Source organism: Cibotium barometz, chromosome 13 (assembly GCF_041138505.1).
Source record: "Cibotium barometz isolate CiBa-2024 chromosome 13, ASM4113850v1, whole genome shotgun sequence".
NCBI lineage: Eukaryota > Viridiplantae > Streptophyta > Polypodiopsida > Cyatheales > Cibotiaceae > Cibotium > Cibotium barometz.
Genome location: NC_141058.1, coordinates 39653684 through 39786149, shown reverse-complemented (window position 1 = coordinate 39786149; position 132466 = coordinate 39653684). Strand labels below are relative to the sequence as shown.

The following is a 132466-nucleotide window of genomic DNA, read 5'->3' as shown; positions in this document are numbered from 1 at the left end:
AAGAGATGCCCATGGAGATGGAAAGCCAAATAATGTTGTCAGATTGCTCATCAGGGAGTGGTAACCATGACATCAATGAGAAAGTTGGAGAGGAGATGCATCTTGAGGCTATGGATTCATACATAAGTTATGCGGATGTTGATACAGGTGTTCTAGGTGACCAAGACGTAGATGAGGAGTTCTCTTATGATTGCTTGGAGGGAAAATGCAATATTGTAAATGATGTGGTGGTAAGTAAGCATGATGATTGAGATATTGATGATTTCAGTGAGAATGAGCCAGAAGTCGAGCTTGATCCAGAAGTACAGGTGAATGTGCAGCATGCATGTACCCATATTGCTATGTTAAGGAGCAAGTGTAATAGCCTGCCTTTAGTTGATGATGATACAGGTGTTCTAGGTGACCAAGACGTAGATGAGGAGTTCTCTTATGATTGCTTGGAGGGAAAATGCAATATTGTAAATGATGTGGTGGTAAGTAAGCATGATGATTGAGATATTGATGATTTCAGTGAGAATGAGCCAGAAGTGGAGCTTGATCCAGAAGTACAGGTGAATGTGCAGCATGCATGTACCCATATTGCTATGTTAAGGAGCAAGTGTAATAGCCTGCCTTTAGTTGATGATGATGTTTGTGAAAATGCTGATGATATATTGGATGCTTCTATGGACTCCCTTGATATGATGAATCACAATGTTTTGAGGAAAGGTGATTATATGGGATTTTATGAGAGCCTGCTACTAGTGCTTGATGTGAGACCGATGTTTATGGGTGGTATTTTAGACATATAGGATAGTCAAGAAGGTGCTAAAAACTATATTGATGAAGATATGATGTATGAAATGGCTAGGGACATGCCATTTGATCCAGGAGGGATGGAGTATGCGGATGAGATGCATGGATTGCATCCTTGTTTTATGTTTGATCTAGGTGGAGGGTCACAATAAGTTTGATATGCTAGATGGTGGTTGAGCATGAATGCTCTAACCAAGGGGGGGTTGAGCAAACTATGATAGGTTTTTTCGTGTCAAGACCATTGTGCCCAATAGATGTGCCTACCCCAAACCCCAAAACTAAAATAAATAGTCGGGTATGTTTAGAACCTTAGGAAATAGGTGGTCTTTGCATGGCCACCTTCTAAAAAGAACTAATTATTGTCAATCCAGTTAATTGAAGGAGGAACTTCTGTATGTGTGAGCAATGGATAGCCAGAAGAGAGAAAGGGACCAAAGAACCAAAAGAAGAGTGGAGAGCGTAGCTGTGGTGGAGAGAAGTGGTGTGAGAGAACCGAGGGGTTTTTTGGTGAAGAAGCTTTGTGGAAGCTTGCTTGTGAATACAATGTTAGGAAAAAAGCCATGAGAATAGATTGAGAGGTTTGGGTTTCCCAGGGCAGAGGGTGTAAAAGATATAGAGGATCTTGTAGGAGGTTGGTGCCCTAGGACCTCTTGGAGTGAAACTCTATCAGAATTTGGACCAGACCAAAGCTTTGCTCAACAATTCTCTGTTGTGTTTAATGGTGGAAGTTTGTTGAGTGTGGCTACAGATCCCTCTGTTGTGCTGGTTCTTGTGAAATTGAAGAAAAAGGCTTGAAGAGCTTTGTTAGGATATACTTGTGGAGGATTCCTCTTGTTTTTGATGACCTTTCAAAAAAAAAAACCCAGGTCTCAGGGTTGTTGAGATAAGCTCAATTATCATCTATATGCAGAAGGGTTTTTATGGTTTCGATTGATGAGTTGTTTATGCTCTAGTTTATGTTGCTTGGTTTGAGATTGTTGAGAGAATTCATGTCGAAGTGAAGATCTGAGGTTGTTGTTTATGCTCTAGTTTATGTTGCTTGGTTTGAGATTGTTGAGAGAATTCATGTCGAAGTGAAGATCTGAGGTTGCTGAATCATGTCTGAGTTAGTAAGCTCTAATTTTGAGTCAAAAGGGTTTGACAGAGTCAGCTATAAATTTGAATTAGTCAGTTGATGCTATAGAGGAGTAGATCGTGTCTTGTTGGAAGCCTCTGAAGTCTGGGTTGACCATCAGAGAACAGTCAAAAGTCAGTTGGATTGGTTGTGGGTTGGATGGTGCAACAGTTAGATTTGCAAAATTGAAGGGAAAAGTGATTCAGGGTCAGTAGGGGCAATCAATTACTGTGTTTGTTGAGTTGGATCTTGGTGTTTTTTGAGGTTTTTGAGAGTGTAGTGGTGTCAGAGGACACTAGGGTCGAAGAGTTCTGAGTTGTGGGCTGAATCAGCTTGGTCAGTTGTTTTTAGGTTGGTAGTCAGCAGGGGAGAGCTGATATGATCAATGAAGTTCTGAAACAAGGAATTTGAAATTTGTTGATACTAGAGGAGTTTTTGGAAGCTTGGTGGACATATACTTAATTGGGTCATCAGTAGCTATCCAATTCAGTTTATAGTTAGAAGTTGGTTAGCAAGGTGTCAGTTGGGAGTGATTTTGGTTAGTTGGTGGTCAAAAAAGGTCAGCTGAGGAGTTAGGAGAGAAGATTAGAGCTATTGGAGGTTGGATCCGACATGGGAGGATAGCTAGAGGAGTCAGCTGATTCAGTTTGAGGGGTTTTGAGATATTTCTTGTGTTAGCTGAAGGACTGAGGATATTAGCTGAGAGTCATTGGTGCCCTGGATTTGTGTTATGCTGGTGTTGTGGTGATAGTTTATTGAGCCCTCCCTATGGTGGTGTGTTTGGACGAGCTATAGAGGTAAGACTTCCCTGACACATCAACGTTTCCTTGTAAAATAAAGGTAAGGGCAAATTTCAACTAAGTAAAAAAATACATTGAGTGCTGATTTTTTCTAGCATTGGACTAAACCTAGAACATGGCCAATGCATCACATGGTAGCCATGACATAAACATAAGACTTGGTAGAAGTCTTTGTCAAGTAGGCTATATCTAGTACAAATGTGTTTTTTGTAAGTTATAAACATCAACCAATTCAAATGTTTATAAATAATATTCATGGAGGATATGAATGTAATATTCTAAGCCATATTCAAGCTATGGGGAACTGTCACAATTATGAGATGGTAGTTAGTGGTGGGGCTAACATATGCCTCACATGTGAGCATGCTCTTACATGAGGGTCTCATAGGTAGCCCAAACTCTCATAGTTCTCATGGCAAAGGATAATGCTTTTCCACCTTCTAGTAGATCCTACACAGCTTCAAACTTGCATGCAAGCTAGTTTCCAAAAAGGTTGCATTTCACATTAATATGTAAGGCACCAAAGGAGGAATCTTTTATACCACATAGACTAAGCAAGATCCTTCTAACAGTATATAGTTATGTAAACTATAATTTCATCCAAAGGGAGTGTGACTTACCTCCACCTCCACAAACATGTACTTAAAGAGTATGCATTGAAATAATGAACAATAGCAACTTATTCAATATGTTTGTGGTCATTGCTTATGCTATTTTATTTTTCATTGTTGTTGTCATATAGTATATTCGTTATCAATGATTTCCTCTCCTTCTAGTGCTCTATTTTTCATGTTATCATTCTTCCTTTTCTCTCACTAAAGCTAATGCTAGAGTGTTAGAGCGTAAGGCTTGTCAATCAACTAATATGGTGAGGAAGACTTAGCCATATTATCATTCTTTATTATTATTGTTATTATTATTAATGACTACTCGTTCTTCTCATTCTTCTTCTCTCTTTCTACATCTCCTTTTCTTTTGGTGCTCCTTTCTAATTTTCCCTCTTTTATTTGTTTCTCTTATCTTTATTAAGACAGCATACACAAAGAGGATTTATTTTAACATCCTCGATAAACTTTTGTAGCTATACAAATTGGCAAAAGGTCCCCACTTGAAATAATAGTGATTCTTTGTTGAACATATTTCTTACCCTTTAATACAAGTTTTCAACATTTATAACCACTTCTTACATCCTTACTCATGCCTATATAAAGCTAAAAAAAGCCAATCAATTCAAAGCGTACATTTGTTTTCAGCCCTAAAAATACATAGAAGAGGAATTAGAAAAAACAATTGACCATAAAAGAGCATATGTTCCTCACATAGTGTGATTGTCAATCTACCTTGTCTTATCTAAGGTATAGCACATTTAAGAAACAATCTTCACATCAAGATGGATAGTATTAAGTTAAGCGAGCTTGCTCACTTATAAATATTTGATGAAATATTTAATTAAAAAGAGTATGCAAGTTGTATTATTGATGAAATTGTGGACACTTTGGCAAAAGTGATTTGAAAAAGAAGGAGAGGGAAAATTAACGTGCTATAAGCAAGGCAAACAATTATGATTCTTGATAACACTCAAGAATCAAGTGCAGCAATACATGAAAAAGTGGACAAAATTCCATTCAACAAAGCACTATGCACAGAAGGAGCTTGTTGATTTCATCTTGGCAATTAAAAAAACCTTAAACACAATCTATATTTCCTTACTAAGATCTTTCTTAAAATTTGAGATATTTTTTATATTATTGACACTACTGACTTTCCTTTTGTGATAAATTTTGGGCATGTTTATCTTTTCCCAAACCCTGGTCTAGGAATGAAGAAAGCTCTCCAACTTGGGAGGTCCTCCCCCTTCAAGATCGATGCCAGTCCTCCAAAGAAGAAGGTGCTCTCCTCTCTCTCTCTCTCTCTCTCTCTCTCTCTCTCTCTCTTCTCTCCCATAGCATATAACCCTTCTTCTTGTTTATTGTGCTCTCTCCCACATTACCAAGATGCAGCTCCTAAATGCACATTGGGAGTGAAGAGATAGTTCCTAAACACACATTTGCCAAGATGTATCTTTTAAACTTGTTTAGTCTAAAGAAGAAGGTGCACTCCTCTCTCTCTCTCTCTCTCTCTCTCTCTCTCTCTCTCTCTCTCTCTCTCTCTCTCTCTCTCTCCATAGTATAGAACCCTTTTTCTTGTTTATTGTGCTCTCTCCCATGTTTGAAAAGTCCCACTTAAAATTTGCCTTTGGTGCTTTGTTCGCTTGCGCTTCCAAGGTTCCTTTGAGTTGGTACTCAACTTTACCTTTGCCAAGATGTAGCTCCTAAATGCACATTGGGAGTTACAAGATGTAGCTCTCCTAAACACACATTTACCAAGATGTAGCCCCTAAACTTGTTTAGTCTATAATTAGGAGTATAGTTAGTGACTTTTTTCAACAATAAAATCCTTAGAAATCGAAGCAAGTTGAAGGTTAACATCAAGGCAACTTAGTCATTCCTATGGAGGATTGAGCACCCTATGAAAAGTGGCATTGAAGGAGCCTTCCAAAGCATACACGAACAATGGTAACTCATACTATTGATGTATGGGTATAAGTGGAGGATTGAGAACCCTATGAAAAGTGGCACTGAAGGATATTAGCGTTCCAAGTATAAGTGGGATTAGTGCTTTCATCTTTTTGGCATCCCGTATGAAAATTCATCCTCCTCTACTAGCTTTCGCTTCTCAAAAGTAGTGCTTGGCTCTTTTATAGGAGGCCAGCCTCTAGTCTTGCATATGCTATTGTGGATATGGTGGCTATAGGACTTGCACATGTTATTGCGGTGATGCTTGTGGTGAAATGCATCTCGTATGAAAATTTAACCTCCTGTGCTAGCTTTTTCTTCTCAAGTAGTGCTTGATTCTTTGCATAATAGTAGGTTTGCCTCAGGTCTTGCACATGCTATTGTGGTGACACTTGTGGGCGACGGTGGCATGTGACGATGATGACAAGTGAAAACGACTGTGGAAGACTTGTGGAAGACGACAATGACTGTTGTTCTTGTGACATCAACTAGTGGAGGCGACTTGTAGGGCTTAGTGGATAATGGCCACCACATTAATCCATGGCTTAATGGTCTCTAGTACCCTTTTTTTGTTGGCCTATGTTTGACCATGATGTCTTTATCTATCTTCTCTTCTACTTTTTGGTTTCCTTTGTAGTATTAGCATGTGCTTTCCTCTTCTGCTACCTTGCGGAGACCTATGTTTTATTGCCACAATGTAGCTATTGCCAGAGACGTACCTTGTTTACCCTAGTGCTCTTGCATTTCATAAAAGTGTATTTACATTGCTTGCATGTCAAGGGACATTTGTGCATCTTTCCATGTAAATTCTCCCACACCATTAAGCCATGGCAATCACAACACATACACATCATCCAACATGCCCCCATCTTCATATTCTCAAGTGAATCTTTGGGTTCTTCAACACCTAGGTAGTTGTGAAACACTCAAAATTTTGGACTTGGGCCATTAATAGGCTTGGAGGATACATGTACGTTAGTGTTTTTATTGACACGCACCTTTGGGAGATTATGTGAAATGGGTTTTATTTGAGTGTGAGACTTCTGGGGTCACTTGAGTAATCTGACATCCCCATAAGTGTTGAAGGCTATACGCACTTTCTCTTATGTCCAAGCCCCATGTGGTGATTGGCCATAAAGCCATGGAAATCACCACAGGTCCGAGACATGTGGTGATTGACATGGCTTTATAAGCCATGCCAATCACCACAAAAGGATATGATCTTGGTACTAAGTAAATACCCTTAAAGTCCATAAATCAAAGATGCAGTTTTTATACCACGCTCTTGCCTCCTTTATGGTTGCACAAATGGTATAGATATATTCTAGGGTTAAGTAGTTCCTCTTGAATAGTGCCTCGCCTATGGCCTTCTATCAATGTCTCACTACTAAAGAGATAGTCCAAACCTCCCAAATATCTTAAAAAATCTTGCCAATGTATGGCCACTAATGTCTCACCACCACAACCTAAGCCTTCCAAGGTTCTTCATTAAAATCTTGCCAAGTATGACCATCGTTCATAATGATTTAGTAGTTAACAAGGTCTAAGTAGTCTCTCCTACTTTACCAATGGAAACAATGGTTTGGGTAGTTCAAGACAAGGGAAAGCCATCATAAAGAGCCATGTTAAAGATATGAGCTAGGATAGGGTCTAAGATCTTTGATTAGCCACCTAACACTATCCTAGATTGTCAGACGTGCTGATTGCCATGGCTTAAAAAGCCATGGAGTTTCATGTGGTAGATAGGCAGACCGTTGGCCATGGTGGGCTTCATGGTAGATAGGCAGACCATTGGCTATGGTGGGCTTAGGCAGACCATTGAATACTGTGAAATGGGCTACATTAGGGTTACATGGTACCATATTTTTGGTGAGCTTGATGGCCATGTGCGATGGGGGAATAGGACAAAGGTGAGGTTCATGGCCGTGGGAGATGGGGGGCAATCACCACATATCCATGTATGTGGCATTCAAGGTAGGGTATAAACCGATGAAGCCATAAGAGTGTTTTGAAAAAAAGGTGAAGCAACTCAAGAGATAGTGCAAGAGAGTGAGATGAAAGAGGTCGGCTTTGGGGTGTTGGCAAGTGTAGCTGGAAAGGAGGTGCTTGTGGCTTGAAAGCCTACACCATGGCTAGTCCTTCCCTCTTGGTTATGGTATAATTCATCTTAGCTTCATTGAGCAATGGAATCACAATGTAGATTTGGTAATCCAATTTATGCTTCCCTAGTTGTGCTAAAACGTGTTCTATGTTAATATTGCTAGGCCACTGTATAAGCTTTTCATTTTCTTTTAATGGGCCAAAGAGTGTCAGGCATAACATAAGACATGTTGTATAGGAGAGTTCTTAGCCACCCTGATCTACATCACCATAGCCACCGAGATTGAAGAGATTAATCATAACTAATTAGAGGCTCACCTGCTTGATGGATCCATTACTAAACATGGTTCGTAAAATGCCACGAGCCAATCAATCTTAGTGACATAATCAGTCTTAGTGACATATTCATTTATTAGTGCCCGCAAGCGAGCACTAATAAATGAATATCCTAAAGTTAAAACTAAGGTTTTAACCTTAGGATATGCTAGCGTGCTCGCATGGCCCACAAATCAGAGTTGCTGGACGACATGGACGTGCTGCAGAGTAGAGAGAGGCGCATCCTCCTCCTCCTGTCCACCAAGAGAAAGGCGCCAAGAGAGGTGCATGCTGCAGAGTAGAGAGGGGCGCATCCTCCTCCTGTCTGAGAGAGAGACTAGAGAGAGTCTAGAGAGGCGCAACATGCTTTTATAGCCTTCATGCAAACTCTCCAGAACGCTTTAAGAGAAATCTTACTGCCTTTAGCCCATCACCTTATAATACCACCTCTCCTTTGACAAATTAATGACCCTAAGGTCCCTCTTGCACAACTAATTAATTAATGCAAAATGAAATTTTGGTCCCATATCACCGAGGTCTCTAACTTGACACAAGAGGAGATAATTCCAATAGCTATGCCTTCAAGCTCGTTGTCAGATATATATATATATAAAAGCCATGGCACCACCGCCTATAGAGTAGAAGGAAGTAATGTGGTTGAGATAGAGAGTAGAGAGGAATTTCAATTTAAAAACTTGTACTGAGAAGGGGGAGAGGAACTTACATTGTTGCTCAATCTACAATAGTGGCTCTGATAATTCTTTATTTATGCCCATGCCTTTGTATTTAAATTTTGAGTGTCCTTTATTACTAATGGAATTTAAAAGGTGTAGTTGTTATGAGTACTCAAGACATGAATGTTTATGAGTGTGCTCCTCAAGGTCATGAGTACTCAAGAAGTTTGTGAGAAAATGAGGTTTCTTATTGAGTAGCCCTATTAAGTAATATTTATTTCAAGATACATGCATATATATTTTTATCATTCACCAAAGATTTCAGAAGAAGTAAAATGAAAAATTCTGCATAAACATTTCATAGATATTTAACATGTTATTGTTTGTATTTTGCTTGTTCATCAATTGTTAGAATGAGTTTACTGAGCTTGTAAAAGGAAAGTACATATTTTACAGGGAAATGTTATTCTAAACATGCACGTACGTGTGATAACATGGAGGTTTCTTATCCTAGATCTAATCATAAGCATAAAAAGATTGTGTAGGTAAGTCAGAGTGTTGGTACAAAAGGCTCTTATGTAGTTGATCAAGGCTCTTATGTAGTTGATCAAGGCTCTTATGTAGTTGGTACAAAAAGCTCTTATGTAGTTGGTACAAAAGGCTCTTATGTAGTTGGTCAAGATTTATTCGGGCTTGAAGAAGCAAACATTGACATTGAAGAGAAACTTCTTGTTGTTGAAAGGGAAAAAAGGGAAGGATGTTATAAAGAAAAAGAAGGGGAGAAAGGTGAGGAAGGTAATGAATGTGAAGAGGGTTATGAAGGAGAATGAGAAGGGGGTCACAGAAGCTCATGTAGGGGGGGATGAAGGTAATGAATGGGGGGATGAAGAAGAGAATCCAACCAAGCGCTCATCAAGGGAAAAATGAGAGGGAATCAAGTGCTCATCAAGAAGTACACAGGATAAAATGTGCTCATCATGAGGGGGAATCAAGTGCTCATCAAGAAGTACACAGGATAAAATGTGCCAAAAAGTATAATCAAGAGGAAAATAGAGATATTTGGTAAGCTCTTAAAAACTAGTACACCTCAAGGATTCCTTGAGAGAATTAGGGTGTATTTTTTATCATCTCCACCAAAAATACCTCCATGTAGGTTCATTCCAATCGAATCAATCAGAAATACATAAAAATATCTCTTAAGGTCTTTTATAAAAATGGGTGGTTACTTGGAAAGTAAGGGTGCCTTCATTATTTCCATCCTTGATTTTAAGGGGGAGGAGACACCTCTTATGTATGAGAGGAGGGAGTCCTAGAATGATGCATGCAAGGCTATGAATGATAGGTTTGAGCAAATCTTGGATAATAATGTAGACTGGGGTCCATACCTCAAAATGATCCACATACTTGATGGAAATAATTGACACAAAGCATTCATGGATTGCATCAAAAGAGGTTAGTATATTCTAATTTTTTAAGTCGATGGTTAAATCTTTTATTTTAGTCATTTAAATTTGTGTTTATATGATGATGTAGAATTCCCAAACGATTTGCTAATGCACTATAGCATGCTTTGTGATTTTGTTTCATTCGAGAACAATGATATCAGAGAACTTCTATTTTCTCTCCCACGATTCAAAAAGTAAGAAATTTATCTTATTGGCTTGAACTTCTATTTGTATTATCAAAGTAAACAATATGTGTTTTGGATTATTGCTTGAAATGTCATGTGTGATAGGATCAATGAGTTTGGGTAATTACCACTAATGTGTATCCAAATATATTTTTCTCTTTAATATATATATATATATATATATATATATATATATGTTTATATGTTTCTTTAATAGATTTAGAACAAAGTCAACACCCTTGAATGCCAATGATGCCTTCTTGGATTTTGGAACATCATTACATGCTTTGGTTCTTGTATTTGTTTATTTATATTTAAAAGATACTCTTACACTTAGAGCTTTCAACATTATAGACATTATCTTTGATTGGTTATTTTAGACATTTTCTATACTTATTCTTAGTAGTAGAGCTTCAAACATAATAGACATTATCTAAATTTTGCTAATGTAGAGTATCAAAAGGGTTTTTCCTATGCATGCTACTTTGCATGCTAGTGTTATTAACTTTAAATAAATCTGCACACTAGTGTAAATTTATAATTTTGAACTTGTTTTTTGTGAAGATATTGTCAATATTAGTATTTAATATAACTATACTTAATCATATGCTATTCCACACACTCCATACATAATTTATGAATCAATTTAACAAATTCACGATTAATTTAAACTTTGATGGAGCATTGGAACACACAATTTGGCTCATCGGGGGCTTGAATTAGCCAGACATTGTACGACTCGTGCTTGTTGCTCACCTCTATGCTGCTCCGTTGGCGGAAGAGATTATCAAGTGTTACGGGCATTAGCCTTATAGTCATAATAGAGAATTAATGAAAACATAGGAGAGCCAAGAAATTACCATGAAAAGCTCTTTCATCTATTGCTGTGTCGATAGCATGAAGATGGTGGTGACATGTATGTGGAATTGAGATATGAAGGGGTATGGTAATTTGGCATTGTATTTCACCTATGTATAAGTGGTAATTGATATAATTTTACAATAATTTAGCATTGTATTTTATTATTTTCCTTATGCCGTTTGAGCTTATGTACCTATTGCATCAATGTGTCACCTTCTAGTCCTCTTTCTATTCACTTCATGAAAGAATATAACCATGAAACTCAAATTTTCTCGCTATTGCATCAGTGTCACCTTCTCGTACTCCTCTTTCTATTCACTTTGTGAATCACTTCGTGAAAGAATATAATCGCGAAACTTAGATTTGCTCGCTCAATCATGCTTGGAGACCAAGATCATAATTTAAAAATAGAAATATGCTCGCTCACTTGTGCTCGCTTTATAGCCATCCCTCTCTAATTTAAAAATAGAAATATGCTCGCTCACTCGTGCTCGCTTTATAGCCATCCCTCTCTAATTTAAAAATAGAAATATGCTCGCTCACTCGTGCTCGCTTTTTTATAGCCATCCCTCTCTAATTTAAAAATAGAAATATGCTCGCACTCGTGCTTGCTTTTTTATAGCCATCCCTCTCTAATTCTACAATCTTGCCATCCTTTTTATTAAAAAGTGTTGTGATGATGAATACTTCATGAGTTTCCCTTACTAAGGAGACTGGCATATTTGTCTTTGGAGACTTGGTTCTTTCTTATTACCTTCTCAAGTTTGAGCAATGCCTTCTGAAGAATCCCTTCTGTGGTTTCCAATTCTACCTTTGCTTCATTGAGAGAGTTTGTCAAATGTGTTACGACTCCATTTGTTCTTTGCCATTTTGTATCTCAGCATCATGAAGGGAGCAGATTGCGTGTGCATGGGCTTTATTTTAGTTCTTCATGCTCACCCTCCAAATGTGCTATGCACTGCTTATGAACTTCCTTAGCCTTTTGTAGCATTGTCAATTTCTCCTCCTTAGCTTGTTTCTCCCTAGAATTTTTGTAGCATTATCAATTTCTCCTTAGCTTGTTTCCTGTTAGCTTTGAATCTCTCTTCTATTTATTGCATATGTGCCTTAATTTCATTGACTTCTTTTGTCTCTAATTGGAGTCCTTTTTTACATTCTTGTTGGAGTTTGTGCATATGCACCTCTTGCTTCTTGTTGTTGGCTTTAGCTTTGTGGACTCCTTGGATTACAGCTGCAGCTCTCTTTAGTTAGAGGCATAGTTTGAAGCTACTAGATCCATGTTTGTGTGCCCAATTCTTTTAGCTTACCTTCATGTAAGTGTTGCTGCTCCTTTTAGCACCCTTGTTTCTATTAGATCTTTCCATTATTAGTTTAGCATTTGTCATGTCCAACTCTTCTTCACACATCTTGAGTCTTTTCCACATGGAGATATTGGTGGTTGCAGTCCAGAATGTAACTTGTGAGCATGTGGCAAGCTGAGACTAAATTCATTGTCCTTATCTGTATTTTCTATGTAAGCCTTTGTTTCTCTATACATGTTTTCTATACAATGCTCCATGGTTGACATGTAGCTTATAAAATTCTCTTCAATGTGGCACAATGATAAGAGTGGAAGGTCTTTGATGAAATTTGGGGCAGGCATCTTTAAGCTTACATCTTTTTAAAGGAAACCATCTTTGCATCTTGCTTGGATGATCCTCCATGCCTTCAGTATGAATCCCTCTCACATGCTACTTCATTTTCTAATGGGCATAGGGGTGGTTTCCTGTTCTTTTGTTGATGTCTTCTGGATAGGGGTGGTTTCCTGTTCTTTTGTTGATGTCTTCTGGATAGCCTTGCTACTTCATTTTCTAATGGCCATAGGGGTGGTTTCCTATTATTTTTTGTGGTATCTCCTCTTTATTCACTTCGTCTTCTTCTTACACCACCAACCTTTCTCCTTCCTTTCTCTCTCTATCTATTACCATTGTCCCTTCCTCTTCCTTGCTCCCTTTCACTCTCCAACCCTCCCTCTCTATCCTTCTCCCACCCTCTTCCCTCCCCCTCTCTCACTCTCCTTCATCTCCCTCTCCCTCCCTCCCTTTCACTCTCCCACCCTCCCTCTCTATCCTTCTCCCACCCTCTTCCCTCCCCCTCTCTCACTCTCCTTCATCTCCCTCTCCCTCCCTCCCTTTCACTCTCCCCCCTCTCACTCTCCCCTCTCACTCTCTCGATCCTTCTCTTTACTCACTCTCTCTATCCTCCCCCCCTCTCCCTCCCTCCCTCCCTTTCACTCTCCCACCCTCCCTCTCTCTCTCCTTCTCCCACTGTCTTCCCTCCCCCTCTCTCACTCTCCTTCATCTCCCTCTCCCTCCCTCCCTTTCACTCCCCCCTCTCACACTCTTTCTATCCTTCTCTTTACTCACTCTCTCTATCCCCCCTTTCTCTCTCTATCCTTCTCTTGGCTCTCTCTCTCTCTCTCTCTCTCTCTCTCTCTCTCTCTCTCTCTCTCTCTCTCTCTCTCTCTCTCTCTCTACTTCTCTTTGCTAATTCTCTCTATCCTTCGTTCTCTTTGGTAGCTCTCTCTATCCTCCCCCCTCTCTCTCTCCTCTTCATTACCCCCTCCCTCCCTCCCTTTCACTCTCCCACCCTCCCTCTCTCTCCTCTCCCACCTTCTTCCCTCTCTCTCCTCTCCCACCTTCTTCCCCCCCTCTCTCTCTCTCTCTCTCTCTCTCTCTCTCTCTCTCTCTCTCTCTCTCTCTCTCTCTACTTCTCTTTGCTAATTCTCTCTATCGTTCGTTCTCTTTGGTAGCTCTCTCTATCCTCCCCCCTCTCTCTCTCTCCTCTTCATTACCCCCTCCCTCCCTCCCTTTCACTCTCCCACCCTCCCTCTCTCTCCTCTCCCACCTTCTTCCCTCTCTCTCTCTCTCTCTCTCTCTCTCTCTCTCTCTCTCTCTTTTCACATGACTGCATAGCATTGCATGTGAGATTATTTTTCTACATTTCTATTTTTGCGTTTGCATGAAATTGCCTTCTCTTTATCATCCTTTTGCATGTCAATGCATGTATGTGCCATTACAATACATTGCATTGCATGGCATGGCATGGAATTGCATCTAGATGTTATTACATGTGCATGTCATTGCATGGTACTTCTTGCCCTTTGCATAGCATTGTTTGTCATTTTCATAGTGTTGCATATCATTGCGGGACTTTGTCGTGATTTTGAGATGTTCTGTCGTAACTCCGCTCGTTCTATTGCACAAATCTTTGCAAACCCTATCCAGGGTTTCCTTTTACAGTATAGCTCGGGCCATTAGAAAAAAAGCCATAAGAGATCAACAAAGGTTATTTGATGATGGTGAGGGTTGTAAGGAAGAGAACGATGGTGAGGGAGAGAAATACAATGAGAGGGAGAGGGAGGCAATAAGATTTAGAAGTGAGGATTAGAGTAAGAGGCAGGGATCATATTTATATATACACAAAGCTAAAATCAAAAAGGTACTTTGCATGGCTATCCACTAAATTTAGAAAAGTAAGTAGATGCATGGCTATCCACTTAATTTAGAAAAGTAGATGAATGAAACGAACATATTCAAGCCATTGACATACAACCATATTGATTGTCCTGCTAAAACATTAGAAAACCGAAAAGTAAATAGTCCTTGCTAGAGAATTGAGAAAAAGGACATTTTATTATTGCAACATGAAGGATCTTTTCAAAACTATAGTACAATTTCATCATTACAAAATGAGGTCCTTTTCACATTGTTCTCCCATTGCTAAACATTCTCATTAGGTCTTTTGTTAAAGTGGGTTGATGTATAAACATATTATGGTTCGCATCTAATCCAAAGATATGCAGATATACAAAATAAAGATGCTTGCAAAACATGCACAATATGATCAGCATCTCTACCCTGATTTAAAAATCAAAACATGCATGATGGATTATTTCCCATAGTCACTCGTTATTTTCATTACGTACTAGTGATTCCTCAATCTCAATTACAAACACTTCCATATGCCCAACCTTAATTACCAAATTCTCAAAGACCGTGAAATTACCGAATCTATTCTCTTGGCTGCCATATCTGATATGCCACTTTTGTACCTTGTTGACCGATGGCCTACATCATTTGTCTCCTGTCATAGTCCCTTTTGCAACACAAACCCACCAGCCTCCAATGCTCAGATCTCATCCACAGTCAGGTTTGTACCTCCTCCCACTGGCCAAACAACCGGGGTTCTAGCAGGTGATTGTTTGATAGATGGTGTTACATACTCTCCAAGTATGATCCATGTTGTTGTCAAAACCACATGAATTGATGCCTTTGCCCCCCATACTATTCTCTCATACCATAGAAAGAAGGAGATGAACACCTTGTCTCTGCAGTTCTTGATGCTCTTTTTGCACTTGTCGTCTTGGCCATCATTGGCAAGTTACCTTACTATGTAGAGATGTTCGACGTATGGCCCACATTGATTCATGTATGTCACTCTCCACAATTTCCTACACCTCTTCAGTTGTCTCTCCCTCTGCATTGTGTTGACCACTTTCTGTAGCTAAAGGAATAGTGGGTGGAAAGTTTAATCTCCTACCTTGTTTCTTACGTGGTTGGTTTTCTGTGACATACTCTAGATGTTGTAATGAGTTATCTTCCTCAAGATTTATAATTGTGGGTTTTTGATGCCGGGGCTAATGGTAATGTTATCAACAAAAAATTTTGGTTGCACGTGCATTGGTGTGCCACTCACTGCTTCCCCCACCAATTTACTAGTGCTTGATGTACTTGTAACTTTTGATGTTTTGGCCTTCTCCATTAACTTTTTATTGTAGGGCCTGCTCCGTGATATTTACCTTGCATGAATGCATGTTTCTTTGTGGATTTCAAGAGGGAATTAGCGAGGTCCGACAGCTGCATCATATAAAGAGATGGTTCCTCTCTGAAACCCTCTCTTGCTATAACCAACTTGGATGTTTCGTTTCTTCTAGATTAGTGGTCGGCATGTGCGACACACTGGCATCGTCGACATCCTACACAGGAGATCCAAACACATTCTATAACCAAAAGATTAAGTTGACAATTCAGATTACAATTGTAAGCTATTCTTTTCGAAAACCAAGAAAGTAATAATTACCCCTACAAGATGTTTCCTCCAATGGGGATATCTATTATGCCACCAACTAAGCCAATAATCCATGGCTGGTAAGTTTGCATCAGCGACTTTACCGTTCATCCACCAATGGGGATATCTAGTATGCCACCAACTAAGCCAACAATCCATGGTGGCTGGTAAGTTCGCATCAACAACTTTACCGTTCATCCACCACGAGATCTAATGTGTCTGTATTTTAAAAGTGCCTCTTCTTCACTCAATGCACAATGCCACTAACGACATAGTTGCTTGTGCTCTTCTTGAAAATTCCTAACTATATATTATACTGCATGGATGTTCAAGATTTTCTCCCAATGAAGAAGACACGAATGCTCATGACCTTCCAATATATTCTCCAGTCCATTATTATAGATTGTCCTAATAAGTGCCGTCCAGTTGGCTCCAGCCTCTTCATCAGCCCCATGAAACCAAAAAAATCTGGTTTGGAAAAGTCTTTTTGGACCACCACATTGTTAACAATTTCCCACATTGTTAATAATTTCCCACAAAAGGTGCCACTATGTCCTTCTCTTTCATTTTGCAAGTTGCAATTGCCATGAACTCTTGCCCATTATACAACAGTTGGAAAACTACTCAAAACAAGATCAAATTTATTAAGAAATTTTCAAGACCAAACTGTACCTTGGATCAGATACATGTGTAGCCATTGTTGTCCATCCTTGCACACGCCTGACATGATCAAAACAAACCCAATCCCTCCTCAAATCACCATTCCTATTTGATACATACGGTTTTCACGAGATCCAAACCCGATGCAAACCCTGTGGTTGACATTTTAAACACGTAACACCACTCTTACTCCCCTAAACTTTTGCCCAGGAAAATGACTACCATGGAAGAACTCAAAAGTACATTGTCTCTTTAATTCTAGGATACTTGACTCTACTCCTTGCACTGAACCGTTGATCCACAACTCCATGATGCTAATATTTGATTCATTCTTCGTACGCTTCCTGACAACTGCATCCAATATGAGTTGTTTGGTGACATGCATTTGTGTCTTTCTTGAACCACTTGTAGCCACCTCTGAAACTTCCTCTTGAACAAGTTCTCTTATCTTTTGCAATGCCTGTCTCTTGATGTGCCTCTTTACACCTCATGCAAATGTTCCCCTTGATGTATCATCAATCTCGTCATATGTGGGTCAGCAGGCATACAATAGTACACTGTAGCACCACACATTCTTCTACATACGTGTTTGTTCTTGCAGTAGAAACAAGGTAGTGATCCATATCCATCTGTTGTTAAGCCCAGCAAGGGACGCTTATGTGTGAGCTTGCCTATTATGTGAAGATTTACAAAGTTCCAAAAATACTCTTATTAATAAAAGTTTATTGAAATTGAGCCAAGATAATAAGCTTACCAATCCATGATGTTGTATTCTGTGTGTTGTTCTTCATAGTTCTTCCTCCACACAAGGAATAAGTGCACTTAAATAAGCCTCCACAGGAACTCTTTCGTAGTACAACTCCAGGAAACTTCACGTGACACTCCACAGGTTTCACCCAACAATGGCCATCATGTGTTTGCTCCATTTCTTGCATTGGAGAGGCCGAAGGATCACGTATATTTGGCAACTCAAAATCCACATTGCCATTATAGATTTGAGGAATCTCTTCTACTTTCTCAATATGTGTGCTTGCTAACATTCGATGAAGAACACCGACATGAGATTCCTCAGACAATAAGAATTTGACCACACTCTTTTAAAGTGGTGTACCTGTGGGAGAACTTCTATTGTAAGATCAATGATAACTTATTTTGGGGTGTTTGCTGCTGTAGTGTTGCTTGACTCTCCTATTATTGGAACAACAAGGTATTCTGTTGTTATATCTTTATCAAAGATATAACATGGTTCCTCTCTAGTGGGTCTAGCAGCAGCTGACTAGATAGATATAAGATGATCTACGCCATCATCTTGTGGTTTGATTGCAAAAACATTCAATCCAGAATGAGGACATAATATTGCATCAAAATCATCAGATTTAGTAATATAAAAATGACCCTGTACAATTCTAACAATAGGATCACTCTCCAAACCTCTTACAAAAATGTTTGAAGAAGTGTTCTCCATGGCAAGAAAAGCTCTTAGAAAACCAGCTCACAAACACACAAGCTCTCAGAAAAATAGCTCACAAACACACAATAAACTAATGAGAACGAATTCAAAATCTAAACACTAATTCTATACATATTAGAAAAAAATTTAAAAACCATTTTTAAATAGTAATCATTACTATGACAAACATAAAAACATTCTTCAATCACTATAAATACATTGGTGGAGAATAAAGAGAGTTTTGGTCTTGATAGATTATAGTGATAAGATCTAGGGGGTGCTTGGAGAGATGGATGATAGGAGAGAGGCGCTTGAAGAGAGGGGATGCTTCTTGTTAACAAGAATTTATTGATTATCCTCAAGTGAAATTGATAGTTAATCAATTGCATAAGAAATTAATAGCTAATCAAATTGATAGTTAATCAATTGCATGAACACAAAACTCTATGTGCCTCGTTTAATATTTTTAGACCTCGTTTGCAAATAAATAGACCAAGGTGTATCTCTCAGAGCCTAGTTTATATCTCAAACCATGTTCATATGCTAATTGAGACCATGTTTATAACAAAGATTAAATTGACCCTTAAGCATAGTTTTTTGATCGTTTTCAAGAAAAATTGTGATTTTCTTAAGGTCAAAGATTAATCTTTGTAATTCAAGTAAACGCTTTGTGAAATTGTGCCTTATGAGACTAAAGCCAAAAATGGCCATGAGGAATATGGCAAGACTATTGGAAAGAGAAGATATGTAGTGGATTACATGCCATGAAGGTTCCATTTCAATGGATACTTGGTGCATGCATGTTTTAAATTGTCTTGCTTTTAAAGATTGTTTATGAAAAACTATTTTTGGTGGCTCCGAGGATTTCACACGAAGGTGTTTCTCCAAGACCCTGATCACTCTCAGACTAAACGTGGATCGGCCGATAACTTTTCTAAGAGACTCAAAATTCCCGAGAGTTGTGTACGAGTTGTCTCGACGACTCCAATGTATACATCATAGTGGACCTAATCCCTCGTTATTGTTTGGTGGACCTCTTTCTTGAGGGCTCATTCTCATGGGTTGTATACCTAAGAGTATCTAAGTACTCTATATGGAAAGTTCACGCTGTTTTAAGCTAGTTATTTTTGTATGGACTACATATTAATACTATGGTTTCCATAATGTTGTTTGGACACTAGAACTGAAATTGTGAAATTGAAGATTGTTTAGAAAAGATTTTCTTTTAGATTGTTCTTTCAAGAAGTTATGTGTGCCTGTTTTTATTGCATGTGTGCCGGCTAGGGGGCCTTGGGCATCATTCCTTTGTATCCAGGCACAACCCAAGACCATAGGATCCGTCCACTGAGAGTGGTCGAGCGAAGGCTCTAACCCAAGAGATGGATGGGATTAGACTGAGTCTGCAAATTTGGGAAGTCTAAGAATCGGGTAGCTGTCTGCCAAGAGAGTGCCAGGTGAGGCTCCAAGTGAGACGCTTTACCATCACAGTTTACTTCAGCTGTGATTTTTGTTAGAATATTTGGGAGTAGAGGTCTATCACAAGGTCTTTCAACCTTACAGAACCAAAAAATAGTGGCTCCACCTCATGATTGACCTGCTTGATAAAGTATTCTGGGTTGGCATCTCTCAGATAATTCAAGTGTCTTTCACTTCTCACTACCCCTTTACTATCCCACGGCTTGATCCCTCCATCATGTTGTCTTAACCCTAGTTATCTCTTAACCCATATCTCAGGTGAGGTGATTCCCAAAGATCAATCTCCAGTCTTTGAAGTGATCTATGGAACATACTGGTCTCTCTAGTAAAATGGACTTGTGCTGCACCTTCAATGGAAACTTGAGCAGCTAATTACTAGAACAAAACCTCCAAAACTAAACTCGATAGCTCCTAAAAAATCCATAGGTCATTCCTCACTGCTACTCCCCATTGAATAGACAGCTTTTTGCTATTTATACAAGTGAAAAACATTACAAGTTCCAACTAAGCCTAGTACGTTATTTAAGACAACTATTACCGGTCAAACCAGATGTTGTGAAGTTACATGTTTTACAGGTAATGGCTTACACCATGAAGGATCAGTAAACCTTTTAAAGAAAGATGACTACTGATTGTATTTCATACTCAGAGTGTCAAAGCCCGGCATCTCAAAGGTAGAGGCAAATTTCTCGATGCTATGTCTGAGATCATCAACATCCCTGTTGTTCTGCAGGCCTTTGAGAAAATCCCTCTGTGGTTTTCCATGCTCCCTTTGTATGCTTATGGCTAATTGCAAAGCCTTGAAAAGGAACTCTCCGATCATCTCAAAGTCGCCCTCCAGGCAACCTCTTGAAGTCATCGCAGGGGTTCCTGAAAACACATACAAAATGAAGATTTTAAGTGCTCTGAAGACACACAAGCAAGAAGTAAATCTTCTTATTGACCAGTTTTAAAGATACAAATGATGATAAGAAGTAAATCCTCTAATTGAGCAGTTTTAACGATACAAATAAATAAAGTCAGTGATCTTTATACAAAGAGACCATGTTATCTTGACACATGCAACACTCACATTCATAGGCATGTAATTCTAAACCCGAGGGTGCAGAAATGTCAACTGGAAAAAGCTTACCAATTCTAACACCTCCAGGAGCAAAAGCGCCACTGTCTCCATAAACTGCGTTCTTGTTGAGTGTCATGTGGCATGATTCACATACTTTCTCGAACCGATTTCCTGAAAAATCAAAAGACAAATTGCATCAAAAACAACTCAACTTGGAGATGTGAACCAAAGGTAAATCCTAAAAAATATAAAGCAAGTGCATCAAATACAGCTCAAGTTGGGGATGTGAACAACAGTACATGAAGTTTGACAAAAGAAGTTGCATTCTCTCTTCTTCTTTTATTTGAGATCAAGACAAACTTTGGATTTGTTTTCTATATGTGACGACAATGCATATCCTTTGATGCTAAATAGTTTGTGTTCAGGCAACACCAGTTATGGCAGATAAATAATGTTTACTGCACTCTACCAGATTCTAACCTTGACTTCATGATCAATACTTTCAAAGAAATATTTGCAATTTACACTGTTGATGTGGCTACGCACTCACATGCTCCTTCAACAAATGCGCACAATGATGAATCCAAGTGTTGAGTGTTGGCCCTCTTGGATGCTATAGTTAGGGTATGGATAGCAATGAAGGACACACACGCTCACAGGAAGCAATACGACAAGGAGCAAGAGTGGGAGAAGTACTTGCACGTATATTGAGTCATGAGAAAATGAAGTACAAGTACTAGATATAAAGTGTAGTGTCCCTTTTTTTTTTCCCGAGAAAAAGATCCTTCTATTCTATCGTTTTATATTCACACGGATTGTAAAAAGAAAATTGAGGAAATCTATCGAGATCAAAATATTCAGATAAGTGATTAATTTATTCCTTATTGGAATTCGTAACTAATTTAGAAATCAGTTAAGTGAATATTCAAAGAAAGAAATTTAGTAAAATAGTAACTAAATTATCAAACCTTTTCGAGAAATGAAAAATCTTATTCGACTCGAACCTTGAATCAGACTATGACCAAGACCAAACTCTTTCGTCAGTTTTGAGGAAAGAAGGTGTGACTAGTTTAGAAAAATACACTCAAAACTCCTGCCAAATCTGAAACTAAGTTTGTGACCCTTCGAATTGATCTCTGGATCAAGGTTATAGAATTTGAGGAATTCTGGTATTAAATTCAGAATTCCGATTAAGAAGTTTTGGGGATACTGATTCAAGAAATACTCCTTGTATTCAAAAGAAAATCAAACTGAAAACTTGCATAGAAATCCTATTTTCTTAAAGGACTAGCTTACGCCAGAATGCTGGAGAGAGCATTTGGTATATGTTTTTCTAAGGGAAGTTCGGTTGCAGGTAGTGTTCAAAGGACGGCTCACGCAGGGTCTTGTTGACCAGCCTCGGTATGGTTGAAAAATGGTGCGCTTTCGATACAATGGACGAGGGCCAATGAAGCGATCCCTGAGTAAAGTGCTAATACACCTAAGGAGGATCCTGGAGGGTTCTGACCAAGAGATGCACAGGCTCGTGGTGCCTATGACACCCATGCATATGTCGTGGAAGATATGTATAATGGACGAAATGATTATTGTAATCTGTTTACTGGATATCGTTGTTGCTGATGACCAGTTGGTCTCAACGGAGAGTCCAAAGTGATACTGTTTCTTGAGAAACAAGGGACTGGATGGAATTTTCTAGTTATGATATCTGTAACCAATAACTATTTGTCAATGGCTTATTTTATATGTTAAAGTTTTAAAGAGGAGTGTGTGCGTATCTGTATTCGTCCTTTCACACTAGATGTCCAGGGGGGAAAAACCCAATGGAAAAAAGTGACCCTGATAAGCCCATGTTCACACAGCACTACTAATTTGTAAGATATGTAAGACGCCTTCAAATCCCCCCTTAGTGATGTTGTGAACCTATACAAGGTCGCAGATCACTCCCTGTAGAAGAGTAAGCCTAAAGCTTTGCGGAAACCTTCAAACTTCTCTAGAGGGAACGCCTTGGTAAACAGCTATGCAACATTGCCCTGTGTAGGGCGGTAGATCAAAGTGATCTCCCCTGCATGAAGCCTCTCCCTGACATAGTGATAATGTAACTCTATGTGCTTGGTACGAGCATGGAAAACTGGAGTCCGTGCCACGGCCATAGCACTCTGACTGTCAGTGAGTATGGTGGTGGGTGTCTGCTGACACTCACAAAGATCTGCAAGTAACCTTCTTAGCCATACACAATCTACCATAGTAGTGAAGGCTGCCCTATACTCCGCTTCATAGGTAGATGTGGCAATAGTGGGTTGCTTTTTACTTAACCATGATATGCATGAACTACCCATAAAAATAAAATTCCCACTGGTAGATTGCTAAGTGTCATAATCACCAGCCCAATTGAATCACTGTATGCATGGAGCTGCAAACTGCCCCCTCTCCCCCCTCTCCTCTGGGCTATAACAATCCAAGATCCAAGGTACCCTAAAGATAGCAAAAAATGCATTTCACAGCTTGTGAATGCTTTGTCCCTAGGCTGTGCATGAATTTGCTTGATTGGGACACACCAAACTGAATATCTGGGCGTATATTGCACAAGTATATGAGGCAGCAGATTGCCTAGCTATACAAGCTCATGTCACTCTCCTGCATCATACATGCTCAATTTGAGCCCAGGTTCTCCAGGTGTGGAAATAGGCTTACAATCTTGGAAGCCAAACTTATGTAGGAGTTTTTGTATGTATTTGGATTGAAGCATAAAAATGCCTTCATTCATCTACAGAAATTGTATGCCCAAGTAATAGTGCAATAACCCCAAATCTAACATTTCAAATGAGGTCTTTCATGTAGCTTTGAAAGCTGATATTGCATCCTCATTATTTCCAATCATAAGCATGTCATCCATAGAGTATGAGCATAATCAAAATACCATGATCCTCTTTGACATAGAGGGTGCTCTCAGTTGGACTATTGTTAAATCCCTGGATGGTCAGGTATGTATGAATTTTCTCATACCAAGCTCTTGGAGCTTGTTTGAGACCACAAGGTGATTTGCGGAGCTTGCACACTTTGCCTTCTTTACCATGCATCACAAATCCAACTGTCACGTGCACACCCAGTTGGTGTAGAGGTGACATGGCATTCTAGGCATTTATAAGCATTAAGCATGGCATTCAAGCATTAATCCAATTGTTACAGCAGTTCATAAAGCATTCCAAGCATTAGCAGCCAAAGGGTGGACCTCAGCATTGGAGAAAGAATCTTCATTTAGCTTCTCTCTCGTCCCGAGAAGGATACTCATTTAGGACAAGCATAGATCTGTTCATAGATCTCATTGTAGCCATCACATTTAATATAGCAGCATTGCATGGCAGTGATTTTAGTGGAGGAGGATCAGCAATGGAGTTGAAGGGTTGTTAGGTGTACCACCTAGCAACAGTTTAACAGGGGAATGTCACGTGCACACCCAGTTGGTGTACAGGTGACATGGCATTCTAGGCATTCATGAGCATGAAGCATAGCACTCTTGGCATTAAGCATGGCATTCAAGCATTAATCCAGTTGTTACAACAGCTCATAAAGCATTCCAAGCATTTATCACATCAGGTCGGGACCTGTGGAACCAGCCAACAGTAGATAAAGAGGCCTTTTTGGCATTTATGAGTCGTGGAGGATCTAGTCAAACAGGCTGACAGCAATGTTCTGCCTGACCAGCAGCAACATCTCATATATAAAGCAAAAGCACATCATTCATTCAAGCATCTTCTTCTTCTCAACATTTCCAGCCTAAGGAGCAAGGGCATCATTCATAGGCAGCATTCAGTCATAGACAGCAGTCATCATTCAGCCAGCCTCCTACCTCCTACATGGACGAAAGCCAGCAGCCAAAGGGTGGACCTCAGCATTGGAGAAAGGAACATTTAGTCGTCATCTTCATTCAACTTATATCTCTCTTCCCGAGAGGGATACTCATTTAGGACAAGTATAGATCTATTCATAGATCTCATTGTAACCATTGCATTTAATAAGCTGCATTGCATTTGCATTGAAACCATTCTCTTTCTCTTAAGTGTTTCTAAGTGAAGTTTAGTTAAGCCTAAGGTTGTTTTACTATGATCAATCCCTCGCATGTCACACTTACATAAACTTCTTCCTGCAAGTCTCCATTAAGAAAAGATGTTTTTATATCCAATTGATGCATTTTCCATCCATGATAGGCAACCAACGCAACAACACATCTAATAGTCGTAAGCTAAGAAGTAGGTGCAAAAGTCTCATCATAGTCTATGTCTTTTTGTTGGGCATAACCTTTGGCCACAAGATGGACCTTGTACCTGTCAATAGTACCATCAAATTTCCGTTTGACTTTGTACACCCATTTTGTGCCAATGGGTTTCTTGCCTAGAGGCAAGTCAACCAAATCCCAAGTGATGTTCTTATGGATAGCATCCATTTCTGTTTGACTTTGTACACCCATTTTGTGCCAATGGGTTTCTTGCCTAGAGGCAAGTCAACCAAATCCCAAGTGATGTTCTTATGGATAGCATCCATCTCTGATTGCATGGCTTCCATCCAATGCTCATTTTCTTGAGCCTCTTCAAATGAATATGGCTCATCTTCATCACAAATAGTACTCATGCATAATACATTTGCCTGTTCTTGAGCACTTCTAAAGCTGGCCCGTGTCCTCCCAGGTAGAGGAGCTGAAATTTTGCTCTCTTGCAAAGTACGAACCAGCCAACGAGGCACTATTCTAGCTTCTTGCATGGCTGTCCGCTCTTCCTAAACAGCTTCTTGTACAACATGAGGAGCAACAGGCTGATTTGGGGGCTGGTTTTCAGTACCCATAGGCTGTCCAATATGCATTTCTTGCGGTTGGTCTGATGTTCCATCTATGCCCAATGGAATCAGCCCCTCAAACATATCCTGTGGACCATTTTCAAAGTGTTTGCTAAACTCTGCAAGTGGCTGTGCTGAATTTTCAGCAAATACAACATCTGTACTTTAAAAAATCCTTTGATTACATGGATTGTAGAGACGGTATCCCTTGCTACCACTGTTGTAGCCCACAAATATGCATTCGACTACCTTGTCATCTAACTTGCCTCTAAGCTATGAAGGCACATGAGCATATGCAAGGCAACCAAAATTCTGAGATAGTCAACCGTAGGTTTCCTATCATACCAGGCCTCAAAAGGAGTGGTGGTCTTCAAAGCCTTCATAGGGCACCTGTTCAAAACATGTGTAGCACACATAATTGCCTCCATCCAGAATTTGTGATGTAGATTCTTGCCCTTAACCATACATCTTGCCATCTCCATCAATGACATGTTCTTCCTTTCTACTACACCATTTTGCTATGGTGTGTAAGGCAAAGTACATTGATGCTTTATGTCTCTTTCTACCAAATATGCCTTAAATGCATCTCACATGTATTCCCCCCCTCGATCTAAGCGTACTTTGCAACCTATCTCATTTTCAGCTTTAGTAACAAAATGCTGAAAACACATGAAGACTTTAGACTTTGTCTTGAAAGGGTAAACCCAAGCAAATCTCGAATAGTCATCAATGAATGTTACAAGGTATAGATGCTTCTCGAATGATGGTGTCCCCATGGGACCACACACATCACTGAGTATGAGCTGTAATTTCTGGACAGCCCTTACGAATCCATCCTTGGGGAAGGCATTTCTGTGCATCTTGCCCAAAATTCACCCTTCACATACATGTTTAGGTGACAGCTCAACATGTGGCATACTTTGCACCATTTTATGCCTCTGGAGCAACATCAAACGCCCAAAATTTACATGCCCAAACCGGGCATGCCATAACTCTGCCTCTTGCATGACAGAAGTTTAAGTGGTGGCCAAGCCTGCATCCTGTCCATTCTTCTCATATGTGTCCAAATGATACAAGCCTTGGTACAATGTGCCAGAAGTGACTATAGCATAATCTTCCTCTCTATTTCTCACTGTGGATTTGTCATCCTCAAAGTTCACAGCATAGCCTCTTTGAGCAAAAGAGGAGACTGACAGCAAATTCTTCTTGATTCAGACACATAACACATCTAAAATGCATAGGTTTGAACCATCTGCAACTGTGAGCATAATCTCACCAATGCCTTGTACTAGATACGAAGAATTGTTTGCACATGTGACCTTCTTCCCTTTTGGGGCAGCCCTCAATGATATGAACAAATCCTTCTTTGATGTAATGTGTCTAGAAGCGCCACTGTCAAAGTACCAAATGATTTGTTTCTCATTCACATTGAGAGGCAAGTGCTCCTCTGATGCATCATAACTACATACCAAGAATGCCCAATCATCCTACACAAAGTGTGCTGAATCCTCATCCCTTGCTCCACTGACAAACCTGGTTTCTTTTTCTTCTCTTTAGCCTATCTCTTCCTGCACTCTCTAATGTAGTGCCCTGGTTTCTTGTAGTAGTGACACTTGCCCTTCTTCTTGGGCTGATCTACATCACTTTTGCCTTTGTTTGATGGCTGTCCAGAATCAGCCTTGGGCTGATAGCCACTCTTTGCTTTTCCCTTGCCCTTATCATGGGCAAATAAAGCTTGATCACTGCCATGTGCCATGGAAGACTTATTCTTCCGCATTTGTTCCTTTGTAATAGCAAACCAACCAACTCTTCAAACAATAGGGGTTGAGGGTTGCCTCTCAATGACAAGGTGAGAGAAGTGTGGAAGTTGAGGTACGACTCTGGCAATGAAATCAATGTCCTAGATACAAGTTCTTTTTTGGCGCCCAACTTCGTGCGTAGGTATGAGACTATCTCCTTGGGTCACCACCTCAATTTTTTCCCTTACTCATTTTGGTGTGAGATTAATGAAACCATCCTTTCCAAATGCTATGTTGAGAAGGCCTAGGTGATGGTACACATGTGAGTGCTTGAAGTGCTTACATCCAACCGAAGAGGTGGCCATGTGCTTTCATAAGAGTGAATTTGGCTTCTGCAGGATCCAGATGCCTAAGATAGATGGCACACCGGCAGTAGCAACACACTGGCAGTCTCAGGGCCTATCACAACGCTTGCTTTCAGATTTCTAGAAGAGGGTTTGGGACAGTTTTTGGCCGAGAAAGATCACTCTCTTTCTTTGGCTGATGGCACACAGGAGTTTGGCAGTCGATACTTTGTTGGCAGTTGGAGGTTGGTCAGCAGCTTTTGCTCGCAGTGCAGCCACCCCCAAGAGTCTCAGTGACATTGCATTTGGGATTGCCCAAAGGCTCAGCATATCTGGCAACGGATTCTCCGCATCTTCGCTATGGACAGGGCATCGATCCGGATCATCACTTGGGGTACTGTCGCGTGGGCCACCAAGGCTACAGTGGTCAGGACTTATGAGGAGGATGGGGGAGGACTAGCCCTTCAGGTCTCCCACCATCGTATTGCAGCAGTACCAGCTACACCCCACCGATAGGTGATTGGCGACCAAGCTCATGCCAGAGATGGGAGATTTGCAGTAGCATAGCAGCCTGGCACATCTGGCGTGCTAGATGCAGCAAGGCCATCGAGGGTACCCACACTCTGCAGGCTGAGACCATTAAGAGCTTATGGCTTGATATCATTCACACCCTCCACGGTCACTAGGGGAAGCTACAAGGAGGTTCTAACCACATGCGGAAGCGGCGGAAAGCCTTCTTGAGACTTTGGAGGCCTGGCCCTTTCCTCATAGATAGAGGCGGCCATTTGGCATTACAGACCACCTGTGTGGTTGTTTTCCTCTCCCCCCCCACCTTATGAGATAGCCTTATCCTCATAGAGCAGCCAACCGGAGGAGAAGCATCTCTTCCCCTTATGATCACTTGTTTCCCACCCTTATATAAGGCGAGGTTGTATCTAGCCCATCGTGGTTGTACTTAGCCCTTTGTGGCTGTTTTTCATTAACTAGTTGAAGGATCTTTTTCTCGGAAAAAAAAAGGGTTTTTTGTGAAAAACAACTCTCTAAACCAACATTAAAGCTTCCCAATCAAAAAAAAAAATGACCTTTTTTGATTTTTGGGTAAAATCTTCAAATTAAAGCCTATGTATGTTCGGGTGAGGTTCTTGTCAAGGAAGCATGCAAAAGAATCATCAAATTCATGCATTTATATAAATTTGAAACTTTCTCTGAAATCTGGTAAAAATCCTCTAATTCAAGCTACTGCTTCTACAAAAATTTAGGTTTCTAGTGAAAAACAACTCTCGGCACCAACATTTAAGCTTCCCAATCCAGAAAAAAATCAAGACTTTTCTGATTTTTGCGTAAAAACTTCAAATTAAAGCCTACGTATGTTCGGGTGAGGTTCTTGTCGAGGGAGCATGCAAAAGAAGCCATTTCCCACCTAGGTTAGAGCTAAGACTTTTGTTGATCCTAGTCTACATGCAACCTATGCTACATACAAAAATGGGCTGAAAATACAAAAACGTGAACCCTAATTTGGTTTTAAACTTTGCACACTACACATGGGGCTGAAAACATTGAGACAAGGGCTGATTTGATGCAAAACAATGAAACCCTAATTTTGACTACAAAACCTGACATGAAAATCCCTAATTTTGGCTACAAGCCCTAAACTGAAAACCCTAATTTGGTTTTTAATTTTGCACATTAAAGTTGCGACTAAAATGTTGAGACAAGGAATGATCTGATGCAAAAAAAAAAAAGAAACCCCTAATTTTGGTTGCAAGCCCTAAACGAAAACCCTAATTTTGGAAAACAAGAAAACCCTAATTTTGGGTGCAAGCCCTAAAACAAAAACCCTAATTTTGAAAAACCATAATTCATCGTGCACAAACTCTACCAAGGATGAATCTAAGCTCTGATACCAATGTCACATGAGTGAAGCAACACAAAGACTTAACTATAGATTAGCGCTAAGCACATGAGAGATTAATGCTAATTAAAAACTGAGCAAGACACAATAGTGAAGGAGAGGTAAGACCCAATCTATTGTATATTGTAAAACATGCTATATTTACAATGGTGAACACGGATCTTGACTTAAACAGGGTTGATTATATCACTCATACAAACACGCGCTAAAGTGCCCCAAAAAAAAAATGAACACGAATCTTAACTTAGATCCTACTTATGCATTCCTATCTACGGATGCATACAAGGATGACTTGCTAATTCACAACTTATGTGGTAATGGTTGCGTTTGGGAGCTGAGAAATGCCTTCTAGCCAATGGTATGGACACCTATGTGTGCCGCAAGAAAGAGATGCCCATGAATGACCCTTGACTTGGAATTGATAGCAAGTCGTATTCACATCAGCTTTATGACCCCAAAAAGTCGTTAAAAAGACTATTTATTGTGTTCATATTGTGCCCAACTTGTGTCCCTACTCCCAACTATTGGTCCATGTCACCGTTTCACTCCCTAATCTTGCTTAGCATTGATGTGAGTGCATCATTAGCATCCAAAAACTATTGTCTTGTTTGCTCGTGTGACTAGAGTCGAGGCCCTACTAGTGTCACTAGTAGTCCCCATTTCCAGTGTGACTCAACTCTTGCTAGTTTGACTAGCATCATAGTAATTATGGAACACGTATCGTATGGTATGAATTTTGAAACTTATGAAACGTTTCAAACATATGAAATGTGTTTCATACCTGCCCAAGCCCTATCCACATGAAATTGGGCGTTTTTACCAAATCAACCAGAGACTTCATGCTTTTCGAAAAAATGTCTTCTACGCCTTGGATTCTCTACACCAGCAACTTGCACGTCACCAAATCAGCTCCTCCCAGTGTTCTCAATTCGCGTATCTATTATTTCTCAGGTTGATTTACTCAATTTTGGCTGATTTTGTTTGATTTTCTCAAAAAAACGGGGATTTTTCTTGCTAGGGTGGCAATCTTGCCCTGTGTTTGTCACAATGCCTTGCACCAAGGATGCCATGTGGAACCACATCACTCCTATGGCAAAATACGGTGGTTCTTCCAATTCAAAGTGGAAATGTAATTTTTGAGAGGTTGGTTCTTCCAATTCAAAGTGGAAATGTAATTTTTGAGAGGTTTGTAATTTTTTGAGAGGTTTGTTCGGGTAATTCAAAGTGGAAATATTTTTGCAAGGTTTATTCAAGTGGTAACATAACCCGCGTTAAGTCCCATTTCTCAGTGTCACGTGCATCTCGCACTTGGATGCCACGTGGACATATCTGTACAACAGGTGTAGGACTTAGAGTGGTAACTGGTCCCTTGTGAGCCCTAGTCCGAGACGAGTCAACCAAGGATCCACTCTCTAAGCATCCATGGTCATGTGTAGCTTGGGATTCTCGTACATAGCACTGTCCATGGAGCACACAAGAGTTCATACCGTCTTGTCGCCTTCCTCATAGCTCAACTGCTTCAACTCCATCCTCTCTCACTCACTCACTCACACATGTATAGACAAGTAGCTAGAGAGCTCAAATCATGCATACAAGCAATCAAACATAGACAAACAGCTAGCTAGAGAGCTCAAATCATGCATATAAGCAAGCAAGAGGCAAGAGGGAGAGTAGAGAGCATTATGCATAAGAGAATACAAAAGAATGAGGGGTTGGGCTTTCATTTTGCCTTATCTCCTTTGTTTCTAGGATTTACACCATTTAAGCGGCCAAAGTTAAAAATTAGGTCCTAGGCCTCCTAGACCGCTTACACTAGTGTAAACCTTCTACTCACTTGTACCCTTCATTAAGTTATCTTGTGGCTTGCCTTTCATAGATAATTGGTAAGCGCTCATGTAAAATATACAAAACATAACCATATAAGTGAAATCTAGTCTTTTCGGTGCCGCTAGTAAAAAGTCAAATGTAGAAAAAGTTGTGTTAGCTAGCTGCTACATAGAAGAGAAAGGTATCTCTTGGTGGGCACATTGGGCCTAGGTAGATTCCCACTTTGGGGTTGCTGCCTATGAATGGGACCACTTTGTCATGGACCTCAAGAAGCGGTTTTTTGAGCGAGGATGAGTATCGGGAATTGCGCCAAAATGTGCATGTAGTCCTCCAATTTGCCAATAAAGTCACTCACCTGGCTTTATAGTTGCAAAAATCAGAAGAGGACAAGAAAGGACAATTCCTTTACGGTTTAGACACGCAAATCCAATGGAATGTGCGTATGTTTGAGCCACAAACTTTTGATCGGGCACTCACTTTCACTAAGTGCTGAGATAAAATACAACGATGGAAAATAAACCTCCCAATACGGAGTGACCAAGGCAGCAACAGCTACCAATGGCAAGGGCCAAAACCAGAACTAATTGAGGTCTACCCCAGGAGCCTCTCGCTCCAAGAACTCGAACAATGCACCTCGCCTTACTCCAAACCAAAAGGCTCAGGCCGGCAAGACAGGTAATAAGCTCATTCCCGAGGACCACAACCAGTATAAGGAGGGGCGATGTTTCTTTGTCATACAAAAGGATATACTTCTAGGGCATGCTCTAAGAAGACCCCTCCACAGATCACCACTCCCACCTTGACAGCTTCTGTGGTGAGCCAGTCTCCCACACCATGGTCACCATTGTCAGCCAGGAGCTCGAAGATAAGTAGAAGAACAACCATGCCCAGGAGTATGAGCGAAATGAGTTGCTCAAGAAATTCGCCTATATTGGTGGCTACAGAGTCATCGTCCTATTTGACAGTAGGGACGTGGTTACGAAACAAGCTGCTCGTTGAGCTCGTTTCCTGTTGACTTCGGTGGATAGCAAGTGGAGGGATTATGGTTGCCCTTCTTGTAGGCACATACATTATGGTTTCACGAGTTTACCGCAAACATTAATCGCGAGCAACACACTTTTCGGATTACCCGAAATGTGTCCAAGGCTCCCGTGATCATAAAATGTGAGCCAAGGATACCTAACTTTCCGGTCATTGGCCATATCCAGACTAAACGAGAGATTCGGAGAGGTGCACAATGTGCGGTGATCAATGTTCAAACCACCCCCATAGTTGCTAGTGCTTCTGAGAAGTACACGGCCCTGCATGATCGGGTCCAGAAGATCTTTCTTCGAGACAATCTCTCCCCTAAGCTCCCCCATCTAGACTCGCAGACCACAAAATTGAGCTCCTTCTAGGTTCCGAACCCCCAAGCAATTTTCCAGATCACCTTAGAAGGCCATGGAAACAAAGTTGGACCAACAACTCCAAGAGTTGTTGCAATTTGGTTTCATACGCTCTAGTGTCTCCATTCACAGCCTCAATCCTTTTTGTAAAAAAAGGGGTGGAACTATCAGAATATGCAACGGATATGAAACAAACTGCTAAGAGCACAACGTAGCAAGACACCAACTATGAAGATGAGCAAACACAAGAGAGAACCACCAGCCTAGAAAACACTGAACTGTGTGGAGAAGAGCAAACACAAAAGAGAGAGAGAGAGAGAGAGAGAGAGAGAAGTTGTATGAACTCTGCTCTATATACAAGATCCGGTACACATACCCAATACAATAGGTGTGGGAGCTAGGCCCACTATATATATGGTCCAGGGCTGCTGGTTGGCCAGCCCAAAACAGGCCAACAACAGCCCCGTATGCTCACGACCCAAAAACAACAGTCGGCCAGACCCAAAAAAAATAGGCGGCCAGCATCTACTGCCCCACGACCACTAAAAACAAGAGAAAAATACAAGGAAAAATAGGGGAAAATTGGAGAAACACCTAATGGGCGGGTACACCCACAACAAAGGCCCTGGTGTATACTATATAGACAGGAGATGACTGCTAACAAGAACCTCCCGACTTTGTGTGGACTATCATGCTCTCAATAAGCAGACTATCAAAAGCAAGTTCCTAATCCCTCGGATTGACTTTGTGTGGACTATCGCGCTCTCAATAAGCAAACAATCAAAAGCAAGTTCCCAATCCCTCGGATTGACTACATATTAGAGAGGCTGAATGGAGCTAAGGTATTTTTGAAGATTGACCTAAAAAGTGGCTACCATCAGGTACAAATTGTGGAAGGGGACACCCCCAAAACCACATTCCAAACTAAACGGGCCTACTACGAGTTCGTGGTCATGCCCTTCAGCTTGACAAACGCCCCAGATACATTTAAATTTAACCGCATGATGATGCGTGTGTTCAGGGACTCGATCGGCAAGTGTGTCGTTGCAGGTTTCCCTTGATGCTCGCCACAGTATAAAGAGAGTAAGCATAAGAGCAAGGCTTCAAAAGCAGGTTGTACAAGAGGCATTGTGGTTGAGAGGCATGTTGGGGTCCGCACTGTTGTCTCGCGGAAGTGGCTATTGTGGGAGGAACGTGAGCAGCCCAAGGCCATACAGTTAGTGTGCACAATTATGCAGGACACTTGAGGGTGGAGGCTGAAGCACTTGTGAAGGCGATTCAGTCCATTTACAGTGTTCCATGCATTACAAATAGGAGGGCAGCACAGTGAGCACACTTGGACTCTTGTATGAGTTAATGGACAGGATTTGTGAGGCACTCGATCAATGCACTACCCTGACAGCTGACAGGTAAGCATGTCAACAATTCATAATGTTGGTTGCAATGTGCTTATTTATGACGTGCATGATTATATGGCTGTTTTTTGTATGCTTATATGACATGCATGATGCATCTTCTATCATTGCTTAGGGTCCATGACATTAGAGAGGTATGGAACCAAATATGGGATTGGTTTCTCTTACCAATCCATGCGGTTTCCCATTTATTGCACCCACTATGGCGGAGTGAGGAGCAATTCAATAATGAAGAGCTTGAAGAGGGTTGGCCCAACTATATTCATGACCTACAGCCTGCCCGACGCCCATACTGTTGTTGCCGACCTGTAGCCTCTCACCTGTGGCCCTGTACTGCTGTTGCCTGCCTGCCTGCCCATACTGTTCTGTACCAGGCAGTACATCTAGCCGACCTATAGTCTGCTGCAGCTGCTGCCAGCCAGTCCTGAGTTGCCCCAGCCTCCAAGCCCCTAGCCCTTACCGTGTACACTAGTGACTGTACACTACATTCTACTACAATCTACAAGTCTACAACAGTAGTACACTCAACACTGTGCCTGGTACCAGCCTGCAAACAGCAACAGTGCAACCTGCCTGGGCCCTGTGCAACAGAGTGATCAAGACTCAAGTTCAACAGTTTACATCTTTACAAGGCAAGGCAGCAAGCTTTTCTCTTTCTTCTCTCTCTCTTTCTCTGTTTGAACTTTTGGTGTTTTAAAAATTACCTATGTCACAATCTGGACTGCACAGTCTCTCCCCATTAAACAATAGACAAAAAAAGGACTCATTTCTCTGTAATGGTTAACTTTGAAAGTCTATTCAACTTTTTGCCCGAATTTGCAAAAATCATGGCTTACTCGGGTTCAAAGCCATCGGCTTCGAATGCTACTTGGTGGAACGAGGTTGAAAGGCTAGAAAGGTATTCATCAAAGGGAGGCGCAACACGATGGAAATGCAAGCAATGTAACAAAGAGAAGTCAGGAGGAGCAAACCATGTGAGAGCACATCTATGCCATGTAAACAATGAAAAAAGCACAAGTGAACAAATGCCCAGGGACAACACCTGAAATACGTAGAGAGCTTTTGGCAAAGTACCCAAGTGAAGAGGAGAAAGCATGTGCACGAAAGAAACCGGCAATTGATGCATCTTACTTCAGTAGACATAGGGAAGATGTACACTTGGGAGATGGACAACAGTATGGAGGACTTGGGAGCTTTGCATTTACCCAAGATTCGCAGTCTATGGGTGCAAGCTCCGGCAAGCAGCAAACCTTGGGAGCAGCTTGGGATCCCCGCAAGAAAGAGAGGGTAGATGCAGCTGTTGCAAGGTTCTTTTATCATGATCATGTAGCATTCAATGTTGCCAGGTCTCCATATTTCATTGAAATGGTCCAAGAGATTGCACGGTATGGCCCAACATACAAGCCTCCTTCGTATCAGACACTACGCACCACCTTGTTGCAAAACGAGAAAGATGCAATTGAATGTGCTTTAGAGTCTGTGCATGAAAGTTGGGCAAAGAATGGTGTGTCACTTATTGCAGATGGCTGGAGTGACACTCGAAAAAGGTCCATTCATGACATGGTTGCTTATTCTCGAGGAAGAATGCAATTCATTTCCTCACATGATGCTTCTGGGACTAGAAAAACTGCAGATCAGCTTGTGGAAGAGTGGGCCGAAGGTATTGAGAAAGTTGGACCAGAGAATGTTATTCAATTCTTAGCTAATGGTGAGGCAACAAATAGAGCAGCTAGTCTTAAGCTTGAAGACAGGTATCTGCATATCACATTTAGTCCATGCTTTGCTCATTGTTTGAGCAACTTATTGAAGGATGTTGGCAGCTTGCCATGGGTTGATCCACACATTTAAAAAGGCAAGGAAGATAATAAGCTTCATTCAAAACCATCAGTTTATTTTGAATGAATTCCACAAGAGATCGCCCAAAAAGGATCTATTGAAGTACTCAGAGACACGCTTTGGTTATAACTTTCTCATGATGAAGAGGTTATCCAAAGTGCACTTGCCTTTGAAGCAGTTGGTTGTATGCAATGAGTGGATGGGATGGGCTCTTTCTCGGTTAAGAGCCGACATAGAGGTTGCAAGAACCATACAAGACCTCACATTTTGGGATAAAGTCAACACTATCAATGCTATGATGAAGCCGATCATGCGCTTGATGCGGATTGCAGATGGACGGGAGCCATGCATTGGCAAGGTTTATGAGGGGGCTGACCGAATGATCGAGAAAATAGGAGAAATGGGCTTGTCTGATGAGAAATATGCAGAGGTAAGAGAATTATGTGAAGCACGATGGAATGGTTATCATTCTCCTATATGTCTTGGATCCCGAGTTCCAAGGATGTGGACAAGAGGTTGATGATGAGGTGATGGATGGTTGAGAGACAGTGCTTTCTAGGCAAGTTCATGATGCAGATAAACGAAGGTTGGTGAAAGACCAACTTGGATTTTATCGCAGCAAGTTGGGAAGGTTTGGATCGGCTGATGCACAGAGAGATAGGTTTAAGATAGGGGTTGCTTTATGGTGGGAGGATTATGGGGCTCGTACACCACAGCTTCAATCATTGGCAGTAAAGATCTTGTCTCAAGGTGCAAGCTCCTCTCCGATTGAGCAACTATGGAGTATGTTCGGCCATGTTGCATCCAAGAAGAGGAACAAATTTTGAGACAACACAAGTCAATGACTTTTTTTTCCGAGAAAAGATCCTTTCATTAGTTATAAAAAAAACGCCCACTGGGCTACAAAACCCTCTCCTGCTCATAAGAAGGCAGAGCAGAGATCCAATCAAGGCAGCTAGGGAGACTCTCCCTAGGTGCCAAAAAGTACAAATAACTGAGAGGCTATATCATACAATAGGAGGGGGAGAAATCCAAACAGGTGGCCTGTAGTGCCAAAGGGGGGGTACCCGCATGTAGAGCATAGAAAGGGCCGCTGCGCCAAGTGGTGTGGAAGGCCTAGCGCCGCAAGATCGCTCGATCCGAGTCGCCCCGGATGCGGTCATACTGTCCTCGCAGGGTGTGAATCAACTCCTGCCAGATAGCCCGAACAATCTCTGCTGGTGGCTCCAGTCTCCCCTCAAAGACCCTGAAACAGCGGGCTCTCCAAGTGAACCATATGGTGAGGCTGCTGAGGAGCTCCCATCGTAAATCCCTCTCCTGTGTCCAGCTGGCGGACGAGAAATCCGGTGAAGGAACAAGGCGAGACTGGCCCCTAATGAATCTAATGGCTTGGCTGTCCTGCTCCGTCTCGTATCCCAAAGCAAGCCCTGACGAAGTCGACCAAGCAACGGCTCCCCACGTATACATGCCCTCTGGAGAGAGGGGGACCAAAATGCGCAGCATCCTCAGCCAAATCTATTGCGCCTGTGGACAGTCCCATAGGCAATGTCTCTGTGTCTCCAATGGGTGGCCGCATCGGACGCAGGCCGGCGGAAGGCCACTGTAGACAAGCCAGGTGCCGACTGCTGCAGAGCCCCTGTGGGCAACCAGCCACTGGAAAGTGGAGATCCTGCGTGCCTGTCGGCTAGCCCAGTGCCTAGTCCAAAAATCCTCCAGGAACTCCTGTGAGAGTCCCTGTAGCCGCCAATGCTCCGATGCAGCTGGAGAGACCATCCTCCTCGCAATCAAAATATGCCTCCCAAACCGAACAGTGTACTGGAAAAAGGTGATCTCTGTGGCCTCGGGGGACGCATAAGGATCATGCCACTCGTACTCGCCAGGGTCCCGCTGGAGCCGGGCCAAGGGGCGCGCAACATATGCCCATATGCGCCAATCACAGTCCACATCTGCAAGGTCTGGATCAATATGCCACTTCCGAGAAGTGGCGGGGGGCACTACCCGTATCCTCTGAAAGATGCACTCTGCAACCAAAGGCGACTCCGCCTCCACTCTCTGAAGTCGGCCCTCATCCTGTATCTCATAGTAGAGGCATCTACCATCCTCAGTGTAAGCTCTGACAACAATCAGGATCTCCAACTGTGTAAAGGCTCCCATCCACCGTGGGGCCGCTCGCTCGAAAGGCGTGAACCACTCCTCAGTGAGTGCCTCCTGAATGTCATCCCTCATAATCAGCCCCCCTCTGAAGTGACTCAGCCTCTCCGCCTGGATCTCCTCCGGGAGACTGCAAAGGCCTGCCAATCTCCAAAACTGCGTGCTAGGCTTGCCGCCAATGGTCCCCAGGCTAGACGCCCTCTCTCTGGGCATTCATCTCTCCCTTCAACTAATCCCCACAGATTTTTCCTCATCAGCAAATACATGGTTTTTGTCTGCCATGTATAAAACTGTACCCCATTAAATTTGGCTATTTCCTGTGCTGAACTCATGGTGATGTGAAGGGGGTCTTACCTCTTGATCCAAATTCAAGATTCAAGGGCAGTGTCTACCCTTTTACAACTCAATCTGGTGTTTAATAGATGATTACAATAATTTTATCAGCATAAAATCACCAAAAATTACACTAAATTAAGGGTAACCAATTTGTACGGGATGGTTGGAGTATCAAACCAACTCCGATTTACAATCTGAAGCTTTAGAGATCTGTATCAGATACCTAATGGTTAATTTGAACCCTCAATTGCACCAAAATACAGTGATTAGCATTGATTAATCACTGATTAGCAAATTAATGCTCTGTTTTGTGTGCAAAAAACAAAGTATACGGGGAGTCCAGATCTGGTGCCTTCCACTTCAAATGAGCTCAAATGCTATCAATAGCAATGAGTCTAGTAGAGGATTAAGCCAAGAAACACAAGATTTGACCAAATATTGAAAGCTTAATCTCTGTTTTACCAAAGTCACCTGCAGATTTGATGAAGAGCTTGGATCTCACTGTAGACTTGATGAAATTGAATTCTGTCTTCACCAGCTTGTAGAGCATGCTTGAAAACCCCCGGAGCTAAGAGGAATTGAAGCAAGTTGATTTGATGAGCACAAGATCTGCAAAACTGTCAGAAAAAACTGCGCTAGAAAAAACGTGGAGTTCTCCTGAATGCGCCGACGGTTTGCTGCGTTTTCTTGATGGGCTTGAAGCCCAGGATGTTAGCTAGCTTGTGTTAGAAGCACAAGACCTAATTTTGACTGTGCAAGAAGAATGGAGTCCTCCACTGGCTGGGGGTAAAGGGGAGAAGTGAAAACTCACTAAAAATTTGATTTTTTTTTTGCTAATTTTCTACTAATCCTAATTAATTAACTAATGGGCTCATAAATCTGATGGATTCTAGGCATGGCTCTGATACCATGTTGAAATTTGAGCATAATGATGAGCTATGGTGGATCAAACACTAGAATCAACATCATTAACAAAGTGATTAGCAAATGATTAAGACGTAATTAGTGAATAATTAGCAAATAGATTAATGTAGGCATGGATACTCAAAAACCAGCAAATTCTCATTAGGGCTATGCCTCAATTTATAGAGTTTACATCAAGCATCAAATCCCATTGATTTCTCCATGATTCACTCCCAGAATATCTCCACCTCTTGCCTGATTCTCTCCACCTCTTCTCTTTTCCCTGAATATCTCCCAGAATATCTCCACACTCCTAAATTCTCTCATGCTACCCACTATTCTCTCCCAGTAGATTCTTCTCACCTTTTCACAGGTTCTTTCACAATTACATCTTCTCTTTTACAGCCTCTATCCAAGAGCTTGTTCCCACACACACCCTATTCACTTGTATATTTCAACACCCGTGTCATCAGCAAACTCAGAATCGAGCAGGTCCTCACCCCGGACTGGAAGCTGGAGTCCTCTCAAACCAACCTCCTCTGTTGTCAGATACATGCTCATAGCCTCTGCAAAGAAAAGAAAAAGGAACGGAGCGAGAGGGCATCCCTGACGGACTGACCGGTCAACTCAAAACTCGGCCCCCGTCCTCCTGCCATCAACACTTGGCTACGAGCTGTGGAATATAGAGCCGCCACTCCTCGAATCCAGTTTGGCTCAAAACCCAGGCGAAGCATAGTGCCCTCTAGGAAACCCCAATCGACTCTATCGTATGCCTTCTCAAAATCGAGAAGCATCACGACCAAGTCCTCACCGAGAAATCTAGCTCGGGCCGTCGCCTCCCAGAATGTGAAAATGTTGTCAAGGATACTACACTCCTTGACGAATCATGTCTGGGTAGCATGAATCAACTCCCCAAGGAAGGGCTAGATCCTTAAACTCAAGGCCTTTGCTAGGACCTTGTAGACAGTATTGAGGATCGTAATAGGCTTCCAATGCCGAATATCATCTGACACTCCCTCCCCCTTGGGGATAAGAAAGATCAAGCCCTCTGAAGATCTCTGTGGCATCACCCCAGTGTCCAAAACATACTGAAAGCCCCTGCGGAGGCCTGGCCCCAAAAGGTCCCAATAGCGCATAAAAAAGGCAGGCGTCAATCCGTCCTCCCCAGGGCAACTATGACGCAGAAGGACCCTCAAGGCCTCAACAAGCTCATCCTCTGAAAGGGGCTCACCCAAAACTGTGCGCATACGATCTGTGACCCTCCTCTGCACATGGGCCCACACAGTCTGTATGCAAGCATCACGTGCCTCCGTGGCTGGCTCCGCTGAAAGCAGGTCTCTATAGAACTCAGTGGCAATAGCTCTAATCTCCCCGGGCTCAGTGGCTAACGATCCGTCCTGCCTCCTGAGCCGGTGTACTCCTGCTCGAGCATGGCGGGGTCTGGTGATCTCAAAAAAAACTCCCCAGTCACTCTATCACCAAGCTGCGTCCACTGAGAGGCCTGGCGATGATAGTAGAACTCGTGTCTCTGCTCCTCTGCCTCTCTAACCTCCTGGTGTGCCTGGCTCAGCTGGGACGCCACCCACTCACATGTAGGCAGCTGCTCCTGAAGACACTGGAGCGAAGCAGGGCTACGTCTCAAGCGACGCTCCCGCTCTCGTGTCTCTCCCAGCCGTGCCAAGGCTGTAGCGTGCAAAAAAGAGCTGAGCTCGATGAGTCCCTGGGCACACTGGCCTACTGCATCCAGGTCAAAGCTCTAGCTATCATGCCATATCCTCTCAATGTCCTCAGAGAGACTGGGATCTGTAAGTATCCTCTCTAAGATCCTCAACTGCAAGCTGGTCTCTCGTGTCCTCTCCTCAAGTGTCAAAATAACTAGCGCATGGTCTGAAAAAGAGGTGCCAGCGAGAATGCCAACGGAGCCACCATGCTCCCCGAACCTGTCGCCCACATAGAAGCGATCAATCCGTGATAGATTAGTCCCTCCCTGCCGGCGATCCGACCGAGAAAAACTAAGACTGTCCTGAGAACGAAAGACAGCCTCATGCTGCCCTGCATCAGTGATCCGCAGTGTCATACAAAATCGCTCCCAAGCTGCAAGCTCCGTGCCGTGCACTGTAACATGACTGCCTCCCACCCTATCGGCCGGGTTCTCAAGCATGTTGAAGTCTCCCCCGACACACCAATGTGCGGCCTCGGGCAATGCATCTGTAACAAGGGTCCAAAACTCTGCTCTGGCACTAGCATGGTTGGGCGCATAGACATTGAGCACACCAAAGTGCTCATCGTGCATCCTCAGAATAACATACTGTGCTCTACCAAGCACAATGACCCCGCGATCCACAATGGCCTACCGCCATACATCCGCAATGACCATACATACTCCTCCCTGCCCATCCAAGGGGCCAAAACCAACAGACCAAAATGTGTCCCATCTACCAAGCATCACCAAACCATATCTCCGAATCTTGCTCTCACTCAAATGGTGCTTCTATATCATCAGAATATCAATACTGCCCCCAACCAGGCATCTCTGAAGCTCCTGCCTCAAGCAGCCACGATAACGTACATAGTGTGCGCCGCCAAGGCCCTGTACATTCCATGAGATGATCCTCATGGATGACCTGCTGAGGTGGAGGCTGTCTCAGCCATACGGTGGGCCTTCGCAAGCGGCTGGATGGAGAGTAATCCCTATCCGAGCGGCTACGAATCTGCCCACCCGGTGTGCTGCAAGAGTCTTGGACCAGGCGCCAGTGTGGCTGTGTCCCATAGTGACTGCATCCCGCTCGGAGAGAGAAACCTCATGTATGCATACATAGCCAGGGTCTCGTGCTAGGTCTGCCACTATGCGAACCACCAAATGTCGATTCCAGGAGGCATCCGCACTCCCGGTATCAAAGAAATGTGCCAACTCCTAGAGTCGGCCTATCACGTTTGTCATCTCCAAATCGCTCACATGGTAAGAAAACTCAACTGCCTGAGTCTTCAAAATACTAAGAGCGAGATCCAGAGTCCACTCTCGGTCGCTAGTGCTGCAGAGAGGGAAGAAGAAGGCCACCGCTGAATCAAGTGCCTCCTCCCCTCGGGCCGGAGGTATCACCACATGAACTCTGATGGGTGCTGGCTCATGGGGGACCTCCGCTCCAAAAAGGCGTGTGAAGAAGTCGTCGAAAGCCTCCGAGCACTGTCTAGTGTCGAGACTACTCAGCCGACTGCGGATAGAGGATATCCGTGAAGCACGAATCGGCATGGTAGGTCTCCTCTACGGTGCTCGAGCAAGGTCGGTGCTCTGTGCCCGCCGGACTGCAGGTGAGCGCCAGGGTGCTGCCAGTGCCTCCCGGGGAGCTGAGGCGAGCGGAGGGGGAGGAGGGGGGGGTGGGGAAGGAGCCGCTGAAAAAGCGGGAGCGGGAATGGGAGGAGGCGAAGGTGGAAGCGAGGCGGGAGGGGGGGACGGGGGAGGGGGGGTGGAGGGTGGGGGCGAAGGGGGGAGTGCTGGAATCTCCTGATCCTCAGTCTACGCTGGGGTCTCCTCCTGGAGGGGAGCAAAGCTGTTCCTCACTGGAACCCAGTGATGCTGAGGCTGTGACTGTTGCTGCGTCGGTCTCTGGGCATGCTGCTGTGGCTGTCTCCCTCTATGACACCCCTGTCCAGGCTGCCAATCCGAGGTCTCTGTGGACTGTGCAGGTGTCCCGGCCGGAGGCTGCCTGCCGAGTCGCATCTATGGGGGGGCCATCGGGGGTCTGCTGCTGCGGTGAAGGTCGGGGTCTCCTGCGAGGGCAGGCCTTGGCCAGGTGGCCGACCTGCCTGCATATAAAACACTGGTTCGGGAGCCCCGAAAACTCCACTCTCTGATCGATCCATCCCCCCCCCTATCCTAGGTAACTGAATGACCTTCGGAAGGGAGGAGATGTCAGGAACCAAAACTCTGACCGAAGGCAGGCCAGCTGCTCTAGCCACCACTGAAGCTGCTGTGGGGCCAGTCTCAAGCACCAAGCCCACCAATGATCCTATCCTAGAAAGGAGCGGAAGGTACTCGCGGCGAAGTCCAAGAAAGCAAACTGTGAATAGGCGCTCTCCCTGCTCGGCCGCTGCTGGGTCGAAACCATGCTGCCAAGGTCTGAAAAAGGCCCGAGCGCCCCTGATGTCAAGGGGACTCATGGCTAGGACCTGGGCCACGCTCTGGGTTGTCTCGAACTCAATCTGGTAGTGTCCACGGCCTAGTAACTGAACGTCCAGGATCTTGCCCACATCTGCAAGAAGGCGGGCCTGGAGAAGACCCCGGATCTCCCCTCTGCTGGGGCGAGTACCAACTATACGGCAAATGGTGGAATGTGCCTGGAGGCGTTCCACCTCTGCGGCGAGGCTCGCTTCCTCTTCTAGCGAAAGAGAAAGCCTGATGGGGGTATCCCCAGGGGCGGGCAAGGGGGCTGCAGCAGAGGCCCTCTGAGGTGGGGCGGGAGGAACCTCCATCAGAGTCTGAAGCTGAGTCGAGGGCGAAGCGAAAAACGGAGGGTCCTGCAAGAACCAAGCTGCACGAAAAAGCGGAGCGGGGAGGGGAAGAGGGGGAAGGGCGGAAGACAAAGGGGGAGGGGTGGAAGACAGAGGGGGAGGGGCGAAAGACAAAGGGGGGCGGAAAAAAACAGAGGGGGAGAGGCGGAAGGCAGAGGCGGAGAAAAAAAGGGCACGGGGGGGGGCGCGCAGCGGGGAGCGAAAGGGGGGGGCGGGAAAGCGCGAAAAGGGGGGGGAGGGCGGGGGACAGGCAGGGGGGGCAGGACGCGGAGGAAGGGGGGAGCGGGGGTGCAAAGGAGACGGGGGCAGGCGGGCAGGGGGCGATGGGCGCGAAAGGGAGAAGCACAGGGACGCGGGGGGGGGGGGTGCGAGCAAGCGGGGAGAGGCGAAGTCACGAGGGCGGGGAGGGGGAGGGGGGGTGCGAGCAGGCGGGTTACGGCGAAGGCAGCTCGAGCGGGGGGGGGGGGGGGGGGCGAAAGCTTCAACGAACCTTAGATCATTTTAAACAAGTCAATGACTTGATTTTTGTAAGTGCTAATTTGCGCTTGCTTGGTGATATGGCTTCTCCCAAACCAGAGAAGTTTATATTGCTTGATGAGGAGTTCTCGGATAATGAGGAGACACATGGACTTGTAGATCCTGGTCAGGATGGGGTTGAAGATTTGGATGTTGCAGATGTTGGTCTTGATGATATGGCTTTCTTGGATGACATAGATGATAGTCTCCTTGATGGCATCACTGGCAGTAGCCATGCATGATATCTCCTTACTATTTGCATGTCACCTTGAGGCTTGGACCCTGGACTTGGGTTGTCTCTTTTATCTAGGCCGTGGGCCACATTTTGTGCTTTTTGTCACTTATGTCATGTATGATGTGGGCTAATTTATTTTGACTTGTGAGATCTATTCAGTGTTAGTATCTAGCCATGCAAATTGTGGTGCACTCGACTTTAGTGTCTCTGATTTGGTTATATAAATGAGCATTGTATGTTAAGATTTATTGTCATTTCTAGGAATTATCTAGGTCGTTCCTATTTCCGTTTCCCCTCGTTCCCATTCTCCCTTTTTCCCATTCACGTTCCCCTAGTGGTGCTTCCGTTCCGTTCTCGTTCCCGTTCCCGTTCCCGTTCCCGTTCTCGTTCCGTTGCTACTATGCCGGGGACGCCTGGGCACCCTGTGGACGTGTATGTGCACACCTATTTGGGACTGACAGGTGGTCTACATGTGTTTTGCAGGTGGTAAGTATTCCCAAAAACTCAATTTACATCGTTATGAGTTCACATGTTAATAATTATGGATGCAGGTTCACAGTCACTTATAAGTAACTGTTCACAGTCACATGTTAATAATTATGGATGCAGGTTCACTTATAAGTGACCGGACAACTTATAAGTGAGTACACATTGAACACGACTTATTTAATACACGTGGCGGCCAAAGACCGAGCACTGGACATTATTTGGACTCCCTTCATGTAGGCGCCCCTTTCTGGACCAAAAAAGCACACGTGTGGGCTATTTTCAGCGGGGAAGCCTCTATTATTGAAAACCTCCAGATTGGAGGGGGACACATGCTTTTGAGGAGTGCATGAGGGCTAGTCGGCTGGTTTTCAGCTGGTTGGCAAAGGTGTATACATTGACTTTGTACCTAAGGAAATGAGGACTTACGACTATCTAATTCTTAATCATATTATGCAACTATATTCCCAACTTTGCATGTGATGTTCCAACAAAAGAACTTGAGAGTAAATTCATTCGTTAGCTAGGAGAGATTAGCCAAATGCCTGTTTTGTTATTGTTTACAAGGTACCTACGTGGATAAAACTGGGCACCCTTGTCCTGAAACCACCCTTCAATTGAGCGTAAACCAAACGAAACCATTAGAGACTTTATCCTACGAATAAAACTCTTGGACTCATGATACAGCCATCCATCGCGAAAAAGTTCACCAGATGCATGGAAGAAGCTCGCCGACTCCTTCTGCATGTTCTCCACTGCTGGCCAGCTGATTTACAGCTTGAATAGAGGCTGGACACAGGTTAAAAATAGGGAGGAAGAGCTGGTTGTGGGCTTCTAGACAGTTTTCCTTCCGACTGGAGGTTTGCAGGCTTGTGCACAACTGCTGGTCGCTTTCTTCTGTGGCTACTAAGGGCTGGTCGACTTGCTCTATGAGCCAGACAGGAGGAAGATGATGATGTTGAGTTGTCCCGGGCTGATGTGGGAGTGCTATGGGCTGTCCATAGTTGTCCTGCATGTGCTTGATGCCGGGAATGCTCACTTGTGCTGAGAATTGTCAGCAAATTCAGATTATGTGATGTTTTCTTGTTTTCATATTTTATTGGAAGAAACAGGTGCAGCCAGTGGTGAACCCTGGGCACCCGCAAAGTTGTATTGGAAGCATACTCCTTTTTGGTAATCTAACCATAAAGGGGGGGGGGGGGGGGGGGGGGGGGGTCAGCCCATCTTCTGGCACCTAGTGTGGTGTACTGTGCAGCTTTGTCATCTTGTTTTATCTGGCATGCATATGTGTATTTTCAGATTTCATGATTGATTAGATTTTCCGTGTTCAGTTGCCCCTTTCGTTTACAATAGCGGTGGCACTCCGTGAGGTGGTCAAAGTCAAAGGCTCGCGTCGGTGGATGCAGTGGCACTCCGAGGTAGTAGATGTCTGTAGTGGGCAATGGAAATGTAGTGGTGCAGGCTCTGGTGATAAGGGTGATGGTACTTAAGGAGTGAAGACTCTGGTGACGAGGGTGCTACGGTACCTCGAGGGGTGCAGTGTTGGACGGCTGCCAGAGGACTGCACATGAGCAAACCGCAGAAGGTACCAGATACACAATGTCCCAATGCGAGACTCTGATGCAGAAGAGCACATATGTGTGGAGCAAAGAGGGCTGCTGTCCCAAGCTGTAGCTGAGGGCAGAGAGGGCCGCGATCCCGAGAAGATAGTGGGCTGCTATCCTGTGGTAGGTAGTGAGCAGAGAATGGGCTGCTGTTCCGAGGTGTGATGATGAGCACAGAGAGCTGCTGTCCTGAGGTGTGATGATGAGCACAGAGGGCTGCTGTCCCAAGTCGATGTCAAATGAGCAGAGAATGGGCAGCTGTCCCAAGGTGTGCTTGGACTGCAGGAGAAACGCAGATCTGATGGATGCAGAGAGGGCTGTTGTCCCAGGCAGATGGTGCTGCTATGTGCAGAGGAAGGAGCCGACGGCATCAACTGCAGATACACGATGATGATCCAGGCTGCTGCAGAGGTAGGCCGGGAGCAGCAGTTGATGTTGTTTATGATGTGGTGTGTTGAAATATGAAATGATTGCTTATATATGTGGTTGGACTGCTGGTCGGCCCAGAGAGGAGCTGTTGGCCAGCAACACGAGACCAAAAAATCAAATAAAAACCCCTTTTTGGGCTGGGTAAAATACCATTTTCACACAAGACAAGGAGGCTATCCCCAGTTCTCCCGGATGCAGCATCATCGCATCAAGTAAGGGAAAAGAAGGCAAAGGAACCTTTTACAACCGGCAAATTGGTCTTCAAGCCGAGAGAAAAGAGCATCAAGTTCGATGCTTTTTATGGAAAGCGGGACACCCAAAAAGCCTTATGCTTTATTGGATTGGAAACAAGATTAGGTTTCCTTTTAAAGGCAAGAATGTAACTTTTGACGTAGGAGTTGAGGGGAATTATATTCCACTCATCAGTCATGTACAGGTTCCTACAGCAATAAAGCAATCTATTTCCTCGTACTTGGTATATGTCAAAGATCCAAAGGAATCTAAGAGTGATGAATCACTCCCAATTCTTGATCATGAAAGGAAAGATTTCCTAAAGAAATATGAAGATTGTTTTACAGATCCTCTTTCAAGAGAGCTACCTCCATAGAGACCGGAAGATCATTAGATTGACATCATGCCAAGAAGTTTACTTCCTAACCGGCCTCCATATCGTGTGAGTCAAGCACAACATGAGCAAATTATGAAGCAAGTGAATGAGTTATTGGAGAAGGGCTTGATTAGACCCAGTTCATCACCCTTTTGTTCTCCAATTTTATTGGTTTAGAAAAAGGATGGTTCTTGGCATGTGTATTGATTATAGGGCTCTTAACAAGATCATTGTAAAGAACATGTTTCCTGTTCCTAGGATTGATGACATCCTAGATAGATTGGATGGAGCCACCATCTTTAGCAGGATTGATTTGAAGAGTGGTTACCATCAAGTTAGGATTGTTCTAGAGGACATTCACAAGACCGCATTCAGGACCACATGAGTATTTAGTGATGCCTTTTGGTCGTACCAATGCCCCAGCTACCTTCAACTGAATGATGGAAAGAATATTTCAACCACATAGAAAGTTTGCAGGTACTTTCTTTATTATTGTGCATTCTAAGAATGAGGAAGAGCATCGAAGGCACTTGGATATCGTGTTTCAAGAACTGCAGAAGCACAAGTTATATGTGGATGGCAAGAAGAGTGAGTTATTTTTGTCAGAAATCCACTATTTGAGCCAAAGTGTGTCCAAGGAAGAGGTCAGGATGGATCTGTCAAAATATGCAGCGGAAATGATAACCAAATCTGAGACCACAAGAGCAAGTAGAGTGCAGAAAATAGACAGCACAAGAGAAGGAGAGAGATAGGCGTATAACTCTTCTCTATACACAAGATCCCGAGGAAAAACTGAATGAATACAATGTAGGGGCTATGGGGCCTATTTATATGGCCCCATGAGTGCAGTCGGCCAGCGCATCATGCCCCACCAGCCCTCACGACTGGGCACAGCCAGTCGGCCAGCAGAGAAAAAACCCACGACTCCTGATGATCAAGTCGGCCACCTCCAGCAGGTGAACAAGAGTGCAGTCGGCCAGCATCAGAAGCTCCTGCCAGCCTGTGGCAGCCACCCACACCATGGAAAAATGGGAAAAAAATACGGGGAGTGAGGAAAAATGATAAAACACCTATACAGGGCGGGCACACCCACAACAGAGGTCCTGGTGTCTGATAAAGATAGGAGATGACTTCTAACACCCCCTCTCAGCTCCTGGCTGTGAAATCAACCCAAGGGAGCTGGAGTGCCGCCTGAGCGTAGCTTGAGGTAGAGACTTCGTGAAGAGGTCCGCCGCATTGTCCTCCGTCGAACAATAAAGGAGCAAGATGTCACCAGCCAAGATCTTCTCACGTATAAAGTGATACTGTATCTCTATATGCTTGGTCCGGGCATGGAAGACCGGGTTCCGAGCAATAGCTATACAACTCTGGTTATCGCACAGCATGACTGTGGGCTCCTTCTGTGGAAACCCAATCTCGCCTAGCAACCTCCGCAACCACACAACCTCGCAAGCAGCACCACAAGCAGCCCAGTACTCTGCCTCTGTCGAAGATAGGGCAATAGTTGGCTGCCTCTTACTGCTCCAAGAAACTGCTCCTGAGCCGAGGGTAAAACTGTAACTTGAAGTAGATCTCCTCGTGTTTGGATCTCCTCCCCAATCTGAGTCACTCCAACCTTGGAGTTTGACTCCATCCCCTCCTGTGTAAAAGAGTCCAAGATCCTTCGTACTCTGCAGCTACCGCAAGATCCACAATCCTGCGTCCCAATGAGACTTCAATGGCGTCTGCATAAAAGAGCTCAACGGCCCCATGGAGAAGCTCAAGTCCAATCTGGTGTTCAGCAACCAGATCAATGAACCAACCAACCTCCGATACTGCAAGGCATCAACTGGCTCACAAGGATCATTAACAGTTAACTTTGTGTTTGGGTCCATCGGTGAAGTAATAGACTTGCAGTTCTCCATTCCAAAGACCTCAAGTAACTCATGAACATACCACTGCTGAGAGACGAAAAACCCCCTCTGGGTCTGCCAGATCTCCAATCCCAAGAAGAAGTGGAGTAAGCCTAAGTCGGTCATCTCAAACTTCTTTGACAAGGCAGCCTTCGTCTGTAAACCATCCCTTCTGATCCTGGAACAACAAAGCCCGGAGGCTGCTCAATATACACCTCCTCTTGCATGTCACCATTAAGGAACGCAGATTTTACATCCATTTGATACACGGGCCACCTCTGAGAAGAAGCAAGGGCAAGAACGGTCCGAATCGTGGACATCCGCGCTGTCGGTGCAAAGGTATCCTCGTAGTCGATGCCTGGCTGCTGAGCATAACCTTTAGCCACAAGTCTGGCTTTGTGTTTGTCCACCGACCCATCTGACGCATGTTTGGTCTTAAAGACCGATTTGACACCAATGACTGACCGTTTCGACGGCCTCGGTACCAACTCCCATGTGTTGTTCTTCTTGATGGCATCAAGTTCCACCTGCATGGCTTTCCTCCAAGTATCCTGTGAGAGGGCTTCCTTGATGGAAGTGGGCTCCTTGTCCCACATAATACGAGAAGCTCCGCTGTATTGCTTTTGTCTCGGACTCTGTGTGATCTTCGAGGGCCGTCCTCTGTGGTCAACTCGGAGGGTAACTCCGTGACACCGGACTCCCGAAGGGTGTCCAACAACCACCTAGGTACTCGAAGAGATCGTGGAGCCTCCTGCTGTTGCGGGGGCTCTACTCCAGCTGCGGGCTCAACCTCCTGTGCTGACTGAGGTTGATCAACTGGAGCAATGGTCTGGGAATCATCATCTGACTCTTCTGGATCTCCAAGAAGTGGCGTCTCCTCGACAATGGATACTGGAACATGCTCATCAAAGACCACATCCCGGCTGACAACAATCTCATTCTTGTCTGGATCATATAATCTGTATCCCTTGGAAAGAGAATTATACCCCACAAATATAAGCTTGCGGGATTTGGAGTCAAGCTTCCCCCTCTGCTTCTTCGGAATATGTACATACGCATCACTCCCAAAAACACGGAAGTGCGAGACATCAGGTTTCCTACCAAAGTATGCCTCAAACGGAGTCATATTAGGTACTGAAGTCGTTGGAGTCCGGTTGAGGGTATGGAGAGCCGTTGCCACAGCCTCTCCCCAAAGTGGACGAGGAAGATCACGATGCTCTAGCATGGTCCTCGCCATCTCCACCATAGTGTTGGGTTTTATGCTGTGTATGCACCCAGAGGAGTGCTAGTGATCATCAGTAGGTTACTGGGCACTTTTTACTTCAGTTAGTGGAGGTTTTTTCCCCCAGTTTAGTTCAGTTTCACTTATATGCAATTTATAAGTGTTTTGGTCCACCCGGCACATTTATGGCCGGACATGTGAACACTTATCTTTTAGGGTCACTATCATGTGGCTATTGTACTTCACTTTTTGATCATTGAGGCATACTGAAGTTGTGTTCACTCTTCTCTTGGTTTCCACGCTTGCTTGAACCTGTGTAAACCCTAACCCTAACCCTCCATTGTCTTCAATTGGTATCAGAGCATTGAAGCTCTGCATTGCCCTGCCCGTACACTTGTTGCTGCTGCCCGTACAGCATACGTACATCCAGTCTGCGCCGGCTTCAGCATCTGCTGCCCGTACTGTGTGCCGTACAGCATTCCATACCTGACAGCGCCGTACAGCATACTGTACCTGTCAGCATACGTGTACCAGCCCCGTACAGTAAGCTCCGCCAGCAAATCGCCACCTGTAGCCTGTCGTACTTGTTCGCTGCTGTCAGCATCAGTACCAGCTCTTGTCAACGCTGGTCGCATTGAGTACTCAGTCGACTTGCTTCCGTACAGTCAGCGCTAATCGTCACCTGCACAGAGAAACGTGCAGCTTTAAGTGCTGTGTACCTGGCGACTGCACCTGGCGACTGTACAAACATTGCGCATTCTGTACCTGACGTGTACCTGCTCGCCCAACACAGAACTGTACCTGCCCGTACAGTAAGCGCTACCTGCACAGTACTTCCACCTACATCAGCCTGTGAAGTACAGTCATTTGTACTTGCACTTTGGAGATCAGTACCTGCAGAAATACCACAACCTACACAGTCATTCAGTGGTAAGCATTAAAATTCAGTTTTTGGGCATTTTTATTTTCTCTGTGAAAAATATACAGGCACAACAGGCACATTTTCTAGCAAGGAAATATACAGGTTTTTTGCACAGTTTGGGTGCAGCAAATTTGGGCATTTTTGGGGCATTTAGGCATTGTGTACGCCATTTGCTGCTCTACTCAGTCATTGGTGCATTGAGCTGCACATTCAGAGGATTGAGAGTGCAGGCAGATTTGGGTGAACTGTATTCAGTGGAGTACAGTTATTATCAGGGTTTCTACTATTGGGTTTTTTTGGTAAACAGGTACAACATTGTGCGTAAAGCATAATGGCAAATCAACAGCAAAGTGATGTATTCACATATTTGTCTAAGGAAGACAAATTGGATGGCACGAACTACTCCTTGTGGAGTTTTATGCTGAAAAATGTGCTTGTGGCAAAAGGTCTTTGGGATTTTGTTAGTGGTGATGAACCACGTCCAGGTCCATTGGCTCCAGAGACTCCTCCCCAAGGGGGTGCTCGTGGACGAGGACAACAGGCACAGGCTCCAGGACAGCCATTGCCTGTTCAGAAAACAAATGCTCAAAAGACATGGGATGCCAGGGATGCACAAGCTTTGTCACTCATTGCATTGTCAGTTCAGAGGTCCATTATACCTCATATTCGTTCAGCAGCTGGCTCTTCACAGAATGCATGGGTGACTTTGGAGCAGATGTATGCTGCTCGTAATGAGGCTAGGATCTCATTTTTGAAAAGAGAGATGGAAAATCAGAAGATGAATGAAGGAGATGATATGTCTAGCCACTTAAACAAGCTGCAGGATTTGAGAGAGTAACTCATCAATGTGGATGAGATTGTTCCTGAGACACAGCTTGTGTCCACCATCTTGCACTCTTTGCCAAGATCTTACTTGGCTTTCCATACCTCTTTGAACCTCAGCATGAGGAATGCTATTGAACCCCTCAAGTATCAGGAACTTGTTGCTCTCTTACTACAAGAGGAGCAAATGAGGAAGAATATGAATATGAACACAAATGCTGAACAAGCATTTACTACAGGTCAAAAGGGGAAAGGAAAATCTCAGCCAAAGAGTGCAAATCAAAATTCAGGTGATGGTGGTTCTTCACAGGATACCAAGAAAAGTGATGGACAGTCCAAGAAGAAGGGCAAATGTCATTACTGTAAGAAGCCAGGTCACTACATCACTGAATGTAGGAAGAGGATTGCCAAAGAGAAGGCAAAGGAAGCTGGGATGTCTGTTAATGATGCTTCTAAAGCTCCTCCAGAGACTGCTTCTTTTGTTGAGGACAGGGATTACTGTTTTTATACATGCAGCTATGATGCCTCTTGGTCTTCACAGGCACTCAGATTGACAGAGCATGCATGTACTTGGTATTTTGATAGTGGTGCCTCAAAGCATATCACATCTCGCAGGGATTTGTTTAGTCATGTTGGCCCTGCCCCTGTTGGCAAAACTGTTCAGTGTGCCAACAATGCTTCATATCCAGTTCGTGGCATTGGGGAGATTCAGCTCACAGCCATTGATGGCTCCATTCTCCGCCTTACAGATGCCTTATATGTACCAGGGATAAAGAAGAATTTGTTGTCCATTTCTTCTTTAGCACATTGTGGAATGCAAGTCCACTTTGATGATGATAAATGCATGGTCAGAGACAAAGCTAATGCCTTGACCTTGATGCTTACTGGTACATTATGTCATGGACTTTATCAGTTGGATGCATTTCAGCCAGTGGATCAGTTTGCTTATCATGCATTCACTCTTACTCCAGCTATGGTTGATGCGGAGTTATGGCATGCTCGCATGGGGCATGTAAATTTTGGTAGTCTTATGCTTATGCAGCGACATAATATGTTTACAGATCTACCTCTCATGGAGAAGCCTCCAGATCACATTTGTGAAGGATGTATTTTGGGAAAAATGCACAGGTTTTCCTTCCCACGTGATCAGGCTCTAAGAGCAACTGCAAAGTTGCAACTTATACATAGTGATCTTTGTGGTCCCATGCAGACGAAGTCATTAGGTGGTTGCTTTTATTTTGCAACATTTATTGATGACTTCTCTCGTATATGCTGGGTCTATCCTTCGACACAGAAATCACAGGTATATGATGCATTTGTGGCCTTTGTAGCACTTGCTGAGACAGAGTCAGGATGCAAGGTGAAGACTCTCCGTTCTGACCGAGGGGGGGAATATATGTCACATGTGCTGAATTCCTTTCTTGGGAGTAGAGGTATAAAACTTCAGTATACTACTCCTTACACTCCACAGCAGAATGGGGTTGCAGAAAGGAAGAATCAGTCACTCATGGAGATGGCCAGATGTATGCTAAAGGCAAAAAGACTACCACATATCTTTTGGGTGGAAGCAGTAATGTGTGCTTGTCATATTTTGAATCGATGTCCCACAAAGGCATTGGTTTCTATTACTCCTTTTGAGGCTTGGCATGGCCGCAAGCCTTCTGTATCGCATTTTCGTATCTTTGGGTGTCTTGCATATGCACACATACCCAAAGAGTTGAGGAGGAAGCTGGATGATAAAGCCACAAAATGCATTTTTGTTGGGTATAGCCGTGAGAGCAAGGGCTACAAGTTATATGACCCACTATCCAGGAAGATATTCATCAGTCGGGATGTGATTTTTGATGAAAAATCAGAAATATCCATGGCTGGTTGTGAGGCAAATCAGGCTGAAAATGATGTGTTTGAAGGTCTACTACCCATGGAGTTTCATTCCACAGTTGGTGATCCAACTCATGAGGGTACTGGACAGCCAGCAAATGATGTAGGTGGTGCAGAAATTCAGCAGCCAAATGAGCCAGAAGCTGAACCAAATATGGGACAGCAGGCACCACAGGTCAGACATATACCTAGATGGTATTTGAGGACATTACAGGACAGCCATTTAGAGGGTCCTCTTGCTGGTCGTACTCGTAGGGAGACAAGGACCAATGAGCATGCACACATCATGGATTTGAATCTGGTTATGGCAGCCAGTTTACAGGATGATGATGAGCCTGATTCATTTGTGGATGCACGAGATAATGTGCATTGGAACAAAGCCATGCAGGATGAGATTGATTCTATTAAAAAGAATCAAACATGGGATTTGGTTGATCTGCCCAAAGGCAAGAAAGCCATTGGTACTAAATGGGTCTATAAGTTGAAAAGACATGCAGATGGATCCATTGACAGGTACAAAGCCCGTCTAGTTGCAAAGGGCTATGCACAGAAGAAGGGCATTGATTATGAGGAGACATTTGCTCCTACATCCCGTATGTCGACACTTAGGTGTGTCATTGCATTGGCTGCACATCGTGGTTGGGTTGTTCACCAGTTGGACGTAAAGACTGCATTCCTACATGGGGACCTCGAGGAGGAAGTTTATGTATTTCAGCCCATGGGATTTGCAGAACATGGTCATGAGGGGAAAGTATGCAGGCTGAAAAAGGCCTTGTATGGTTTGAAACAAGCTCCACGAGCTTGGTATGCAAAAATAGATGCTTTTCTACTCACTCAGGGATTTGTGAACAGTCCATCAGAGGCCACTCTGTATGTAAAGAAAGAAGAGACAGATCTGCTGGTCATCAATCTTTATGTGGATGATCTCTTGCTCATGGGATCAAATGATGACAAAATTGCAGCTTTTAAGGAGATACTGCAACAGACATTTGACATGTCTGACTTGGGCCTTGTACATTACTATTTGGGCATACAATTTGTGCAGGATAACAGAGGCATTGGGTTGTTGCAATCACGCTATGTTGCTAAACTTCTGGAGAAGTTTAAATTTCAGGATTGCAAGCCTATTAGTACTCCTATGGAGCCTGGGATGAAACTGTCACTACAAGATGACAGTGTTTCCTTTGATGCCACTACATATGCTCAGGCTGTTGGGTGCCTCATTTACTTGTGTAATACAAGGCCAGATATTCAGTATGCAGTCTCTCAGTTGAGCAGATTCATGCACAGCCCACGGTTGTCACATTGGCAAGCTGTGAAGCGTGTATTCCGTTATTTGTAGGGTACCTTGTCTCTTGGGTTGCTTTATCCTGAGGGGGGTGACATGCAGTTACACGCTTACAGTGATTCAGATTGGGCTGGTGATTTTGATACCAAACATTCCACTAGTGGAAATTGTTTCTTTCTTGGCTCTTCATGCATTTCTTGGCTAAGCAAGAAACAGACCACAGTGGCCACTTCGTCTTGTGAGGCAGAGTACAGAGCAGCCTACACTACTACTGTTGAGTGTGTTTGGCTGCGTCGTCTCATGACTGATATGGATATTTCAGTGGAGGAGCCTACACCTATCTATACTGATAGTCAGAGTGCCATTGCTGTGGCCAGGAATCCTGTGTTTCATGCTCGCACGAAACACATTGAGATTCACTATCATTTTGTTCGGGAGAGACTCCAGGCAGGAGATATCAGTCTGATCTACTGTCCTACAGATCAGAATGTGGCAGACATCTTCACCAAGGCATTACCACGTCCGAAATTTGAAGCATTCCGCAATGCTTTGAATTTGTTTCCTTTTGGTGGATGATGTACAGTGATCACATATCACTCCAGGGGGGTTTGTTGGGTTTTATGCTGTGTATGCACCCAGAGGAGTGCTAGTGATCATCAGTAGGTTACTGGGGCACTTTTTACTTCAGTTAGTGGAGGTTTTTTCCCCCAGTTTAGTTCAATGTCACTTATATGCAGTTTATAAGTGTTTTGGTCCACCCAGCACATTTATGGCCGGACATGTGAACACTTATCTTTTAGGGTCACTATCATGTGGCTATTGTACTTCACTTTTTGATCATTGAGGCATACTGAAGTTGTGTTCACTCTTCTCTTGGTTTCCACGCTTGCTTGAACCTGTGTAAACCCTAACCCTAACCCTCCATTGTCTTCACATAGTCTTGTTTTTGCGTTCTACAACTCCATTCTCTGAAGGCGATCCGGTATTGGCCTAGCAAAGGACCAGTGTTGATTATTCCAGATTTATCAAAGCCTTTTATGGTAGAATGTGATGCCTCGGGAGATTGCATTGGAGCAGTCTTGAACCAAGAGAGCCATGATGTGGCCTATGAGAGTCGAAGACTTCAAGGAGCTGAAAAGACCACACCCACATATGAGAAGGAATTGATGGCTATCATTCATGCATTGAAGATTTGGAAGCGCTACCTTATGGGTGTTGAGTTTATTATCAAGACGGATCATCAAAGTCTTAGATACTTCATGTCTCAATCTAAGATATCCGAAAAACATATAAGATGGGCTAGTTATTTGGCCCAATTTCATTTCCAGATTATCCATACCCATGGTAAGGACAACAAAGTAGCAGATGCTTTATCTTGGAGACCCATGACTCATGTAGTCTCCATGGGATATCATATGGATTTTACTAACGATGAAAGCTCTTTATGCTGCAGATGAGGATTTCAAAGATACTTGGAACAGATTGCAGAATGGAGACTTGGTGACCTCCTATGTCATCAAGAAAGGGTTCCTATTCATGCAAACCCGATTATGTGTGACTACAGATTTGAGGCCAAAAGTAATGAAGGAATGCCATGCTCCACCTTATATGGGGCATAGAGGCATCTTGACAACAACTCAAGCTTTGGAGAGTTATTTTTATTGGCCTAGCATGAGAAAGGACATTGAGCAATATCTTCGCGAATGTCTGGTTTGTCAGAAGGTCAAGTTTGATCAACAAAAACCCGCAAGATTATTGCAAGTTGCAACCCTTGCCAATTCCCAATGTTCCATGGGAGAGTATTGCTATGGATTTTATCTTTGGATTGCCAAAGTCCAGATTTTGAAATGATGGAATATGGACTATTATTGATAGATTCAGTAAGCAAGCCCACTTTATTCCAGTAAAGAAGACTATCTGCACAGAGCATATGGCAAAATTGTTTATTCAGCAGATTTTCAGGCACCATGGACTACCTAAATCCATTGTGGGGAATAGAGATCCTCAGACTACTAGCTTCTTTTGGAGAGCTCTTTTTAACAATATGGAGACAAAGCTGAATTTCTCTTGGGCTTATCATCCTCAAACAGATGGACAAAGTGAGATTGCAAACCTCACTATTTTGGATAGGCTGAAGTGTTATGCTCTCGAAGCAAAGGATCAATGAGAGAAGTATTTGCCTTTGGTTGAGTATGCTTACAACACCACCATTCATTCCTCAACAGGCAAAGCTCCCTTTGAGATTATTTATGGCAAACCATTGTTGTTGCCCATTCTAAGAACCAAGGAAGAGATCTTTCATGCGGACGAGTTTGTTCAATATTTGGATACAGCTTTTGCACAGATTCGGAGGGCTATTGAGACATCTCAAGCTAAGCAAAAGAAAGCTGTAGATAAACATAGAAGGAAGGTCACTTTTGAACAAGGGTATTGGGTCTTGTTGAGATTTGAGAAAGCAAGACTCAGAAAGTCTAAAGCTAAGGAGCATGTCACCAATTGGCCGACCATTTGGTCCATCTCTAGTTTTGTGTCTCATTCACTTGAGGCCAGGCCGGTGTCTCATGTGAAGGGGCCAGTATTCTTGCTTGACATGGACGGGAGCCAGACTGGTGCCACCCGTGTGTTAGCAGGATGGTATCGTATGGACGGGAGCCAGACTGGTGCCACTCGTGTATGACCTGGACTGTGTTCTATCCATGGGATTGTCACGCCATGAAAGAGCCAGTATTTGTGCCGTGTCTTACCTATGGGACTGTCACTCCATAGGGAGGCTTTATATTTATGTCGTGCCATTTTTGTGCCAACAAATATTTTGTACTTATTCCATGAACGGGAGATATGTCCATGATATTGTTTGCACATGCACTCATGTTTTGCATGTTTGAAACTGTTTTCGCATGACTTGTATTTTTGTGTTTGCCTGTTTGACGTGTCACTTACTGAGCGGGGACGCCTGCCAGCGAGTCGTGAAGTTTGCTCTGTCTTCTGACGAGTTTTGTTGCGTGTGAACAGGTGGTAAAGTGTATTGCACATGTTGGTTTAATAGTTTATTTTCTAACCTTTCATTTTATAAGCTTGTATGTTCACATTCACTTAAAAGTGGGCACCCACTTAGGGGCCAAGGTGGAGAGCCACACTTAACTTGTGTGTGTGTGGGGGGGGGGGGTGCATGGTCACCTACCCACACCACCATGAAGCTGGCTGCCCACATGCAAACGTGGGGAGCCAGCCAACTCTAATCGTTTACTCCACTCCAACCTTACAAAAAAGGAGCCACCACCTCTATCGTGGGAAGGAAGAAAGCAACAATCATCTGATCCGCTTCAGGCTGTGCGCTTGTTCACCGACAGGCTGCCTCCCTTGCAAGCGGGTGCTCCTCCTCTCACAGCAGGCGGTTGTGGCCTATGTACGTGGCTGTGTTCTGCATACTGGCGCCTCCTCCTCTCATCAGGCTGCGCTTCTGCAACCCCTCTACTGGCGGCTGTACCCTCTGCTGGCGGCTGTACCTTCTACTGGTAGCTGCGCTGGTTATCCAATGGGCTGCCCACTACACAGCAGGCGGCTGCGCAGGCTACAGCCAGGTGTTACTCCTCCCATAATACAAGCGGCTGCTTCCTCTGCACAATGGCTACTGCCCCCCCTCCTGTACAAACTGCGCTACCACAGCAGGCGGCTGTGTGTGCGCCTCCAGACAGGTAGCCAAACAGGCTGCGCTGCCTACCACAGCAGGCGGCTGTGTATGTGCCTTCAGACAGGCAGCCAAACAGGCTGCGCTGCCTACCACCGGCTGTGTGTCCACCACCAGCAGACTACGCTCCAGCTCCAGCACGCGGATGTCGACTGTGCGCTTCATCTCCTTTGCAGGCAGCTTCTCTTCATAGTGGCGGCTACTACTCCTCTTCCTTCCCCACAAGAAGGTGGCTGCTGTTCCTTCAGTTGGTTGTTGTACTCCTACAACCAGGCAACTCCTCCTCCACAGAAGGTGGCTGTGTCCTGCATAGCAGGTGGTTGCTTTCCTTTGCAGGCGGGTGTGCTACCTTTACATAGGCGGCATCTCCTTTCTTCAGGAGGTTATACTTTCCCCAAGGCAACTACTCCTCACGACATGCTGCTGCACTTTGGTGTCCCTCTCAAGTAACTGCACACAGACACCATGTGTATTGGTCTTCCATCTGCAATCTACAAGTAAGTGAATTTCAGATTTAAGTAAAGAACTTTGTGATAAATCTGATAAGGAATTCTCTCTACAGCAACACCCATTCGGTGCCGGGTAGTCCAAGCTCTTGGAGAACCATGGTCCAAGGGTGCTGAGATCGGGAGAGCCAGGCGTTAGTACGGGAGCGTCTGTTTGTGCGTGGTCCTGGAACACCAGTGGGGCGGAGTCGAGTGAAGGCACAAGACCGTAGAGACTGGATCACTCAAGTGATCGCTCTACTTCGAACATCGACTTCGAGCCTCTTGTTTGGTACTGTATTCATTTGTACATGGACATCATCTGGTTCTTTGAACCCATGGAGCATTGTATTTGTTAAATACTCCCAATAAATATATCATATATTGAGGGGGGGGGTCGGCCCGTTCCGGCCCCAGTGTTGGTGTCCATCTATTTCATTTCATTTCATTTCAAATTTCAGTTGTTATTTAGTTGTCCATTTCAAATTGTGATTTTAAGTTGTGCCATTGCGTGTGGGTGTCCAACGGAGTCTATTCCCACTTGACAGGATCGGTTTCATTGGTATCAGAGCACGGTTGTTTCCCTCTTCTTAGTGGGGAAACGAACCTGTGTATTGGACACCCCGCTTCTAGCACACTTAACACAATGGACAACCAAGGCAATCCTTTGGAACTGCCTAATTCGAGGGGCCCATCTAGTGCCTTGCGTGGTTCTGATGCTCTACAAGGAAGGCACAAGCCCCTTGAAAGGATTAATGATAGTGATTCAAAGGGACAACTGTCTCGAGGAAAGACAGTCATGCTAGAAGAAGAGCCTGATGCAATGAGGACTGAAATGGAACATATGAGAAAGCTTTTGCCGGCACAAGAGCAAGAGCTAAAATTTTTGCATGAAGATTCCCATGTGCAAAGTGCCATTGAAGCAAGGAAAGCCAATGCAATGGTAGATGTGACTTTTGAGTCCATGGCACGGGAAGTAGGCAAGACACCAAGGGAGTTGGCACTTTCTTACCTCCTCCGCAAAGGTGACATCAAAGAGGGGGAAGACGGAGAGCTGAAATTCAGAAATCCACCTTGCTTAAAGCATGGAGATCCCGCATCTCAAAGGTTGAGGTCTTTAATGCAAAAGGAAGAGGTGACAGTCACCTCTCGTCATGCGTCTTCTCCACAAGGCACAAAGCCTGACAGGTATATGTATGCTAATGCTCATGGAGGGCATGAAAGTCACATGCATTCAAGACATGTATCCCATGGTAGGGGTGACAGGTCTGCTTCTAAAAGACCTTTGCCTTCTGAGTTGTCTCATGGAGAGACATTGCCTTATGCAGGAAATTCACATGCATCTGATTCTCAAGTTCGTGGAGCACATGCCACCGTGCTTCATGAAACTTCCATGATGGCCCATGGAGCCCATGCAAATAGGGCTGCCCCGTTGAAAAGGGGAAAAGAAAAAGAGAAGACCATGAGCCTCATGCCAGAAAGCTCAAAGAATTTAAAGCAGGTGACAAATCTGTAAGTTTGATGTTTTTCATGGAGAGCATGATGCTTCCAAAGTGTTAGCATTTGTGGCACAGTTTGACATTGCTTTTAGCGATGAGGACTTCACTAAGAAGTCTAAAGTACGCCATGCTAGCATGTTTTTGAAAGGGACCGCTGCTCATTGGTGGATCACTGAAAAGATCACCAAGGATCCCATTTGCACCTGGAAGGAATTTAAGGACAGATTCTATGCTCCGCATTTGCCACCAAATGCCGAGCAAACTCTCATCCAAAAGTGGGACAGACTTGAGCAAAGACTACGGAGCAATTGGTGCTCAAAATTAAGCACGATCAAGGCGGCTCAAAGGGGAAAGACAAGGCTGTCCCAAATCTGCAAAAAGGTGGACAGCCACCTAAAAAGAACATCCGGGAGACCCACAAGGGTGGTAAAGCTGAAAATACCACATCTAAAGATCAGGGCCCAAAGAAGAACAAATTCGGCTTGACCCCAGAGCAAAGGGAGCAACATGCCAAGGAGGGAAAATGTTTTTCTTGTGGTAGCAAAGACCACATGTTTCGACAATGCCCTGACCGCAAACCTAAGCACGAGGACAAGCAGACCAAGGCTAATGTACATGCAGTTCCCGATGTGCAGGGAAACACTTGGGGTCAAATCAAGGATCAACTCGCCTTATTCATGTTTGATGACTTTGCAACCGATAACTTCATCTCCATACAAACGGCAGCTGGATTGGGTATTGAGGTTGAGAACATGGGACCTCAGATTGAAGCCGAAGCTGCATTTGTTGGTAAAGAGGTGCAGGTTACCCCTTGGATAGGGAAGTTGCGCATACATATCCAGGGCTACCTTGATAATGAGTTGCTCCACTAAATGGATGTGATATATTGTTGGGCAAGCCATGGCATCATAGGCTTGAGCCCCGCAAAGAGTACAAGACCAATATGATTTCTTTTATGCATAAAGGCCGCATGCATTTCATTGATGCTGGCAAAGAAGGGGATTCCATCCCAGTTGTATCACACATCCAAATTAATAAAAGAGTCTTTCTGCGTACTTGGTTTTCGTCCATGATAGCATTGTACCAAGTCATCTAAATGTGGATGCTATGACTAATGATAGGCTGAATTTTCTTCATGCATTCAACGATTGTTTTGCTGATACACTGCCAGGTGAATTACCTCCCCAAAGGCCCGAAGATCATCGCATAGATCTTGTGCCAGGTAGTTCTCCACCTAACAAACCCGCATACCGAGTGAGTGCTGCACAACAAGAAGAGATCATGAAGCAGATAAATGAGCTTTTAGAGAAAGGTTTGGTTCAACCCAGTTCCTCACCTTATTGCTCTCCTGTGCTTCTTGTTCAAAAGGAGGACGGATCATTCCGCATGTGTGTGGACTATAGAGCTTTAAACAAGCTTACCATCAAGAACACATTCCCAATTCCGCGTATTGATGACATTTTGGATAAGCTTGATGGTTCAGCTTGTTTCAGCCGACTTGATTTGAAGAGTGGTTATCACCAAATACGAGTGGTGCCACAAGATGTCCATAAAACTGCATTCAGGACAGCCTTTGGATTATATGAATTTTTGGTAATGCCTTTTGGTCTCACCAATGTTCCTGCCACGTTTAATCGTATGATGGATAGGATATTCCGACCCCATCGCAAATTCACAGGAGTATTCTTTGATGATATCCTGGTTTTCTCCAAGAATGAGCAGGAACACAGAACTCATTTGGTCACAGTGTTCGAAGAGTTGCGGAAGCATAAACTTTTCATTAATGTCAAGAAAAGTGAGTTTTTCCTTTCAGAGATTCATTATTTGGGACACATAGTATCCAAGGATGGAGTTACAATGGATCCTGCAAAGATAGAGACCATTCAGAATTGGCCAAAATTGCAAAACGTACATCAAGTACGTAGTTTTCTAGGATTATGTTCGTATTATAGGCGTTTCATAAGGCATTTTGCTATGATAGCCACCCCTCTACATGATCTCACAAAGAAGAAAATCACTTTCAAATGGACTTCAAAAGAACAGGATGCTTTCTTGCAGCTCAAGCATGCTATTATATGTGGTCCAGTATTGATTGTTCCTGACTTGCACAAGTCATTCGTAGTTGAATGTGATGCTTGTGGTGATTGTATAGGAGCTGTCCTAAATCAAGAAGGGCATGCAGTTGCATACGAGAGCCGTCGTTTGCATGATGCTGAGCTTCATATGGATATCTATGAGAAAGAGCTCTTGGCTGTAATTCATGCCTTAAAGATATGGAAACATTATCTTCTTGGGGCTAAATTTGTAGGCAAGACAGATCATCAAAGCTTGAGATACTTTCTATCTCAAACAAAGCTTTCGGAGAAGCAGATGAGAATGGCAAACTTTCTTTCCATGTTTCATTTTCAGATTGTGCATACTCCGGGAAAGAAAAATGTGGTGGCCGATGCATTATCCAGGAGGCCTTATGTAGCTACAGTCTCAGTGGCCTCTCATGGGGACTTATCTGCTATGCAAGAATTGTATCATTTGGATGCTGATTTTTGCCATATATGGACTGATTTGATGGCTGGTCATTCACATGCCTCTTATGTTATCAACAAGGGTTATCTTATGAAGGATAATTGCCTATGCGTGGTGAAGAATTTGCGTCCAAAGGTTATGGAGGAATGTCACGCTCCACCTTATGCTGGTCATAGAGGTATCATGCCTACTACACGCATGATTGAGAGATATTTCTTTTTGCCAAGCATGCGTAAAGACATTGAGGCTTATGTACGTGCATGTATTACTTGCCAGAAGGTGAAATTTGACAGGCAAAAACCTCCAGGTTTGCTTCAGCCATTGCCTATTCCCTCGCAACCTTGGGAAAGTATTACTATGGATTTTCTTATGGACTTGCCTCGATCCCAGCATGCCTTTTTCAGACGTTAATATATCTTTCTTTCTTTCTTTCTCCCTTTTGTCTGCATTTAAAATACATCAGCATGTTCTGGATGGTGTTTAGGGCTGAAAGAAGCATCTCAGAGCTTCCGCATGTAACATCGGTATCAGAGCATCAGGCTTAGCAAGGCTAAACCCTGATTCGGTCCCATATGAAGGTGTACAAGTCCAAGGTGCAGGAAAGTGCCCAGGTACGAAGCCCAAGGCAAGGAACACAAGACTGGGAAGAGCTCCCAGGAGGTTGGTTGGTGGTGTTCCACAAAGCCCAAAGGGGATGGCAGTCTTGTGAGCCAGGAAAGGCTTTCGGGCAACGTTTCCAAGGGAGGATGATCCTCCAAGAAGTGGAGTGAGAGTGCCAGATTCATTTCTCACGAAGGAAGACCAAGACGGTGTTCAAAGAGATAGGGCAGGAACGGGATGGGGACTAGATGGAACAGATGCATAGATCTTCAAAGTTAAAGTGGATTTGGAGACCGGGCCGGGTATTCAGTGAAAAGGTTGCCAGAGTTGGAAGGATGACAGAGGGACTTCAGGAATGGAATTGGATGATGACAGTCATCCAAGAAGCAAATTGGAATCTCGTCATCAAGTTTAGCAGAGGGGGATGTCATGTGCACACACATGTACATGCTAATCTCTGGGCTAATCCTAGAGGCAACAGGATAAAGACTCACTAGAACCAGATATTTTGGAGCACGGAGTGCAAGTTTAGGCAAGGGATGGACTGGAATGGACTCAGGGACCTGTCGGCTGCATGGAGAACAAGTTATGGCTGTGTCGGCTGCATCAGACAGGTCAGGGTTGACGTTTATTATGTTTGTGTCCATGCAGCTGGCCGACCAGCAATTGGCCAGATCTCTAGCTGTCCAAGGCCTATAAAAGGCAGGTTTGCTCATTGTTTTACTCATTCAACTCCTTGTTGAGTTGGGTCTAGACATAGACTATGGTTACAGTTTGTTTACCTTTTCCAGAAGGCAGCCTATGGCTGCAGGGAATTATGTACCTTTTTGTACCATACGAAATACTGAATTTCCAGCTCTCTCTCTCTCTCTCTCTCTCTCTCTCTCTCTCTCTCTCTCTCTCTTATGTCTGTGTTTTTGCATCAGCATGTTCTGGATGCTGTTTAGGGCTGAAAGAAGCATCTCAGAGCTTCCGCATGATGAGCTATACACGGTCCCCAATACAGCCCATCTTTTGCATCAATAGAAGAGGAGGTACCCCCCCCCAAAAAAATAAATAAATAAATAAATAAATAAAATCCCACAAGCAAAATTCATGTGGAAATGAAGAAGAAAGGCCCCTTTTTGTAGGTGGAGGGCCTTGGCTGAAAATAGAAGCTTGAGTTTAACTTTAACCTTCGCATGGAAGGTATCCCCGATTATCTTGAGTACTAGATCTCTTGAGTTAACTCATGCTAACTCCACTATCACTAGTTTGAACTCAACTAGGACTAACTCATGCTTATCTAGGCCTCTCATTTAGTTAACTAATTGTAGCTCTAGTTAACTAATTGTGGCTTTCTTTGGCAATTTTGACAGTGCTATCTCAGTTTTAGTTTAGTTCTTGTTTCATTTTTAGTTTGCTATTCCATGATTCAGTTACTCATGGATTCACTGTAGCTTTTGGTCTCATAGACCTTGCGGCCTTTTGGAGACGTTAATATATCTTTCTTTCTTTCTAGTTAACTAATCTCTAACTCCACTTAAATTAATGTTTGGAGTTTAAATAAATTCATTAATTTAACCGGACAATTTGGATAAGGTCTAAGACCTACACACACATTAAAAGAATTCGTAACTTTATAAATATGGCTCTAACACAGTTCAAATCAGAAATCAAGCATATATACGAGTTTCTTTAGTAAGGGAATTTTTCTAATTGCACATTTCACCTGAATCTCTCTCTCTCTCTAAGCTCATTTCTCTCTCTAGAAAAATTAACTAAAAAAGGTGATTAATTACTCTTACAAATTTGAGATTCCCTTGGGGCGGGATCTTACAATGGGTATCAGATCTTAGGGTATTAGATTTAGCTTCTTGCTTAGCCTTAGTTGAAGCTTAATTAGAGCTTTGATTAAGAATTTTACATTTGTTTTCCTTTATGATTGAGTGGGAAATCATCTGTGTGGGCTGAAAATTGTTTCAAATCAAAGTGCTGGCCAACACAACAGTCTTCGATCGGAGCTAACCAACTTCACCTCTGCAACTGTGGTTCTCAGTAAGCCATAACAAAGCATGCCACAGGAAACTCGAGCATCTGCACCAGTTGGCAGTAGAAGACGGCTATCTCCACAGCACAGTCGCACAGCGAACTAGTAGTTGACCAGCATAGGGATCTTCATCTAACTGCCTGTTTTCTTTTTGGAAACTGTATTTTTGGTTTATCTTGAAAATTCGGTTGCTGGTCCCCAGGAACCCCAAAGCTTGAGAGTGGGCTCTTTGACCCTTAGTGTGGTGTAGGGATCACAGATCCACAGCATTATACATCGGCACAAATCTTGCATCTACCTATTTTTGCATTGTGTAAATCAGGTGAATAATTTAGGTCTCCAGGGTTCACGCGCCCACACCACTTACCCAGCCTGCTTGTCCATTGCCTGTGGGCTTATCCGGCTGTCTTGGGCAGAGCCATAGTGAGGTGTGTCAAAATTGGTGGGGGAAGTGAACAAGCAAATGGAAGAATTGCTATTTATTAAACCCAATCACTCCTCCCTTGCTTATAATTAATACAAAAAATGAGATGCATTCAGTTTGTCAAAGGTGACGAAACAAACAACTCTCACATATTTCACTGCTGGAGTGGGCACTAAAAAAGGCAGATAACATTACTGAACGATAAAGTGAAATGCCTGGCAATAAAGTTCCTTTCTACTGTCAATGGTTGGCGAGGCAGCTTTATGCCCCTCTGTCAATCAAATTCTCTACAGATGGACTCAAGAGTTATACTATATCACTGACATAAACAGATTCATGACACAGCAGAGCAGTGCTTCTCTACTTATGAATGTTCAGATTATCACTCCATCTTGCACAGGCTTGGACTACCATATGCACCAATTTTTTTTCTATGTCAAACTTTGACTGTTACTAGTTAAGATTAAAACAGAGTTAAGCATACGCTAATCTTACTTAACAATGTAGAATCTCACCTGTGAGACCATATGGACGAAGATCCCATAACAATAGATGGTTGTCCGTTCCATCAGTGACTAGCTTACAGCCCCTTCTTTGCAAGGCTACTGCAAGTGCTTGGGCATTCTTTTTGACTTGTTGAATATAAACTTTGTACTCGGAACTGGCTACTTGTTTTAAAGCAACGGCCAATGCTGCTATTTGATTGTTGTGAGGACCACCTTGCAACGATGGGAATACGGCAAAATTTATGCGGTCCTCATAATCATACTGTTCGGTCTCTTCAACAGATTGCATAGAGGGACCTCGTCTCTTCTGTTTTGGGCCTTTTCTGTAGAAGATCATACCACCACGTGGGCCTCTCAGACTCTTATGAGTTGTTGATGTGACAATGTCACAATAATCAAAAGGGCTAGCGCATTCCTGTCAGGCAACCACTGCCACACATCACCTACTAGAGAACACAAGACGGGAATAATGAAGAGAAGCCTTTTGCAAGAACAAATATGCACTTTGCACTACAGCATTGGCGAAAAAACCCTTATGATGTACCTGAGCTGCAACAAGACCACTGATATGAGCCATGTCACACATGAGGATAGAACCCGACTTGTCCGCAATCTGGCGGAACCTCGCATAATCCCATTCCCGAGGGTACGCACTACCTCCACAGATTAAGATTTTTGGCCGGAAGTCCAAGGCCCTTTCCTCCAGCTTTTCGAAATCAATGTAGCCTGTCTGTGGATTCACTTTGTAAGGAAAGCTCTCAAAGAAAATGGAAGCACCAGAGACCCTTTTCCCACTTGACGTATAGTATCCATGGCTCAGGTGTCCACCCGAGGGAGAGTCTAAGCCCATTATTCGTTCCTTTGGCTGCAGAAGTGCTGTATACACTGCAAAATTGGCAGATGTGCAGGAATAAGATTGCACATTGACACCCCATGACTCAGGATCTAGATGAAAAGCCGCCAAAGCACGTTCACAACAGAGGATTTCAACTTGATCAATATACTCATTTCCACCATAGTAGCGTGCCCCAGGCATGCCTTCAGAATATTTATTAGTAAGGTGGCTACCAAGAGCTTCCATCACTGCTTGCGATGTGAAATTCTCTGATGCTATGAGTTCTATTCCTTTCCACTGCCTAGTCTTCTCTCTCTCCAATATGTCATGTAGCTGTGGGTCAATACTGGATAAAGGCCTGTTTCCCCACGACTGTACAGCTAGTCGTCTTGACGATTTATCAGGAGCTTGGATGGGTTCATGGAAGGCACTGGGGTGAGGCCCCTGTAGGTTTGAAAATGGAGACCCCAGCAAGTTTTGATGCTGCCCAATCACGCCGGGCAGTTGCGAGTGCTGGGGTGGGATTTGCACGCCCTGGAAGCTCGGGATGGGTTTCTGGATGGGGCTCCTAGGAGAGCTCTCAATGGATAATCTGGAAGGGCTAGGGTGGAGTGTTTGCAAGGAGCTTGAGGATGAGCTCTGCTGGGTCTGTTGCAATGCTTGTTGTTGTGGGAGGACATGAGGGTTCATGGGAGAAGAAATCCTGAAAACTTGAGGCGATCCTAATGGGCGTAAATTGTCGCCATTCTCATCATTCTTCCTTCTCTTGAACCTTTGTGGGTCTCCACCAAGAGGGCTCAAATCATGCTGTCTACCCATGGTAGAGATGTCCCTGGTCATGGCTGCAGCATCTGAATGAGCTAGGGTTAGCGTTTGCTGAGATAGGGTTTGCGCAGCATTATGAAGGGTGTGATCAGGCAACGAACCATTAAACAAGGGAAGGGCATTTTGATTTAAAGCTGTGTCTGGGTATGCGCCATTGACGCTCATCTGGTTAGGGTTTGCAAACCCTGCTGCCCTTTGATGATCGACCTTGAAACTAGGCTTCACTTCCTTTCCGTCCATTATCAGCTAATCTTAATCAGAAAATTGCCTGGTTATCTACAAAACCCTGATATAATTGCACACTCACAAAACTACAACGACGACGACAAAGCACATAAGGTCTGTTACCAGAAACAGATGACGGGCCTCCCATGGCGGCTACTGCGAATGCTTAGGAAATAAAGCCATTTTAACCTTCACGCGAAAGCCAACCAGGAAATATATATTAATTTCAATGAAATTTAAAATTATATAATTTACGTGAACAGTAAGAAAGTGTAAGATTTGTATTTTGAAAAGAAAATGCATATACTATCAAAATAATTATGAGTATTTTATTGGGTATTCTATGTTGTAGCATTTGAGTTATGCTATTGTATCAAATCATATGTGCATAATTTTAAATGATTGACTTTACTCTTTTGATCATTTACTTGTACAATTTTGAAAAGTAAAACTTTCTTTAAAGGAAAAAAACATGATAAAAAATTGTATGTCCTTTTAGCTGCCTTTTATAGGATTTGAGTTTAAATTTTTTATCCATTGTTAAATATAAAATGATTTATGTAGAATGTCTCTCAGTTATTGTTTGAAAGAATGTGGATTTGGATTTCAAGTTTTGGCAACCAACCGCCGTGCTCCCACATGGACATCCTCATAGTATTTGGCCCTGGACATCCTTATGTTTCAAACTCGGATAGACATCAAGAGGGCAAGTTTGCGATTAGGCAATTTGATGGAAAGCTCTCTCTCTCTCTCTCTCTCTCTCTCATAGAGGAGAGCTTCACTATGCTTCTAAAGTTGGCTAGACACCGAGAGGGCAAGTTTGTGATTAGACAATTTGATGGGAAGCTTTCTCTCTCTCTCTCTCTCTCTCTCTCTCTCAGAAACATGTTTTGCCACATGGTTCTAATTTTCTCATTTACAAATTATATTTTCCTATCCTACAAGCAACAAACAATAGTCCCCACGCGCTTAAATTGGTGAAGCTGGCAAGCAAGAAAAGCACTAGCTTGGACATGAAAAGCATAACAACCTAGCTAATTACACTAATGTAACGGTCACTGCCCCCCTTATATATATGGTGTGTGAAGGGTTACTTTTTGTTTATCAAGTGTAGTACACAAGTAAGCTCTTACTAGTGCTAGGAGCGAGATCCCTTCAACATATGGATAGTGGACTAGGTGTTGTGTTAGTCATAATCTCTATGGGAACGCCCATTATGTTATTTCAGGATATTTTATTTTTGGATGCGCCTTTTTATATCATCTACCAAGATTAATGTGTTTAATCAGTTGTGTGCACTAACTATTATTATTTTAGATGCATGCGAAGAATGAGTGGTGGATTATGTGTTAATCACGGGTGTTTGAAAATATCTCATAGTGGTCCAACACATGTTCCACTTGTGATTAACACATAATCCGCCACTCATTCTTCACTTGCATCCAAAATAATAATGGTCAATATATGTCTTCCAAAATATCCCATAGTGGTCCAACACATGTTCAACCCGTGATTAACTCATAATCTGCTACTCATTCTTCGCTTCAAGATAATAATAGTTAGTGATATGTCTTCCAAAATATCTCATAGTGGTCCAACACATGTTCCACCTGGATTAACACATAATCCGCCACTCATTCTTCGCCTGCATCCAAAATAATAATAGTCAATACACCTAGCTAATTAAACACATTAATCATGACCATGTCATACCAGCACACAAACATGTTAATCCTGGTAGACATCATACCAGTGCACATGCTGATTAAACACATTAATCCTGGTAGATGATATAAAAAGGCGCATCGAAAAAAATCCCAAAATAAAATAATGGGCGTTCCCATAGACATCATGACTAACATGATGTCAACCCTTGTACATGGAGGATAGACTAGCATCGATAGAGAAACCTATTGCAAGTGTGCTCACATCGTCGATGTTTTGCGGATTCTCCATCCCAACATCCTTTTATCATTCTCCATCCCAACTTCCCTTTAGTAGCATCCTCCTATAGGTTTCTGGCAACATTTTGACTTTCCTACTCTACTAAAGCACAAATCATTATAGTAGCTCATCTCCCACTATCTATTCCCTCTCACATGGTCTTCATATGGATGGCCTATCTCCATTCCACAATATCTTGAATGCACCACTAGTACCTCTCACACTCTCCAAGATATTAACCAACTTATGTGAGCCGACCTCTTCTTCATACTTGAGACCTAGGTCACATAGATGGATGTAATTTGGATGCACAACTATTACCTCTCACTTTCTAAGACATTAACCAACTTATGCAAGCCAACCTCTTCTTCATACTCGAGACCCATCCACTACAGCTTCTTCTGAAGATGTAGTTTTAATTAATGGGACCACTTTATGAGCTTACAAAGGATGGCTTCATTGAGGAGGCCTAGCTATCTTCTTAGACACATATCACATGACATGAGGATTATGTTTGGCTAGATCAAAGTCTCATAGGGTGGGAGCAAAGGGCATTTCCAAATAGAAAAAGATCTATCGAGATTCTGTTCACTAGAGGTCGAGAAGACGGAGGAGCATTATCTTGCCCAATGTACTATGAGATATGAGGGAGTTTTCATTGCCTCTTCTAGGAAGGATTTGACCTAATTTCTCAGGTCACAAAGGATGGCTTCATTGAGGAAGCCTAGCTATCTTCATAGACACATGTCACATGACACGAGGATTATGTTTGGCTAGATCAAAGTCTCATCTCATTGTTGGAGGGTGGGAGCAAAGGGCATTTCCAAGTAGAAAAGGATCTATCGAGATTCTATTCACTAGAGGTCCAGACGGAGGAGCATTATCTTGCCCAATGTACTATGAGATATGAGGGAGTTTTCATTGCCTCTTCCAGGAAGGATTTGACCCAATGTCTCATGTCATTGATCTCCCATGCCATTGATCCTTGGGACTCTACTTGATGGAGCTGTGTCACCACAAAAACCAATTATGCAAAGAGGCGGCACAAAGGTAGACACCAAATATCTCACGAGTTTCTTTTATCTGACCTAAGATGGAGGCCCAAGCTAATTCACCATGAGATGCCTTGCTTGAATGTCTCTACTCAATTGACCATGTAGCACAGCCACACAAGTGCCATCCCATGTGTCTATGATAGAGATGTCAAGCTCAGCACGAGCTGACACTCATGACGGGCCTGGGTGACCATTCCACCTTTACACCACTAGCGTGTTTTGTAACAAATACAACAATTTTTTGCTAGTGATTCTCTATAGCTGGACTACACCTACCTAGGCTAACCAAGTTATGGCATACTTATTTTACCAGCTCACTTACTTAGAATGTTCACATTATGGATCGCTTGTGCATAGTACTTAGTACTTATGTTGTCTTTTGTATACCTCTTTTGAGAGCAACAAGAAGAAGAAGATTTCAGCCTTCCATCTTTGTGTGTGTCTTATCCATTGTGATTGTGTGTGTGTGTGTGTGTGTGTCTTATCCATTGTGATTGTGTGCGCATAACAGCTCAAGATATCTCTCCTTTCCCAATCTTTTCATGGTATCATAGCCTCGTTCAGGCTTAGAAGCTGGGCAGTAAGCACAAGAAGCGGTACATAGGTAAGAGCATCATCATCTCTTCCCCTTCTTGTTTTGGTAGGACGCCCCTTGGGTAGCTTTGTGAGCTACATGTCTTCGATTGAGTAGCTATCTTCACAAGTGTGGATGTAGTACACGTGTGGCAAGATTTGCGATTCGGATACGTTTGCATTTGGCCACTATAAAGGTGTTAACTTTTGGGAAACTCTGGTTTGGAATTATCTCTGTCCAGACTTTGTTTATTGTGGAACAATACATTTTAGGTATCCAGATAGTGATTGCACATGTGTTCCTAATTGTGGGTGTATGTACATGTACTCTGGTCACGTGTTGTGATATACAGATTGTGCATAAGTACTCCTACAGGAGTTACAACAGATACTGTTGTGTTGCAAGTTGTATACTCTGGTCATGTGTTGTGGTATATAGATTGTGTAGAAGTACTACTGCAAGAGTTATAGCAAATACTGTTATGTTGCAAGTTGCATACATAAATTGTCTATTATGTATATTTCTAGTTTTTATAAGCAAAGATATTTGACAATATTAATCAAATTATTAGTGAGAAGCTTGACAAGAACAACTTTTTAACCCTAAAATGGGTTTAACATTCCCCCCTTCTTGATGTCAATCGTGTCCTCATGATCCAATTGAAGTCTTTATCGAGGGGTAAATGTATGCTTGGTGTTGATAAGTAGAAATTGCATGTTTTTTATCCTCTAGAGGGATGAAGAAGTTAGTTAGTAAAGGAAAAGATTAATAATAGATGGAGTCTTAATGGGGGTGGGGGCCATTGCATGTGATTGCTTCTTGTTTTCGTTTTTTGGGTTTTTTTGCAATCACATGCAAGGTTACAATGTGTATTGAGTTTAGTGGGAATTCTATGGTGGTTAGCAATGGAAGAAGAGAGGCAGAGGTCTAGAGGAGCATTAATAAGCAAGCCCTTATGTGCACACCAAGGTTGGATCAAAACGTACGTACGGATCCAATCCGTACCGTACATCCGTACCGTACGGGGATCCGTACGTACGGATCGATCCGTACGCCGTTTTTTTTTTTTTTTTTTGGGGGGGCTTCGCTTTGCTTTGCTTTGCTTGCCTGCAAGATAACCGTTCGCCTGCGACGATAAACTTTTTTTTTTTGGGTTTCGCCTGCGATAGCGTCTGGACTCCGTACGGCGCACACCTTCCGGTAAGGGCCTCTACAGTCGCACTCTCTCTCTCTCTCTCTCTCTCTCTCTCTCTCTCTCTCTCTCTCTCTCTCTCTCTCTCTCTTCGCTACTGTTGCCTCTTTCCCGTTGCCGCCGCCTTCCTTTCGCTTCGCCTCTTTCCCGGTGCGCTCCCCACCGACCCACCGACCCACCGACCCACCCACCCTTGCTCAGGCCCCCAAGGCAGCAACATAACTCTCTCTCTCTCTCTCTCTCTCTCTCTCTCTCTCTCTCTCTCTCATAGCCTTAGCCCACCCTCTGTGGACCGTGCATAGAGCTCTCAGCCTCTCTCTCCTTCAAGTCTCTCTCTCTCTCTCTCTCTCTCTCTCTCTCTCTCTCTCTCTCTCTCTCTCTCTCTCTCAGAGCTGAGCTGCCCACTAAATATTATGCATTGCATGATTGCTGAATCCTGATTGAAATTGTATGGCATTGTGCATTGAATTTGTCAGAGTAATCATGCATCGACTTGTGATTCTAATTTCTCACTTTTGAATTAGTAGGTTTTTGACCTTGTTGTGTCTCTATTTCGAAAGTTTTATATGTCAATGTGGACATGGATTGAAATTTTATGTAGGTGGCTGAAATTTCCGAGATTTTATGTATTTTTACCAATGGTACGTATTTTTACGTACCTTAAAAATTTTTTCCGTACCAAACAATGTACAGTACGTACGGATCCGTACAGTACATAACGTTTGGAACCACCTTGGTGCACACCTTGTTGGTTAATGTGTCCCTTGTAAGCTGTGAGAGGATTTTGTGTTGACTAGACTTGCTTGACTTCCCATGTGCTTTTTACCCACCATTAAGAACAATTAGGCGCTATGTGACGATATTGGTCAAGTTGATATACCATGAAGTGCAAAAGGTGGAGTCATTAAACTCTTGTTGGCTCTATTGTAGTCAAAATATTAGAAGAGTATTGAAAGGATTTAGTCGACTTGCAAGGTAGTGGAGCCATTTGTTGTAAAGGTTCAGCGGCGTCGGTTTGAAGATTATTGGCTAATAGTGGTGAGGCTAAATTTTAAGAAATTCTAGGTGATGGGTTGTACCATGGGTTAGGCATATACCCACCATTGTCCCTTAGATGTACTTGGAAGGTGTCGATGACGAGGTTTCCACGAGTGGGTGAGTAAAATTGTACTCATGGTTCCTGTAATTGTAGTAGTCAAGGATGATAGGCCATTGAAGAATGTTTGTCATGATTATGGAAGAATCACGGTGGTGAAAATTCTTTGGATCATTGTTTGTCCTTTGTCATTCGACCATTGTTAGGAGTTGGACACCCACCATGAGTCCAATCTAACCCTTCGTGCTGATCTTTCTTCCTTGCAGCATCCATTTGGCTTTTGATGATGTCTTTGACCTTTGCACTTCTTTCAATGATGATTCATTAGATTGTGTTTGTGGGAGGTTCTTGTGGCATTCTACCTTGTGTTTGTGGGAGGTTCTTGTGATGGGTAATTCCTCCTGCTGGTGTAGGAAAGTGTTTTCCATGTGGTTAGGTGTCTCCACACTGTAGTATTCTTTTGGGTACCTTTTTATGATGAAGTTGATGAGGAAATGGTAATGCCTGCATAGTATCCAATGAGCCCAAAGTACGTTTGTAGTTACCCATCATTGGTGAATTCTTGGGTATCGAGCATGGTACCTTGGTTTATGGGTTCTTTGTTTTGGTACAAACTTCTTCATGGGTGCATATCATTGCCTTTTGGGAGCATGGTTTGCTCCAAATTTGGGTTGCACCTTCATGATATCCTTGGTCTTATAATAATACATCTGGAATCCATATTTCCTTTACTGGCATTCTCTTGGGTGATTACCTTGAATGCCATAGTTGAGGTTGCGTTATTTTCTTCTTCTTGTCAGGCCTTTGAGTTTCTCTGTGTGAATGCAACTTAGTTTAACTAAGTATCCAAACATGATTATTACCCTTGTCGAACTCTTGTACTTGGAGCAGTTGCTTTTCCACCCACCTTTTGATGCTTTGAAAATATTTTAATGGCCTTCTTGGTAGCAAAGAACAAACTTTTCTTGCTGGAATAAAAGCTTTTGTACCTGTTTTGATATGAGTTAGTGAAGCTTTAGTGTTGGGTGTTGGTAGCATATATGATGATGAGGTTGAGGTCTTCAATAAAGGAGGGGCTACCGATATGTTGAGGCTATGTCTTGGATTTTATCAAATCTAATTGGGAGTTGTATTTCTTTTATTATTGTTATAGATATGGAGACTTTAGCAAGAGGGGTTATCGTTGACAAGGTCACCTTGATAGCTTTTCCTTTGTCGGCTAAGCAGTGATAAATTTGGTTATACTATTATTAAGGGTTGTGAGGGTGGCAATAGATGGGTGATTGATAATGATGTTCTTCCCTTGGTGTGAGGCTTTTCTTTTTTTTGGTGATGTCGATTGAGGATTGTTCCTTTTAATAGAATTTCCATCCTTGGGTTCTTTGTGTTAGACATTAGTTTGACCATTGATGCCTTTGGTGGTGCTTGGGTATATTTTTTTTGTCGAGCATTTTTGAGAGAGCACTTTTTGGTGTTTAGGCAAGCGGTTTCTCTCTCGACACTTCCTTCCCTCTACTATCTCACACATTATGACTCATGGTGACAGTAGAGGAGAGGAGTAGATGGAACAAGAGCACTATACACAGTGCAACTCATTTACAACTATTAATGCAACTCATTTACAACTACCATTGCAACTTGTTTATAAAGTCACCATATTATGATCTTAAACTTCCATTATATTTCCTAGCAAACTTACAAGGCCATATCATTACATGACAAACACCTACGACATGACACGATCATTTGTACTTCTTTACAAAGACACCATATGAAAGCATTTTGGGCCTCACCTACCATCTTCGCCTTTTTCATCTACCCTAACTTGCGAATGAAGGTGGCAACTTCAACTTAAAGAGGATCCTCCTTTGCCTCTTCAATAATGTTGAATGCTCTCCATATACCAATGGTGGCTGAAGCTACTTTCACCTCTAACATATTCTTGTTTGCAAGGTCTACCACTTGGCATGTTTTGAGCTTCTTATAGAGCTCAGGTACTTCAGCTTCTTGTAGAGCTCAAGTACTTCAGACGTTGTTGTCCATGCTTCTAAAAGGACATCCGATCTGGGTTCCTTTTCTATAAGTTGCATGAAAGATTGAAGAGCTTTACTTAAGATGGTTGCATGAAAGATTGAAGAGCTTTACTTAAGATGGTTGCAAACATAGTAGTATTAGAGGGATTAGAAGAGTATTGGAACATGGCAATCTCTACTGTTTTTATAACTTTAAAAGGAATTAAAAATTACTTTTTTGAACACTAGAATTCTTATTGTTATAAGCATTAGAATAACTACTTTAAGCACAATTGTTGTAAGATTCTTCCCTCCAGCTTTTGAGGTGTGTAGGTGTACGAACCTTCCCTTCTGATCTTAAAATTATTCCCCTCTCTGAAATAAAAGAAATATCCAGTTTACCATGTTTTGGCTTGGTGAGAGAAAATATCTAGAGGGAGGTAATTCAAAATTGAGATATTTTTGGATATAAAAATCCTCCTAGTGTCTAAAATGGTTTCCCCTAAAACAGAAATTCAAAAAGAACTTTCCAATGTGCAATTGAATTTAATTGAAAATAGGTATAAAGGACCTTAGCCTAAGGGTCCAGATTTTCAAAAAAATTTAGATTATGCTCCAATTAAGGTTCCTATAGACCAATAAGATTAATCTAAATGTAGGGAGGAGATAAATTGAAGAATAAAAGAAACCCCCCCCCCCCAAAAAAATCAGTAAATGCTCACATAAGATGAAGAGTGGACTAAGGACCAAAGAAAAGAATTAAAAAACTGAATTTTGACACCTCAGTGTGGGGATCTCCTCTCATGAAGTAGGTGCCTTTTTCTCATCATTACCCCTAATTTTTAATCAATAAAATGAGATATTTTCATCTTCCTTCTCTCCTATTTCAAAACTAGATCCAAAAAGTAAGCTGAACTGACTCAAAAATGGTCAAAAATTGACCAAACTGATTTGAAAAATTCTAGAATCAGTTTGCTTGGTTAGAGGCTCACTTTTTCCTATAAATAGAAGCCTCCCCCTTTGTTAAAGCTTAATGGTGTTTTATAAACTATTACTCGACTCCTGTCCTGAGCCACCTAGGGATTTAGTGCAATTGCCAGAAGGCAAGAAAGCCATTGGATGCAAGTGGGTGTACAAAGTTAAACATAGTTTTTTAATAATTCAATTGTTTTTGGCCTAATCCTCTCCAAAGTGAATTGGTGGCCACTATTGCTTCAAACAATAGTAGAACCCTCAATCCCTCAAGCCAAAGAAGAGCTTACAAGCTCCATGTAAGCTAGTTTTCTTACTTGTTTTCAAATTTTAATGAACAATCTATGGTTTTCTTAATTTTTATGAATTGCAAATGATTGAATTAAATTCAAATGCTATGCCTTTGATGAAAAGGCCACCCCCTTCTCTTCTTTACATTCCAACCCTTCTTAATCCTAGAAAGATTAACTATGTGATTAATTAAACTCTTCTTATTGTTTACTCTCTTGAATTTAGAAAATTGTGTAAATTAGAGTGCTATAATTCTAAATTGGGTTAATTAAGTTAATTGTAGAAAGATAAAAATGAGAAATGGTGAGCCATACAAAGGAGGTTATGGTAAAATTTTTTAAAATTTTGTGAAAAAGAAAATTTGTTTTTATGTTATTCCAAGAGAGTAATTTCCACCAGTTTTGCATCTAAAAGAAATATTCTAATTACTCCATGTACATATTCACCTATGAATATGCATGGATATCACTGATATTAATTATTAAATTTGATTTTTATGCATAGAAAGATGCATAAAGTAATTTTTTTATTACAAAAGTGTTATTCTCATTAAATTTGATTTTTATGCATAGAAAGAAGCATAAAGGAAAATTTTTATTATAAAAGTGTTATTCTTATTAAATTCGATTTCTATGCATAGAAAGATGCATAAAGGAATTTTTTTAATTACAAAAGTGTTATTCTCATTAAATTTGATTTTTATGCATAAAAAGATGCATAAAGAAATTTTTTTATTACAAAAGTAAATTTGATTTCTATGCATAGAAAGATGCATAAAGGATTTTTTTTAAATTACAAAAGTGTTATTCTTATTAAATTTGATTTTTATGCATAGAAAGATGCATAAAGGAATTTTTTTATTACAAAAGTGTTATTCTTATTAAATTTGATTTCTATGCATAGAAAGATGCATAAAGGATTTTTTTTAAATTACAAAAGTGTTATTCTTATTAAATTTGATTTCTATGCATAGAAAGATGTATAAAGGATTTTTTTTTTAAAATTACAAAAGTGTTATTCTTATTAAATTTGATTTCTATGCATAGAAAGATGCATAAAGGAAATTTTTTATTACAAAAGTTTTATTCTTATTAAATTTGATTTCTATGCATAGAAAGATGCATAAAGGAATTTTTTATTACAAAAGTGTTATTCTCATTAAATTTATTTTTTATGCATAGAAAGATGCATAAAGGAAATTATGAAAGTATTATTCTTTTTTTTTAAATTACAAAAGTGTTATTCTTATTAAATTTGATTTCTATGCATAGAAAGATGCATAAAGGAAAATTTTTAAATTACAAAAGTGTTATTCTTATTAAATTTGATTTCTATGCATAGAAAGATGCATAAAGGGAATATTTATTACAAAAGTGTTATTCTCATTAAATTTGATTTTTATGCATAAAGAAAATTTTTTATTACAAAAGTGTTATTCTCATTAAATTTGATTTTTATGCATAAAAAGATGCATAAAAGAAATTTTTTATTACAAAAGTGTTATTCTTATTAAATTTGATTTCTATGCATAGAAAGATGCATAAAGGATTTTTTTATTACAAAATTGTTGTTCTTATTAAATATGATTTCTATGCATAGAAAGATGCATAAAGGAATTCTTTTAGTTATAAAAGCGTTATTCTAAAAATTGATTTTTTATGCATAAATAGATGCATAAAGAAATTCTTTTTATTTTAAAAGTGTTATTTCTATTAAATTTAATTTTATGCATGAATAGATGCATAAAAGGATTTTTTATATATAAGTGTTATTCCCATTGAAGTTGATTTTTATGCATAAATAGATGCATAAAGAATTTTTATATCAAAATTAGAATTCTCTTAAATTCTATGTTTAAATTCTATGAGTATTTGATAAATGAATAATTAAATACTCTAAGAGAGAAATTTCTATCGTTTTATTTTCACACGAATTGTAGAAAGAAAATTCAAGAAATCCATTGAGATCACAATATTCAGATAAATGATTGATTCATTCCTCATTGGAATTCGTAACTAATTTAGAAATCAGTTAAGTGAATATTCAAAGAAAGAAATTCAGTAAAATAGTAACTGAATTATCAAACCTTTTCGAGAAAGATAGTTCAGGAAAAATCTTATCCGACTTGAACGTTAAATCATACTATAACCAAGACCAAACTCTTTCGTCAGTCTCGAGGAAAGAAGGTGTTACCAGTTTAGAAAAATACACTCAAAACTCCCGCCAATCTGAAACTAAGTTTGAGACCCTTCGAATTGATATGTGGATCAAGGTTATAGAATTCGAGGAATTCTGGTATGAAATTTAAAATTTCGATCAAAAAGTTTTGGGGATACTGATTTCAAGAAATACTCCTTGTATTCAAAAGAAAATCAAACTGCAAACTTGCATAGAAACCATGTTTTTCTAAAGGATTGTCTTACGCCAGAATGCTGGAGGGAGCATTCATGTGAATTATATAGATGTGAATGAATGGATGGATGGGATGTGATGTGAATAGATGTAATGAGATGTGATGTGATTAGATGTGATTGGATGGATGTGAATGTGTATGTAAAGAATGGATGTGGATGTATGTGAAAGAATGGATGTGGATGTGTATGTGAAAGAATGGATGTGGATGTATGTGAAAGAATGGATGTGGATGTGTATGTGAAAGAATGGATGTGGATGTGTATGTGATGAAAATGGATGTGGATATGTATGTGAAGAAAGAATGGATGTGGATGTATGTGAAAGAATGGATGTGGATGTGTATGTGATGAAAATGGATGTGGATGTGTATGTGAAGAATGGATGTGGATATGTATGTGAAAGAATGGATGTGGATGTGTATGTGAACGAATGGATGTGGATGTGTATGTGAAAGAATGTGATGTGATGTAACGAGATGTGATGTGACATGAATATATGTGGATGTGAAGTGATAGATATGAATGTATGGATAGATGTGGGTAGTCGTACATGTGAACGATTGGATGGATGTGGATGAATGAGATGAGATGTGTATGAATGAGATATGATGTGGATAGATGTGATGTGATGTTATGTGGATAGAATATATATGATGGGATGGTGATGAGAATGAATGTGATGGATATGAATGTATGTGATGTGAATCGAGATGTGAATGAATGAGATGTGATGTGAAATGGATGTGATGTAAATTGGGATAGATGTGAATGGATGATATGTGATGTGAATGAATGATGATATGTGATGTGAATAAATGTGATGAGATGAGATGTGGATGGGTAGATACGAGTGGATGAGATCTGATGAGGATAAATGAGGAAAGATGTGATGAGATGAAAATGATGTGATTGGATGAGAATGAGAATACTTATGAAATGGGTGTGGATTAAATAATGTGGATTGATGTGGAACAATGTGGAAAGACGAGAGTTCGTTATAGAAATTGTATTTATGACCTGTTTTTAAATGACTGTTTTATGACAAGAATGTTGGGGATGTATTTTGACCGTCTTGTGAATGAGGTCATGGTGGAGACCTAACTGATAAAGTTGCAACAGCCAACGGATAGTCAATGGAGGACGTCTTGCATAGCAAGGTCGGCCGACCTCAGTTCGATTTAAATGGTGAGCTTTCGGTATGGTGGATGAGGGACCAAGGAAGCGGCATATGAGTGAAGTGCTAGGTGACCCGCGAAGGATCCTAGAGGTGCTGACCATACGGTGCTCGGGCTTTGGGTCGTCGAAGATACCCACACGTGCGTCAGGGGGAAGATATTTGGATCAAGGAGTAAGAGTTGTTTTCTGAATTCGGGCATGGATCTAGTTGATTGACCTTGCTGGTCCTCAACGGATGAGTCCATGGCTCTTTTATATGGATCTATTAGTTGATCTTGTTGATCTTCGACGGAGATTCCATTTTGATTTTTATAAGGGAATATATTACCGGGTACTATGAGCTAGGAACTATCAAAAAGGCCTCTGAGTGGACAGGTGGTGAGTGTTCTGGTTGCCAATGATGCCATAGGTACACCGATGAAGGAAAAATTAGAAATTAGGATTCAACCAGATAATTTTGGAGGATTATGATCAGTGATACTATAGTTTCATTAAAAGATTGTTTTAAAGATAGCTGAATCTGTGAAAAAGGCAATTTCATATTTAGTGTGTAAGTGGCGTGACTAGTTTTAAGTTTGCATGAATATCCGGCTAGGGGGCTTGGGAACTCTTTTCCCTGATACTTGGGACAAAACCTAACCAAATTCTTAAATGGATCCCATCACTACAGTGGTTGGGCGGTTGGCTAACCCACGGGACTAGATGGTGGGGTTAGGCTGGACTAATGGATCCCTAAAATGAGACTCAATTCTGTTATGGTACGATAGATGAAGTAAATCCCATTGTTCTATGGAAAAGAATCAACGGCTGTGCCTCTCAATGAGGAAAAAAGCATTGGTCTCTATGATCCAAGTGCGTCTTTTCCTTGATCTGACTATGGGACTTACGGGTTCGGTCAGATCAGTTCAGTTAATTAAGACTCTTGACTAAGTTGGAGTAAATTTATCCTGGAGGAATCGCCCACGCTTTCTTGGCGAGGGAAGTTTTTCCGGGTTCGGTTTTGGAAGCACCGATGGATTAGTCTCTTGTCTGGATATCCGTGGTGGGCGAGGCCCCAGTGAGGAACCCTGCCCCGCGCAAGAAGTTCTACTTCTGCTGCTAGCACCCTTGAATTTGTTGCACTGGAGGGGACACAGAATTGGCTAAAGTGGATCAACCAAGAAGCCAAAAATGTAAAAAATTTATGAAGTAACAGTAAAAAGTTGGAAATGTGTGATGAAATTCATACAAATTGATATTCAGATTGAAATTCATAAATTAGTATTTGGGCCTTCAGATGGAAGCACCGTAATTGCATGGAATCCCTCACTTGCTTGAGGCCTAGACATGATGGTATTTACCTTAAAATTCCAAGGATCGTGACTATAACTATAGTATATACGAGTAAATCTAAGACCTTGAAATTATAAGCAAAAATGCTATCCAGATAATGAATTTGAATGTGGTTGATATGATTTTAAAACTCTAGTTGAGAACTGATGAGTTGATTTGGATTCTGATTGAAAAATGATGATTCCTGAATTTGAAAAAAAGCGATAAGCTGAGCAAAACCACAATGAGGATGGATGGGACGAGTCCTTGTGATGATGTTCTTAGCTGGAATGAAGATAATGACTTTAGCAAATCACTATGAGATTAGTGGATTGTGCTGATGACAGATTGCTACTGTTAACACTTGACCCAATGGATCAAGTTAAGGGATGACAAATTAAAAATCTGTATAATTGAAATTCCCATGGAGGACTGTTTAGATGGAAATTTTGATCTAATGGACCATTATTGTGTTAAAGATATGAATGGTATGATCTGAATGAATTGTTATCTGATGATGAGTTCTATATAAGGGTAGAAGCATGTTAACGTGCACAAAAAATGCTGTCCCGGACAATGCTAGTTAGTAGTGCTTGTTAGCATACATTCGAGAGCCAAGAATATGTCCATTTTGAAATAAACTTTCCATAATTAATGTTAAATTTACTCGGCGCCAAATTCAAATGTAGCATCTTTTCAGTTACTGAAGTCATGGTGTAGTGGATGAGCACTCTCTCTCTCTCTCTCTCTCTCTCTCTCTCTCTCTCTCTCGCTCTCTCGAGGTTCTCCATGATCTGTGTAAGCCAAGCTCTCTCTCTCTCTCTCTCTCTCTCTCTCTCTCTCTCTCTCTCTCTCTCTCTCTCTCTCTGTGATGCTGCTCAAATAGTCTCACCCTCTCCCTTTGCCTCGCATTCTCTCCGTGTAGCCCACTTCCTTCCCATCTCATAGAGTTATGGCGAACCATACCTTGCAATCTGATCTGGTAGGTTTACTTGCGCGTTCAAGGGCAGCAGATGAAGGTAGCAAAAGGGATCCTTTACAGACAATGAATCCGAACTTGGAGGACCCAACTTGTACTGCCATTATAGGGATTATGAGAGACAAAGAAAGAGGAAACACCGAGAGAAGAAAAAACTTAAGCAGGTTCAGGTTCGAGAGCTTGCCTTTGAGGAGGAAAAGAAGAAGAAAATCTCGTCTAAGATTGTGGCACTATTCAAGAGGAGGACTGAAGGAATTAGTACATAAGACAAGCAAGAAATTTGGAATCTAGTATCTCATCATCCTGTCGTGCAAGCAGTGTGTCCAGAGGAGTCTACTATTCAAAGTGCAATCATGTGCAATGTTCGTAACACCTTGGCGCTTGTAAAGCAGCCAAGCTGTAATGAGGAGTTGTATTTGAAGCATACAGCATTGTCCATGATGTTGAATTCAAAGGAGAACATGCAAATGTCAAAAGTCTCGAGACTCCTTAAAGTTCCACGTCGATCCTTGTACAAGGCTAAATTACGGGTGACATCGAATGTTGACGGTGGAATGTTTTCATTGGCTGCATGTCAAAAACATGCCCGTCGTAGCACAATCACAGATGAAATGAAAGAGCTGGTTTACACATTTTGGAGGGATGAGACACGTGTATCCCCTAACAAAAAAGATGTTTGTCCAAAGAGGATGGGGAGAAAAAATTACATAAAGCACCCTGTACACCTCCTTGATGAACCTCAGGTAATTGATCTAACCAAAGCACCATTATTCGAGTACACTAAAAAGCATGTGAAACTTTACAGTTAGCATACTGGTTGTTATTTACACTGTGGTTGTTTATGGTTTATTCTAGCTAGAACATGCTATACTGTATATGCTAGTTCAAATCTTCAATATGTTGATCACCTTACAGAGTGTGTTATTTATCATATTAGTAATGCTAATTAGTATACAAGCCATACCTGGAGGCACACTGTAAATGCTAGTTAGCAGACTGTGTATGCTAGTTAGCATACTCTATGTGCTAATTAGCACACTCTACATGCTAGAACATGCTATACTGTATATGCTAGTTCAAATCTTCAATATGTTGATCACCTTACAGAGTGCGTTATTTATCATATTAGTAATGCTAATTAGTATACAAGCCATACCTGGAGGCACACTGTAAATGCTAGTTAGCAGATTGTGTATGCTAGTTAGCATACTCTATGTGTTAATTAGCACACTCTACATGCCAGTATACAAGCCATACCTGGAGGCACACTATAAATGCTAGTTAGCAGATGCTAGTTAGCAGACTGTGTATGCTAGTTAGCATACTCTATGTGCTGATTAGCACACTCTACATGCTAGTTAGCATGTAAATGCTAGTAAGCATGCTGTAAGTGCTAGTTCGCATATGGTAGGTACTGATTAGCATACTGTAAGTGCTAATTAGCATACTCTAAGTGCTAGTTTAAGTGCTAGTTAGCATACTCAAGGTGCTAGTTAGCATAATGTAGGTGCATCTTAGCATACTGTAAGTGCTAGTTAGCATATGATTAGTGATAGTTAGCACTCTGTATGTGCTTATTAGCATACTATGAGTGCTAATTAGCATACTTTAAGTGCTGTGGTTAGCATACTGTAAGTGCTACTTAGCATACTGAATGTGCTAGTTAGCATAATGAATGTGCTTGTTAGCATATTATTTGTGCTAGTTTAGCACTGTTTGTGCTAGTCAGCACACTGAACGTACCAATTAGCTAACTGAATGTGCTACTTAGCATACTGAATGTACCAATTAGCCTATTGAATGTGTTAGCATACTGTCAGTGCTAGTTAGTATTCTGCAAGTGCTAGTTAGCATACTATGAGTGCTAGTTAACATACTGCACATGCATGGAAGCATACTGTAAGTGCTGGTTACATACACTATGCTTTCGTGCATGGCCTGTATACTAATTAGCATAACTAGCATAATAACCGCCTTCTAACTCTCATAATTGCAGGTTGAGCTCTTCTACAGATTCAAAGAAAAGCATTCAGATTGCAAAATAGGTATGAGAATGTTTGAGATGATGAAGCCATTTTTTGTACGGCGGCTGAAAGATAGATACACATGCTGCTGCGAATATCATGTGCAGATGTCCTTTTTAAAGGACACACTTAACCATATGCGGTCTCAGTCATTCGGGCTGCATGGAGCCAATGCAGATGTACATGCAGCGTTTGCGTCAGAGGTGATGAAACTAGCAGGGGTTGCATGGCTTTATGTCAAACTTTCAAAGGTGTCACACATCTATGGGAGTCAGTTCTCTGCCCGAAGCAGATAGATGCTGGTTACCACAATAGTGAGTGTTTGATGGGCGAATGTAAGAAATGTGGTGTGAAAAAGCTAGAAACAAGCTGCTTAGAGACACAAAGCCCATGTAAGAATATCTTTGTAAAATTGTTTGCATATGTGGAGGCAACAGATAAGCACAGAGACAAAAAAAAAGAGAAAAGATCTTGTGACTAAAGAAATGCAGTGCTGGGAGTTTCTTCAACTCTTACAGACCAAGCTGAAGGTTTTTATCAAACATAACTATATCGCTCGATGGCAACAAGCACAACAGTTCAAGGATTGTATTCTTAGATTTCCTGATGATGTGGTTGTGTCGGTTGTAGACTTTGCAGAAAACTATGCATTCAAGGAGCAAAATGAGATTCAATCCATGCATTGGCATTCAAGTCAAGTAACTATTTTTGTGCACATAACATACTACCGCAAGGAAGGGGAAGTAGTCAAGAAAATCCACTTCTTCATATTAGATGACAAAGTGCAAGACACATTGTTTGTCCAACATTGTTTTATGCTGCATTGTGGCTGGTTACAGAGAGAAGGTGTCACTCCAAAACGTCACTGGGTCTGGTCAGATGGTGCTGCCTCACAGTTTAAGGCTGCTAGGCCTTTCTATTTTGTTGCAAGGTATGCTGGACTGACAGGAATGGAGATGAGCTGGTTCTTCTTTGGATCAGGACATGGCAAGGGAGAGCATGACGGTGCAGGCGCAGTTGTTAAAAGATCGTTGACACATGAATAGCTGAAGCCTAATGGGGCCACTTTAAAGTGTGCTGCAGATGTGGTTGCCTATTGCCAAGACAACCTATCAAAGGGAGCAGCTGCATCATATCCTCTAAAAGAAAGGGAATGTGCCCGTGTGTTTTGGGAGATCAAAGTAGGTGATGTAAACAGGGAGGTTAAATGGAATTGTGCCGCGGTTGAGAAGTCTCTCACCTTGCATGCTTTTCGCGGTCACAACCGGCAGGATGCAACTGCCATTGCCACAAGACCATTGGCATGCTTTTGTGATGCATGCATGAACCATAGTTGGAATCGCTGCACTAATGAATCTCATGTGCAGCCTTGGGATTATCACATTCTGATGCCATTGTCTGATGAAGTTGAGGATGAAGAAGACACTCCGACTGATGATGCCCTTGAAGGATAGATCATTGGATATGAAAAATTTGTGTATGAAGGCCACCATGATGCATTAAGTAGTGCTTTGTGTGTTGGTGACACTTTTGCAGTGAATCCGGATGCTACAACCAATGATGAGAATGTAGACTTTTACTTGGTAAAGTGCATTGGAGTAAAAGAAAAGGCAAAACAGGGTTACATTGATGAGTGGAACAATGTAATTGACAAAGGCTCTTATGTCGTGCAAGGACTGTATTACAAGCAAGTGGATGCATACACCTTCAAACTAGACTACAATCAACCTGTTGTTCACATACTTTCAAATCTTGTACGTTGTATCAAGATACCCATGAAAAACATGCAAAAGGGAAGACAAATGTACACAATCACCCCCAAAGATTATGAAGCAATCTATAACAGCATGCCATTCGGTTTTTGACATGAGCGTCATGGTCTTTTATTCTATTTTGTATCTTGTGGATGCTTACTACTAGCACAGTATATGCTAATTGTGTACTAACAAGCTTCTACAAAGTGTGTGCTAGCTAGCATAAAGCGTATGCTAACTAGCATACAGTGTATCCTAACTAGCATATAAAGTATGCTAACTAGTATATAGTATAGGCTAACTAGCATATACTGTATGCTAACTCGCACAGTATATGTTAACTGTATACTAACTACCTAATTTATATTGTGTGCTTATTAGCATATAGCGTATGCTAACTAGCATACAGTATATGTCAACTAGCATATATAGTGTATGCTAACTAGCACAATATATGCTAACTGTATGCACACTAGCTACTATATAACGTGTACTTACTAGCATACAGTATATGCTAACTAGCATATAGTGTATGCTAACTACCGCAGTATATGATAATTGTTTACTAACAAGCTTCTACATAGTGTGTGCTAACTAGCATAAAGCGTATGCTAACTAGCATACAGTATATGTATATTGTATGCTAACTAGCAACAGTATATGCTGACTAGCATATACAGTATATGCTAACTAGCATATAGTGTATGCTAACAAGCACAGTATATGCTAACTGTATACTAACTAGCTGCTATATAGTGTGCTAACTAGCATACAGGATTATGCTAACTAGCATATAGTGTATGCTAACTACCACAGTATATGCTAACTGTATACTTGCTAACTACCACAGTATATGCTAACTGTATACTTGCTACTTTATAGTGTGTGCTACCTAACAAAAAACCCAGTACATAATTCTGTAACACATAAAAATGGAATAGTAGGAGGCAACTGTTGAAAAGATTATCTCATCATTAACTTCCAGCATCAAATAACATTACATAGGGTTTAATTTTACAATGAGTCACACCCGCCAAAAATCTTTAGGCCTCCTCAGAGGGCGTTTGTAGTGACCGGGCTTTTTTGCTCCCTCCTTTTTCTCTACTTTCTCCTTTTCCTCTGCTTTTTCCTTTCTCTCTGCTTCTAGATCGCCTCTCTGCTGTTCCTTTTCTTTTCTTTCCCTCTCCAGCCTAGCTTTCTCCTCTCTCTCTGCTTCCTCTAGGTCATCTTCCTTTTGGTTGCGACGAAGTTTTGCTTGTCTCTTAGCCTCTAGCAACTGTTTGATGACTGCATCAGAGAAGCTATCGGAGCCTGTATCAAAGAAATTGTCAGCCACATACGCTGCCCGATCATCCGACTGCAGCCAAAGAAAAAGCTAGTCTTTCAAAGTTTCTATAAGAAACTGTTGTCTCTCCTCAACACTCTGGTCCTCTAGCTTCGGAGTAATGAGCCAAGCTTGTGCGGGGTTCTGAAACACTTCGTAGAGGCTATCATCAATCAAAAGCGTGTTTTGGGCGTTGTACGCCAGATTGTATTTCCAAAACAAGGCTAAATCTTTCATAAACATAGGTTTATTCAAGATTTGCCAGGGTTGCGGACTGCAGTACTCTTGCACAAAAAAACCAGCAATCCTTGGCACCTGCAATTTAAAAACAGTCCTGCAAATATTCATGACTTTACGATGCATGCTTGTGCTCCAAATATACACACTGAAGAACTGAAGACACCAGTCCAAAAACATGTGGCTGTCCATGCGAACGACAGAACACCTGCTTATCCTCTACATTGTATTTTAACATTTCATCTGCATATGCAGGGGGCTTTTCGCCGAACCGAGTCTCTACCACCCTCAGCAAAAGACCGTTGAGATCTAGTAAAAGAGCCCTTTTTTCATCACACAGTTGCTTAGGCACCCATATTGGGTCTGGAAGAGGATACCATTCAGCATATATAACCTCCCCTGATGGGTGAACATAATTTAGGCGCTCAAAAATTCTACGGGCACGCTGTGAATATCGTTTGAGCCACTTTTCAATCTCCAATTTTTGTCTCCTTATCTGCCTGGCTTTGCGAACTCGCCATTTCCGTAATTTCTACCATTGCATGGCTACATTTACATCAGGCAAGGCAATTAATGCCAGTTTCTCTTCCTCTGCAAAGAAACAGCGATACGAAGTGAAGAAGTTCATAGATTGGCAGAAAATTATAATGGACTATTGCTCAACATTATATTACACAAAGATATTTTCATCGGGAAAATAAAAAAAATTACATGACAGCCACAAGAGGCATTAGGTTTTCAAAATGGCATAGCCATAAGAGTGAAGGGCATAGGTATGGGAACACTAAGTAAAGGCTAAACAATTGAACAGTGATAGTTGCCTGCTTACAGTACAGAATCTGGGCAAAAAAGGAAAGGTCTTAACACAGTTTTTTGCAAGCTCTTGAGTGGGTGGCTTTCTTTTCACCTTTGGTGCTTTCAGCTTTGTCCTCCATCTTCTTTGGGGAACCATAGCCGTTGCTTGCAGTTTCTTCAGGTACCTCTTCTGGGCCCACTTTTCTCTTTGCCTTAGCCTTTCGCAAAAAACCCTCGGGAGGGCTGTTATCACCAACTTCCTGTGGGTCCTCTATGCTGTTAGTCTTCAATGTTTCCCCTGATGCACTGGCACTAGCCATTGTCTGCTTAGAAGTTTTTACTGTGTCAGTTGTAGCAGGCATGGCACGCGCATGAGGAACCATGACAAAAAAATCATCTTCTTTTGATTTACTGCTCACGTCACCGCCTTCCTCTGTTGTTTTCATGCTTGCACTTTGCATTTGCTAGGATCCCGCATCTACTCCTTCATTCATTGTATCTAGCTCACCACTCTTCTCAGTCGCGAAGGGTTCTCAGTTGTTGCAGCCTTTCCCTTACCTTTGGTGTCATGCACACTGCCCACATCATGTAGGGGCTTTGAGAGGCCTGCAACAAAAAAATCTTTGATTACACCCTTTATAAGCATGTCATGTATGCTACATAGTATGTTTCATATGCTAACTATGTGTGTATCTAGGCCAGTATGCTAATTAGCATTCCCGTGTATGCTAGCTAGCATAATCATATATGCTAATTAGAATATCAAGTATGCTAACAAGCATACCAGGTATGCTAACTAGTAAACCTTATAATCTCTAAGCAATTCAAGTGTACCCAAAAGCTTCTATGTGCTTACTAGAGCACAGTATACGCTAATTAGCATATCCAACATGCTTAATAGCATATCAAGTATGCTAATTAGCATATCCAGTATGCTAGTTAGCATACAAGATATGCTAATTAGCATATCCAGTATACTAACCAGCATACTGGATATGCTAATTAGTATATCCTGTATGCTAACTATCATTCCAGCTAGCATATTCGGTATACTAATAAGCATATCCAATATGCTAACTAGCATACCTAGTATGCTAACTAGTAGACCTTATAACCTCTAACCTAATCCAATATGCTCTAAAATGCTTACTAGCATATAAAAATTGGTAATTAGCATATCCAACATGCTTAATAGCATATTAAGTATGCTAACTAGCATATTCAGTATGCTAATTAACATAACCAGTATGCTAGTCAGCATACAAGATATGCTAATATGCTAATTAGCATATCCTTTAAGTTTGCTAGGAAATATAATGGAAGTTTAAGATCATAATATGGTGACTTTATAAACAAGTTGCAATGGTAGTTGGTTGTAAATGAGTTGCATTGATAGTTGTAAATGAGTTGCAATGTGTATAGTGCTCTTGTATCCATCTACTCCTCTCCTCTATTGTCACCCCATGAATCATAATGTGTGAGATAGTAGAGGGAAGGAAGTGTCATAATCATGACAAACATTTTTCAATGGCCTATCATCCTTGACTACTACAATTACAAGAATCGTGAGTACACTTTTACTCACCCACTGGTGGAAACCTCGTCATCGACACCTTCCAAGTACATCTCTGGATGAAGGGTGTATGATGGGTGTATGCCTAACCCATGGTACAACCCATCACCTAGAATTTCTTAAAATTTAGCCTCACCACCAATAGTCTTCGAACCGATGGTGAACCTTTACAACAAATGGGTCCACTACCTCACAAGTCGACTAAATCCTTTCAATACTCTTCTAATATTTTGACTACAATAGAGCCAACAAGAGTTTAAGGACTCCACCTTTTGCACTTCATGGTATATCAACTTGACCAATATGGTCACATAGCGCCCAAGTGTTCTTAATGGGTAAAAAGCACATGGGAAGTAAAGCAAGTCTAGTCAACACAAAATCCTCTCACAGCTTACAAGGGACACATTAACCAACAAGGTGTGTGCATTAGGGCTTGCTTATTAATGCTCCTCTAGACCTCTGCCTCTCTTCTTCCATTGCTAACCGCCATAGAATTCCCACTAACCTCAATACACATTGTAACCTTGCATGTGATTGCAAAAAAACCCAAAAAACAAAAACAAGAAGCAATCACATGCAATGGCCCCCACCCCCATTAAGACCCCATCTGTTATTAATTTTTCCCTTTACTAACTAACTTCTTCATCCCTCTAGAGGATCAAAAACATACAATTTCTACTTATCAACACCAAGCATACATTTACCCCTCGACAAAGTCTTCAATGAGGACATGATTGACATCAAGAAGGGGGGAATGTTAAACCCATTTTAGGGTTTGAAAGTTGATCTTGTCAAGCTTTTCACTAATAATTTGATTAATATTGTCAAATATCTTTGCTTATAACAACTAGAAATATACAATTTATGTATGCAACTTGCAACATAATAGTATATGCCTACTATAACTCTTGTAGTAGTACTTCTACACAATCTGTATACCACAACACATGACCAGAGTATACAACTTGCAACACAATAGTATCTGTTGTAACTCCTGTAGGAGTACTTATGCACAATTTATATATCACAACACATGACCAGAGTACATGTCCATACACCCATAATTACGAACACATGTGCAATCACTATCTGCATACCTAAAATGTACTGTTGCACAATAACCAAAGTTTAGACAGAGATAATTCTAAACCAAAGTTTCCCAAAAGTACTCGAAAACACCTTTACAGTGGGAAAACACCTTTATTGTAAGATTCCTCCCCAGCCTCTCAGCATCTTCCCCTCTAATCAATTCCCTCTTCAGAAATATAAAAGATCTTGTTTCTACCAGTTTTGGCCTAGAGAAAAAATATTTTGGAGAGAGAATATTCATATTTTAAATATTTTTGGATGAAAAAAATTCTCATCTTATTAAAATAAGTTCTCCTGAAACAGAAGTTCAAAAAGATTTTCAGAAGGTGCATTAGAAATTAAGTATAATCTGTTCAAGAGGCATTATCCTGGGAGTGAAGATTTTTTCAAAATTTTAAATTAAGGTTCCTATGGACCAATAAGATTCATCCAAATGTAGGGAGGAGATAAATGAAGAAATAAAAGAAAAATCTCCCAAAAATGAGTAAATACTCACATAAGATGAAGAGTTGACTAAGGACAAGGTTAATAGTTAAAAAAGAGAGATATTTAGGTGAAATGATGCATTTTTGACACCTCTGTATGGGGGAATTTCCCTCATGAAGGAGGCGCCTATTTCACATGCTTGAATTGGTTTTAAACTCCCAAGTAATGAGATATTTTTATCTCTTTTCTCTCCTGTTTCAACTAGATCCAAAAAGTGAGCAAAACTGTCCTAAAAATGGTCAAAAATTGACCAAACTGATCTGGAAAATTCTAGAATCAGTTGGCTTGGTTAGAAGCTCACTTTTTCCTATAAATAGAAGCCCTCCCCTTTGTTGAAACTCAATAGTGTTTATGCACTGTTACTCTACTCTTCCCAAGCCAAGAACTGTGAATTTATTAATAACTCACTAGTTTTTGACATTTTCCTCTTCCAAAGATTGGTGGCCACTCTTGTTACAAACAAGAGTTGAACCCTCAAACCATCAAGCCAAAGGAAAGCTCCAAGAAATTATGTAAGTAGAGATTCTTGTAATTTTCTTTTTTGATTTTATGTTTTTCTAATGTTTATAATTGTTTGAAGTGATAAATGGATGCTATGCCTTGATCGAAAGGCTTTTCCCCTCTCTCTTCTTAGAATCAACCCTTCTTTATTCTAGTTAAAGTGATAATTATTGGAATTAAGCTTTTTATAATGTTTTCTCTTTTATAAGTAAATTTTGATTAGTATAGATTACTTTAAATCAATTAGAGTTAATTTTTAAGACAAAATTAAGTAGGAAAATTTAAAAAATGGTCAGCCATACAAAGGAGGTTATGGCAAAATTTTTGGAAATAAGAATTATCTTTTATTATGCTAAAAGAGTAATTCCTATCAATTCTATACTCTAAGTGTCATTTTCATGCATAGAAGATGCATATTGATTATTATTATTTTTATGCATAAAAGAATAATCTTTTTATTTATGAAAGTGTTACTTTCATCAAAATAGTTTTTTATGCATAAAGGAATAATTTTCTTTTATTATGAAAGTGTTACTTTCATCAAAATAGATTTTTATGCATAAAGGAATAATTTTCTTTTATTATGAAAGTGTTACTTTCATCAAAATAGATTTTTTGTGCATAAAAGAAATTTTTTTATTATAAAAGTGTTACTTTTACCATAATTGATTTTCATGCATAAAAGTATGCATAAAAGATTATTTTTTATTATAAAAGTGTTACTTTTACCATATTTAGTTTTCATGCATAAAAGTATGCATAAAATATGTTTTTAATTATAAAAGTGTTACTTTTATCATAGTTGATTTTCATGCATAAAAGTATGCATAAAAGATTATTTTTATTATTATAAAAGTGTTACTTTTATCATAAATGATTTTTATGCATAAATGGGTGCATAAAAGATATTTTTTATTAAAAGTGTGATTTTCATCATAAAAGATTTTTATGCATAAACATATGCATAGAAGATATTTTTTTATATTAAAAGTATGATTTTCATCATAAAAGATTTTTATGCATAAACATATGCATAGAAGAAAGGAGAAGGGGAGAACCTAGGCGAGGCTGTGGAGAAATGGGTGGAAGCCATGGAAGAATATTTTGATGTCACAGGTTACAATAAGCGGAGCAAAATGACTCTTGCCCGGCTAAAAATAGTGAAAACAGCCAGGGTAGCATGGAGGAACCACTGTGACACCAACCGTCTAGGACAGAAATACTCAGTCCTGGACCGACCTAAAAACCTATTTGAGAAAGAGATTTTGTCCCCCTGGATTTTTGGAAACCAAAATGAACGAATTCTTAGAGCTAAAGCAAGGGAGCAAAACCATCGAGGAATATCACCAGGCCTTTGCCCTTCTACTCAAATATTCACCACCTCTTGATGAAGAGCAACTCATGGCGAGGTTCATTCGAGGAATGAACGAACCCTTGGACACATTGATCGAAAATGCCAAGCCAGTGTCCATGGCTGAAGCTGTCAGAATGGCGAAGGACTTTGCCAAAGCCTTCATCGTAAAAGTTCCGCCAAAGCTAGCTCCCTCATCCTTCAAGAGATTTCAGACACTGAGAAGTTCTTTCAACTTTCCACCTCCAAAGCAACTCCAAGGTCCTAACCAGAATGTGGAGATGGGAAGCTTTAGAAATGAAGGGAGACAAGAACGTATTAGGTAAAGTGGGAAAAGTCCCATTCCCACGTTGAAAAATTTAATGCATTTAATCTAGAATCTACCTTTTTCAACCTATAAAAAATTTAAAAATGGTTTGCTTTATCAAGTGATGCTAGATCGAACCTAGCTTGATCTTAGAAATAGAAAGGTTTCAAGATTTTTTAGATCCACCACTTGTATATTTTATAATTGAAGAGGATTTTTAGATCCACCACTTGGCCATTCTACAGTCCATAAGAACCCAAGTTCAGATTCTACCACTTGGTCAATCTAGACCCCCAATTAAAAACAATGGTACAAGAGATTGTATATTAAGAGTCCCCTTAGAGTAGGATGCACTCTTCAATTTAAGACTTCATTGTAATGAACAAGACTAAATGAACAAGAATTTTAAAAATTGACATGGTGAAGGTATCCTTATATACACAACCACTACAAATTAACATTATTAAGGATAGAAAGAGTCTCCTTGGAGTAGGATGCACTTTGTCAAAATTAGGATTATAATATTTCATTTTGATGAAGCTTATTCTACTAAAGAAATAATAAAACTTTTGCATTAACAACCAAAAGATAAAAGGATAAAAGGAGTCCCCTTAAAGTAAGATGCACTTTGTGGGGATGCATAAGAGGAGTCTCCTTAGACTAGGATGCACTCCATCTATGAATTTATTTATTGTGTTAAAAATTATTCAATGCATTGCAAAGATACACAATTGAATAGTCTGCTCTTCCCAAAGTTGGCCAAATTACAAAGACCCTCTATATTTTGTTATAATAGAGACCATTTACAAAGACCATTTACATTCATTTATAAAAGGGAGTAACAAAATGTGCTAGTATCATGGGGGTGTAATTTTGATTTTAAGGGGTTCTAGCTCCACCACATGGTAGAGCTAGAATTTTGAGCTAGCTGACAAAGATCAAGCTTCCATACATTTTCAAATTAGGAGGCCCCTTATAGTAGAGTGCACTCCACCATTTATAAAATTATCTGAAGAGTAATACATTTGCCACTACTTTAAAAACAGGACAAAATTTCTTGTCAATTCATGATTACAAAAAGATAAAATTCCTCCAAAAAAAATACAATCCTTGACAAATGGCTTCTTTAAGTGAATACTCCTTGGAACAATATCCTTGAAATAAATCTACAAGAAACCATCAAAAATTAAGTTTCTTCATTGTGAATACCAAATTGTTGTATAAAATCATGTATTAGGTTATAATTATCATGTATTAGGTTATAATTATCATTTATGTTGGGTAGTACCTTAGTTATTTCTATCCCGTTGGAGAAGATTGTACTCATTTAACACCTTGTTTATGAAAGCCCTTGCATTGGCTACCTTCAACTGCGTTGTGGTAGAACCCAATTTTCTAGCTAGAGAAATCACTTGTGGTCCCCTCATGCTAGCAATACTGACTCGTTCTTTTGCCATAATTTCTATTATCTCTTCTCTTTTGTTTTCATATTGTCTCGCTAATACCGAGCTTGATTGTCGACAAACTTTTGTATAATCTCTGATAGTGGTAGCCTATCTATGTAGATTGTCTTCAATGACCAATTTAAATTGCGCTTTTTCCAAAAATCTACCACACCTCTCTATTCATTTTCATTGGATACTGGAGGTTGTCCATAGCGATTAGAGCCAATGATCTCATGCACATCTTCACTCTCATCAAGCTACAATAAGTAAGGGAGCAGCTCATCAATGAGAATATTGTCGACCTTCTTTTCTTCATCAAACTTTGCAGGATATATACAATTATTATCAAGAGAAGCACATCCCTTGTATGGAGAGTCATCAATAAGAACCGTTCTACGAGCACCACAATCAAAACATGAAGCGATTTTTGACAATGGCTTGAACATTGCCTGAACTGTTGGATTATCAGGTCTAGCTATTTTTCCACTTTTATCCTTCTTGCAAGCCTCTTGAGCCCAAACTACAAAAAAGGCAATATCTCTCCTACTCTGTCTTGTAATATTCTCAATATTTGAAGAACATTACTCTTTGTCGCTGTTGGACCAGATCCCAACATTAATATTTTTTAATAAAATCTTCAAGAATTGGGTACATCTTGGCCTTACTACAATATATCGTTTTGAATCCATTTGAATAGATTCATATATTGAAGATGGTTGTTGTTGATAACGTTTCAGTAGTAGACCATTCAGGTCCAACACAATTGTCAACACTGATTTCTTCGAGATAGCAGTGTCGGTACTTCTTGTTGGTACTTCTTCTTCGGGCTGGAAACTCTCACCCATTGCTTCATTTGTTGGAGATTTAGGTACCCCAATTTCATTGTCAGCATTTGTCTTTAAACCTTCTAGATGGACATCACTGAATGTGTGGGAGAAGCTCTCATCCACAGTTTGATTATGGCATTCCGTAGCTACTTCACTTGGTGCTACTATCTCAATTTCGGGATCTAAAAGAAAAAAAAGTAACATTGACTCAACAATCTTTGAAACTACAAGAATTTACAATTGTAACACTCACTCTTAACACATGTTTATTGGTGTAATCTAAAAGGAAATCATGTTTGGATACCAATTATCAATTCTACTTGCTCACTCTAGAATTGGAGGGTTTAAAATGGATTTCCAAATACACCCATTATTCTAGCTCTACCGTTTGGTAGAGCCAGTTTTTGCAAGGGAGCTCTTGTTGAAAGTAGGCCTTGAGATCCACCCTTGAGCTCCAAGAGAAGGTGGAGGTGAGAAACACAAAACCACTCAACTATATGGTAAAGCTAAAATTTTAGATGTTTTAGATATTCCACATGGTAGAGCTAGAATTTATAAGTCTTGCTTTACCATGTGGTTAAGTTGGGGATCAAGATAGCTTCTTTATGGGTAGACTTCCATAGGTTCTAGGTCTAGACTTCAATGGGTTCTAGCTCATCGCACATGACAAGAACCAAGGAGCTAGAATTTTGATCTAGCTCTACCATGTGGTGGAGCTAGAAATGCATTGGCCTAGCTCTACCACATGGTAGAGCTAGACTTAAATGGATGCTCTGCAAAAACTATCTTTGGGGGGTTGCATTGGCCTAGCTCCAGCACTTTGAAGAGGTAGCTAGACTTTAATGGATTCTTGGTCCACCACTTTTTGAAGAGGTAGCTAGCTCCACCAAATTGTAGACCTATTGAAATCTAGATCTACCACCACAGGGTAGGATTGAAGTAAATGAGAGGATCTCTAGCTCTATCATCTTAGATTTATAAGCAAGACTTTCAGATTCACCAGCTGGCCATTGTGCGACCACAAAGTAGGCTTTCCAAATTCACCAATTGGTTATGTAAAAAGTGAACTTGTCAATGAACATGTTAGGATCCATAACTTGGTGATTCTAGATTCCAAAGCCCAATTTGGAGAGAGCTACAAAAATAATAAAAACATTGTATAAAATCAAAAGAACTAAATACTACTAAAAAATGAACCAAGGATATAACAAGTCAAAACATCACCAAATCAAAGTATTGAAGATACAAGAAAAGCCCATTAAGAAGTTACATACTGTCTTCAAAATCCAAAAAATCTCGAGCTGAACAAACTTCACCATGTCTTGATCTTTCTGTGGTATTCCTTTGATTGTTAGTAATAGGCGGAACTGGTTGCTCGTTTCTTGACTTTGCAAAGTCAAGAAGCCTTGTTCCCATCTTTCTTTGATCTTCAATACTCTCCACCACTTGGCAAATCACTTCCTTATTTAGTGCTAGCCCTAGCTCGATGATATAGCCATTACCGAAAAGATCAACAAGCTTGCAGCCTTCTTTGCAATACTTCTGAATGCATTGCTTGATCAAAAGATTCTTCTTGATTCTTAGAAACTCAATGTCTGGGATAGTTTTAACATCTTCATTATCTATATCAAGAAGTCCAATATCCAATAATGTCGCTTGTGTACCTGGATCAGGAACATCTGCTAGTCCTTGAAAGGCATCTCCCTTGCTGAAAAACACTAAGGATGTGAAGAACTCTATTGCACCAATGCATCGGTTGTCATGTCGAAAATGCAATGCCCCATTATACTATTCCTTTGCTATGCCACTCAAATTTTTTAAATCATTTTGCAAGTGAATAAAATCTGTAATATTTAGAAAGGTAAGCAACACATATTGGGATGGCAAAGATCTACCGGTTGCTGTAATGATCATAATGCCGTTCAAAAGATTACAAAATGATTCCACATCCCAATGCATATTTCTTCCCAAATCTTCAGTGTTATCCAGAACACATAACCCAATGGAAATTGGATTGTTGAGGTGGCGCTTCAAGTAGTAACTCCCGTCGAATGGAAGACTCATAGCATAAATACACCAAGGAAGATCCAAGGACAAGGTTGAACTTTCTTTGCTAAGGCTGATATTCCACTCCACATATTGCCTTGCTTCTACTGGAAAATCAATCTTCTTTGATCCAACCTGTAGCTTTGACTTTATATACACATCACATAACTTTAAAAGAACTGAGTATACAACCTCATTGATGCTATAGGTGATAGTCAATTCTGACCAATCTTGACATTGTTTGTCCTTGTTCAGAGTGTTGAACTCTACAAGCAATGCATCTTGAATAATTTTATCTTGCTTGAGCTGCTTGATACGCTCTGGCATGTCAATTACATCTTTTCCAGACCTGATTTCTGATTGTATTTGTTTGACTTCTTGTTCATCTAGCCCAGCAAGACATCTGAAAACTGTGGCAGTTGGTTTCTTGTTTTGCTTCTCCATGATTTCAAGCCAGCCTTTGAAAACTTCATCAGAGTAAATGACCATGTGAGACTACTTTGAAATGAAGGATGCTCCCACCGTAATTCTAGCCATTCGCAAAAATTTCTGCAAAGAAATAAAAGAAAAAAGGATCAAAATCAAGTATTTTTTTCAAAACATATAATTGTAAGAGAGCAAGGGATATGGACATACATCCTAGTCTACACGAGATGATGAGCTCTTTATTACTCCAGATGCTGGCCTTGACGGAGAATTATTGAAGATCCACTGACTCCTCAAGTGCTGCAAGACATCATAGTTTGGTTGTTTGACATATAATGATTGGGCCTCTTCATTAGCTATAGCAGATATGGCCATCGCAACTTGTGGCTCTGGATCTACAACAATGCGAGCCTTCCTTTTTTCATACACTTGTATCAGGTCTTGAGCACGACCATCTTTTTCCATTTCTTGATACCGTAAGAATTTTGCAGCATAGATGGAATGTTGGCCATCAATAATCCAATATGAATACTCAGTGAGTTTCTTCTCTGTTACCTCACTTAGTTTCATTGGAATTCCTTTCTTCTTGCCAGCATTCTTTACAGGCATCAAGTATGCACACGCTCTTGGCCTGTTTGCACTTGCACCAAAAAATAACATGAATTCATCCACACGGTGAGGTTCTATTTGACGGGAGTTATAGTGATCAAGAGCCAGCCACTCTTTGTACTTGAATGGAAAATACTTAGAGTATTTTTCCATGCCCCCTGTATCACTCTTTAGTGCCTTTTGCACCTCATTTTCCAAAACTTTGGGATCAACAAATCTTATTTTTGTTGAATTTTCCAAGCATGTTTTCTCTATTTGTAGATTTAAGAACTGCTTCATCTACATCCATAATACCTGTACTGCTTTTTGCCTTTTTTTGAACTAGATTTTTAGAGCGCATTTTCTCTTTTTTTTTGTTTGCCTTTCACACAATAAGCAATGGAAGCTTGCAACTCTTCAAGAGTTATTTCTTGACTTGCACAATCTAACTTCCACCCTCAAGAGAACATAGTATCTTGTTTATCTCTTACTATTCGTTCAATAATGAATGCCTTGGGATCTAGTTGATACTCATGGATCCCAGGTACCCCAATATTTATGCATTCAATATCGGGATGAGAATCAACTACAGAAATATAAGATAGAGTCATTGGTCCTAGATCCTCAAAAGTATCCACGCCCACATCACTAGCAACAACAAATAGATGAATTTATTAAATTGTGAACCCTGAAGACCCCAAATATCTAAGTACCACTGTCATCATTGATCAGCAGAGGCAAAGTTAACACTGATCGAAACTTCCACCACTTTTCTTTTCTGAGAAATCTTTCACCTGCAACAAAAACCACAATTGTTAATTATAGTTATTGTATTCTTACTTTTAAAAAAAACTTAAAATATCATATTCAAAAATCACAATATATATCCATGAAAACACTATGGAGGAGATGAAGAGTATTTCCATCTTGGAGCTCTCAATACATTTATTAGTCTTGCTCTACCACATGGTAGAGCTAGATAAATGCATTCTAGCTGGACTTCAAAGTATTCTAGTGCTGGTTTTTCAATGGATATTATCTCTACCAGGTGGCAGAGAAAGATTAGTATACAAGCCATACCTGGAGGCACACTGTAAATGCTAGTTAGCAGACTGTGTATGCTAGTTAGCATACTCTATGTGCTAATTAGCACACTCTACATGCTAGAACATGCTATACTGTATATGCTAGTTCAAATCTTCAATATGTTGATCACCTTACAGAGTGCGTTATTTATCATATTAGTAATGCTAATTAGTATACAAGCCATACCTGGAGGCACACTGTAAATGCTAGTTAGCAAATTGTGTATGCTAGTTAGCATACTCTATGTGTTAATTAGCACACTCTACATGCTAGTATACAAGCCATACCTGGAGGCACACTGTAAATGCTAGTTAGCAGATGCTAGTTAGCAGACTATGTATGCTAGTTAGCATACTCTATGTGCTGATTAGCACACTCTACATGCTAGTTAGCATGTAAATGCTAGTAAGCATGCTGTAAGTGCTAGTTCGCATATGGTAGGTACTGATTAGCATACTATAAGTGCTAATTAGCATACTCTCAGTGCTAGTTTAAGTGCTAGTTAGCATACTCAAGGTGCTAGTTAGCATAATGTAGGTGCATCTTAGCATACTGTAAGTGCTAGTTAGCATATGATTAGTGATAGTTAGCACTCTGTATGTGCTTATTAGCATACTGTGAGTGCTAATTAGCATACTTTAAGTGCTGTGGTTAGCATACTGTAAGTGCTACTTAGCATACTGAATGTGCTAGTTAGCATAATGAATGTGCTTGTTAGCATATTATTTGTGCTAGTTTAGCACTGTTTGTGCTAGTCAGCACACTGAACGTACCAATTAGCTAACTGAATGTGCTACTTAGCATACTGAATGTACCAATTAGCCTATTGAATGTGTTAGTTAGCATACTGTCAGTGCTAGTTAGTATTCTGCAAGTGCTAGTTAGCATACTATGAGTGCTAGTTAACATACTGCACATGCATGGAAGCATACTGTAAGTGCTGGTTACATACACTATGCTTCCGTGCATGGCCTGTATACTAATTAGCATAACTAGCATAATAACCACCTTCTAACTCTCATAATTGCAGGTTGAGCTCTTCTACAGATTCAAAGAAAAGCATCCAGATTGCAAAATAGGTATGAGAATGTTTGAGATGATGAAGCCATTTTTTGTACGGCGGCTGAAAGATAGATACACATGCTGCTGCGAATATCATGTGCAGATGTCCTTTTTAAAGGACACACTTAACCATATGCGGTCTCAGTCATTCGGGCTGCATGGAGCCAATGCAGATGTACATGCAGCGTTTGCGTCAGAGGTGATGAAACTAGCAGGGGTTGCATGGCTTTATGTCAAACTTTCAAAGGTGTCACACATCTATGGGAGTCAGTTCTCTGCCCGAAGCAGATAGATGTTGGTTACCACAATAGTGAGTGTTTGATGGGCGAATGTAAGAAATGTGGTGTGAAAAAGCTAGAAACAAGCTGCTTAGAGACACAAAGCCCAGGTAAGAATATCTTTGTAAAATTGTTTGCATATGTGGAGGCAACAGATAAGCACAGAGACAAAAAAAAGAGAAAAGATCTTGTGACTAAAGAAATGCAGTGCTGGGAGTTTCTTCAACTCTTACAGACCAAGCTGAAGGTTTTTATCAAACATAACTATATCGCTCGATGGCAACAAGCACAACAGTTCAAGGATTGTATTCTTAGATTTCCTGATGATGTGGTTGTGTCGGTTGTAGACTTTGCAGAAAACTATGCATTCAAGGAGCAAAATGAGATTCAATCCATGCATTGGCATTCAAGTCAAGTAACTATTTTTGTGCACATAACATACTACCGCAAGGAAGGGGAAGTAGTCAAGAAAATCCACTTCTTCATATTAGATGACAAAGTGCAAGACACATTGTTTGTCCAACATTGTTTTATGCTGCATTGTGGCTGGTTACAGAGAGAAGGTGTCACTCCAAAACGTCACTGGGTCTGGTCAGATGGTGCTGCCTCACAGTTTAAGGCTGCTAGGCCTTTCTATTTTGTTGCAAGGTATGCTGGACTGACAGGAATGGAGATGAGCTGGTTCTTCTTTGGATCAGGACATGGCAAGGGAGAGCATGACGGTGCAGGCGCAGTTGTTAAAAGATCGTTGACACATGAATAGCTGAAGCCTAATGGGGCCACTTTAAAGTGTGCTGCAGATGTGGTTGCCTATTGCCAAGCCAACCTATCAAAGGGAGCAGCTGCATCATATCCTCTAAAAGAAAGGGAATGTGCCCGTGTGTTTTGGGAGATCAAAGTAGGTGATGTAAACAGGGAGGTTAAATGGAATTGTGCCGCGGTTGAGAAGTCTCTCACCTTGCATGCTTTTCGCGGTCACAACCGGCAGGATGCAACTGCCATTGCCACAAGACCATTGGCATGCTTTTGTGATGCATGCATGAACCATAGTTGGAATCGCTGCACTAATGAATCTCATGTGCAGCCTTGGGATTATCACATTCTGATGCCATTGTCTGATGAAGTTGAGGATGAAGAAGACACTCCGACTGATGATGCCCTTGAAGGATAGATCATTGGATATGAAAAATTTGTGTATGAAGGCCACCATGATGCATTAAGTAGTGCTTTGTGTGTTGGTGACACTTTTGCAGTGAATCCGGATGCTACAACCAATGATGAGAATGTAGACTTTTACTTGGTAAAGTGCATTGGAGTAAAAGAAAAGGCAAAACAGGGTTACATTGATGAGTGGAACAATGTAATTGACAAAGGCTCTTATGTCGTGCAAGGACTGTATTACAAGCAAGTGGATGCATACACCTTCAAACTAGACTACAATCAACCTGTTGTTCACATACTTTCAAATCTTGTACGTTGTATCAAGATACCCATGAAACACATGCAAAAGAGAAGGCAAATGTACACAATCACCCTCGAAGATTATGAAGCAATCTATAACAGCATGCCATTCGGTTTTTGACATGAGCGTCATGGTCTTTTATTCTATTTTGTATCTTGTGGATGCTTACTACTACCATAGTATATGCTAATTGTGTACTAACAAGCTTCTACAAAGTGTGTGCTAGCTAGCATAAAGCGTATGCTAACTAGCATACAGTGTATCCTAACTAGCATATAAAGTATGCTAACTAGTATATAGTATAGGCTAACTAGCATATACTGTATGCTAACTCGCACAGTATATGTTAACTGTATACTAACTACCTAATTTATATTGTGTGCTTATTAGCATATAGCGTATGCTAACTAGCATACAGTATATGCCAACTAGCATATAGTGTATGCTAACTAGCACAATATATGCTAACTGTATGCACACTAGCTACTATATAGCGTGTACTTACTAGCATACAGTATATGCTAACTAGCATATAGTGTATGCTAACTACCGCAGTATATGATAATTGTTTACTAACAAGCTTCTACATAGTGTGTGCTAACTAGCATAAAGCGTATGCTAACTAGCATACAGTATATGTATACTGTATGCTAACTAGCAACAGTATATGCTGACTAGCATATACAGTATATGCTAACTAGCATATAGTGTATGCTAACAAGCACAGTATATGCTAACTGTATACTAACTAGCTGCTATATAGTGTGCTAACTAGCATACAGGATCATGCTAACTAGCATATACTGTATGCTAACTACCACAGTATATGCTAACTGTATACTTGCTAACTACCACAGTATATGCTAACTGTATACTTGCTACTTTATAGTGTGTGCTACCTAACAAAAAACCCAGTACATAATTCTGTAACACATAAAAATGGAATAGTAGGAGGCAACTGTTGAAAAGATTATCTCATCATTAACTTCCAGCATCAAATAACATTACATAGGGTTTAATTTTACAATGAGTCACACCAGCCAAAAATCTTTAGGCCTCCTCAGAGGGCGTTTGTAGTGACCGGGCTTTTTTGCTCCCTCCTTTTTCTCTACTTTCTCCTTTTCCTCTGCTTCTTCCTTCTCTCTGCTTCTAGATCGCCTCTCTGCTATTCCTTTTCTTTTCTTTCCCTCTCCAGCCTAGCTTTTTCCTCTCTCTCTGCTTCTTCTAGGTCATCTTCCTTTTGGTTGCGACGAAGTTTTGCTTGTCTCTTAGCCTCTAGCAACTGTTTGATGACTGCATCAGAGAAGCTATCGGAGCCTGTATCAAAGAAATTGTCAGCCACATACGCTGCCCGATCATCCGACTGCAGCCAAAGAAAAAGCTAGTCTTTCAAAGTTTCTATAAGAAACTGTTGTCTCTCCTCAACACTCTGGTCCTCTAGCTTCGGAGTAATGAGCCAAGCTTGTGCGGGGTTCTGAAACACTTCGTAGAGGCTATCATCAATCAAAAGCGTGTTTTGGGCGTTGTACGCCAGATTGTATTTCCAAAACAAGGCTAAATCTTTCATAAACATAGGTTTATTCAAGATTTGCCAGGGTTGCGGATTGCAGTGCTCTTGCACAAAAAAACCAGCAATCCTTGGCACCTGCAATTTAAAAACAGTCCTGCAAATATTCATGACTTTACGATGCATGCTTGTGCTCCAAATATACACACTGAAGAACTGAAGACACCAGTCCAAAAACATGTGGCTGTCCATGCGAACGACAGAACACCTGCTTATCCTCTACATTGTATTTTAACATTTCATCTGCATATGCAGGGGGCTTTTCGCCGAACCGAGTCTCTACCACCCTCAGCAAAAGACCGTTGAGGAGATCTAGTAAAAGAGCCCTTTTTTCATCACACAGTTGCTTAGGCACCCATATTGGGTCTGGAAGAGGATACCATTCAGCATATATAACCTCCCCTGATGGGTGAACATAATTTAGGCGCTCAAAAATTCTACGGGCACGCTGTGAATATCGTTTGAGCCACTTTTCGATCTCCAATTTTTGTCTCCTTATCTGCCTGGCTTTGCGAACTCGCCATTTCCGTAATTTCTACCATTGCATGGCTACATTTACATCAGGCAAGGCAATTAATGCCAGTTTCTCTTCCTCTGCAAACAAACAGCGATACGAAGTGAAGAAGTTCATAGATTGGCAGAAAATTATAATGGACTGTTGCTCAACATTATATTACACAAAGATATTTTCACCGGGAAAATAAAAAAAATTACATGACAGCCACAAGAGGCATTAGGTTTTCAAAATGGCATAGCCATAAGAGTGAAGGGCATAGGTATGGGAACACTAAGTAAAGGCTAAACAATTGAACAGTGATAGTTGCCTGCTTACAGTACAGAATCTGGGCAAAAAAGGAAAGGTCTTAACACAGTTTTTTGCAAGCTCTTGAGTGGGTGTCTTTCTTTTCACCTTTGGTGCTTTCAGCTTTGTCCTCCATCTTCTTTGGGGAACCATAGCCGTTGCTTGCAGTTTCTTCAGGTACCTCTTCTGGGCCCACTTTTCTCTTTGCCTTAGCCTTTCGCAAAAAACCCTCGAGAGGGATGTTATCACCAACTTCCTGTGGGTCCTCTATGCTGTTAGTCTTCAATGTTTCCCCTGATGCACTGGCACTAGCCATTGTCTGCTTAGAAGTTTTTACTGTGTCAGTTGTAGCAGGCATGGCACGCGCATGAGGAACCATGACAAAAAAATCATCTTCTTTTGATTTACTGCTCACGTCACCGCCTTCCTCTGTTGTTTTCATGCTTGCACTTTGCATTTGCTAGGATCCCGCATCTACTCCTTCATTCATTGTATCTAGCTCACCACTCTTCTCAGTCAAAGGGTTCTCAGTTGTTGCAGCCTTTCCCTTACCTTTGGTGTCATGCACACTGCCCACATCATGTAGGGGATTTGAGAGGCCTGCAACAAAAAAATCTTTGATTACACCCTTTATAAGCATGTCATGTATGCTACATAGTATGTTTCATATGCTAACTATGTGTGTATCTAGGCCAGTATGCTAATTAGCATTCCCGTGTATGCTAGCTAGCATAATCATATATGCTAATTAGAATATCAAGTATGCTAACAAGCATACCAGGTATGCTAACTAGTAAACCTTATAATCTCTAAGCAATTCAAGTGTACCCAAAAGCTTCTATGTGCTTACTAGAGCACAGTATACGCTAATTATCATATCCAACATGCTTAATAGCATATCAAGTATGCTAATTAGCATATCCAGTATGCTAGTTAGCATATAAGATATGCTAGTTAGCATATCCAATATACTAACCAGCATACTGGATATGCTAATTAGTATATCCTGTATGCTAACTATCATTCCAGCTAGCATATTCGGTATACTAATAAGCATATCCAATATGCTAACTAGCATACCTAGTATGCTAACTAGTAGACCTTATAACCTCTAACCTAATCCAATATGCTCTAAAATGCTTACTAGTATATAAAAATTGGTAATTAGCATATCCAACATGCTTAATAGCATATTAAGTATGCTAACTGGCATATTCAGTATGCTAACTAGCATATTGAGTATGCTAATTAACATAACCAGTATGCTAGTCAGCATACAAGATATGCTAATATGCTAATTAGCATATCCTTTAAGTTTGCTAGGAAATATAATGGAAGTTTAAGATCATAATATGGTGACTTTATAAACAAGTTGCAATGGTAGTTGGTTGTAAATGAGTTGCATTGATAGTTGTAAATGAGTTGCAATGTGTATAGTGCTCTTGTATCCATCTACTCCTCTCCTCTATTGTCACCCCATGAATCATAATGTGTGAGATAGTAGAGGGAAGGAAGTGTCGTAATCATGACAAACATTTTTCAATGGCCTATCATCCTTGACTACTACAATTACAAGAATCGTGAGTACACTTTTACTCACCCACTGGTGGAAACCTCGTCATCGACACCTTCCAAGTACATCTCTGGATGAAGGGTGTATGATGGGTGTATGCCTAACCCATGGTACAACCCATCACCTAGAATTTCTTAAAATTTAGCCTCACCACCAATAGTCTTCGAACCGATGGTGAACCTTTACAACAAATGGGTCCACTACCTCACAAGTCGACTAAATCCTTTCAATACTCTTCTAATATTTTGACTACAATAGAGCCAACAAGAGTTTAAGGACTCCACCTTTTGCACTTCATGGTATATCAACTTGACCAATATGGTCACATAGCGCCCAATTGTTCTTAATGGGTAAAAAGCACATGGGAAGTAAAGCAAGTCTAGTCAACACAAAATCCTCTCACAGCTTACAAGGGACACATTAACCAACAAGGTGTGTGCATAAGGGCTTGCTTATTAATGCTCCTCTAGACCTCTGCCTCTCTTCTTCCATTGCTAACCGCCATAGAATTCCCACTAACCTCAATACACATTGTAACCTTGCATGTGATTGCAAAAAAACCCAAAAAACAAAAACAAGAAGCAATCACATGCAATGGCCCCCGCTCCCATTAAGACCCCATCTGTTATTAATTTTTCCCTTTACTAACTAACTTCTTCATCCCTCTGGAGGATCAAAAACATACAATTTCTACTTATCAACACCAAGCATACATTTACCCCTCGACAAAGTCTTCAATGAGGACATGATTGACATCAAGAAGGGGGGAATGTTAAACCCATTTTAGGGTTTGAAAGTTGATCTTGTCAAGCTTTTCACTAATAATTTGATTAATATTGTCAAATATCTTTGCTTATAACAACTAGAAATATACAATTTATGTATGCAACTTGCAACATAATAGTATATGCCTACTATAACTCTTGTAGTAGTACTTCTACACAATCTATATACCACAACACATGACCAGAGTATACAACTTGCAACACAATAGTATCTGTTGTAACTCCTGTAGGAGTACTTATGCACAATTTATATATCACAACACATGACCAGAGTACATGTCCATACACCCATAATTAGGAACACATGTGCAATCACTATCTGCATACCTAAAATGTACTGTTGCACAATAACCAAAGTTTAGACAGAGATAATTCTAAACTAAAGTTTCCCAAAAGTACTCGAAAACACCTTTATAGTGGGAAAACACCTTTATTGTAAGATTCCTCCCCAGCCTCTCAGCATCTTCCCCTCTAATCAATTCCCTCTTCAGAAATATAAAAGATCTTGTTTCTACCAGTTTTGGCCTAGAGAAAAAATATTTTGGAGAGAGAATATTCATATTTTAAATATTTTTGGATGAAAAAAATTCTCATCTTATTAAAATAAGTTCTCCTGAAACAGAAGTTCAAAAAGATTTTCAGAAGGTGCATTAGAAATTAAGTATAATCTGTTCAAGAGGCATTATCCTGGGGGTGAAGATTTTTTCAAAATTTTAAATTAAGGTTCCTATGGACCAATAAGATTCATCCAAATGTAGGGAGGAGATAAATGAAGAAATAAAAGAAAAATCTCCCAAAAATGAGTAAATACTCACATAAGATGAAGAGTTGACTAAGGACAAGGTTAATAGTTAAAAAAGAGAGATATTTAGGTGAAATGATGCATTTTTGACACCTCTGCATGGGGGAATTTTCCTCATGAAGGAGGTGCCTATTTCACATGCTTGAATGAGTTTTAAACTCCCAAGTAATGAGATATTTTTATCTCTCCTCTCTCCTGTTTAAACTAGATCCAAAAAGTGAGCAAAACTGTCCTAAAAATGGTCAAAAATTGACCAAACTGATCTGGAAAATTCTAGAATCAGTTGGCTTGGTTAGAAGCTCACTTTTTCCTATAAATAGAAGCCCTCCCCTTTGTTGAAACTCAATAGTGTTTATGTACTGTTACTCTACTCTTCCCAAGCCAAGAACTGTGAATTTATTAATAACTCACTAGTTTTTGACATTTTCCTCTTCCAAAGATTGGTGGCCACTCTTGTTACAAACAAGAGTTGAACCCTCAAACCATCAAGCCAAAGGAAAGCTCCAAGAAATTATGTAAGTAGAGATTCTTGTAATTTTCTTTTTTGATTTTATGTTTTTCTAATGTTTATGATTGTTTGAAGTGATAAATGGATGCTATGCCTTGATCGAAAGGCTTTTCCACTCTCTCTTCTTAGAATCAACCCTTCTTTATCCTAGTTAAAGTGATAATTATTGGAATTAAGCTTTTTATAATGTTTTCTCTTTTATAAGTAAATTTTGATTAGTATAGATTACTTTAAATCAATTAGAGTTAATTTTTAAGACAAAATTAAGTAAGAAAATTTAAAAAATGGTTAGCCATACAAAGGAGGTTATGGCAAAATTTTTGGAAATAAGAATTATCTTTATTATGCTAAAAGAGTAATTCCTATCAATTCTATACTCTAAGTGTCATTTTCATGCATAGAAGATGCATATTGATTATTATTATTTTTATGCATAAAAGAATAATCTTTTTATTTATGAAAGTGTTACTTTCATCAAAATAGTTTTTTATGCATAAAGGAATAATTTTCTTTTATTATGAAAGTGTTACTTTCATCAAAATAGATTTTTTATGCATAAAGGAATAATTTTCTTTTCTTATGAAAGTGTTACTTTCATCAAAATAGATTTTTTGTGCATAAAAGAAATTTTTTTATTATAAAAGTGTTACTTTTACCATAATTGATTTTCATGCATAATAGTATACATAAAAGATTATTTTTTTATTATAAAAGTGTTACTTTTATCATATTTAGTTTTCATGCATAAAAGTATGCATAAAAGATTATTTTTTTAATTATAAAAGTGTTACTTTTATCATAATTGATTTTCATGCATAAAAGTATGCATAAAAGATTATTTTTATTATTATAAAAGTGTTACTTTTATCATAAATGATTTTTATGCATAAATGGGTGCATAAAAGATATTTTTTATTAAAAGTGTGATTTTCATCATAAAGATTTTTATGTATAAACATATGCATAGAAGATATATTTTTATATTAAAAGTATGATTTTCATCATAAAAGATTTTTATGCATAAACATATGCATAGAAGAAAGGAGAAGGGGAGAACCTAGGCGAGGCTGTGGAGAAATGGGTGGAAGCCATGGAAGAATATTTTGATGTCACAGGTTACAATGAGCGGAGCAAAATGGCTCTTGCCCGGCTAAAAATAGTGGAAACAGCCAGGGTAGCATGGAGGAACCACTGTGACACCAACCGTCTAGGACAGAAATACTCAGTCCTGGACCGACCTAAAAACCTATTTGAGAAAGAGATTTTGTCCCCCTGGATTTTTGGAAACCAAAATGAACGAATTCTTAGAGCTAAAGCAGGGGAGCAAAACCATCGAGGAATATCACCAGGCCTTTGCTCTTCTACTCAAATATTCACCACCTCTTGATGAAGAGCAACTCATGGCGAGGTTCATTTGAGGAATGAACGAACCCTTGGACACATTGATCAAAAATGCCAAGCCAGTGTCCATGGCTGAAGCTGTCAAAATGGCGAAGGACTTTGCCAAAGCCTTCATCGTAAAAAATTATCTGAAGAGTAATACATTTGCTACTACTTTAAAAACAGGACAAAATTTCTTGTCAATTCATGATTACAAAAAGATAAAATTCCTCCAAAAAAAATACAATCCTTGACAAATGGCTTCTTTAAGTGAATACTCCTTGGAACAATATCCTTGAAATAAATCTACAAGAAACCATCAAAAATTAAGTTTCTTCATTGTGAATACCAAATTGTTGTATAAAATCATGTATTAGGTTATAATTATCATGTATTAGGTTATAATTATCATTTATGTTGGGTAGTACCTTAGTTATTTCTATCCCGTTGGAGAAGATTGTACTCATTTAACACCTTGTTTATGAAAGCCCTTGCATTGGCTACCTTCAACTGCGTTGTGGTAGAACCCAATTTTCTAGCTAGAGAAATCACTTGTGGTCCCCTCATGCTAGCAATACTGACTCGTTCTTTTGCCATAATTTCTATTATCTCTTCTCTTTTGTTTTCATATTGTCTCGCTAATACCGAGCTTGATTGTCGACAAACTTTTGTATAATCTCTGATAGTGGTAGCCTATCTATGTAGATTGTCTTCAATGACCAATTTAAATTGCGCTTTTTCCAAAAATCTACCACACCTCTCTATTCATTTTCATTGGATACTGGAGGTTGTCCATAGCGATTAGAGCCAATGATCTCATGCACATCTTCACTCTCATCAAGCTACAATAAGTAAGGGAGCAACTCATCAATGAGAATATTGTCGACCTTCTTTTCTTCATCAAACTTTGCAGGATATATACAATTATTATCAAGAGAAGCACATCCCTTGTATGGAGAGTCATCAATAAGAACCGTTCTACGAGCACCACAATCAAAACATGAAGCGATTTTTGACAATGGCTTGAACATTGCCTGAACTGTTGGATTATCAGGTCTAGCTATTTTTCCACTTTTATCCTTCTTGCAAGCCTCTTGAGCCCAAACTACAAAAAAGGCAATATCTCTCCTACTCTGTCTTGTAATATTCTCAATATTTGAAGAACATTACTCTCTGTCGCTGTTGGACCAGATCCCAACATTAATATTTTTTAATAAAATCTTCAAGAATTGGGTACATCTTGGCCTTACTACAATATATCGTTTTGAATCCATTTGAATAGATTCATATATTGAAGATGGTTGTTGTTGATAACGTTTCAGTAGTAGACCATTCAGGTCCAACACAATTGTCAACACTGATTTCTTCGAGATAGCAGTGTCGGTACTTCTTGTTGGTACTTCATCTTCGGGCTGGAAACTCTCACCCATTGCTTCATTTGTTGGAGATTTAGGTACCCCAATTTCATTGTCAGCATTTGTCTTTAAACCTTCTAGATGGACATCACTGAATGTGTGGGAGAAGCTCTCATCCACAGTTTGATTGTGGCATTCCGTAGCTACTTCACTTGGTGCTACTATCTCAATTTCGGGATCTAAAAGAAAAAAAAGTAACATTGACTCAACAATCTTTGAAACTACAAGAATTTACAATTGTAACACTCACTCTTAACACATGTTTATTGGTGTAATCTAAAAGGAAATCATGTTTGGATACCAATTATCAATTCTACTTGCTCACTCTAGAATTGGAGGGTTTAAAATGGATTTCCAAATACACCCATTATTCTAGCTCTACCGTTTGGTAGAGCCAGTTTTTGCAAGGGAGCTCTTGTTGAAAGTAGGCCTTGAGATCCACCCTTGAGCTCCAAGAGAACACAAAACCACTCAACTATATGGTAAAGCTAAGATTTTAGATGTTTTAGATTTTCCATATGGTAGAGCTAGAATTTATAAGTCTTGCTTTACCATGTGTTTAAGTTGGGGATCAAGATAGCTTCTTTATGGGTAGACTTCCATAGGTTCTAGGTCTAGACTTCAATGGGTTCTAGCTCATCGCACATGACAAGAACCAAGGAGCTAGAATTTTGATCTAGCTCTACCATGTGGTGGAGCTAGAAATGCATTGGCCTAGCTCTACCATATGGTAGAGCTAGACTTAAATGGATGCTCTACAAAAACTATCTTTGGGGGGGTGCATTGGCCTAGCTCCAGCACTTTGAAGAGGTAGCTAGACTTTAATGGATTCTTGGTCCACCACTTTTTGAAGAGGTAGCTAGCTCCACCAAATTGTAGACCTATTGAAATCTAGATCTACCACAGGGTAGGATTGAAGTAAATGAGAGGATCTCTAGCTCTATCATCTTAGATTTATAAGCAAGACTTTCAGATTCACTAGCTGGCCATTGTGCGACCACTAAGTAGGCTTTCCAAATTCACCAATTGGTTATGTAAAAAGTGAACTTGTCAATGAACATGTTAGGATCCATAACTTGGTGATTCTAGATTCCAAAGCCCAATTTGGAGAGAGCTACAAAAATAATAAAAACATTGTATAAAATCAAAAGAACTAAATACTACTAAAAAATGAACCAAGGATATAACAAGTCAAAACATCACCAAATCAAAGTATTGAAGATACAAGAAAAGCCCATTAAGAAGTTACATACTGTCTTCAAAATCCAAAAAATCTCGAGCTGAACAAACTTCACCATGTCTCGATCTTTCTGTGGTATTCCTTTGATTGTTAGTAATAGGCGGAACTGGTTGCTCGTTTCTTGACTTTGCAAAGTCAAGAAGCCTTGTTCCCATCTTTCTTTGATCTTCAATACTCTCCACCACTTGGCAAATCACTTCCTTATTTAGTGCTAGCCCTAGCTCGATGATATAGCCATTACCGAAAAGATCAACAAGCTTGCAGCCTTCTTTGCAATACTTCTGAATACATTGCTTGATCAAAAGATTCTTATTGACTCTTAGAAACTCAATGTCTGGGATAGTTTTAACATCTTCATTATCTATATCAAGAAGTCCAATATCCAATATTGTCGCTTGTGTACCTGGATCAGGAACATCTGCTAGTCCTTGAAAGGCATCTCCCTTGCTGAAAAACACTAAGGATGTGAAGAACTCTATTGCACCAATGCATCGGTTGTCATGTCGAAAATGCAATGCCCCATTATACTATTCCTTTGCTATGCCACTCAAAATTTTTAAATCATTTTGCAAGTGAATAAAATCTGTAATATTTAGAAAGGTAAGCAACACATATTGGGATGGCAAAGATCTACCGGTTGCTGTAATGATCATAATGCCGTTCAAAAGATTGCAAAATGATTCCACATCCCAATGCATATTTCTTCCCAAATCTTCAGTGTTATCCAGAACACATAACCCAATGGAAATTGGATTGTTGAGGTGGCGCTTCAAGTAGTAACTCCCGTCGAATGGAAGACTCACAGCATAAATACACCAAGGAAGATCCAAGGACAAGGTTGAACTTTCTTTGCTAAGGCTGATATTCCACTCCACATATTGCCTTGCTTCTACTGGAAAATCAATCTTCTTTGATCCAACCTGTAGCTTTGACTTTATATACACATCACATAACTTTAAAAGAACTGAGTATACAACCTCATTGATGCTATAGGTGATAGTCAATTCTGACCAATCTTGACATTGTTTGTCCTTGTTCAGAGTGTTGAACTCTACAAGCAATGCATCTTGAATAATTTTATCTTGCTTGAGCTGCTTGATACGCTCTGGCATGTCAATTACATCTTTTCCAGACCTGATTTCTGATTGTATTTGTTTGACTTCTTGTTCATCTAGCCCAGCAAGACATCTGAAAACTGTGGCAGTTGGTTTCTTGTTTTGCTTCTCCATGATTTCAAGCTAGCCTTTGAAAACTTCATCAGAGTAAATGACCATGTGAGACTACTTTGAAATGAAGGATGCTCCCACCGTAATTCTAGCCATTCGCAAAAATTTCTGCAAAGAAATAAAAGAAAAAAGGATCAAAATCAAGTATTTTTTTCAAAACATATAATTGTAAGAGAGCAAGGGATATGGACATACATCCTAGTCTACACGAGATGATGAGCTCTTTATTACTCCAGATGCTGGCCTTGACGGAGAATTATTGAAGATCCACTGACTCCTCAAGTGCTGCAAGACATCATAGTTTGGTTGTTTGACATATAATGATTGGGCCTCTTCATTAGCTATAGCAGATATGGCCATCGCAACTTGTGGCTCTGGATCTACAACAATGCGAGCCTTCCTTTTTTCATACACTTGTATCAGGTCTTGAGCACGACCATCTTTTTCCATTTCTTGATACCGTAAGAATTTTGCAGCATAGATGGAATGTTGGCCATCAATAATCCAATATGAATACTCAGTGAGTTTCTTCTCTGTTACCTCACTTAGTTTCATTGGAATTCCTTTCTTCTTGCCAGCATTCTTTACAGGCATCAAGTATGCACACGCTCTTGGCCTGTTTGCACTTGCACCAAAAAATAACATGAATTCATCCACACGGTGAGGTTCTATTTGACGGGAGTTATAGTGATCAAGAGCCAGCCACTCTTTGTACTTGAATGGAAAATACTTAGAGTATTTTTCCATGCCCCCTGTATCACTCTTTAGTGCCTTTTGCACCTCATTTTCCAAAACTTTGGGATCAACAAATCTTATTTTTGTTGAATTTTCCAAGCATGTTTTCTCTATTTGTAGATTTAAGAACTGCTTCATCTACATCCATAATACCTGTACTGCTTTTTGCCTTTTTTTGAACTAGATTTTTAGAGGGCATTTTCTCTTTTTTTTGTTTGCCTTTCACACAATAAGCAATGGAAGCTTGCAACTCTTCAAGAGTTATTTCTTGACTTGCACAATCTAACTTCCACCCTCAAGAGAACATAGTATCTTGTTTATCTCTTACTATTCGTTCAATAATGAATGCCTTGGGATCTAGTTGATACTCATGGATCCCAGGTACCCCAATATTTATGCATTCAATATCGGGATGAGAATCAACTACAGAAATATAAGATAGAGTCATTGGTCCTAGATCCTCAAAAGTATCCACGCCCACATCACTAGCAACAACAAATAGATGAATTTATTAAATTGTGAACCCTGAAGACCCCAAATATCTAAGTACCACTGTCATCATTGATTAGCAGAGGCAAAGTTAACACTGATCGAAACTTCCACCACTTTTCTTTTCTGAGAAATCTTTCACTTGCAACAAAAACCACAATTGTTAATTATAGTTATTGTATTCTTACTTTTAAAAAAAACTTAAAATATCATATTCAAAAATCACAATATATATCCATGAAAACACTGTGGAGGAGATGAAGAGTATTTCCATCTTGGAGCTCTCAATACATTTATTAGTCTTGCTCTACCACATGGTAGAGCTAGATAAATGCATTCTAGCTGGACTTCAAAGTATTCTAGTGCTGGTTTTTCAATGGATATTATCTCTACCAGGTGGCAGAGCAAGATTAATAAATGTATTGACCAGAATGCTTTGAAATCTGGCTCTCCCATGTGGTGGAGCTAGAATGCATTCTTCTAGCTCTACCATGTGGTAGAGCTAGACTTCAATGAATGTAATCGGCTGAGGTTGAATGTAACTGTGGTAGAGCTGTATTCTACCTAAACAAAATTGTAGAGATAGAATGCTTTGAGGTCTAGCTCTACCATGTGGTGGAGCTAGAATCGTAGAGGTAGAAAGCTTTAAAGTCTAGCTCTGCATCGATCTAGCTGTGTTCCATACACATCAACAAAACCAATTACTCCAAGAAGAGACCTACTTCACATTGGTCAAAAATTGACCAAACTGATCTGGAAAATTCTAGAATCAGTTGGCTTGGTTAGAAGCTCACTTTTTCCTATAAATAGAAGCCCTCTCCTTTGTTGAAACTCAATAGTGTTTATGCACTGTTACTCTACTCCTTCCAAGCAAAGAACTATGAATTTATAACTCACTAGTTTTTGACATTTCCCTCTTCCAAAGATTTGTGTCCAAAGATTGGTGGCCACTCTTGTTATAAACAAGAGTTGAACCCTCAAACTAGGAAAGCTCCGAGAAATTATGTAAGTAGAGATTCTTGTAATTTTCTTTTTTGATTTTATGTTTTTCTAATGTTTATGATTGTTTGAAGTGATAAATGGATGCTATGCCTTGATCGAAAGGCTTTTCCCCTCTCTCTTCTTAGAATCAACCCTTCTTCATCCTAGTTAAAGTGATAATTATTGGAATTAAACTTTTTATAATGTTTTTCCTCTTATAAGTGAATTTTGATTAGTATAGATTACTTTAAATCAATTAGAGTTAATTTTTAAGATAAAATTAAGTAGAAAAATTTAAAAAATGGTCAGCCATACAAAGGAGGTTATGGTAAAATTTTTGGAAATAAGAATTATCTTTTATTATGCTAAAAGAGTAATTCCTATCAATTCTATACTCTAAAAGTGTCATTTTCATGCATAGAAGATGCATATTGATTTTTTTTAATGCATAAAAGAATAATCTTTTTATTATGAAAGTGTTACTTTCATCAAAATAGTTTTTTATGCATAAAGGAATAATTTTCTTTTATTATGAAAGTGTTACTTTCATCAAAATAGATTTTTATGCATAAAGAAATAATTTTCTTTTATTATGAAAGCATTACTTTCATCAAAATGGATTTTTGTGCATAAAAGAAATTTTTTTATTATAAAAGTGTTACTTTTATCATAATTGATTTTCATACATAAAAGTATGCATAAAAGATTATTTTTTATTATAAAAGTGTTACTTTTATCATATTTGATTTTCATGCATAAAAGATTTTTTTTTAATTATAAAAGATGCATAAAATATTATTTTTTTGTTATAAAAGTGTTACTTTTATCATAATTGATTTTCATGCATAAAAGTATGCATAAAAGATTATTTTTATTATTATAAAAGTGTTACTTTTATCATAAATGATTTTTATGCATAAATGGGTGCATAAAAGATATTTTTATATTAAAAGTGTGATTTTCATCATAAAAGATTTTTATGCATAAACATATGCATAGAAGATATTTTTTATATTAAAAGTATGATTTTCATCATAAAAGATTTTTATGCATAAACATATGCATAGAAGATATTTTTTATATTAAAAGTGTGATTTTCATCATAAATGATTTGTATGCATAAATATATGCATACAAGAAATTCTTTCATGTTAAAAGAGTGATTTCCATCATAAATGATTTTTATGAGGGATGATAAAAGTGTGACTTTCATTAGAATTGGATTTTATGCATAATTAGATGCATATAGAATCTTTAAGGATTCTCTTTAATCTTCTGTTAATTTTGCGTAAAAATTGGAAAAATGAATAGGTTGATAATATGTGAGAGAAAATTTTACCATTTCATATTCACTAAGATGGTAATGAGAAAATTCAATTAAACTATCGAAGTTGGAGATCGAGATAAATGATTATTTTATTCCTCGTAAGAAATCCATGTTTTAGAAATCTGTAAGCAAATATTCATCGAACAAAATTTAGAAAAAGAGAAATTGAAATAGTACCTTTCGAGAAAGATAGTTTAGGAAGAACCTTTCCAGACCCAAACTCTGATTCAGACTATTGACCAAGACCTAATTCCTTCGTCAATGACGATGTGATCAGTTCAGGAAAAATGCACTCAAAACACCCACCGAATCTAAAACTAGTTAAGACTTTTGATTTTGATATGAGGATCAAGTTAACAGAATTCGAGGAATTCTGTTTGGAATTCAGACCTAGATCTAGAAGTATTGGGATACGGATTTAAGATTATTCATGGTTTTCAAACAAAATCTAAACTAAAAACTTGCATAGAAACCTTGTCTTCTTAAAAGGATGTCTCACGCCAGAATGCTGGAGGGAACATTTGGCATTTATGTTTTCTAAGGGAAGTTCGGTTGCAAAGACTGGCGGGGAGTGCTCAAGGGATAGCTCATGCGGTAAAGCCTGCCCAGGTCTTGACCAGCCTCGGTATGGTTAAAATGGTGCACTTCCGATACGATGGACGAGGGCCGACGAAGCGGTCCCTGAGTGAAGTGCCAAGACACCTAAGGAGGATTCTGGAAGGTTCTGACCAAGAGATGCACGGGCTCGCGGTGCCGAGGACATCCATGCGTATGTCGAGGAAGATATTATATGATGGATCTATGTTTATTGTAATCTATCACACTGGATCTCATTGTTGACTCGCTGGTCTCAACGGAGAGTCCAGAGTAATACTGGTTTGTGAGAAACAAAGACTCAATAAAAATTTTGAAGTATGACATGTGTAACCCGTAAATTGTTTGTCAATGGATTGTTTTATAGATTAAAGTTTTAAAGAGGAGTGTGTGCGTATCTGTTTTCTAAAGCTAAAGTTAAGAATGGCAATTCAATTATGGGTGGGTGAGTACTTGTTTGGATCTACCGATTCCAGTGGGTAGGGTGGTGGCTAACCCATGGGCCGGATGGGTTGGAATCAGTGGAGTTTTAATAATCAACTGAAAAATCTTAGGATTACACTAGGATCCGAGTAGCTAGTTAATTCCCTGATAAATTTCTCAAATGAGTGGATCAACGGCTGTGCCTGATCTTGATCAGGAAAAAAGCGTTGAATTTACTAAAATATATCAGTGTGATAGTTTCCTTCTATCTGGTTTATTCAGTTGAAGGATAGCTTAGAGTTGATCACGTTAGAAAAATTCGTTAAGAAAATTCAAAAAGGTGGAATCGTCCCCGCTTTCCGGGCATGGGAAATTTTCCCAGTTTCGGTTTTCGGAGTGACCACCAGCCTAGTCTCGTGCCCGGACATTCGTGGGCGAGGCCCTGAGTGAGAAACCCTGCCCCGTGCATGAGGGGGTTGCTTCCGCTGTCAGCTACCGGGAGTCTGGTGTGGGGAGGGGGCAGAGGGATCTCACAGTTGTTGGTATTAGAGTGCTATTGTAAAATTTACGTAACAATAGCATAGATTGCTTAAATTTTTGAGAAATAATGTTTTTCTATGTTGAGTAAACTTCAAAAATATTGAAAACTTATAAATTGAATTGGAAATTATAGATGGAAGTTCCATACTTATCCGGTAGTCCCGACCTCATCCAGTCACAAGATATGACTGCGTTCGCCTTCGAGCATCTCATCTCTTCCACTTCAACTCGAAGAAGCCGAGCAAGACTCGCAAGCCATTTCGAGGAATTGTATTTTCCTGACCCAGCGGAGAGACAACAGCATAAGTGGTTTGCAGGGCAGTATGTCCACGCCTCTTGTGACCGGCGTGCAATGTTAAGGCAGAACCTCTCATTGGCAATGATTCTGTTAAAGCTGAAAATGGTTGTATAAATGATTGTTTATGGACAATCTGATAAAGAAAAATCTGTTATATCGGACATATGTCATAGATCTCCAATAAGATCATTGTTTTGTTTAAGAAATTATTTTCCAAACCTCTTAAGTCTTAGGATCTCACGACGATATCAATATAAAAATTTAATAATATATAATTTTTGGCAGAATCATGAGACAAGGAAATCGTGGCCGTCAGCCAGACCCTCTCTCTGAAGATGACGAGCTTGACCCTGATGTTCGTAAGTCTCTTCATAGGACTCAGTCAAAGGAGAAGGGGAGAACCTAGGCGAGGCTGTGAAGAAATGGGTGGAAGCCATGGAAGAATATTTTGATGTCACAGGTTACAATGAACGGAGCAAAATGGCTCTTGCCCGGCTAAAAATAGTGGAAACAGCCAGGGTAGCATGGAGGAACCACTGTGACACCAACCGTCTGGACAGAAATACTCAATCCTGGACCGACCTAAAAAAATATTTGAGAAAGAGATTTTGTCCCCTTGGATTTTTGGAAACCAAAATGAACGAATTCTTAGAGCTAAAGCAGGGGAGCAAAACCATCGAGGAATATCACCAGGCCTTTGCTCTTCTACTCAAATATTCACAACCTCTTGATGAACTCATGGCAAGGTTCATTCGAGGAATGAACAAACCCTTGGACACATTGGTCAAAAATGCCAAGCGAGTGTCGATGGTGGCTGAAGCTATCAGAATGGCGACCAAAGCCTTCATCGTAAAAGTTCAGCCAAAGCTAGCTCCCTCATCCTTCAAGAGATTTCAGACACCGGGAAGTTCTTCCAACTTTCCGCCTCCAAAGTGACTCCAAGGTCCTAACCAGAATGTGGAGACGGGGAAGCTTTAGAAATGAAGGGAGACCTTTCCCCCGAAGTACATTCTCCGGAACTCCGGCTCTCTCCAAAATGCAAAGAGAAGACCTTCGAAGTGAGAACAGATGCTTCGGATGTCAAGGTCTTGGGCACCAGCTCAAGGACTGCCCATCTCCTTCTGTGGGCCAAGGAAGCCAGGGTCCCAGAGTTCTGAGACAGTCTTCTTCTTATCAGTCCAATCAGGGTCCCCCGCACCAGAATCAAGGAAATTCTAGGAGAACTCCAGCTCAGCCATTTGCCTTTGTCCAGAGTAGCCTCAGAACTCCTTCCCCCAGAACTGGGGCAACCAAAGAGAAAGAGTTCCGCCTCAGACTGCAACAGCCAGAGCAGTCACAATAGCAGAAGTAGTGGAAGAAGAAAGAGGCCAGATTTATGCAACAATTGAAAATCAAGATCCAAATCGTCAATTCTCCGTCATCAATACTCCAGTTGAGTATCAGGGTAAGCCTTTTAAGCTTTTGATTGATTCAGGTAGTACTCATTCTTTCATTTCCCCTGGATGCTTGCGTAAGCTAGTCTTAGATCAGAAATCAGGGAAATCTATGCAAGTTGAATTGGCAAGTGGGAAGATTCTTTTCACTCACCTTGAGAGAGATCGTATTCAGTTCCATCTAGATGGGAATTTAACTGACTGTCAGTTCTTCAGAGTTATACCTTTGGGAGTTTTTGATGGGATCCTTAGAATGGATTGGCTCCACAAAAATCAAGCTGACATTCACTATCATAATGGAACCATTTCCTTCCGTGACCTTCACGGAAACAAAGTTCAAGGAACCGTAATTTCAAGATCCCCAAGTCTGCAGTTTTAGTAAAGGATTCTAAGTTACTAAAAGGACTTAGAAAGAAGCAGCACATTTATCTTGTCAAAATGAATCCGGTAGACTCAAAGTTAAAAGCTAAAGAGCCTTATTGGTTAAGTGAATATGATGATTTATTCCCAGCAGAGCTAACAGAGATGCCTCCAATACGGGAAGTAGATCATGCGATAGAATTGCCGCAGGAGCTCAACCCAGTAGCCCTGCGCACGTACAAAATGCCAGTTCCTGAAGCCATCAAACTCAAGGAACAGCTTAGACAGCTGTTGGAACAAGGGTTTGTAAGACCCAGTGTTTCACCTTGGGGTGTGCTTGTTCTCTTTCAAAAAAAAGAAAGATGGAATGCTAAGACTCTATGTGGACTACAGAGGTCTAAATCAACTGACAGTTAAGAATAAGTATCCTACCCCAGAATTGATGAGCTTCTGGATAGGCTAAGTGGAGCCCAGATCTTCACAAAGATAGATCTCAAATCAGGGTATTCTAGATCAGGATTAATGAGCAAGATATCCCGAAGACAGCCATCAATACTCGGTATGGGCATTATGAATTCACTGTCATGCTGTTTGGATTGACAAATACCCCAGCTACATTCAATCGCTTAATACAGGACATTCTCAGAGAATACTTGGATGATTTTGTTCTTGTTTTCTTTGATGATATTCTGATTTACTCAAAGAATGCAGCTGACAATGAAGCTCATGTTAGAAAAGTTCTTGAGATTCTAAGGAAGCACCAACTCTTTGTCAAAAAGAGAAAATGCACTTTCTCTGCCGACCATGTTGAATACTTGGGCTTTCTGGTATCAAAAGATGGAATTTCTCCAGATTTCGCAAAAGTCCAAGCAGTCATAGATTGGCCTGAACCAAAGACAATGAAAGAAGTCAGAGGATTCTTGGGATTGACTGGCTGGTATAGAATTTTTATACCAAAGTATGCTCTCATAGCTTCCCCCTGACTAATCTTCTCAAGAAGAATATTCCGTTTCAATGGTCTGCCAGGTGCCAGAGTGCTTTTGATAAGCTAAAGACTGCCTTGGTAACCAATCCCGTTCTGAAGCTGCCAGATTTCTCTCTACCCTTTGAGGTAGTAACTGATGCTAGTGGTTTTGCCCTGGGAGGTACACTCATGCAGGAAGGCCATGTAGTGGCCTATGAGTCCCGAAAACTTAGAACGCATGAAAGGAATTATGCTGTCCACGACTTGGAACTATTTTCAGTAGTATATGCTCTGAAATTGTGGAGACATTACCTACTGGGTCAAAGATTCACTTTCATGTGACTAATCACATCAGAGCTTAAAGTGGATCTTCACTCAGAAGGATCTCAACATGCGCCAAAGAAGGTGGATGCAGACCCTGCAGGAATTTGATTTTGAAATCAAGTATCGCCCAGGCAAAGAAAATGTGGTATAGCAGATGCCCTCAGCAGGAAAGCCTCCTTGTTGCTTGCAATTATTGTAGTGTCAAATCTTTTGATTATTGAAGCAAGAGAGAAGATCATGCAGGATAGATTCTTTGGCCCTATTGCTACCCTACTTATACAGGAAAGCAAAACTCCACAGGAGTTGAACCGAGTTCAAGAATACAACCTGGATGATGGAATTATGTATTATAATTGCAGGCTATGCATTCCCAATGATGAGGGAACCAAAGGACAAATTCTGAATGAAGCCCATGATAGCCTTATTGCAGGACATCCAGGTTTCATCAAAACCTACATGTCTGTAAAGAAAAGCTTCTTTTGGCTTGGTCTGAAAAAGGATGTACTGAATCATGTACGTCAATGTCTAACATGCCAGAAAGTCAAAGCTGAAAGAGTAAAAATGCCTGGGAAGTTACATCCATTGGACATCCCCCAAATCAAGTGGGAATGTATCAGTATGGACTTTATTACTGGATTACCTTCAGTGCAATCAGGTTACAACTCCATTTTTGTGGTAGTCGACAGACTAACCAAAGTTTCCCATCTCATTCCAGTAAAAGAAACCTACACTGCAGTGGATGTGGCCAAAGTGTTCCTTAAGGAAATCTTCAGATTGCACGGCCTACCCAGAGGAGAATAGTAAGTGATCAAGATCCCAAGTTTACTTCAAGGTTCTGGACTGCATTTTTCGAAGCAGTGGGAACTTTCGTGGATCTCAGCACAGCTTATCACCCTGAGACCGATGGTCAAACTAAAAGGGTAAACCAAGTAATCGAAGATATACTTTGGTCATGCTGTGGGCAGGGAACCCAAGAAGTGGCTAAGCTATCTACACCTAGTCGAGTTCGCCTACAATCCTTCTTATCATCGAAGTATCGGGATGAGCCCTTTTAAAGCTCTGTATGGACAAGATTGCTTAACTCCATTAACTTGGTCCGACCCATTGATTAGGGTCGAGATGTCCAGACAGATGCTTGACGACATGGAACAACAGATGCAGGCAATTCGTAAAGATATAAAAGCTGCCCAGGATCGACAGAAGCAGTATGCAGATAAGAAGAGGACAGACAGAGAATTCAAAGAAGCAGATATGGTCTTCATCCGAGTACGGCCCAAAGAGGTTTTTTATCTCTTGGGAAGTACAAGAAGTTATCCCCCAGATATTGTGGGCCATATCTAATTACAGAGAAAGTAGGTGACTTAGCCTACGAGCTTCTTCTGCCTCCTCACCTTAAAGTACATAATGTATTTCATGTCAGCCTTCTTAAAAAGTATATACCAAGACCAAATCATGTGCTTGATGAGATGAAATCTTAACTTCTTCAACCCAAGGGCAGATGGAACTCCAACCTGAAGAAATCCTTGATGTTCGAGAAAAGATTCTCAGGAACACAATTCTGTGATAATTATTGGTCAAATGGAAGTTCTATCCTTTTGAAGATGCCACCTGGGAGAAAGGAGCTGATCTGTTTTGCGAGATTATCCCCAGTTTGTGAGATGAGGACATCTCGCATTTTCAAGCGGGAGAGAATGTAAGATTCCTCCCCAACCTCTCAAGCTGTCCAGCATCTTCCCCTCTAATCAATTCCCTCTTCAGAAATATAAAAGATCTTGTTTCTACCAGTTTTGGCCTAGAGAGAGAGAAAATATTCTGGAGAGAGAATATTCAGATTTTAAATATTCTTGGATGGAAAAAATTCTCATCTTATTAAAATAAGTTTCCCTGAAACAGAAGTTCAAAAAGATTTTCAGAAGGTGCATTAGAAATTAAGTATAATCTGTTCAAGAGGCATTATCCTGGGGGAGGTGAAGATTTTTTCAAAATTTTAAATTAAGGTTCCTATATGGACCAATAAGATTCATCCAAATGTAGGGAGGAGATAAATGAAGAAATAAAAGAAAAATCCCCCAAAAATGAGTAAATACTCACATAAGATGAAGAGTATACTAAGGACAAGGTTAATAGTTAAAAAAGAGAGATATTTAGGTGAAATGATGCATTTTTGACACCTCTGCATGGAGGAATTCCCCTCATGAAGGAGGCGCCTATTTCACATGCTTGAATGAGTTTTAAAATCCCAAATAATGAGATATTTTTATCTCTCCTCTCTCCTGTTTCAACTAGATCCAAAAAGTGAGCAAAACTGACCTAAAAATGGTCAAAAATTGACCAAACTGATCTGAAAAATTCTAGAATCAGTTGGCTTGGTTAGAAGCTCACTTTTTCCTATAAATATAAGCCCTCCCCTTTGTTGAAACTCAATAGTGTTTATGCACTGTTACTCTACTCCTCCCAAGCTAAGAACTGTGAATTTATTAATAACTCACTAGTTTTTGACATTTCCCTCTTCCAAAGATCGGTGGCCACTCTTGTTACAAACAAGAGTTGAATCCTCAAACCATCAAGCCAAAGGAAAGCTCCAAGAAATTATGTAAGTAGAGATTCTTGTAATTTTCTTTATTGATTTTATGTTTTTCTATTGTTTATGATTGTTTGAAGTGATAAATGGATGCTATGCCTTGATTGAAAGGCTTTTCCCCTCTCTCTTCTTAGAATCAACCCTTCTTTATCCTAGTTAAAGTGATAATTATTGAAATTAAACTTTTTATAATGTTTTCTCTTTTATAAGTGAATTTTGATTAGTATAGATTACTTTAAATCAATTAAAGTTAATTTTTAAGACAAAATTAAGTAAGAAAATTTAAAAAATGGTCAGCCATACAAAGGAGGTTATGGGTGAAATTTTTGGAAATAAGAATTATCTTTTATTATGCTAAAAGAGTAATTTTTATCAATTCTATACTCTAAAAGTGTCATTTTCATGCATAGAAGATGCATATTGATTTTATTTTTTTTAATGCATAAAAGAATAATCTTTTTAATATGAAAGTGTTACTTTCATCAAAATAGTTTTTTATGCATAGAGGAAAAATTTCTTTTATTATGAAAGTGTTACTTTCATCAAAATAGATTTTTATGCATAAAGAAATAATTTTCTTTTATTATGAAAGTGTTACTTTCATCAAAATGGATTTTTGTGCATAAAAGAAATTTTTTTATTATAAAAGTGTTACTTTTATCATAATTGATTTTCATGCATAAAAGATTATTTTTATTATTAAAGTGTTACTTTTATCATCTTTAATTTTCATGCATAAAAGAATGCATAAAAGATTATTTTTTTAATTATAAAAGTGTTACTTTTATCATATTTGATTTTTATGTATAAAAGTATGCATAAAAGATTATTTTTTTATTATAAAAGTGTTACTTCTATCATAATTGATTTTCATGCATAAAAGTATGCATAAAAGATTATTTTTATTATTATAAAAGTGTTACTTTTATCATAAATGACTTTTATGCATAAATGGGTGCATAAACGATATTTTTTATTTAAAAGTGTGATTTTCATCATAAAAGATTTTTATGCATAAACATATGCATAGAAGATATTTTTTTATATTAAAAGTATGATTTTCATCATAAAAGATTTTTATGCATAAACATATGCATAGAAGATATTTTTTTATATTAAAAGTGTGATTTTCATCATAAATGATTTGTATGGCATAAATATATGCATAAAAGAAATTCTTTCATGTTAAAAGAGTGATTTCCATCATAAATGATTTTTATGATGATAAAAGTGTGACTTTCATCAGAATTGGATTTTATGCATAATTAGATGCATATAGAATCTTTAAGGATTCTCTTTAATCTTCTGTTAATTTTCGTAAAAAAATCAAAAAAATGAATAGGTAGATAATATGTGAGAGGAAATTTTACCATTTCATATTCACTAAGATGGTAATGAGAAAATTCAATTAAACTATCGAAGTCGGAGATCGAGATAAATGATTATTTTATCCTCGTAAGAAATCCATGTTTTAGAAATCTGTAAGCAAATATTCGTCGAATAAAATTTAGAAAAAGAGAAATTCAAATAGCACCTGTCAAGAAAGATAGTTTAGGAATAACCTTTCCAGACCCAAACTCTGATTTAGACTATTGACCAAGACCTAATTCCTTCGTCAATGACGATGTGATCAATTCAGGAAAAATGCACTCAAAACACCCACCGAATGTGAAACTAGGTAAGACTTTTGATTTTGATATGAGGATCAAGTTAACAGAATTCGAGGAATTCTGTTTGGAATTCAGACCTGGATCTAGAAGTATTGGGATACGGATTTAAGATTATTCATGGTTTTCAAACAAAATCTAAACTGAAAACTTGTAAGCCCCGAGTGAGAAACCCTGCCCCGCACATGAGGGGGCTACTTCCGCTGTCAGCTACCGGGAGTCTGGTGCGCGGAGGGGGCAGAGGGATCTCACAGTTGGTATCAGAGCGCTGTTGTAAAATTTACGTAACAATAGCATAAATTGCTTAAATTTTTGAGAAATAATGTTTTTCGCTTGCTAATATTATGTTGAACAAACTTCAAAAAAATTGAAAACTTATAAATTGAATTGGAAATTATAGATGAAAGTTCCATACTTATCTGATATTCCCGACCTCACCCAGTCACAAGATATGACTGTGTTCGTCTTCGAGCATCTCATCTCTTTTGCTTCAACTCGAACAAGCCGAGCAAGACTCGCAAGCCATTTCGAGGAATTATATTTTCATGACCCAGCGGAGAGACGACAGCATAAGTGGTTGGCAGGGCAGTACGTCCACGCCTCTTGTGACCGGCGTGCAATGTTAAGGCAGAACCTCTCATTGGCAATGATTCTGTTAAAGCTGAAAATGGTGCGTGGTGTCATACTATATCATTCGACGCCTTGAAATTTCAGACTTTCATGTCAAGTCTACAGACTCTTTAGTTGCTTTATTCCTAAGTGGAAGATAATAGCTCCCTTGTCAGTAAGTGGACGTTTGTATCAGGGCATGGCTATGGCCCAGTACCGTCGTCATATGCGACTCCCGCGAGGAGATTTTGAATTCTGGAACCGAGCTGCTCTATGTACATATTGCAACTTTTATTTAAATAAAGAAATGTTTTCTTGAAAAAAATTCCCTGCTGTTGTATAAATGATTGTTTATGGTCGATCTGATAAAGAAAAATCTCTTATATCGGACATATGTCATAGATCTCCAATAAGATCATTGTTTTGTTTAAGAAATTGTTTTCCGAACCTCTTAAGTCTTAGGATCTCATGACGATATCAATATAAAAATTTAATAATATATAATTTTTGGCAGAATCATGAGACAAGGAAACCGTGGCCGTCAGCCAGACCCTCTCTTTGAAGATGATGAGCTTGACCCTATGTTCGTAAGGCTCTTCATAGGACTCAGCCAGGACCCTTCAAAGGAGAAGAGGAGAACCTAGGCGAGGCTGTGGAGAAATGGGTGGAAGCCATGTAAGAATATTTTGATGTCACAGGTTACAATGAGCGAAGCAAAATGGCTCTTGCCCGGCTAAAAATATGGGAAATAGCCAAGGTAGCATGGAGGAACCACTGTGACACCAACCGTCTGGACAAAAATACTCAGTCCTGGACCGACCTAAAAACCTATTTGAGAAAGAGATTTTGTCCCCCTGGATTTTTGGAAACCAAAATGAACGAATTCTTAGAGCTAAAGCAGGGGAGCAAAACCATCAAGGCCTTTGCTCCTCTACTTAAATATTCACCACCTCTTGATGAAGAGCAACTCATGGCAAGGTTCATTCGAGGAATGAACGAACCCTTGGACACATTGGTCAAAAATGCCAAGCCAGTGTCCATGGCTGAAGCTGTCAGAATGGCAAAGGACTTTGCCAAAGCCTTCATTGTAAAAGTTCAGCCAAAGCTAGCTCCCTCATCCTTCAAGAGATTTCAGACACCGGGAAGTTCTTCCAACTTTCCGCCTCCAAAGCGACTCCAAGGTCCTAACCAGAATGTGGAGACGGGAAGCTTTAGAAATGAAGGGAGACCTTTCCCCCGAAGTACATTCTTCGGAACTGCGGCTCTCTCCAAAATGCAAAGAGAAGACCTTCGAAGTGAGAACAGATGCTTCAGATGTCAAGGTCTTGGGCACCAGCTCAAGGACTGCCCATCTCCTTCTGTGGGCCAAGGAAGCCAGGGTCCCAGAGTTCCGAGACAGGCTCCTTCTTATCAATCGAATCAGGGTCCCCCGTGCCAGAATCAGGGAAATTCTAGGAGAACTCCAGCTCAGCCATCTGCCTTTGTCCAGAGTAGCCTCAGAACTCCTTTCCAGAACTAGGGCAACCAAAGAGAAAGAGTTCCGCCTCAGACTGCAGCAGCTAAAGCAGTCACAATAGCAGAAGTAGTGAAAGAAGAAAGAGGCCAGATTTATGCAGCAATTGAAAATCAAGGTCCAAATCGTCAATTCTTTGTCATCAATACTCTAGCTGAGTATCAGGGTAAGCCTTTTAAGCTTTTGATTGATTCAAGCAGTACTCATTCTTTCATTTCCCCTGGATGCTTGTGTAAGCTAGTCTTAGATCAGAAATCAGGGAAATCTATGTAAGTTGAATTGGCAAGTGGGAAGATTCTTTTCACTCACCTATCGTATTCAGTTCCATCTAGATGGGAATTTAACTGACTGTCAGTTCAGAGTTATACCTTTGGGAGTTTTTGATGGGATCCTTGGAATGGATTGGCTCCACAAAAATCAAGCTGACATTCACTGTCATAATGGAACCATTTCCTTCCATGACCTTCACAGAAATAAAGTTCAAGGAACCAGAATTTCAAGATCCCCAGTTAGTAAAGGCTTCTAAGTTACTAAAAGGACTTAGAAAGAAGCAGCGCATTTATCTTATCAAAATTAATCCGGTAGACTCAAAGTTAAAAGCTTAAGAGCCTTATTGATTAAGTGAATATGATGATTTATTCCCAGCAGAGCTAACAGAGATGCCTCCAATACGGGAAGTAGATCATGTGATAGAATTGACCCCAGGAGCTCAGCCAGTTGCCCTGCGCATGTACAAAATGCCAGTTCCTGAAGCCATCAAACTCAAGGAACAGCTTAGACAGCTGTTGGAACAAGGGTTTGTAAGACCCAGTGTTTCACCTTGGGGTGTGCGAGTTCTCTTTCAGAAAAAGAAAGATGGAACGCTAAGACTCTGTGTGGACTACAGAGGTCTAAATCAACTGACAGTTAAGAATAAGTATCCTATCCCGAGAATTGATGAGCTTCTGGACAGGCTAAGTGGAGCCCAGATCTTCACAAAGATAGATCTCAAATCAGGGTATTCTAGATCAGGATTAATGAGCAAGATATCCCGAAGACAGCCATCAATACTCGGTATGGGCATTATGAATTCACTGTCATGCCATTTCGATTGACAAATTCCCGAGCTACATTCAATTGCTTAATGCAAGACATTCTCAGAGAATGCTTGGATGATTTTGTTTTTGTTTTCTTTGATGATATTTTGATTTACTCAAAGAATGTAGTTGACCATGAAGCTCATGTCAGAAAAGTTCTTGAGATTCTAAGGAAGCACCAACTCTTTGCAAACAAGAGCAAATGCACTTTCTCTGTTGACCATGTTGAATACTTGGGCTTTCTGGTA

At 40.6% G+C, this 132466-nt stretch overlaps 1 protein-coding gene and 1 pseudogene across 1 annotated transcript; one reads left to right on the top strand and one right to left on the bottom strand.

The window, feature by feature from the left end:
- Window positions 1-19989: 19989 nt before the first annotated feature.
- Window positions 19990-69524, bottom strand: LOC147632671 (serine hydroxymethyltransferase 4-like). Its single transcript, XM_086807476.1, has 4 exons — window positions 67989-69524; window positions 67454-67859; window positions 20672-20773; window positions 19990-20409 (listed from the first exon to the last, which is right to left on the bottom strand). The coding sequence occupies exons 1-4, from the start codon at window positions 69342-69344 to the stop codon at window positions 20165-20167; spliced, it is 2109 nt and encodes a 702-aa protein (XP_086663602.1). The 5' UTR covers window positions 69345-69524; the 3' UTR covers window positions 19990-20164.
- Window positions 69525-104583: 35059 nt separating this feature from the next.
- Window positions 104584-105126, top strand: LOC147632670 (uncharacterized; annotated as a pseudogene).
- The last annotated feature ends 27340 nt before the right edge of the window (window positions 105127-132466 follow it).

Excerpts from the sequence above, each read along its gene's own strand:
- LOC147632671 (XM_086807476.1), bottom strand. The coding sequence starts at position 69,344 with ATGGACGGAAAGGAAGTGAAGCCTAGTTTCAAGGTCGATCATCAAAGG. Across the intron at positions 67,860-67,988 it reads GTGGTCTTGTTGCAGCTCAG|GAATGCGCTAGCCCTTTTGA; the intron begins GTACATCATAAG and ends GTTGCCTGACAG. Across the intron at positions 20,774-67,453 it reads TCGTCCATATGGTCTCACAG|GAAATCGGTTCGAGAAAGTA; the intron begins GTGAGATTCTAC and ends TTGATTTTTCAG.